Below are 144,179 nucleotides of genomic sequence, written 5' to 3' on the forward strand. Positions count from 1 at the left end.
ACACGATTATAACGACGTAGGACGATTTGGACGAACGAAGTTATTAATATGTAAGTAAATAATAAAATACCAAATACGTTACCGCGATGTTGGTATTATACCACGGTGCTCATCTATACCGCACGGGTGTATTACCGCGGTATGAGTGATATATATATACGTGTATAATACCTAGGTATATCGTATTTTAATCGGCCGCGACGCGCGACGTCGTGTGTGTTGGCGCGCTCGTCCGTCCGTCTGTCGGCCGACCATTCAGTTTACATGCGGTTTGACTCGCGCGTTGTGCTGTTTGACGTCGACATTTCGTTTCGTACTCGCGCCACTCATTGTCACAATAATATAAATATTATATCGTTCACGATAATAATACTAAACGTATATAACAATGCGTAATCGTGTATTTCTCTTCAGTACCAGTTTCGTATCGTAAAATATTAAATCGTACACAGTTGCTCGTTCGATTATTGTACACCGCGATTCCGATTCGTTACGTTTATTTTTTATTATTCAATAAGCTGTTGCTATCGTAATTTTTTGACGACGAGCAAGCGCGGCAAACAGTACTTGATACATTTCATCGGACGATATCCATCATTACCTGTAACAATATTATTAAATAGCAGCAGCAGACCGGGCCATACGCGTTTATTTCGTGCGTTTAATGTAAACAACATCTGAATAATAGGACGATAAATATTATTATCATAATAAAAAAAATTTTAAAAATGGTAGAATTTTTCGTCCGAACAATGGTTATCTTCATCTTCGAACAAACGACTGAAACAGCGTAAATCCTCGAGCATCGGTCGGCGTCGTTGTGTGATATTCTGTATATTTTGTTCGTCAACGCTACAAGGTACCGTATATTATTATGCCTATGCACATTTTAACAAAATTCTTAATGTTTGTGCTGAACATACGTTTTTCGATAGAGATATTATTAATAATAATAATTTTTTTTTTTTTTTTTTTTTTTTTTTCCTTATGGTATCGAGGACTGGAGGAGGAACTATGGTGCCAGTACTTCTCCTCCAGCCAAATAATAATAATAATTTATGATCATGGTTAATTTAATCGGTGGAGGGTTATTTATTTTTGTTTTGTAAATAAATTCCCTAATCGCCATTGCTACAGTAAGCAGTTGCAGTTATAGTCGTTAAATTGATGGATTGGCACACATACACACATACACACACACACATATATATGCTATATACTTCCAGCTCGAGACGCTGTCCAGACTATAGGACGCTTGTGTTCTAGGTAACCCTCACGGTTATACTTTGATTCTATACAAATAACTAAAGTGCAGACAAAAATAAAATAATGTTTTATATTGTTTTTTTACAATTTCGACCGAAATTGCACAAAGATTTTAGACTGCGCCACATAGTATATTTTTATTTTTCCCGTAGGCAAAATTAAACAACGGGTCTTTGCTGTATGTTATTATTATACTCAATTATTCAATGTAGATATATACACGCATTATTACAGTTTCAAATATTTTATGTTTTAAACATTCGAATTATCTTTAGAATAATAAATTCCTGTTTAGAATGATATTTAAAGAGAAATTCGGTTAGTTTCAAGTACTACATATAACACGCATATGTGATTTTATATAATTATACAATTATTATTTCTTTTACTCGCTTATATTTTATGTAGTATGCGTATAATTGAGCAGATCCAATACTAATTAAAAAAAAAAAAAAATGTTTTACAAGTTGTTTGCCATTTATTAGTTTTAATTAAACCATTGCCACTAGCAGCGTATGACAACGAACCTTCTTGTGCGATTTCAAATATATTACCAGACTAAACACCCGTTGTTTTGACAGTGACACAATTAATAAATTACGTTTCATAACTAGGTTTTTTAGACCGTTACTACTTATACAACTTATAATTATTATCTACTTAATGTTTAGTTTAGAAAACAAAACATAGATGGTGCTTTAACTGCGAAGTAAATTTTTAACTATGACAATGAACATGATTTAAGAGCTTGAGAAAAAAAATGTAATCACAGTATACTAGGAGCCTAAATTTGATTTTTTAAAACATACAATCCATAATTTTTCGAACATCTTGTCAATATATATGTATTGAACTTAAGGAGATACATTCTGATGCCCTGCAGCTTAACTAGATTAAAAACAAAAAAAACTAACCAATAATATTATTTTAAATCAACTTTAAATATAATTGTCCATGTTAGTTTATTGGGATTAAAAATATACATATATTTTACTTTTAAGCATGTTCCTTTTTCATACATTCATAAAAAATTATTGTACCTAATATACTTATTAAAACTTTATTTATTCATATGTAGGTAATATGTTTATAACATAGTTTAATATTTTAACACTTACGTGATAAATAATAATTTAAATTAAGTGTTTATGAATTAATAAGTGATTGTTAACAATTTGCACAAAATACCTACCTATATCGCTTTTTTCATGCATGAAATATATAAATATAAATTAATATACACCAATATTTTACTATATTCTCATACTTTATTAGATTATTATATATTTTTTAATTATTAATTTTACTGTATAATATATCTAAAGATTTTCAACATTTACTAGTGGTAAAATAGAAATATCCACAGTTTGAATAAATATAAATCGGAATATTGAGTTCAAAAAAAGTAGAAAACTGTATACACGTATAAGATAATATACATATGGGTCGATATTTCCAAACTGTTCTAGAATCTATGTAATAATTTTATTTTTTTAATTCTAATGGCATTTTAAATTCTGACATTAAATGTCTAAATACGGTTTTTTACGAAAAATGTTTAAAATAATAAATTTCTACTCAACCCGATGACGGTATTCCATCAACTGCATTTTTCATTTAGTTTTTCTTTCCCTTTTTTCTTGTTAGACATTGTGTCATAAAAAAGCTTATTGACTGTTACGATTATTCATAGACTTTTATAGAACATTCTAAAAATACAAATCAAGGACTTATACATTCTAACAATCATAATATATTCATGTCATTTTCTTTTGTGTAATTTTTTATGTAACCATTAATTATTTATGCACTAACATTAAGAACACTAAAACGCTTAAATATAGTTGGATACACTGATCAATTTATCAATTTTCACGGTATTTCAAAATTTTCAATAATTAATAACTCTTAGATAGAGAATTTATCTTACAGAAAATTGAACGTAGTTAGGTAATTACATCAAAAAAGTTAGGTAGGTATGGTAAAAAAATACAGACTAATTTACAAAAATGTACGTAGTGTGCCGTGAACAATTTTTAATCAAATAAATTTTGTTCCTATGTAACTGTTGATTTATAGTTTTCTTAAATAATTCATTTTCATTTTCATGATTTAAAATTAACAATTGTATATTAAATCTCATTGTTATGTCTTAATATAATTAACAATATCAAAAATAATAGACTTTCTTATATTACTGTTGAATTATGTATATATTCTAATAAAATATTATATTATTTACCAGATAATTACAATTGTCTATTTTAATCAGTTTAAAATCAATTTAAATGTATCTTCTATTTCATTATTAAAATATATAATTCTCAAATACTCAGAAAGTCATAAGTTATTAATCATTGATTTCAGTTGAGGTATATTATATAAATCTGCAGTTAGTGAAGTCGAATAGAAACGATTGAATGACCCCTAATTATTATTTCCTACTCGATATTTTTTTCTTGAATAAGTCGCTTTTATTCTTAGATGGTCAATCTAAAAACAATTAATTTAACTTTTTTCGTAATTATATTTTAATAACAATTTAAAATGAGTATTTTTTATGATAATAACTAAATATTTGAAAATATATCATCAATTGCAATTGTGCTTCGTTAAATTAATCAAAATTATATTAGCATTTAATAATTATAATATTGTATTTTAGTTTTTAAATATTTTTCAACCTAAGTTTTTAGTGATAATAAAAGAAATTTAATTTTAAATTTGTGCTGCTGAATAACTGTATAATTTATGTAATTGTAAACATTTGTTTGATTCACTAATTAAGTACATGTTTAGTTTATACACAATCTTAATTTAATGCATTAATTGTTATCGTTTCCATAAATATAATATAATATAAAAAATATCCCTTTTAAATAATTTTTATACATATTGAAATTACTGTATGGTAATAAACCGTAGCAATAATAATAAAAATACGATCAAAGCAACTAAAATTGAATCATATCAATATATATATATATAAAACAGATGTTGGATATCATCCAGTTGATTTCTTCATTATTTATTATATTTATATAGTCTCTACTCTCTAGGTATATTATAATCGTTTCCCTATTGCGTAAGTGTTATACCACTAGTTACTGGTGTTAGTGTATTACACAGGAAGCTATATAAACACAGTTAAATTTATCATAATTTTGGATTATTTCATTATTCTATTTAATACACCCATTGTTTTATGATGTTATTATGATATACATTTATTTAATGTCTAGGGTCGGTTATAATGATCGGTGTTAGCATATTGATTTATAAGAGTTTTTAAATATTAATAATAATATAATGGTCTTGTACTTTCTTAATCCTTCAAATATTATATTTTTTTGTATTAAATTGGTATTAAAAAACTTATCAGTTTGATTATATTTCCAATAGATATGACTTGTACAATCTGTAAACTCATTAACTATATATAAAAAACACACAATTAGAGTAGCTGAATAACTATATTCATTGAAACATACCTACTATAATTTAAAAACAGATTATAATGTTAGTTTCGTTCAAAAAAAAACTAAATGGTCGCAGTTTGCACTATTGTTTTATGCTTTACCAATATTAAAACAATGATATAAACATAAAATCAACACTAAACTACACTACACTTCATTACCATTTAAAATTACGAATAATATAAGTGTCTTGAAAGTTGTGGATAAAATTAATTACTGCCGTTCTAGCCCCAGAAATTTGTAACTAATGATTATTACGTATAATATGACTTTATGCTCACTACATTTTGAAATATGTGTATTAGTTGTATTGTCTTTTTATCGTACAAGGTCATATATTGTTTCACATCGTTTAAAAATTAGCATCAATATTTTAATAATATAGAAAAATAACAATTTTCCATTTTTCTGTGAATAGTTAACACGTAGGTGTATTTATATTTTAATTAAACAGTTTACTAATAAACATTTTTAACAATAAAATAAATCGTTCTATTCGTTAATCATTATTGAGATTATTATGAAGATTGTTTACACACAACAATAACAATTTTAAAAATAAACAAATATAAACAAATTTAACTACCTAATGTATAACATCTAATAATCACACTACGTACTTATTACAATGTATTATAATTTTTATCCTACATATTGCCATATTGGTGATATATTTAAATACAATAATTTTTGTCAACGTTATAATATGATTATTCTTAATGTTTGCTTGTTAAATGTAAGAAATTGTAATTAGCTACTTATGTAAATTAGAATAAACAAATTCTTATGATTGTAATTTATTTAAAACTGTAGCTAATCGAGGGCAGACATTGTAAAAAGGTTTGCTAAAAAAAAGACAATTAATTTTTGTATATTATTAAATATACATTTTTTATCAAATAGAGGTAAATCATTAGGTACATTGTAAATGTATTAATAGACATATACTGTTACATAATTATATGATAATCAAGAAATTTACTTGAAATGGTCCATCGATTCATTTTATTTTCTCGTCGCTTTCTAAATTTAAATTAAACATTATTTGAGTAACATTGCTTTTTTTCAAAAGTTAAGGTACTATATCAGCGTGATAAACGTGCTTTGAACTTTGAAATATCTACTAATATTTATACAATGAAAAAATCAATTAATTAAACATCTTAATATTATTCTTAAAACTCAAAAAAAATATGGATTTGATAAAAAAAAAATAAGTACCTATTTAATCTAACCTAGCTTTATATATGTTTATTATTCTTCATCATTTTAATATTGGGTACTTTTTTAACAATATTTACTTGTAAATATTTCTTATGTAATAGTACGTAAATAATTCAATTTAAAATAAGTAATTATCACCTATTATCATTATTATCGTTAAATATGGTACTTTAGTTTTAATGCCCGTGACTGCTATTTTACTTATTTATTTATTTATTACAATATTATTTCAACATGGCAATTGCATTTAGGTTAAATACAATTTGAATCTAATTGCACAGTTATGAATATCATATACATTTATTTTTGAAAACAGGAATCGAGGAGTTAACGTTTGCAATGAAGAGTAGTTATTTCCGTAAACGGTGGTATGACTGGGGATAGAGAAAGGAATCTGATTGTTGACATAATAAGAGAAAAGATTAACCTAAACTTCTGAAGGAAAATTTTTCAAAAAGATCTGAATCTAGATATCTGTCCATTGTCTCATTTAAAAGAGAATTAATGAACCGTTGATCAGCTTTGAAGTGACGCGACTCCGATTCCGGTGGGGGGGGGGGGGACACCAGGGTATTGAGAATGAAAAACCATAAGTTAAACATATATTTTTAACATTGATCGAAAGGTACAGATCCCAAACAACCACACTATATTTAAGAAGATATCAGATAAGTGAAAATTATAATGTACAGAGATAATTGATGATTTGAAACATTTGGTGTTATGTTTAATGAATCCTAGGACTTTTAAATCTCTAAATATGGTTAAAGTTGATGTTCAAAAGTAGAACGGGAGAGCAGTTTGATAAGTGTATGACTCAAGTAATAAGTATAATAAGTATCTTCCAAAGGAAACACGTTGTGTTTGAAAATTATTTAGAAAATAGGAGGAAGCTTTAAATAAACAAGAACTGAATGAAAAACTATTTGACACATCTTATTCAAGTTGAGTGTTGAACTTATGTTTATAACATAACTACATAAATTGTCTAGTTCAACTTATAGATTTTGATTATCAACTAGTAAGTCAATTTTTTAAAAAATGTTATATTATCATTAATTAGCATAAAATAAGTTTTAAATGGACAGACATATTATAATTTATAATTATTATAATTCCTTGAATAGTTTATCTAAATTGCATTTTCTGAAAAGCAATAAATAAGAAAACTCACTAAGGAAATTTAAAACATTTTTTTTATCTATAAAAAGAAAAATTTATTTACTGTATTAAGATTTTTAACCAAATTTTTGTCTAATTCAAAACTTGAATATGCTGAAATCTTGAAAACAAGCATGTTCAATTATATATTTATATCATTTTTTTAAATATTGGTAATACTTATAGGTACCTTGTATAGTAGATCTGTTGAATGTAATTTTTAATGTGAGGTATATGATATCAACATTTATAACCATCGATCCAAAATAGTTTTGTTTTTATAGTCTAATCCACATTATGTACCTATAAAATAAAATTACATAATCACAATACTATATGATCACACATGACCACATAGTATAAAAAGAGTAATATTATAAAGAGTTTGATATGAATACAGAACTATAGCTAAGATATAACCAGCAAGAAATTAAAAATATACTGCAACAGAGCAGCTGTAGATAAACCTGATGAAGAGACGCGTCATTGCAATGGAAAATCGTTGGAAGTAATTTTTGTTTAGGTATAAATTTTGGAATAAATAGTGCACTAAAAATGTCGTGTTACACGATTTACTTTCTATTAGCTTACAAAAATTATTTCTAACATGAACATTTTTTATTTTAATGAGTATGATTTATGTATAATTTAAGAGAAGTGAAATATTGAAGTAGGCAATTTTTTTGAATTTATATTTTTTACAGTATATCATTTTTTATATTTTCCAAGGAAATGCGAGCAATAGGTAGGTATTTAAGTAACTTAAAATTTTAAAAGTACAAAAATGTGTAGTTGTTAAACAGAATACTGATTTATGCATAACAATAAAACTATTTACATTTAACATTATATTTAGTTTCTATTCTGGATGACTATACTATATAAAAAAACGGTAACCTATCTATTCTTTGTGTTTAGAATTGATAGTTAGGGAAGGGGTCGAGAATTTTGAATATCTTAAAGGGGCGTTAAGTAAAAAAAATCTGGGAAACATGAGTTTATACTAAGATTGAGTAACTCAATAACCTACTCAGTAGTCGGTGGTAAGTATATTCTGCAAAAAAAGTTTAAGCCTTGTAGTTTTTTAAAATTGTTAAACCGCTATTCGTATAATAGTGTTGTAGGTATACACATTTATTTGAATCATTTTTAATTTATGTAATTTCTTTCAAATTATAGATAGATGGCACAATTAGTTAAATTATGATATTTGAAAAAAAATCTATATAATACTATAATTTAGTAATTATATTATATATATGACCTACTCTCTCGACGTCAATTGTATATACATTTTATACATTTACAATTTAATCACAATGCTTTTACTCCTAGGATGGCCTAATTAATATATAATTGTGTTCAATAATTAGTTAATGCTTTATACCTGCTATAACGATAATAATAATAGTTCTTCAAAATCATCTAAACAAAATCGCTGTATTCATGACGTATGGTCAAAATAACTTAGGTTGACAAAAATAATAGTTGAGCTCAGTTTGGACACACAAACAATATATTACTTTATTGAACATTCAGTAAACATAAGAAATACTTTTTAAAAAGAAATACTTTTATTTGAATCCATTTTTAAATATAAGTGAATTCTTCCTACAGGACAGAATGTATACTGTATGTCTGTATTATAAATGTCCCTAAAATCATAGTCAAGAAGGCTTAATAAGGAAAATGAGTTAATTTTATTTGTAAAAAAATCGTTTAATTTCTAATTATTTATTTATCGATTTTCAATAATTTAGTTATATTTTTGTACATTAAGTAATAGTTTAGTAAAAAAATATAATTTATAAATACAAGGTAAACGGCAAACATCATTATTAACTTTTTCGGACAACCATGGTTTACGTATACGATTATAATATAACATATTCATATATGATCCTGCGAGTTACAGGAAAATCTTAAAAAGTTCATCGATTTATCACAATAAATGATTTATTACATGCCTACATAATGTATTAAAGTGTAAAAATTTCACTGAAAAATAATAGCTTAAAAATGTCGGCCCTTTCGCAAAAGTATACAAATGTATTTCTTTTATATATATTATTATTATCTAAGTATAATTTATTTATATCAATAAAAACAGGTGTCTTAAATATGGAATTTTTTCAATCATTTAAAGTTACTTAGGTATATAAATTTAAAATACGATTTCACATTAAATAAACACGAAATAGCGTTATTCTATTTTTTGTTGAATTGAACTTGTTTATTTTTAAGTGTGGTGGTTATAAGTACGTATAAGAGTGAACTCATTGTTAATGTTTTATAATTTTATTTTGTTTTATAATACTATTTATTTTTAATTTATTCAAAGGATGTATCTTATTTTTTAAATCTTAAACATTTTATTAGCCAACAGATGTTTAGTTTATTTTTTTTATTGATCTTTTTAGCTTCGGCGACATGGACCATTAGCTTTATACATAATTTACATTATACTATTACTTAAAATTTACACGGTTTGGGTGACAATTTAGTTACAATAATAAGGGGAAGAGCTGTTGACTATATTTATTCTAATTAAATTTATTTATCTATTTTGGTTGTCCTGAGGAATGACATGATTTTTTCGGGTTAACTCGGGTCCGATTGATTCGTATAAGTTGGTTGGTATATTTAGTTTTTCTCTTTCTTCTTCATTTGATCGGCATTCTGTCATCAAGTGTTTTACTGAGAGGGTTACTCCGCATGTGGTGCATTCTGACGGCGGTTGGTTCTTCATGAGGTGTCCATGTGTGAGGTGTGTGTGTCCGATTCTGAGTCGGTTTATTATTATTTCGGTTTTTCTTGAAATTTTGTATTGCGGCCAGGGATTTATGTTATTTTTTATGTTATTTATTTCACGTAATTTGTTGTTTTGGTTTGACCAGTGATTTTGCCATATATTTCGAGTGATTATTTTGATGTGTTTTTTGTGTCTAAAATTGTGTTACTTTTTTGTTTGGGAGTTTCGGATACTATGGCTTCTTTTGCGTGATGATCGGCTAATTTTATTCATTTCCGTGAATTTTGCAATGTCCTGGTGTCCAAATTATTTGGACGTTCTTGTTTTGGTTTTTTAGATTATCGATTTGATTTATAATGTTGGCGGCAATGTCATTGGTTTGGAATATATTTTGGATGCTATTGATGGAGCTTAGGGAGTCTGTAAATATATTGAAGTTTTGTTGAGGATAGTTTTCAATATGTTTAAGAGCTGATATTATGGCGATGGCTTCGGCGGTATAGATTGAGCATTTCTTTTGCAGTTTATATGTTATTATTTCTTTGTCGATTATGATTGCTATTCCTACTCCTTGTTCGCTTTTGGATGCGTCGGTATATATGTCTTGTTCTAAATATTTATTTTTGAGGTCGTAGAATTGACTTTTGAAGATTTCTGGAATGGTTTCTTTTTTTTTGTTTACTGCAAGTTCTGTGTTTAAGTTGATTTTGGTGGACCACGGTGGTGTTTGTATAATTGAGTATTTTATTATATTCAGATATTTAGTTTATTATCTTGTCTAGCTACAATTTATATACTATATATCATAGACTATGTTCAAACAGTTTTTTTGGAATCTACATATATATTATATAATGTATTAATCAATTTAAAATTAAGCACCATTAAAATTTGAGTAAAATAAGTGTTTGTTTAATTGAAAAAATAAACGTTTCAACTTTATAAAAATAACATAGTATTATACATAATATGTCATTATTTATAAAATATATTATACGTTTTAAATAAATAAACAAATATATAATTTGATACATATAATTGACATTAAGAAATCTTTGATCACATTCTAGCCTTTAATAAATAACGAATTAATGTATAGACAGGGTGTAACAGAATGCCCTGACAAATGAAAAATGAAAAATCGATACTACTTAAACGTATAAGAAAATTCATGAAAATGATATGGATACCTACCTATAATAAATAATTTAAGATTTCCTCATATCTAAAAATTCTCTAAAAAAAATATTGATATTTAAAAAAAATAAAGTACTTTACTTAAATGTATATTTTTGCCATCAATATTTTTCTAAAAATTAAATTAACGAATCACTTAGGTATTCGAATTTTTCAAAAGAAAATGTTATTCTATTTTAATTTTCAACATTAAAAATAAAAGTATTGAGTACAGCGTACTTGTAACGCAAGCATCTATAAAGTATATAATATCAACAAATATTATATACCCTCTATACTTTTTATAGATACTATTATAGGTATATGATATACATTTTACTTATAGTACATATTTGTGTATAATATAAATAATAATTTTTTTAAACTTTATTCTCTTCAATCATATATTTTTTGATAGAAATTGAGACTAATTTTTAGTATTTTTTAAAAATATAATGCATATATATATATTATGTTTACACTTTATAAAAAAGTTCACAATGATTCATTATTATTTATAATAATAATTGCAGACTTTTACAAGACTTTTACAATAAGTTGTGTATGCCATTCAATTTGTACAACATATATTATGCATGAAAACTTAATAAATTATACATGTTTAATTGAAATATCATTAACTATTATAAGTTATAACCACTATGTACTTCGCATATATTTTATAGGTTGCCGTTTGGCGTAAATAAAAAATTAATTAATTTACATATTTTTTTCAGAAAAATAGTCATAAACTATGCAAAGTATTGTAATCGATTATGCAGTTTTTCTACTGCTGATTGGGTTGTCATTCGCAGTATTAATTTATAGTAAAATATCCGGTCCCAAAGAACAGACGAAAGCAGACTATGTGTTCGCATCAAAAGGGTCGGTTTCAATGGGAGCGATGCTCCTATCCATTGCACGCGGATTTCTGGGTGTCAAAGTCTTCCTTGGTAAATATATTTTATGTTTAAAATAGTTATGAGATTTATCTGATATTAAATTGTATTACCTACTATTTTCGTATGTACGCGTTATTTCATCATTATAGTACTTATCTATACTTACCCCTTTTATACTATAATAATAGAGAAGTTATGAAAGTTTAAATTGCACGTCAAAATAAACCTGTTTCTGTGATATGTAAATAATACAAATATGCATTTAGCTATTTAAAAAAATGATTGAAAAATCTACGTTTAAATTTTTTCATAGAAATATTATGTAAAAAAAAGGTTAATTTTAAAATATTTTTAGAGCAATAAAGCATATTACTTATATTTTATTTTATGAGCACAAAAATATTATTCATAATATTGATTAAATTTGTAAGTCGTGATTCATTATATATAATTCTATAAAATATCTAAGGATTTTAATGTTATAATAATAATTCATTAAAAGTATTAAGTACTATATATAATACTACTAATATCTACTTAATTTTTTTTTAAACATATTATTTCACTCATAAGTCAGATTATTTCTAATTGTTTAAAATATATTAATTAAGACAATATGTTCTTTACAGGGTATCCGTCCGAATTTTATTATAGAGGAAGCGGAATGTGGGAAACCCTGTACGGAATGTCCTTAGCATTCCCTTTGGTTTTATATTTTTTCCTACCAGTATATTTCAATCTCGGGATTACTTCAGTTTATCAGGTGAGTTTCAGATATTTTCATGTCAGAATATAATAACTTATAATATTACTGAATTTAATATTTAAACGATTGTTTGAAGGCTACTACCTTTTTATAATAATTATGTAATATACTTTAGTCTGTTACACTAAATAATTATTTACGGCTATCATAAAATACAAATTGCGTTATTCTAAGTGGTTGAATATCAAACTATACGCTACGCATCATAATTATTGTTATATTCATCTGATCGTGTACCTACATATGTATAAATATATAAATATATATATATATATATATATATATATATATATATATATATATATATATGCATATTTACAAATTCTTATTTTTGTCTATTTATAGTACTTAGATATGCGATTCAAATCAAGACTTGTGAGGAGGCTTGCGTCTGCTACATATTTTATTAGAAGCATACTTAACCTTGGTGTAACAGTTTTCACACCGTGCGTTGCCTTAAAAACTGTGATGGGATTGCCTTATTGGTTTTCAATCATCTTAATTACATCAATTGCCATTGTTTTCACATTACTGGTGAGACAAATTTTATTTACCTATTACTAAATAACTCAATTTTAATCTAACACGACCAAACAATTAATGCATATAATATGGGCAGTAAATCGTTTGCACATCACTGTTATTCATTTCGACCTTTTTGTATGGCATTTGCGCATCATTCAACTTTTGAGTTATACATCGCTTGCGCATTATCCAATTTAAATTATCTTACATAATTTACACATCAAAGTAGGTAACAATTTATTGAACTAGAAGACGCTAAAAGTATTCAAAAGCACAAGTTCTTTACTAATTTTCAGAAAATTTGACGCTTGTTGTATTCAATTTTCAAACGTTGAGTAGGTGAAACTATAAAAAAATAGGTAGTATAAAAAGCTAAAGGTGTCAAAAGCTAAGTAATTAGCCTGCGATTGTATTTACATACTATTATTATGACTATTATTTGCAATTTAATATTGAATTTACCAATTTATTTTTAATTGTATAGAGGTACCATATTATATTAATATGTGTGAGTCATAATAATTGTCAAATTTTCAAGTTCATTCAAATATTTTGGTATATTAGAAGTTCTTATAACATTTTTTGCACAACTTGTGTAGGTGTTTTTTAAATGTATATTTTGTTGTACCGTTCTATTGTTTGATAAGTTTATGTGCAAACGTTAATCGGCCATTGATGAACAAAAGATGTATGATATTAATTTAGCACAGGTAAACAATGACGAGCGGTTATAGCTATTCCCGTGTAATTTAAATAAGTATAGAACAGCATAATATAGTTAGCCATAAAATGTGAACCGTAATAAATTATGAATATAAATTACTTATAATTATTTTTTAGTTTATTAAAATGAACAACTATAGTATTACAATACAGCTTATAAAATGCATTATCTTAATTTTAAAAATAATATAATGGTTTATCAATTCATCATAATGCTATTTATTACTAAGATAAACGTTAGTAAAATAATTATAATTAAATAAATCTATTACTTACCTTTTTATCAACTCCTAATATTGGATTTTTTCATTCAAACTATATTTTTATAAAATTATCTTGTAGGTAGGTACTCTGATTTTGTATGACGTGTTTACATCACGTTTTAGGTATTGGACTTTTAGGTAAAAAATAAAAGTTAAAAATGATAATTCCCCCACAAAAGTGAATTCATATTTAAATGTTCTGTAGTAGTATATCTTAAAGAACTATAAAATAATAATCAAATATTATTTATGTAGTTTCACTAGATAGAATAACTACGGAATTAATAAAATTATTTTGAAATTCCATATTTTACAAAATAAAAATATGTGAAAAAACTGCAAAATCATTAAATTATTGTTCTTCTATAAATCATCAATAAATTATGGTTATAAAATAAAAAAGTACAATACTAATAATTTTTATAAAAGAGTAACAGCTATTTTAATAACTATTTATTTAATACTATATTCATATTTTGTATTAAATAAAAATGTATGTGACTCGACAGCCAATATATAATATTATAATATTTCATAATACTTATAAACAAAAATTATTACTTTTAACGGTAGGTATTTGAATTGATTTATATGATTCAATGATAAATTAAATGTATACTTTATTGTTGAAAAAATGTTATAATTTTCATTTTTTCCTTGCAAAATAAATACAATCATTAAATCATTCATGATTCATAAAGTTATAAATTAAAACGGTTACTTTTTATAGGTATTCAATAAATTTTATTAGAAACATGTAATTTTTACGTTTATAATTATATTTGCAGTAATTTTTATCGATTTTGATGCATTGAGTATGTCATTAACTTCGTACAGTCAAACACTAAATTATTTATAATTATATTATATTGTTTATCAATTATTATATTAGTGACCGAATCAATTATTATTTTATTAAGAACTAATATGTTATACGAATCCGTATTATAAATCTATGTTGGGTCCTACATCACATTTTGGACGATGGTAACATTCAGTAAATTAATTAATTTCACATATTATAAATTATGCTATACGTGTTTATACATGGAATATTTATTTTGTGTGAAGAAAATAATTTTTAAAACTTTTTTTTAAGTTTTCAGAGAAAAAAATGTTTGCACATTTAATGTAATTGAAATTATTTTAAATTCAAATAGAACATTTCTTTTACTAACAAGTTTGCATTAATAAAATAAAAATAATACTGTTAAGTATCGCAAAATTTGGTGTGACATTTTAATACAAAATTTCCATACAGTTATGGCATTTTATAAAAGTACTTAATTTTTCTATAAATATGAACGAATAAGAGTATAATAATAATAACAATTTGTGGATTCATTATTGAGACAATTCAATTAATGAATATAGTGTTTGAAAGTAATATCAAATAATTTAGTTACAAGTAAGTAAGACCAACTGCTTTCACTTTAAATAGATTATGATCTAATAATTTTATTAATAAATTCGCATGTTAGGTACTTTGAACTTTTATCGTAGCGATAAGAGTCCCAAAACCATAAATATTATTTATTGTAACATTTATAAAGACATTTTATTAGCTATTATTAGTATTACCTATTACAAACTTATAAGACCGATTCTTCAAATTTCTCATACAAACATTTTAAAGTACCTATAATAATTTTTTTTTTAAGATTTAAATTTTAAAATTTGGTGTGCCATTGAAATTTGGTCAACGTGCCATAGTTTCACCACCCCTGATCTAGTAGGTATGTAATATATTTTTTTTTAATATTTTGAACACTTGAGGTTTAATACTTCTAAAAATTTAGATCTATAAATTATTACGTACGATTAAACTATATCACTTAATTAATCATATGTTAAGCAGGTACTGACCTACTTTTAAATAATATAGTAATGATTAGAGAGTATTGATATACGTGAATAATAATTCATATTTATTTTATTAAATTACTAATTAATATTAATATAGAAGGTACTTAATTAAACCCATATTATGGCTTTCGTGAAACATGGAGATTTAATGTATCTATAATATGTGATACAATATATGTAACTGACTGTAATTTTTTTATTCGTTACATTTTTAAACGAATATTTTATGTAATTCCAAAATTATTATTTTATTTTCTCCACTGCAAGGAGCCATTTCCTTCTAAAGATTTTTTTAAATGTATACACATGATTATTAATATTTCTACACATAATATTATATTATAATATAAGTAATTTTTATCTTGATCTGGATGGGACTTTATACTGCGGGAGCGATTGTTCCATTTATCTTGTTTTTCAAAATGCCAAATTTGTACTCTATTATTATAACATTATTTTTGTAGACGCATGCAAACCGTTAAAATTAAAAACATAATATCTTACAATATATTTGGTACTGATTCAATATATCGAACTATGTTATCGTTATTTTAGGGAGGTCTGAGATCAGCTATTCTTGCAGACGCCGTACAGAGTTTAGTGATGATCGGTTGCAGCATAATTATCATTATTCATGGATTCTTTATAGCTAAAGGTCCATTGAATGTATATGAGGTTACCAAGGAACGGGACAGGCTGGACTTTTTCGAGTATGTGTAGATAAACAATGACCTGAATCCATGATCAGCATTTTGTGTTATTTCAGTTTTAATATGGACCCCACAATTCGTGTGTCCACGGTGTCTGCCACTCTTGGTCAGCTTTTTATGTCGCTTTCGATGTTTGGATGCCAACAAAATTTCGTTCAACGCTACTTTAGTATGGACTCTCAGAAACAAGTTGAAAAGTAATTTAATGCGAACCGTTTTTATATTCAAAATGGCAGCCATATGTTTATGTTTGGTTAGGGCATTTTTCCAAATTCGTAACGTTTTCTTAGGGCTTTGTGGCTGACCATACCGTTAATGATATTCCTCTTCAGTCTATCATGGATTGTCGGTATGGTGATATTCACGGTGTACGCCGATTGCGATCCTCGAGCACTTGGGTATATATCGGAGATCGACGAGATCATACCTTTTTACATTGAAGATAGATTTTACTTTTTGCCGGGCTTCATGGGACTCGTATTGGCCAGCTTGTTCAATAGTGGACTCAGGTAAATCAGTTTAATTTGTCTAATTATTTCTGTCATATTTCTTTATCGTGTTCAACTAACGTGAAAATTTTTTATTTACAGTATATTAGTGTCCAATTTAAATTCAATTTCCACGGTTGCTTGGGAAGATTTTATCTCTCAAATACCAATATTCAAAGGTGCCAGTGAAAAGAACCAATTGTACTGCATTAAAAGCATAAGTAAGTCGCAAACACAATGTATTAATCCGATCTTTAAATTATTTTATGAGAAGCTAATAATTAACACATTTTAGTATTTTACGAATTATTCTACGATTTAAATGATTCGTTTCATCATTTAAAATAAAGTAATCATTTTACAAATCCTTAATGATATTTATTTATTTTTAGGCGTAATTACTGGTTTTATAGTCATGGGTATTGCATTTATTGTCGCCCAATCTTCAGGTGTTATTGATGCTTCGCAGCTAATGACATCCGCAACTAGTGGACCTCTTTTAGGAGTTTTTGTTTTAGCTATGTTTTTCCCATCAACGAATTGGAAAGTGAGTACATTAGAAATTTTATTGATTCATTGTGTAACAAAATAAAAATACATTTTCTTATTAATTATGAACTATTTCTTTGTTACATCAATAAAAATTATAATATTTGCTTAAATTAAGTATACCAACATAATATTATAATATACTACGGTAGTAATTTTATAAGCATTTCAAACTATTTTTTGGTACTTAGATAATACCTAGGGAAATTTTAAAATAATACGCAATTCTTTATATCAAGCAATTTAAAAATTTAAAAATATTCCATCTTGCAAACACAATGACCACCAATCTTAAACCTAGTTCTCAGTCGTTATCACAATATTGCGTTTTAAAAAATGATGTAGGTATATGTAATATGTAGGTACTAATTATTATTCAGACGATATCATGACTTGACAACAGGGCCGAATTGGACAAATTCGGCCAACCGTTTTTTTTCTTGTTGTATCAGCCCACTTACAAACTTAATATCAATAACACCTATTACCATATTCTATGATCTGTGTAAGTCCAACACTCCATTTTTCAACTTTAAACTCTTAACACATTTTCAGTCAGCAGCCTAAAAATCCATGACTTAGACGGCACAAAATTGTCGCGAGCCACCAAGTTTTACTCGGCAACTTGCCAGGCCAAACAGGCCCTGCTTGACAATGATCGTGAAATTGAAGCTACACTTTTACTACACATTTAAACTGATTAGACAGTTGTCAGTTATACATATTTTTATTCACACTAATATAGGTTATAATTTTTTTAATTGTTTGGATTTTAAGTTAAGCGTAGTTATACAATGGACTCTACAATAATTTAAGTACATTTAAATACATTCATGGTTTTTAGAAATATAATAGTTAATAAAAATAAATAATTATTTTTCTATTCTTAGAAATTAATATTCTAATAAAATAATATGTTCGTTTTAATATTATAATATGTCAATCAAATTGAGGGTAAATTTGTATTAAGTAAAAATATATAATGGATATTATGAATACATATTTCTATGTATAATTTATAATCATCTCTAAAACTATTTAAATCCAACACATTAAATGTACATTTAATTATGAATTAATGTTTATGTTATTATTTAAACAGGGTGCTGCTGCCGGTATGATATCGAGTCATTTGATGACCCTATTTATTGTACTTGGATCATTGTCCATCGCCAAACAACCTAATTATCTGCCAGTGTCCACTGAAGGGTGTTCGAACACGACGTTCTCGCCACACATCGAGCCAATTTTTGATGTACAGTATAATAAATACAAAATGAGTTTTATGAACAAAACCCACAACGGCATTTCCAGTGTCCTGTCAACGCCCGAAGTAGAATCGTCCTCCACAGAGTACGCATAAATACAATATACAAACTACCTATACTGCAACTATACTTATAGATTATAAATTACTTTTACCTTATCAATCTCGACGAATCATTTAAGTGAAATTCTTAAGATCTTATATAAGTATAGATGCCATACGCATAAACACGCGGTTAACATACTTTGCTTAATCAGACTTCAACGTTGATATAGCATTACATATAAATAATATAAAACAAAAATAATAACAATTCTTCTGTTGTATTTAAATTTTAAATTTTCATTTTTCAGCGATATTCTGACAATGTTGTACTCGATAACGTATATGTACTATTCACTAATGGGCACATTTGTAACAGTCTTCGTCGGTGTCATAGTCAGCTACGTGACAGGTAAAAACAAAACAGATACCAATAATTACATTCAGATCAATTAAAATGTACGATTTATTGGCGATTACATATTTCGTGCACCGTGCTATTGGTGATGATGTTTACTTTATATTTATACTTATAACTCATTAATTGAATGAAAAAACATTAATTATCTAAGTTATTTTTGAATATTATTATCAAATATGTTTGCTTGATTGTTGTCTATGTTATTTTCATGTTTATAGAACCATTAAATTTGATCTGAAACAAAAAGGTTTTATATTAAAAAACTAAAGTCGATAATTATTTTAACTTGTGACATTATAATTATATCGTAACTTTTTTACCTGACACAAAACATCTATCCCATTAAAATATAATGGGTGAAACGAATATTCGCATCTTACCCACTGTATTGATAAGTAGTAACATTATAATAATATTACGAGAATTACAATCAAGACAAAGTAAGATTTCATATTGAAATGATAGATCAATCTTAGATAGCACTTGGGCCATCTACGTTTGAATTAGATACTATTTAAAATATTAAATATTATAATATATTTTACACTTTTAAAATTTTAATTTGTAACATTATTTTATCCTTTAATGTAATTAAATAATAGTTCCGCATCTTCATGCTTGTATTACTATGAATTATGGTACCTATGTATTTGTATTAGGCAGGTACCTCAGTACTTGTAAGACATTATTCGATGTTGGGAATATTTTCTACTCGCCAATAACTTATAAAGTATTTGGATATTATTGAGTATTATAATAATGTATGTGATTACAAACTATAACAATTGTTTGATTAGAATTAAGGGCGTATAATCTATATGTTTACCTCAATAGGTATTAGGTACTACGGTGGTTCTTGATTTCTGAAATTTAATGCTACTGGCTACTGTATATTTGTTTGAAAAAGTTTAACTTTACCAATAAAGTCTTAAAAGTTTTTTTCTTTAAAATTAATATTCTAATTTTTAAGTAAAGTTAACGAAATACCTAAGTACCTAATCATCATATAATCCGAATCATTTATATTGGATTATTGGAAATAATAATTTCTATTTAAATTTACCGAATATAATAATAATGATATTGACTATTTTTTCATATTTATGAATTATGAATAAGGCGAACAAAATTACTTAACCTTTTACATAGCCATATCTTGTCTAATAACCTAAGCATATTGGATTATGACAAACCAATTTTAGTTTTGATTATACTCGTATATTTCGTAAATACAATATACATGATCATTATTTAATATTTATGCTATTAGTCTGACATCACTACATCAGTGTGTATTGTAAATATTAGCCGTAGCCTATAATGTTTAAATTAACGGTTTCACAATTTCAGAAATACAGACTGGTGATGCCATACAATATCCAATTGATTATGAAACGATACTATAGTTTTTAAAACTGTCCATGTAAAAATATGGCTACATTTCAATATTTTTCTTTAGTCTATTTCGTTTACTGACAAATACTTTTTTTTATTAATTATTTATTTCATGAGAAGATGCATTATTGTAGACCCAGCTTCGTGTTAGTTCTTTTTTTTGTGAGATATTTGTTTCTTTTGCATAAGACTAATAAAAATAAAAATATTTTGGACTATTTATTTGTATAATCGTCTCTTTGCTATAATTGATAATAGAACTAGTGACGTATTTAGGGGGGGGGGGGCTTGGGCTTGGGTGGTAAATTTTTAGAGGCACTAAATTTTGTAGAGTATTTTGATATGATGCGGTACCTAGGTCATATGGGTGATAAAAAAAAGTAATCACATTCAGATAGGAACTAATAAGCTATCATGTTTTTTTTTACAAATTCATCTATTGCTAAAAAAATGTAGGTTTTAAGAGTGTCTTTTATTTTACCTGGGGCGCAAAATTCCTAAATACTTCTCTGAATAAAATCAGTTAATGTGTTTATTGAACTTCAACTGTATTTTCACATTTATATTTTTAAATATGTATCAATATACAAAGTGATTCTTTTAAGTGGATACACTAATTATCTCGAAACGTATTTACTTTTTTCAAAATATTTTTTTACATGGTTTCAAGTTGTTAAAAACCCAACGTTTTTATTAAAAAATTATATTTTTAAATATTTTTTATCCTTATCACTTTTTAAGTTTTTTACTTTTTTGAATGACAACATAGAGTTTTAATTTAATATTCCAAAGCAGAATATTTTTCTAAGTATTTTGATTCATAAAAATCGAATTTAGGGCTAGCCTTTATTTGTATTTATATTGACTCATTTTCAAATAAATTTATTGATTTTTGAAAATAAAATTAAAAGTGCGTAACATTGCAAAAACTGTTCCCTAAAACCTAACCTAAGCGAGAAGTCTACAGTTATAACAAAGAAACCAAATTTGCACCATAAAAAAGGAGAATTTTACCCATGTCACAGCATTTTTATTTTTTCTATAAGATCAATATACCAAAATTATTAAAGTTTGGAGAACTTAAATAAAAACATTACGTTACAGAAAATATTATCTTCTATATTGTGTAATCTTTTGGTGTTTCCACTAAGAGTACAGATTGAGTGGTTCTATCCCGCGCAACAGTTTTTGTTATGTTACACATTTGTTAGACGGAGACAACACATGCGAGTAACACGCCTTCTTAACAACTTAAACGTCTTGATTTAATGTTTAAAGACACGGTCTAAAAATTAAATAGAATGACAGTCAATATTTAATAAACGTTTATATGTTGTACTTTACTAATACATCTGTATTAAATGAAAATAAATTAAAGATCCATATAGGTACCTATATATAACAAAACTTGATAATTTATTCTAAGACCTGTACAGACTTAAATCAGGGGAAAACTTCAATAAATATATGTAAATCAATAAAATATATTAATATGTGAAGGTTTTTTTAATCATAACTATAGGATACACTAATTTAAATTGTAAAGTATATCTATATTTAGGGTAATGTAAGTATCTACATATATAAATAGACAAAATCGAAAATAAATTTTTTGTGTTATCTCATAAATAAAAATATAACCAATTCGAGTACTCTAAGTTTCACTGTAAGTAGATAGTCGAAACAAGTAAGATTAGGTCTTACCTTGAAATGCATGTATTATCAGTATTATAATTTAAAAAAAAAAAAAAGAAAAAAAATGTTTTTTCTATGAACGATAAAGGGCCCAAAACGATCCAAGCACCTTTGAGGTAAAAAATTTACCATAATATGTCTAAGACTGATTGGACATTGGAAATCAAGTTGTACAATACTAACTAGATAATCTTGAGGGAAAATAATAGACACTAACTTCGCAACAACTCCATTCTTGCATTAGAAAAACTGTACCTACCGTTGTTGTTTTGTCAAAATTCATTTTCATTTGCCGCCTTGCCGGTATTGATAAGGCGGAGTTGATGTTGTAAATAGTGACCGTTGTAAGATTGAGACCATTACACATTTTTACCTAGTTGTTGTTTTAAGTAACCAATGATGTTGTGCAATGGTTACAATATTGTCAGACATGCTTCATAAAAGTTAGATTTATATACTGAAGAGACCTGAAGAAATGTCGTTCTATCTTTGTATATTGTAAGAGAATTGCCATAGTAGACTCACAAAAGTGCAGTTTTCTCAAATGTATAATAATGCACAATACGTAATCTTAAAAGATAGTTTAATCTATTTTAAACTACATTAATTTTTGTAGTTATAAAATGAAATATTCATTGTACTCTGAACTTTGAATAGAGATTTCCTTTGTGTACTGTATAGACATTTATGTTTTAAGTTGAAATAACATAAAGGTTTTTATTTTTCTAAAACTAAATTCTTTCACATCGTTGGATGAATCGGCAAATATAAATGTACACCGTACAGTGTAGTTCACTGACAATAATAAAAATGAACTCTTAGATTATAATAATGAATCATTTTTTTATTTGTGATAATATTTGACGTTTTATTATAATATTACCTTTATGCTGAAAAATAACTTTAGGTCAGCTTTATATATTTTAATATAAGACCCAGTAAGGATGCGAGTTATTACTGGAGATCATACTTGTTATTTTGTATTTATTAGCATTCGAACTTCCAATATTTGATCGCTAATAAGTTGATCACTTTAATCGCTGTGTATACTTACCTACGTCTTAAGCGAGAATTGTTTGAGTTCAATTTATAAAGGTTTTGGTATATTCGTGTGACTAATAATGGTTCTGATGGTGGTATTGACTTAATATCAAATAACAGGAAATAAAAAAGAAAGGTGATGGCCAATAGCCAACAGTCCGATGAGATAAAGTAATAAGAAATAATGAATATAACGTATTACAAATCGATTAGATTAGGTACCTACCAACTTTTTCCAACTATTGATCAGTTAGAGGTTTTGATCATCTCCGGTGTGTTGAACGCAATTGAGAATAAATAAAAACATGCGTGTTCCACTCAGCTCTTCCAAAAATACATGATACACATTTTGTTTTATTCTAAATAAAATTGGAGTCGTATTAGGTAGTTTTAATAATAATATAAATTAGATTTATTATATTTATATTATAGTACCTACTACCTACGTATGTTTGTAAGCGCGTTCATAATATTAATGAATATATACTAGTACAATAATTTCGGTACGACTATAAAACTAAAAATCTAAGCAGTTTAAGCTAATAACAATGTTATTGATAGTATAACAACAATAATAATAAAAAACTAAGACTTGCATTTTAATCTAAGATTACTAAATAAATACATATATAAGTATACAAATCATATAATTTACATTTTTCAAATTTCATTTCCTAATCATTTTTACGAGTTCTTAAACAATACAAGAAAAATATTAAATATTTTAGAGGTATTTATTAATATATTAATATTAATAAATACCTCTAAAAAGTAATAATTTATTAATGCTTAAAATTATATACAATACCTAATCATTATTGTAAAAATTTAAAATACACAATTTTACAAGACAAATGATTCGAAAATGACAATTAATTAGGTATAGTATTTATAGACGTTGAATATTATCTTACTAGGAATTTAAATAAAATTATAAAAGTAAAAAATATTTTCTTAACACGAGTATCCTTTTAATACCAATAAACTAGTAAAGGTTTCATACACTTTTATTGTTATACCTACCTTACTAACCTGGCAATGATAATAATTAGCGACTCAATATATTATCTTTTATCTATAATTCATAAAAATTATTTTATTTATTCAAACATAGACATCGTCTTAAATATGGTTGTAATAATTATGCACTTGAGTTTAATACACATATATTTTTTTTTTTTTAAATAAATAAGCCTCGGCGTACAATACATTTAAGGTTAACAATTTTTAAGAATACAGTATTTACATACACATATAATTATAATAATTATATTATTATACATGTATTTAACTCAAGTGCATTATTGTTATCTTATAATTTTGAGTGCATGATAAAATTTGATTTAAATATGACTATGCTTTAAATATAAGGTCTAGGTAAATATTTATTTAAATTATCAAAATTACTGTGTAGATAATAATTGTACTATTTGAATTGGATATAGGTACGCTTTAAATAAATTGTAGATTAAACAAAACTCAATGTATCAAAAATCTTTAAATTGTACAACACCAAATAACCAGTACTTGTATTAATATAATAATATATCATGTATGCTGTATAGATATCGAATGTGGATCCATCGTAAATTTGGTAACTGGTGTATCAACCAGTGATGAATAACATAATCATTTATGATAATAAAACCAGAATTATTTTAAATTATTACAATTAAAAAAATGATTCCTAAGCATAGCTGAGATTACCATAACTTAAATATTTGTAAGAAGCTGTTAAATATAATACCCATCCTTGTAATAGAAAATGTTAAGTAGAATTAATAGTGGTATCTTTAATTAATGCACTATATTAATAACGGTTTTGGTGAAAACAAAATTTTGAAATATTTATCATAAAACGTTTATAAAGAAAAAAGAAAATTTTAGAAAGTTTTGATTTTTAAAATTTGGTCATAAATCCAACTGAAAAAAATGATCAAATTTTTAAAGTTGTATAATCAACGTAAAAGTTGTTGGAATGTTTAAAATAAATTTACCATTAATATTTTTCCATTTTTCCTCTAATAGAGTTGATGAATTTTCTTTACGAGTAGAACAGCTACAAAAGTCGAAATATAACCTTTTTTTACATCAACTAAATGGCTGAAAAAAAAACACATTTCATTATAAAATATTATAAAATCAATTAAATTATTGTTCATTCAATATCTTAAAATTTAAATTTATAGAAGAAAAATATAGAAAGGCCTAAGGTGGTTTTTTTTTATTTTATCGTTTTAAATATTTATTTATATTATACTATTAGCTGAGCACGTGCACTTCGTAGCATCAAAAGTCTTACCTCTGACTAGGTTTATGTTATGTTTATAATTATGTGTATGCATAAAATCATTCCAATTGGTAGACCGAAGAAATTTGGTATAATTATAATTACAGTATTCATCCAAGAAAAATAGATAAATAATGCATATATATATAATATTATAGGGCATTCAAATTCAAAAATGAGGCTTCAGGTATGTTGTGCTGGTAGAAAAATAAAATTACCAGAGTTATATACCATTCCAAGTACTGGACCGATTGCGACAAATTTTGGTACAGAGATATATTAGGCCTATGTGCAGAAGATAGACTAAGTTAAAAAGTGACAGGACCAAATATCATTATGTCGAATATTTGAATTTTCAGACTTTCTTCGATAAAATGAATACATTTATATAATGATTAACTAAATTGAATATCATTATAAGATTATTACTTACTAAGTTTTAACAGTTATCTATCTATATGCATAAAAATACACTGGTAACAAATTTTACACACAGTTTAAGATATTTAAGACCTAGGTAGGATTTTTAACGGGCTACGAAGTATACTATATATAAACCAATAAACAAAAATTTCCATCGTAAATCTCAAAATGTCTGTTTGAGCCATAGATCTTATACCTTATATAAGGTCTATGGTTTGAGTACCTTCCATGGTCGGGCCTATCACTTTTTAACTTAGCTAATCTCCTGTCCATAAGTATAATATATCTCTGTACCAAATTTCGTTGCAATTGGTACAACCTTTTAAGAATGCATTAAAGACAAATAGACAGCCAAAATTCCATTTATATTATATATATTATAATATTTAGATTATTTCGGATATTTTTCCAATTTTTCCCAACTATTTAAGAATAAATAAACCAAAATGAATTTTTATTTTAAAATTTAGTTGCTCTATTTTCATTTATTTATTTATTTATATATTATTATTTATTACCGGCCTGTGATATTTACGATCAATTTAAGTATCAATGTTCGATATTGAGTACCAACTATATGAAATATATGCATATTGCATTTAGGCTATAATAATGCTAAATTTAGAAAAAAATGTGTGAACAATATTATATCAAACATTAATATTTAGATAAAAATAAGTACGTGATTTATTTTAAATAGTTAAAAAATGTGTAACACATCAAATCGTCTACTTATGAAATAATAGATAGTATTTATACAAAAACTTGAAAGAACAATAGATATTTATATTTAATAGGTATTACAAATTACAACAACAAAGGTTATGATCTTTTCAATGATAGATAGTTTTGTTTTTAATGACGCCTTATGGCTTGTATTATTGACTATTTTTATTTTTTTTTATTAGAATTAAGGTTTCAACTACTAAATTCATTAGTCTGCTTATTGACTATTGTACTTATTCAAATATGAATTGCTCTCATGTCAGTCAAATTTTAAAATTCATAATAAACTACCCAAGTATAATAACAGTATTTGTCGCTATTTCACATTGTTTTGTTAAAAAAATAAAATATTCAAATAGTTATGATTGATAAAATAACACTATGTAAAAACATAAATTTGATATTTATCAAGCGTTTTTTTAATTTTTCTTTATATATTTACTAAACATTACAAAATAAAAATGAATGGTTAAAAATTTCTATTACATACAAAAATAAAATTTTCTATCCATTGAAGACAATAATAATGTCCGGTAATTCATTATTTTCCCCGTTGTCCAACTCAGGATGGCCCTCACATTTATTATTAATTTCCGTGCAGCTCTTAACTATATATAGTTTCTTAATAAATTAAGTTGATTTTTTTTTAATGGAATTTAAATTATAATTAGAAACTATTGTACGCTAAAAACTACATGTGTTTTTGTGTATTAAAAAAAATCTTTTAAACAAAATGTTATAAACTATGCTCAAATTAGAATAAAAAATGCATGTAAATCATAAAATATTTTTTAATCATTCGTTTAAATTAAAAACGAAATGATAATTGCCAAACATAACACGTCAATCCAAAATAAATTTCCGTGATTGAAAAAGTTTATTATTTAACCAATTAACCGAACCGTTTTTAACAAACAACCTATATAGGAAAGCTTTTCTTACCTACTTCTTATGTGACCTTTGTGTCACAAAAGCATTTGCATTAAACTACAAAATTTTTTTTAAATATTTAGTTTTTTATAATACATATTATATATTATTGAGAACATTTTTTTATAAATTATAAAACCAATTTTGTTTAGATATAATCATTAGTTTCACTCTAACCCCTAATTCATACCTCTAACGACCAAAATTGTACATTTTGTAGCTCATTTTATTATTTTCTCAATTAAAATAAACTTGTAAATCTTAATACTCTAATTTCACGTTATAAATCAATTATACTTTTATTTAAGTAGTTATCGGAGTTATTTATTGCGTTTTATACAACATATTATCTTATATTGTATACTTACCACTATGTGTGGGCTCTAATATATTTATTGATATAGGCACATCATATCCTGTAAATTGTTATAATCTGTTTTAATATGGTCTATGAGTAACTGTATAGAATATTATACAGATTACAGAGGGATCACTTTAAGAATGAAAAACAGCCTGAAACCAATTTCAGGTTTTTTTTTTTTTAAATAAATTAACTTTTTACATAACTTTAATTTTAACCATCCAAAAAGGTTTTTTTTAATGATTACTTATAATATTAAGTTAATATTCTACAGTTAAGCTTTTGTTTTTTTAGGAAAATGTTTGTTTAAAAATAAAATATCTGATAAAAATGTTTATTTATAATTTTTGCAAATTCTTGTTGCGATGAGTGCAATAAATAATAATCTATATTATCACATATTTTGGTGGTTACTTTTTTACACAGGAACATTTTAAAAATAATATCCTACTCCAGATTATAAGACTATAGGATATCATTAAAAATTGATAGTAAGAAAAGAAAAGAATATTATAAATTAAAGGAAAATAATTAATTTTGATTTTTTATAGGATATGAATGTTCAAACTTTATAATTTACTATTCTACAAAAATTAATTTTACAGACGATATTGAATGAAATATTTTTTGTTGTAATTAATGTCCATAGTTAATAATCTATAATATTAATGTTAATTATCATTAATTATTTAGAAATTTAATCTAAAAATTAGTTTAGATCCATTGAAAATTCAAATTCTCATTATATTTTAAATAATACTAACTAATAATTATCAGTGATTACTTTACAAATAAATATTGAATTATTTAGAGCATTACTTGAAACATCAACAAATCCTATAAAAGAAACTTTTTTCAATTTTTTGGTATACCTAAAAAATCAAATCTAATTAACTTGAAGACAACGTATCAATAAATTATTATTTACTTCTTACTATCTTAATAAATCTCATATATAAGTACACGTTTTTTTTTTAAATCTTCATAAAAATTTGGTAAAATGTATACGAGAAACTTAAATTGCATAAATGTAAACACTCAACATACGTACGATTTAATTTAAATAAAAATTATAATTATTCTAGTACAATAAACGATTAACTTACCTCTTTCGTCTGAACATTCTGCGATGGCGTTGGAGACAGTTACTCTTTGTATACTATTATACTATTGTGTAAACCTAATACACAGACGATATCGCCTCGTGTGTGTAGAGTTCTTATCACATGTATTTTCGAATCAAGTGTTTCCCAAAGTATATTCTTAGTCACTTTGAAACTTTGACCTCAAATTCAATATAAACGTAGGTGCCTAGGTATAATAGCTATAATAAATACGGTCAGATTATAAACCAATTGTAGATAAAATTATAAAAATCATACATTGGGCATATAATTATTTCAATAAATAAATACATCACACTATGCAATAATATTATGTTCATATTACATTAAACGGAGTGCATACAAAAATTGAAATTATATTAAAAATTTACCCAACATAATATATCCGTAGGTATCTACGAAATTATTTCTCGCATTCTCATGTTGAATGAGATTCAAATCGTTTTTCAAATGGTTGTGTCACGTCAATTATTGCTCATTATTATTGCCATCGCTTATTCCGCAGTCATATTACACTTGTATAAGCATAAACTCATAAAGCCGTATACTCAACAACTCATCTAGATATAGTTGTAGGTTTGTAGGTAGATATAAATGTATAACTAATAATATGTAATATACGAGTCACTATTGGTACCTATCTGGTTATCTACGGTAACGATGAAACAAAATATTCAATTTCATACAGCTCCATAAAAACATCCGTAACTGTCGTACCTATTGCATATTATTATTGGAATGTTTCAAAAATAAACACTGAGACCGCCCGACTTACTATCTTTTGAACGAAGGCGTGCGCTCGGACGTGTCCGATTGTACTAAAATAAATCTGAAATACTGATAGGAAGAATGATTATATATTTTTTTACCGCGTGAAAAGCTCATCACGACACTGTAGAAGATATGAAATAATATTTGATATATAATATATTATTTTTTCCTTCGAATTGAACACTATATATAGTTTTACCTACTATGTGATGAATTGGAACAACCAATTTAATTATTATACTATTATGTATATGATTCTACAAATAATTTAAACGGTAAAAATATGAATACCAAAGTCGTGAGTTGAAAAATATTACTTGTTTTTGATAAGTAATAATTTTTAATCACTCTGTATTTAAGTATGTTTAACTAAATAGGTAATAATACATTATTATCAGTGGTCTCACGTAAATGCAACAAAAAAATATTTGAAATGTTGATTCATTCTGTTTTTCTGTTTTTCATATTTTTTTATTTTGACATGTTATATTATGTACAATGTACATATTAGTATATGTATATATTTATATAATTTGTTTGTATTTTTAACAAAATCGCAAAAAACTAATGAAATGTTTTATATATTTTTTGGAAAATACATTTGATGGCGGTAAAAAAATATCCAACGAATGCATGCAATACCTGTGTCTAGATTAAGACCTTGAAGATTTGTTAAATGATAGGATAGATACTCGACATTTTCAAAAAATTCTTTAAAATCACATGGGGTCCAGAAGCCAAATTTTGAAGCAGTTAGGACTTCAGATTTAAAAAAAAACTTTGACTACTGCAGCAAAAACTCATTCCTTATAAATGATAGAGTTGGACTAGCTATAAAAAATACGACTAACTATTAAAAAATTCCATTTCCTTATAGGTGTATAAACCAGATAACATTTGTATTTTTTTACGATTTCATAATGGTAATTGGAGAGGGACCAATAGTACAACATTTATTGTATGCTGACAGTATATTTTTTATGTCTACATTTGTCTTAATCTTGCATTAAGACTCGATATATGGCAAGCTTAAAACATAATCTGTAATATTTAATGTCTTCATAATATAAATTTTTCATTTGTCCATTCTCTTTTCACTTCTTTCTTTTTCAATGCGCGATAATAGTACGAATAATATTATGTTAATATAAAATATAAATACATATTTTGAGAAAAAAAACATTGTCTGAAATAACGTTTAACGGCTGTCGACTGATATAACGACGTATTGGCTGTTGAAACATTCGTCCTTTAAGTTTTTGATTTTTTACAATATGTTATATGACGATTACGATGTAAATTATATTATTTTATATTATTATAAGTACATATTTGTGATATTGGTGACTATAATATTATTATTAATTACCATCTATTTCCTACTACATATTGTAATATCATTGTTTACGTTGTAATATAGTATTCAGTATAATATAATACATAATATGTCATTTCTGCATGCAGACCTGTGGAGTAAAGAAGAGTCGACCAACGAGGACCTGTTGCACCCGATGAGCCTGAAAGTCAAGTCCATGTGCACCGGCGAGAAACAGCGATATGTCACGGATGGCAAACACAACGGTCCCAGCACGCTGCCAATGACCAACGAGGCGCAGTCCACACCGGTCTCAAGCATGTTCACCTCAAAATCAAACTCTTCTTCGTAACCGAATGTCTTATTTTACAATAAGAGTGCAGGGTGCCTATGAGTAATAAATACAAATAATAATAATAATATGATGTACAGTAGCCGTGCGCGTATATCAAACAAATATTATTATTATGCACGATTGCAGTCTACTTTGTATTATTCCTGTGTATACATCATAAAATAATATATACTCGTATATTATAATAACGAAATTTTAAATTGTTAAAATAATAAATATACGATATAAATATATAATAATTAGGTTTAGGTATAGCTAGGTGGTAATGTATTATATTAAAATAATAATTTGTTGATGCCATAATGTAGACGCAAGCGAATACCGAATTTTGCACGACCTCTTCTCCACCCCAACCACCATCGCAAACCAGTGATAATATTATTATTATTAAATAGGCAGTATTATATTATTTATTCACGCATGCATTCATCCTGTTGCAAATCGTATTTTAGTAACATGTTATGGGCATACATCATATGATAGTCGGTAGGTCATAGGTAGTATAGGTATTTATAGTATTATAGTGTCGCGTTATTTATTTATGTAGGTACTTAATTCATTATTTTTTTACATTTAATACATTTTATTTTCACGACAACGATAAAAAAGACGAAACAATGTGATCTTGCAAACGCGAGAAATGGAATAGGTAAAGATGTTATTATGTTTTAATATAAAATACCGACGTCCGCAAGCCTCGTGTAGATTAAGTTCGCTACGGTCTTGTTTTGAATAGAATTCCGTCAAAAACATAGAGGTCGAAAACATTTTTCCGTTAAGTCTTCCTATCAACCGCGCTTGATCAATGATTAGCTATGCAAAAGTTTCGTTATTGTCATATTTTTTCTTTTTTTATTCCACTGTTATTATAAAATTAACATTTAAGTAAACGAAAAATATTGTTAATATACGTTGAAACGAATTTGGATATTATTTTTTAATCCATTTCAAATTTTAATTTTGAACTGACTACGATCGAGTCCTCGACACTCCACTCCCCCCCCCCTGATTTATAATACAAGTGAACCACAACTATACAAAATGGTCGTATACATATTTAATAATTTATCATTATAATTATTAATATGATCATATGACTACAATTAAACTGCGCGAGTATAATAATATTTTATGTATAGGTTATACCTTATCTTGATTTATATTTAATTTTTTATTTTGATTCATTATTGTTTAATTTGTTTTAATTTTTAAATACAACAAAATATTTTTAATGTTATTTTTAATAATATTTCTGAAATAATTCAGTAGTATTAAGGATATTTATTATTTATATTTATTATAGGTATATACTATATATATATAAAAGGTATAGTTTATGATGTTACATATTTTTCAGTATTTTATAATATTTGTCTATGAAAAAAAAATACATAACTTTATATTTGTATGCATAAATTACTGTGTATATATTATATAGATTTAACAAGTATAATTACCACATTGGCGTCATTTAAAGGGATTGTACATAGTAATATCTTGGCTCTGTGGCTCTGTCCTTTTTTTAAATACCTATTGGCTATTACTGATCCGATTGATGGAAATGGAAAGACCGAAAAAAGTTTCTAATAAAAATATGTTAAGTTAGGTATTTTTTCTAACCGTATCAAGAACACATTTCTGTAAATTTTAGTATTTATAATAATACAACATAATACATCATAATTATAATTGATAACTAAAGATATTATTGTTGTAAGATAAAATATTTTAACATCATGACATTATGGTGTGTAATGCTGAATGTTACAAATATTTTAACGAAAATTACAAAAATTGTTTATGAAATTATTAACTACTGATGCAAAAACCTCGGAAGTAAAAATAATTATTATTTGCAGTGGGTAAAATCAATATTGCTGCCAAAATGACGTCACTGTATTGAATTACTATTTTTAAATAAATTATTATATTTTGCATACAATGTATGTATTGATTTTACCATGATGTTTGTGTTTTTTTGTGTCTGTCATCGCGTTTTGGGGCAATAAAAATGCTTAGATTTTCGACTTCAGTACTTCGTTCGATCAGAAAGTGAATCTAGTTGGTATGATGGATCAAAACTAAAAAATTCCCAATATTTTTCTTAATAATTGGTATAAACAAACTGAAAATTAAGGGGAAAACGGGAATTTTTACGCACAATCAATTTTCGGAAAAATCGATTTTGGTCATTGATGTAACTATAAGACGAATGACCATCCATTGATACATGAAATTTTCAACGAATATTTATATAAGAATGTTCTATATTGAATTATTTATATTCATATGCGATTTTCAATTATTATTATAGTTTTTATTTAAATTAAAACCGATAACAATTTATTTGTTTGGTAGAAAAGCTTGAAAATTTAATTCAATAAGGCTCCTAATTTATTGTTACAACAGCAATTGAAAAATAAAATAAATTCATAGTCAATTTTCTTTTTAAATCTAAATTTTATTTTTTTTATTTTACAATTTGAAATACACAATCTGTACAACATAGCACAATATGATATTATAATAGTAGCATAATATTTTGAATTAAGAAGTCACCCATCGGTGACATTTGGCTGGGAATTAACGCTGTCTACCTTAGATTACCTTAGATTTGAAAATTTAATACAAGATTCCTTACAAGTTTGTCAATCTTTATCACAAAAAATGTCCACCAGAAATTCAAATTAAACTTTTATAAGCGTTTGAAATTTAAATTTTTACAACATTGGATTTTCACTATAGATTTCTCATTTAGTGATTTTCTTATTTTGGTTTAACTCTAAAACAAATGACCGCAGATACTTAAAATTTTCACTGAATGTTTAAATAGGCATTTTCTATATTTGATACAATTTTTGATTTTTTTGTTTATTTTATTATTAAAATTTTGTTATTTATAGGTATGTTTAGTTCAAAACATTTTGATTTGTTTAGAGCTGTTTACTGACATTTTAATTTTTCAACTTTTTTAGTTTTTTTTTCTATAAATATCGATAAAAATTTGTTTGTTGGGTAGAAAAGCTTGAAAATTTAATTCAAGACACCTAACATATTGTTACAATAGCAGTTGAAAAATATTAAAAATACATAGCCACGATTTTTTTTATAAGCATTTGAAGTTTAAATTTTGACTAAATACGTAAAAATTACAGCAATGTTCAAATTATCTTAGGTAGATAGAAATTCATAAAAGTTTTTCTTTTTAAATTTAAGATTTGAAAATTTAATACAAGGCACCTAACATATTTTTACAATAGCAGTTGAAAAATAAAAGAAACATATTGTCACAATTTTTTTTTTTACACTCAACAAAATAAAAAATAATATAAACCCATGGAAAAATCCTGAACTCAATTGAAAAGATGAAACCATAATAAACCGCCTCCGAATTGGACACACACACCTACTTGATGAATAAAGACGATCCTCCACTATGTGACTCATGTATAGCGTACTTTTAACCGTCAACCGCATCATCGCTGAATGTAAAAAATACAACCAGTATCGAAATCAATTTCACATCTCCGAACAAATCTGCCAAGCACTTGGACCAAACCACAGGATGTAAAAAACTTAATTTTATCCTTAAAAAAAAACAGAATTGTAGGTACAATCTAATTTAATGTAAAAACTGTAAATACTTAAAATACTCAAAATGTAAGCAAAAAAAAAAATACTTTTACTAATGGCCTAGTTGTCCATATATTTTAATCAATAAAAAAAATTTTTTACAAGCATTCAAAGTTTAAATTTTGACAACATACCTAAAAATCACGAAAATTCGCAAATTATTTTAAGCTAGAAATTCATAAAAATGTTTCTTTTTAAATCTAAGATTTTAAAATTTTTAATGATTTATAAAATGTTCTAGACTGCAGATAAACCGTCTCCGCTCAGAACCGTTTTTCGTATACAATGTTGTATAATATCATTGGATTCAAATTTAATTCCATCCATCATTACAGTAACCCATTTGTAACCTGATGTACAGCAGAGCGACATCCACGACTTACCCGCTTTTTTTAAATTATTATTTCTGAGTGCACACGCATTTTGAGCGCAAACAATTCCAAAACGACCCAAAATTATACTCATGTAAATTATCAGGTTAATTTTTAAGATATTAGTTTAAATTTCGAATAATCCAAATAAATGTTTTTATCAATTTTAAATAATCAAACGAAATTTATACTTTATAGGAATTGAGAAACGAAGTATTGAATATATGCATAGATATTAGATAGGTAGTCCAAGTCAATATAAAATATGGGAACATGAATATTAGTAGCTTAAGAATTTCAGTAGACAGCGGCCAGTGGATAAAGTAGTTTTTGTCCGCGAAATAATTATTAGGTACAGAAATCAAATTTGATGTTAAGAATATATTATCAGTGGTTGTATGTGGGTTTTTTACGGTGATAGTTCAATATTGTAGCAAGTTATGCGTATGTAAAAAAAACAGTAAATTAAAAATGCTCATAACGCACTTAAAAACTAAGTCATCGTAAAACACAAGCATACAAACACACTAACAACACAGATAATGATCTTACCATCAAGTTTCATAATAATAAGACAATTTACTCTAATTTTTAAATAGATGCCTAGAATATTCTATAATAACTATTGTAACTCAAATTTGAATAGATTGGTTCTATGAATAACATTAATTAAATTTAAAAAAAAAATTTTAATCCTTGGATATTCAAATTGAATATTTTATGCATATTTTTACCACACGATAATTTGTAAATTTTCGCGATTTTAACAAAATTCATTAAAATTCAATCTTCAAACGCTTATAAAAAATCTGTGATCAAAGATTTTCGATATTTTGTATTTGGTAGATTAAATACTTACGAAGAATTTTGTAATAAATGTTCATGATTTTTTGACTAGTAAAATAACAGCACATATCATCTGAATCTAGTAAACGAAAATGCAATATGTCGTAAGTGTGTTTTGTGTAAAACGGAGACAACATATTATTATGTGGATACGATTTGTTTTACGAAGCCCTCAGCATTACGTCATGAAGAAATATTGAAATATTTTGTCGCAGCATTTGTATTTTTGTGCGCTGCGCTCAACTGTGGTAGCAGTGCTATATTACTATATTAGTGTCTTTGCAATCCCTGGTGGCTATCTCTTGTAACTAATCTTTGATTGTAGTAAGGCGGGTTTCCAATGTTTCCATTATACCCCCGTGCCGCACACGTAAAATGTTCGGTTATGTCCAACCACGCGGCAACGTGATTAATCATGTAGTAGCCTTACCTAAACTACCAATCACAGCTAATATTTATGCGAACGTGTTACCAACATTTCCTTACCATAATAATTATTCTGTGCAATTACCAATGTGACCTGTACAAGTATTCGCTAATCGGGAACCGGTTTATATTATACCGAACGTTTGTTTTAACGTATTAAAAGACGACAAAACAAGGTACACCATTTTAATTTATAGTATACTTCCAAAAGTTCCAACTATGAACTATTTAACAGCTATAGTACAAGACGGCAGTTATTTCTGACTTCTGTCAAGTATTGTAACAGCTATTGCCTGTTGATATATACAGTATACGGAAAGAATAACGAATTTTAGGTACAATTTACATTTACTGTTATGTTATATGCAATAAAGTAGTAAGTACTCAAACTTTCTTTATATTACCATTTATCGTTGAATGTTTTTATACTCTATCATCCACGTTTTATATCTTAATTAAATCTGTTATTTATGTTATTATGATTTCAAATCCAGTTGATTCAAATTCAATAATGTCAGCTAATGATGATAATGATTCAAGTGCAATCAACGACCTGAGTAAAATTCATTTGACTTTTTATGAAAGTAGTTTCGAACTTTGGAGAATTGAAGAAAAGTGTCGTTGTAAGTATTTTAATTTTAATATAAATTATCAATTTTTCGCTTTAAAATCATATTAATTCTTAAATAAACATTTTTTATATGATTAAATAATGACTGATAACAGGTATTGACATATAAATACAATTTATATTATTTTTGAGTTATAGATTGTAACATGAGGAATTGAGCATTTTAAACTACGTAACTTAAATCGGTAACCTAAAATGTACCCATACCAAACTGAATTAAACTTAAACTTTTGAAATAAATTAAAAATCAAATTTCAAGTTAATGTAAAACATAAAATATTTTTTGTTTAAAATATGACATGTTCCAATTTTTTATTACGATAGGTATAAGTGGATGCACTTATAAAACAAACAATTTACTATGTATAAAATTAATCCATATAATTTGTCTATAAAAAAAAATCTATACACACCTGTTTAGAAAAAATAATATATTTAAATCTCGTTTTAAATGTATATTTAATTTTGAATAATACATAGTAATTAATTTCTTACATTAGGTATAATATATAAAAATAGATACTTATTTGTTTATAAGTCTCTATCTAAATCAGTTTATTTTCTTCTATTTTGCAAAACCCTAATAATCCAAAGTTGTCTTTAAGTCTCTCCAACATTGAATTATCGAGTGTCTATCATATACCAATACATTTATGATTTATTACCCAAAAATTTCCATCAAGACACAATCTATTGATCTCAGTTTTCACTTAAACCTAAATTACATATTTTAGTAAAATTAAAAAGTATTGAAGAGATCGAACATTCTATTAAACAAGTTACTTTTGAAAATGAATGGATTGAAAAACAACTGCATCATACTAAATCAAGAATGAATGAAGTTAGAGAAAATATAGTGAAGTATGTAACATGAATACATAATAAAATATATATATATAAATATTTAAATATAATTTATCTTACCTATAAAATTGTATAAATAATATTTTTATTTTAGTATTTAAAAAAATTCTAATTTAAAAAGTGAAATCAAGCTAAGAATGGTTTATAATTTTATTTTATTTTTTTTAGTATTGACACTATCACTATCTCCCTAAATGAAACATTAGCTCATCTTGAAATTGAACACGAAAAGAAAAAATTCATAGTAAATAAATCAAAATGTGAATATGAATTACAGCTATTTATAAGAATGGAATTATGGCAAAAAGAAGAGGTGAGAAATTTCATTTGTAATAATATTTTGTATAAAAAATTTTGTGATAGTTTATTGTACTTAAAGGTTTAAATATTAACAATAATTTATCAATGACTTAAACAGATTTAACTGATAATTGTTCTAAAAAATATTTAAATACCAAAGTAAAATTACAATTACATCAACTTGAAATATTTTATGGAAAATAAAAATATGATCTTAATAATTTTTTTAATGATAACCAAATTGTGAAACATATTTAGCTATTATGTCTAATAATAATGCATGTAATAAAATATAAAAATTTATAATTTATGGAAATTCCATAAGGTTACTTATGATCTTATTTAATTATCTACCTAATTGATTTATTTTAATCTCACGACCTTGTCCCTATAGAATTATTATAGAAAAAAAATTATGAAAGGTGATTTAAATATATGAGTAGTAGATTCAAATTTCTAAGATTAAAAATAAATATGTAGTTAACTGTTTAGGAACGACTAAATAATATACCTGAAGTTAAATTATTAAAAGATGCTGACTCTGAACTAAAAAACACAAAATTAGAATATGAAGAATTGCTTCTAAATCTACAAAATTTAGTTGAAAAGATTGACATAGCTACAAAAGAAAATGGTAATTTATAAGCAAAAGTCATTAAAATCTTAGTATTTAGTTCTTCTAGAAATTTTTTATTTCAATCAAATTATTGCCAGGTAGAAGAAAGTACTAATAACTGTTTGTATTATCTATCTAATTGTTTTACTCAATGAAATAATATTATTACAGATGAAAAACAGAATCATATTATCATACAATTTGCCAAAGTCTATGTTGAAATGATGTCTTTAAATAAAAGAGAAGAAAACTGTAAATCTCTATTAAGGTAATTTTTTTTAAATTTCTTACATTTTGGGATAAAATAATGATTATTTTATACAAGATGTATTCAATAAATACCCAAACTTAAATGATGGTAGAAAAATATTTTATGTTATTATACAAAACAAAAAAAAAACAAGAGATAATGACCATTATTTCAGTATACAATAATAAATATCTCCATTCAGTTACAGAAAGAAGTAGTGTTCAAAATTTGCCGTTTATATATAATCACGATTTCACAATAGATCATTGACGATTGATATTGCTTTATAGAATTAATTTTTTAGGGGTGATATTACATAGACATATATATATATTATCTCGAAACCAAAATTCAATCATCATAATGCAAGATATCAAATTCAACTCGTCTAAAACAATGTCGTCAGGTCCGGTCAAACATCAAATGCTCATTGTTTTTTTTTTCGGTTTAGTCTATTATGAGTTTGTATCTATAAGGCATACAGTAAATTAAGTGTTTTAAATGCACTGTAAAAGGCCAGAAGCATGGAAATCAGTTGGGTATTAATGTTGTATGCGGTCTACCGCACACTTGTCTTCTACCATGTATGTTTCTACATGTCATATGCGGTCTACTGTCACGCATCTATATATGTATATATATTTTTTTGGACATTATTTTGTTTTAAAACTTCGAATTATTAAAAAAATGCATGCTACATCTCCATCATTGCTGCCCTCGTATTTGGCGGAACAATGGTGGCGTCTAAAAAACAAGAATGACAACACATTTGATTGTTTTTTAAGAGATGTAAAATTATATTGTACCTAATTTAAGTTGATTAATGTATATTTCTATATAATTTTAAATTTTTTGTCAGTTAGGTATTTTTTAATTCATATACTAATTAAATTTACCCACACATTATAATAAATTAATGCATATTTTTATATATTTTTACATTTTTTGTCAGTTAGTTTTTAATACATATACTAATTAAATTTATCCACATATTTTAATGCATATTTTTGTATTATTAAATATTATATTGAAATTCTACATTAATAAATATATTGTAATTCTACATTTATATATTCATTCATATTTTTAACTATGTGGTAGACGACAAATGTGCGGTAGAGTCGGTAGAGTGCATATGACATATAGAAATGGGCGGTAGGCCGCATACAATATGAATGCCATCAGTTGTGGTTTTTGTATGATTTGCACCACAATGCACCAGTGCATTCAGCTCTTTCCATACGTGCATTTTTAACATCTAAAAATATACCAATGGCAATGGTACCTTACCCAATATATTCACCAGACTTAGCTCCCTGTAATTTTATTTTTGTTTCCAAGACTAAAATCTACTTTCAAAGGCCAAAAATTCAAAGGCATTAACAAAACTATTAATTACGCAACAGAAGAGCTCAAAGCCATAATTATGGAGAAAATTCAAATGTGTTTCAAAAAGTAGGAAGACTGTTGGAAGCAATGTTAAGGACACTATTTTGAAGGTGATCCATTTAAATAGTTAGAAAGTTTGAAATATCATTTTTAATAAAGTTTGTCCGGATATTTATTGAACACATCTCGTATAACTGAACTAAAGCTGGTATACCTATTATAAATTAATTATTTTTCTATGGTATACTTATATTTTAGGAAATTGAATACAGAATATAAAGAGAAATGTAATTTGAAAAATGCACTACTTGAATCCCAAAAAAATGTAAAAACAAATAGTATCTATGTTTAAGCTAATGGTTATTGTGCTAATATTATTACATTTGATTTTCAGAAAATTAATAATGTATTCTTTTGGCCACATACTCACAGCAAATTTGAATCCAAAATATTTGATATAAAACTTAATTTGTTGGACCAATATCTAAAACCTAATATAAGTTATTCCAGTAATTATGATCACTCCAATTTTATATATGATGAAAATGATATGGATATCAAAGATTCAAAATCAAATAATAAACAAAAAAAAAAAGTGACTTTTCATTCATTTTCAGAGGATAAGATATCCCCAGAAACAAGTGATTATAATGTAAATGGCTGCAAAAACATAAATACATTTGTAGTAGAAACCGATCAAAATATAAACAACAATCCTGCACAGTTAAAAAATTGTCTTGATGTGCAAGAGAGGACCATTCAATTTAAGAAAAATGATATTATAGAATCAAAAGAAATGCATTCTAAAAACAATGATAAACATAATATGAATGATGGTGATCTTAATGCCTATACTGATAAACGTAAAACTATTGATGAACTGTCAAATTTTAAATTTAAAAAACCATATACTCCAGTACCAAATAACAATAAAATTCATTCAACAATTATTCAACCAAGTAAAATGAAGATAAACAAGGTATTTTTAAATTTAAGTAACTAATACTAATTTAAGCTATAGATAAGCAGGAAATATTAACCTTAAGCAACTTTGATATTCATGTCGTATGCGATCTACCGCACACTTGTCACCTATCACGTATGTTTCTACACGTCATATGTGGTATACTGCCGCGTATCTATATAATATATTTTTTTGGTTTAAAACTTCAAATCATAAAAAAAATGCATATATCTCTATCGTTGCTGCCCTCGTATTTGGCGGAACAATGATGGTGGCGTCTAAAACACAAAAATGACAACACATTTGATTGTTTTTTAAGAGAGTTGAAATTATATTGTACCTAATTTAAATATAGATTAAGAGGACGCCACGCCCGCATGTGTTGTCTCCGTCTTACAAACGTATAACCTAGCAAAATCTGTTTAGCGCGGGACAACTGTTCTCCCTCAAAATTTATAATAGAATTTTCAAAATTTCACAACGCATAGGTAAGAACTGTATCTGTGTCATAGTGTCATTATTTTTTTGATAGCACAAACCAATAATTTTAAATAATTCAATGAAAAAATAAAAAATAAATGTATTTTCTTAAGCTTATAACTTTAATTGTATATATGTTATGTTAAAAATAAAGATGCTATGACACAGATAAAGTTCTTACCTATGCTTTGTGAAATTTTGAAAATTCTATTATAAATATTGAGGGAGAACAGTTGTCCCGCGCTAAACAGATTTTGCTATGTTACGCACTTGTAAGACAGAAATAATACATGCGGGTGAAGTGTCCTCTTAATGCATATTTCTATATAATTTTACATTTTTTGTCAGTTACACTGACACAGTTTTGGTCTACCGCACATTTGTCGTTTACCACGCATGCGATATACCGTATATGACATGTAGAAACGAGCGATAGACCGCATTCGACATGAATACTACAACCTCTATTAGCTGATTGATAATTTTAATTTATAATACCAAATATTGTGTATACATAATAATAATGACATTATGGAAGGTATGTAGGAATATAGAAAATAAAGATATAAAGTATAGTGACATTATTTAAAAATCAAATATAAATATAAATATTTAAATAAAAATTGTATTTATAAATGAATCCTTATTGCCTATTGGTCGAGAATTCTAAACTTTTTTAAATATTGAAATTATAAATTTTGGACTAATAGAATTTTATTAATTGCTGCAATTCTGTCTGTATTAAAAACTGTTTCTAATGCTGGACAAGTTGGGTTTCTCAAAAGACTGATTCAAATGAAAATAGTTTTTTAAAATTATTTGGCAATCCGTACAATAAAAACATGTATCTATTTCAAATTCATTTTATTTTTTTATTTCAATTTATCCTTAGTCCATAGACTATATAACCAAGATGAATATTTGATTAATTTTTTTCGTGGAATTTAGAATTTAGATAGTTAGTTTAACCATTGATTTTATAATATATTTTATATATTATATACTTATTCTCTTATAAATTTATTGTATCTTAATTGTAGGAACATTACTATTTTTGAATTATTGATTTTCCATAATTTTTTTTCTTTTCAGGATATTCATATAGATGACAATTTTAATCATGCAAAAGTTAAAGAATCTAGTCTATTAATAGATAGTTATAATAATGAAGATTGTCAGATTGATAAGTATCATTTACAGGAAATGAATTTTTTTAAATCTATTGAACAGCCAAATGTAAACAATCTTACTGAAAATATCAACATCTTTAATGATTTATCACAATCACACGCAAATGTATCTCTTGAACAAAATGAAGATGTATCTGGTCTGTAAAAATGGTCTTTTCTCCTTACTGTTTGTCCTTTTTTGTTGTATGTATTAATTTATTAACTTTATTTTTAATAGATGCATTTTGGAACTATTGTTCAGATCCGATGTCTCAAAATAGTGCAAACAGTAGTTTATGTGTATGTAAAAATTAACTAATTTATTTTATATCAACTAAATTTTTTTTTCTTTTTTTTTAGAGGTTAGACTTATCTGAATCAAATGGAAATATTCATAATATTAGTCAATATTCCGATAATATGCAATTCAACTTTTCAAACTATTTCAACAGTAAGCTATTATTTATCACTGAATTTATTTTTTATTTCAATTTAATTTAAAAAAATTAAATGTTTAAAAAATTGCAGGTGATTTAGATGTTACTCCTGAATTAAATTTACTAGGTTTAGAAACACCACAACAATCTAGTACACAAACTAATAAATCTGATTTTTTGTCATCTGGTAAATTTAATTTCAAATTTTATTAAAAATAAAATTATATGTACTGTTTAAAAATAAATACTTCTCTTTTATGTTTATATAAAGGTCAAACGTATACTTTAACAACCTTTATATCATTCAAGTAGTTATAGTAGGCGTTTATTTATTTTTTATGTCATTAAAATACTAAAATTACTATAAATATATTTTTATTTATTTTGACTTTGAAAGATAATGAATAAAAATTAAAAGTGAATTAACTTTATTGTTTTATAAATAATTATAAGAAAATATATATTCTTTTTTATATAATATTAGTATTTGTGTATCTATGCTTTATATTTTGTATGTTTATTTATATTTCTTTTGATTAATACATCTATTGATAACGGTGTATAAAAATGTTTTTTTACTCCTTTAAAAGGGCCTGGTTTAGGATCCTGGTTTCAGAATATATTTCTTTGTATTAAAAAATTAATGAAAATAAAATAAAATTAGACCTACCCATTTAGAACTAAGACTTTTATGCAATAAATAAATCATCAAATATGCATTTATGCTTCAAATCATTTGGTTTATGTTTTATATTAATACTTAGAGCAAGCAATTCAATAGGTACTAAAATAACTTAAACTTGTTTCGTCAAATTTTTCATGACAATTAAAATAGATACTCGTAAGGATAAGGTAATTGTCTATACTTATATATTATACATGGGTACCTGTAATGGTCATATTCTCATGAAAACTTCAAGATTAAATGCTTTCTCACCTTAAATTCATAAAACAAATGTCAGTTTGAACATTTAAAATATTAAAATCAAAAAATCGAACAATACATATTATCACACCAAAATTTTTTTTTAAATATGGTTGACTACGAAAAAGGCTAACTTACTGAAAATGCATCTAAATAAGTATCTGCTTTGATCCATGGAGGTTCCATAATAATATGACTAATATTAAGATACGTAGGTATTTAGATTGTTTCAGACTATACAAACCATTGATATTCGATTACTTACAGTGACATTTCAAGGGTATGATTTTATTGAATTACTTATCATTAATATTTAATGGGATTGGGGAATCTATTATATGTACTATGTAGGTAATTTATTGAGTGTTTTCAGAGCCTTTGAATTATAATTTTAACTTGTACCTGGGAAACTTTAAGAAAGCAAATTGAAATAATAAGTTTCAGCTGATACAATTTATTAAATATTATTAATTATATATTAAATAGTGCATAACAAGAGACTGACAAGTGTTATTATAGTCATCCGGAGTTAATTGTGTGTGAGCTGTTGTTGGCCTACAACTATTATGAACTTGACATGGTGTGGATCATATATGTGGTAACATAAGTAATACTTATTAAATATATGTATATGAGTACTCAGACAGATGACTATAAATATCTGCCTAGTAAGCCATATTTCTTATTAGTTATTAAAAATAATTATATGTATTAAAAGTAGTTTGTTACGGCGTGTCACACATGACGTGTGATCCATTACAATTACATAATTAATTTTAAATTAACAGAATTAATACTACCTTACATTCTTACACGCTGAGCTATTACCTTATAACCCTAAAAAATATTTTTCTTAAACAAATATCTATCATAATATCCCTACAATATTGTGCATACATGCATAGGCGCCAAGTACATGGGTGCTCGGGTGCTCGAGCACCCATTGAAAATATTCATTGGGTGCGGAGCACCCAATATAATTAAAATAGGTAAACCGTTATCACCACGTTCATTGTATGATATCAGTGGCTACAAAGAAAAACCACAGGATATAAAAATCTATTTCATCTATAATTCTGTGGCAAAACCTCGGAAGTCAAAATTAGAAAAAAAAATTGATGGTGGGTACAACCCATTACTCCCTCCCCGCCAATGCTTGCGCCACTGTTGTTTTACATTAGTAAGAGCACCCAATAGCTTTTTGAAAACCTGGCGCCTATGCATACATGTATTAATTAAGTACAAAAGAATCCTTGACAAAAATTATTCTTGATTTGTGGCAGTTACAAATTATTTTTTCACACGACGTATAATAAATAAATAGTTGATAGTCTACAAAATGATTTCGAAATTTTTCCGCTTTCTCTGAAATTTTTCTCTTGTTTCTTGTCAATCCTTTTATTTCTGAAGTTTCTTGTTATGTAAAACCAACACTATCCACCGCCAGCAATCTTGTATAGAGACGAACACAGAGTTGAGTCGCGACACACGGTTCCTCAGTAATTAGATTTCCAGACAGTTTCTCTATAACTTATCAACCATTATATCACGAGAATATGTAAACGTGACATTCTAGTGACCAAATCGAGATAAGTTGAGAACGGTGTTCGGCCTCTGCAATCGTTGTGACACTCAAAGAGTCGTGTAGTCCGTCGTTTGCGATACGGATGCCGAGCAAATTTCCAATATAATTCAGCATGTGGTTTAGCAAGATAATTCCTCGGCCAAACTATATTGAGTTTCATCAAAAGAACTGCTAAAGAACCTGTTAGTACTATCTTGTTTATGTTTTTATTGGGTTTGAATTCGCTTGTCAAGATTATCCTAATCCTCAACTCTTCTTTCGCAGTTTTCAATCATCTTTTACATGCACCTGGTTTTTGACAAAAATGTTTGTTATCTCATTTAATTATACAATAAACACTAAACGTAAGTTACTTACAGAGTATAAATGCTTTTGATCTTTTTTTAATTCCTGGAACAGGGCTCAGGTCTGTCTCAGGTCAGGTCTCTCTATTTGAAGCTGCAGATTAATCAGATTTTTTGATATGATCATAAAACCCAATAGCTGTTGTATTATCTTCTTGTACTCTATTTAATGGTGTTGAATGTTGAATGCATGTTCCCCTACAAAAATATTAACATGTTAATTTAAACTAATTAATGGTATTATTTTTCATGTGTTAGGTACTATAAAAATAAAGTAACATATTTGTGAAAGAAAAATTATGGATTTTAAAAACTAATTGAAATTGGTTTGTAAGTATTTTTGTTTGAATGGGTACTGGATAAAATTTTGTTCCACTTTTAGTACCTTCCATAGTCGTGTCAGAGTAGAAACATATTTGAGCATATTTAAATGCGTCACATGACTTAAGGTCATAAGCGGGTACCAACGTGTTGATACACACTTTTGCATGATGCATTACAATATTTCTACTATTTCTAGGTTTTTTAATCTTAATAATCATTATTCCAAACAGGCGCCATACCAGCAACAATGTCGACATACCAGACTTATTCCGTTCGCTATTATTGGCTGCGTACGAGTTGATTCCTGGGTACCTGTTTACCTGCACTGATACCGTTGATTTGATTCCCGGGTTATTATATTATATTTTTGTCAATGTTAAGTAAAATATTTAGCCTATTAGCATAACCCAAGAAATATCATGAGAAGGTTGGCTGACGAGTTTCTCAAAAATGTTGTTCATTTTTAGTTTTTTCATATTTTGAAAATCGTTGAATTTTTATTTATTAAAAAAACATTTAGTATAAAAATATAAAAAAATTAAGTAATTAAGTAAAAAAATATTTAAAAAATTAGTAATTTGGTAAAAATGTCTATCCCATTGTTTTTATAAATTGGTATCTGCAGGTAATGAGATTATACAACAATAGGTAATAAACTCATACCTACCTCTTAAGGGGCCTCCATACTACTGGATTCAACTCGTATATACCTAATAATACCCCGTGAATCAAATAATATATAAAATAGGTCTCGGGAATCAACTCACCTATCGTGCTATTACCAATAGCGCGCTGTCACCTGCCAGTATTGATATTAGAGTGAATTGACTTACTATAAAAATTTTAGGTAAGAACACTATCTGTTTTCTCTCGTTTTGTTTTTTACAATATTTAATTTTTGAGTGAGGTATGAGTATGTAAAATATTAATATTTTAAAATGCCCATGATTATACATAACATACATTAACCATTAACTCATATATATAATTAAATAATACTTACTGACTTACTGTTTCTTTAAAGAACTTACCTGGTGAAAGATGACTGTGAGTTATTAAAGAAGAAGTTAAACATCGAGATATTCGTGATAATAAAGTTCAAACAAATGAAAATAAAATTAAAGGTAGGTAGTATTTGCATGTTTTCCAACAGTTTTGTCAACGAAACTCGATATCGTTTGACTACGAAATGCCGTTTTCAAACCACATGCTTATATAAGTACTGATAATGTGATCGACATCCATCCGCAAACGACAGGAAGCCTCCATGAATTTCAATAATGTTTTCAGCGGCCAATCACAGTACTTAGTTAATCCCGAACTGGCTACGACAATTGCGATTTTTCATTTACTAGTGATTATGGTTGAATGAATGAATCTATAATTTGAAATCTGTCTGCTGAATGATAAACAATATTAAATATCAGTTTTCCAGCCGCTTTCAACTGTGTATTCATCTCTATCCAAAAATATCGGCAATAGTTAATTTTTGGTTTAGATACAGGATCCTCTGGTTTCTAATGTTTAGGAAAAAAAAACAAATTGATTATAAGTCAGTTGTTTTAAAAAAACATCATGATAATAATTTGTACTCAACAGGAAAGAGGTATGCAGTTAAAAAATGATTGTTTTATTCAAATTTCTCTATAATTTTTTAATGATACGTGTGACATTAAAGCCTTTAATCAGTAAAATAAAATCCAGAATCAATTTAATGATCCAACATTTTTAATGTTATTGGTAGGTAGCGTCCAAAATAGGTACCAAATAGCCAAATTGCGGTTACGTATTAGGTATATCATGTCTTAATAAGTAATCATTGTTGTCAATTCGGTGCATCCAACTTGACTCCCAAGTAATAAGGGCTAATCGCAGCCCGCAGGTACTACGCTATGGTCCGCGACAATATGACAACTGGCCTCTGTGTACTGCAACCCGTTGTTGCTTCCCTACCCTTTAGCCATTGGTTCTCAACCTATACCGCATACTGCGCGGCTGTCGCCACTCGTAATTAGTTTAATTACGTTATGAACCACTGAGCCACTAACGGCCGTTAGGTTCGTGACGGGCAAGGGCCAGTTTTCATGTCACGGAGTATAGTTGGCAAGTTGGGTCTGGAATTATTTTAGGTACTACACAGTGAGTCTCCAATATTTTTTAACAAGTACAATACTATACTAACATTTTGATAGACTCGGAAATTAGTTCTGTCTATATAATCTATTTAAACCAAAGGCGTGATTAAAAATGATTTGATTATTTTCTTTTCTACAAAAATATAAGAATTTCAAACAAATTATGATAAAATGTAAATACAGATATAACACCAAAAATTAATGTCTTATAGATTTTTTTAACATTTTATTTATATTATATATTTTTATTTTTATTGGTATTGACTTATATTTGTAATTTGTATTATATCAGAATTTATAATTTTAATGAAAACAAATTTAAAAAAAAATGTGAAACCATTGGTCTAAATAGATTATAGACAGTCCTACTTCTATTCAATTGAGTAGGAAAGTGTAAGTTTAGTGTACCTACTACTAGCCGAAAATGTTTAGGGATCCAACTATAGTGTGATGCCTAAAATAATTGGAAATCCAACTAGTTTATTACCCGAAAAAATCGTTCAACATCGTTTGATAGAGTCTTGTGAAATGAAAATTTAAATCCGTCAGGTGTAACGTACACGCGTTTTCCTTTTTCACTAAAAATTATTTTTAAATTTTCCATTTCAGACAGAAAGTAGGTACAAGTGTACAGCTGGATTGGAATGTCAATTTATACTGACATTGTATAACATTTAACAATTTTTACAATCGGACCCAATTAGTATGTTATCGTTTTTATAATCGGACCCAATAAGTATGTTATAATTTTTATAGACGGACCCAATTAGTTGTTTACCTTTATCATAAATGTTATCTTGGACCCAACTCGGATACGTCCAAATGACTGATTGTTCCTAACATCGGATTCTTAAGTGAACGTTACACTGACATTTGTTTTCTTCATCTTTATTAGTATTTGTACATTTTCACGATTTTTACGTATCTTGTCAAAATTCAAACTTATAAAAAATGTATATGACTATGTATTTTTAACATTTTTTTTCAACTACCATTTTAACAATGAACCAAATAACTAAATATTTAAGTATAGTTTTTGTCGTTTTATTTTTTATTTACTCCTCGTGTTGCTCATAGATAAATATAAATTTGTATAATATACAATCAGATTCACTATGATATGCGGCTCCAAACAATGAGAAAATAGTTTATCATCCGTATGAACATTTACAGTCCACCCATAATATATTCGTTATACTCGAGTCTTTAAAAATGGGATAAAATCAAATATCAAATATCGTCTATATACGATCATGTTTTTCGTAGGTACGTCAAGTCCCTGCAAAATTGTATTTTAAGTTTCGTAAAAATATAAAATGCATAATCTCATAAAATCTAAAAACCAAACGTGTGCATATAACTGCAGCCTGCAGGTGGGTTAATTAAGAATTTAGAGGATCTGGTATAGTGGTATGATTATCAGATAAGGCATGTATAAAAATATAAATTACAAATAATACTAATAACAAAGTAGACATAATATTAGATTTGTAAAAATAAAATAGATGCTCCCTTTATTATGATTGGAAAAAGCCAAAAGATCATTTTCTCCTCAACATGACATATTAGATATTATCACCCAACGTTTATTTTAAATACCCATACCTACGTACTTATAACCAACGGGTATTTATGGTTATATTATGGAGTATAAATTCGGCAGCTGACTATTGGTAATTAGTTCACATTGTACTATCAATTTGACTGGGTATGGTCGATTGTCGGGAAATATATATCATAACCCAGTGGTTTTCAAACTGGGTGCCGCGATTTTTCCGGAAATTACCGATTGCATTGAATTGCGATAGGTATAAGAAAATAAATGCTTTCAATAATAATATCTATAAAAGCACTGATTATTTATGACATAAACGCTTAAAACAGTAACCTAATTAAAACTAATATTTTACATTTTATGTCTAAACAGTATTATGAATAACGGACATGTCTAAAAGTCTGACTTGTGCATCGTTCATTGAATTGATTTTTTCTGGTAGTAAATAGCTATTAATACACTATTAATATGTTTATTATATTATAACATTAAAATTACTATTTATTTATTGTATTATAATTATTACTTTATCAATATGTTATTTTATGAATTAATATTGACGTTGGAGTACTTCCGCCGAAAGTAGAGTTTATTTTTCTAAAAATATTGACGTTTCAACATTTTAATTTCATTAATTTCCTGATTTTAAATATATTTTTTAGTTTCGAGAAAAATTGCGAATTATTAACACCACATAATGTTATCTAACATGTGACCCGCCGCGCCGCGCGCATTCCCATACGGTCGGCTGAATATTTTCCGTGTTTCTAATAGTTTATAATCATATTTTATTCCTTCTAAACTTGAAAAAATATTAAAAATCAGGAAATTAATGAAAATAAAATTTTGAACGTCAATATTTTTAGAAAAATAAACTACAAAATGGCCATCTTTGATTTTTTTGGAAATAATTAAATAAAAAAATATATTTCTTAAATTTTTACAAAAACATTAAAATAATTTTAAAAATGAAGTAATTGTAGTTCATATCCCTATGAATCTTATTATAAAACCAGAATTTTGATAACTCCATTATTTCGTAAGATATCGCAATGAGTATATCCTCGCGGGACACCTGTACATTATTTGACTGATTTTAGAAGTTGATATTTTTTTATTTTTTTTTAATAAACGAAATAATATACCCTCGGCGACATAGGCCTAGAAGTAGAAATATATTGTAGTGTTGGTAATTGGTAGACGGTAGTATCCAGTAATTTTAATAAAATATTAGATTCATTGTACAGTAAAAAATATTATAATTGATGTACATTTCGCCAGCCCCCCCCCCCCAACTAGTATGATTTTTGAATTTTTTTTTTTTGCTAAACTTTAGTGTGAATTTGTGTGACTAATTTCAGAATTTGTGCGATACTGGTTTTACCGTAAATTCAAAAATATATAAGGAGAGCTGGAGAAATGTTCCCCAGCCCCCTTATATATTTTTAAACCAGAAATGTACGTTTATAATTGTATTAAAGTTTTAAATCCTACAAGTATTATACCAGGCGATTCTTTTATCATTGAACACTCATTATTTCAAAAATTACTAATGTTTTAGAAAATATTATTTTACATAGTTTCAAGTTGTTCAAAAACCAACGTTTTTATAAAAAAAAATTATTTTAAAATATTTTTTATCCTTATAATTTTTTAAGTGTTTTACTTTTTTGAATGACAACATAGAGTTTTAATTTCATATTCTAAAGCAGAATATTTTTCTAAGTATTTTGATTCATAAAAATCGAATTTAAGACGAATAAACTGACTTTATGAGTTATAACTGTTATAAGTATTTAAAGTTTAGACAAGCGGAGTAGTGGACTTTTTTGTGGGTAAACTACTATCGTCCTAAATTCAATTTTAAGTGAGTTATGAGCATATAATATACATTATACAGTACATTTAAAATGCTCATGGCTCACTTAAAAATTGAATTATCGTAAAAAACCAACATACAAATACAGATAATGTTCTTACCATCAAATTTCATAATAGGTCGATTCACTGTAATTTTTAAACTAAAGAGGAGCTACAAGTGTTCTGCTGAGCGTAAATTTGCTATATACGCACTGCAGGTAAGACGGAGACAACAAATTTCACTGTTACGTACTCATAATCTTAACTTTGAATTTAAAACTATAAATATATTTATGGATTACATTTTTAAAATATACTAAATTACATTAAATGTTGTATTTTTAATGAATATATATATAACAATAAACTATTTGTTTTGAAATCATTCTACACATTGAAACAATCCCAATAATAAAGGTACAGCTTCAGAATATGAAATTAATATAATTAACAATTTATGTTTTCATTTAAAATGGTGTAAAACATTTAAATGATAACGTTAAAAATATTGTTTTTTCTCGATTTAATAAGTGTCTTTTATTAAACGTATCACACTATCACCACGTATATATTAGAGTATATTATACAATGAATACTATAAATTAAGTTTGCTGTTAACATTTTTACTTATAATTATTAAACAATTTAATAATCAAACAACTTTTAAATAATTAATTAATACATTATACACAGATTTTATTATCGATGGGTGGAGGGTAGGAGTATGAATATTTGGGAAAATGTAAACTGGGTCTGGAACCTAACCTATAGGTAATAAAATAGGTACATTATAAACTTGGTCCGCAAATTTAAGACAGCAAAAAAAGTCGGTTGTAAACACTATGCCCAATAATTTTAACTAATCAAATGTAATAAGCACAACATAATTTTATCTGAAAATAATAAATAACTTACCAATATCTTATCGTGAAAAATGTATTGTTAACAAATTTTGAAATATATTTAAACCTACATTTATTTACATTTTTTAGAAATATTTGAAAAAATATGAAGTGTCAGTGCTTATTATTTTATTGAATTTAAATTCATTATACAGTATGTCTGGTAAAATAATGAAGTTTCCAACTAATTTTGACTTCTATATACGTACATACGATTATTATCATTTTATGCTTCCTAAAATAATAGGTACCGGCTTGTGGAAATTCAACGCTTTTCATAAAATGTATAATGTGCATTATGACGATTATTGTTGGATATTAAAGTGCAATAACAGGTTTTCGAAATAATAATTATGTCATTAGTTACATACTCACAATCGCTTAATCAGTTGTATATTCAGGATATTTGAAACACTTCTAAATTAGTTCTAATGGTCTAGACTCTAGACGACGGATGGCGTTAATGGCGTTAATCGCGTTAATCTTCGCTTATAAAAATAACTTAAACAGAAAAAAAGGATGGATTCTTTTCAATTAGGTAGCTTCTAGAAATCTATAATAGCTACATAACTGCTATTATAGCAATGAAGACGGATTTCTGTGGATAAAGTAAGTATGATTCATCGATATAATGTTTAGTCACCAAACATTCCAGAAGGCAAAAATTGTTGAGCTTAATATTCGAAATAGCAAACACCGAACATACTATTTATTATTTAAACTTGTGAAAATAGGGAAAATAAGTAACTGCTCTGCTGTACACAGTAACTGTACCTAGGGTTGCCAACTTATTTTATCGGATTATTATTATTATTATTTTATAATTGGAAAAACACCGGCAAGAAGTCTTTAAGATTATACGATTTATTGATGGCAATGTCTGATATCAAATTTGACAAAATCGATAAAATATAAATATAATAATTATATCGATATTCTCTCTTCGAAACTCATGTTCATGGAAGTGAAATACCAACCGGTTGGCCACTACCTCGGGTTAGGTAGACCGTGATTGAATTATTATGATGTTGTACATTATATATTTTTAATTCAATCATCGCATACAAAAAAAAATTCTAGGCGATGACCGTTATTCATTCTATAGGTATTAATAGCTTTAATACCTACCTAAAAAAATAGTTTTATTATTTTATATTTTTATATTTATATTGCCATGATTGTAGCGATTAATTTTAGTTTTTTATAGTAAAAGTAGCTCACAATGCAGAGGTGGCGGTAAAATTCTTTTGTCTTGAAAATGTCGCCGTGGTGGCCTCAAAATTGTGTCCTTCATTTCGCAGTTGCTGCAACCGCTGCAATTTATGGTGTGTGAAAACTATACGGTAAGTTGAATAGATTTTTGGCGAAAAAAGATTGCATTATTTATATTATTATTATTATTATTAGTTTTTGAGTCAATATCCACTTATTGTACAACGATGTAATAAATAGGTTTGCAGTAAGCAATACTGCAATAGCATACAATTGAATTTTTTTTTGTTTAAAATCATTGTACTAAATAATTGTCAAGAATATTTACATGCTGTACCATACAAACACAAATGTCATTTTTAAACAATATGAATTATATTTAGACTTAGAGTATAACTACATACTATGAAGAAAAAAAGATGTTGTCCAGTTTTCTATTTATTAAAAATACTAGGTTTCATTACGTGTCGATTGTGTCTTATTGCTATGTACTGATGTCACACTGAGACAAATATAGATACGCATATACACGTAGATGTACGTAAGTGTTCCTGGAGCATATGATTTCGCCGACCGATTACATTGTGTAGGGCCTCAATAGCTGAAAGAAACAAAAAAAAAAACCACAATAAATTGGTTTATTTGGAATAAGAATCGCGTATAATTATATATAAAAATTAAATTTCTATCTCGTACCTATATGAAATAAAAAAAAAAAATTTAAAAACACACTTTCCTATAAAAACATATTTAAAAAAATATAAATATATATATTAAATTGAACTAAAAAATATTTTAAAAATTGCACTAAAAAGACAAAAATAATGAAAAATTTACTGATGAAAAATTTAAAAGTGTGTGGTGCATCAATGCATCATACAAAACATTTAAAGCCGAGCTAAGTCTCACATACACTTCTTTGTTCATACCTGTTTATATAAGATAGTGACTGGGAGTATATGTCAAGTCTAAGAGCACCAAACACTTTTAAATTTTTCATTATGTTGAAGTACAGAAAATTATTTTTGTCTTTTTAGTGCAATTTTTAAAATATTTTTTAGTTCAATTTAATATATATATTTATATTTTTTTAAATATGTTTTTATAGGAAAGTGTGTTTTTAAATTTTTTTTTCTACTTTTTAGTTGAAAGTAAATTTTTTTATTAAACGTTTTAAAAATATTTATCAAACAAATTTCTTATATTTAATAAAACAAATCAAACTACTGATGATTATGATTTATTAATAAATTTAATAAATAAGTTTATGTGGTCGTGAAATGACAAGACATTTATTTTGTTAATTTTATTAATAGAAATGCAGCTTGAGCTGTACAGTCTTATTCTGCTGTACCACTGCAGAATCCGTGTGCCTCTGCAAAGCTGATTTTTTTTTCGGCAAGTAATGGTTAGGTTAACCCGCCTTGACCTAGAGAAACCCTTCGTAACTTTACTTCCTCGGAGATGACTTTGCACACCCGTCATCGCCTACCTGTAGGTCCGTGTCCCGAAATGACAACGGATTATTGTATTGTCATCCAAGACCAAGGTCTATACCTACCAATTTTCAGAATTTTTCATCGTCGAAAAGTGCTTCAAATCAAGCGTGCAACATTTGATTACAGACAAACAGACAAATAGACTTGAAAGCGACCTTAAGAAAAGCGTGTAAAATGAAGTATTTGCTATAAAACCCTAGCCCTACTTATGATAATTGTCATGACCCTATGATTAACAACATTATTATGCTACGAAGATGTGTTTAATGAAAATGTGGTGGCACATGATTGGCATATTGGTGGCTTTTGCCATAGATAATTAATTTATTATAATAAAATATACCTAACACATTTGTAATTAATTAGATATTAGTTTCGTATTCGGAGAAAACTTTTGACTTGGAATTTTACAAACTAGCTGTATAACTTAATTTTAACTTTAAAAAGCAGTTATCACATTTATTTAAATCAACATTTTTATTATTTTATTTAATAGTTCATAAAAAATATATATTTTAGTAAAAATATGCATGTGCTTCTAAAGTTCTAACATTTAAACACCATCTTAAATATTCTTAATCGATAATCAAATAAATAAATTTAAAAAAATAATTAAAATAATACCAAAGTACTTTATTTTGTTATACCTACATAATTTTAACTTCAAGTTATGCATTATTTCGGCATAGTTATCTCATTTCATTATTGCCCGATGCCCTGCAATGAACAGATTGTATACAAGGACATCGTTGATATAAAAGTAGTACCTATTATAATATATACCTAGGTATCTATGGATTTCTCTTATTGATTTGGTACAATATAATCCATGGCGATTGTCAAAGTCGTTGCGGAGGACGCAGTCTATTAAAGATTCTAACATTTCAATTAGATAGCGAAGTAGACATGAACGAAAAACATCCTGCTTTCCGTTTAATCTTTTTTTTTCATAAATCACATTATTTTTAGACTTCAATTCAGCAGTATTTGATGCGTTTCCATTTCAGCGTCGGAGTGCATACACGTCGCGGACTCTAACAATGCCCAAAATAATTGATATTTAAGGTAAGTGTGTTTTAATACCAATTTTTTTGCGGCTTAATATTATAAAAGAATTGAGGTACACGTTTGTACACTTTTACAATGGTGATGTTTGCAAAGAGTTCTTCACCTATGCATTTGAAACGTATTAAACATACTTTATATTGTGAATTTTTCAAATATAATAAAATATTCCCTTGAACCCAAAAGTCAGACTTATTATGGTCTTTTACAATTTTTTAAGTAAATGCAATACTGTCATATTTTGATATGTGGCTGTATTGCATACATAAATTGATTTTCAGACATACCAAAATATGGCAGTATTGGATTTAAGCTATGTTTATTTTTGTGTCATATATCCAATTATGGCAGTATTGAACTTTAAATTATTAATGAATTTTAACTGTTAGTTTTTTTGAAATTTGATTAAAATTGTTGTGTTATAATTTATAATTGTACAGGTAATATATATAAGGATGAAAATTAATCATTTAATAGTTGTAGGTTTGTAATCAATATCTTTAAAAATAATTTACTAAAAAACACAAAATAAAAAATAAAATACTACTTGTCTTTAAGTCAATAAGTTTATTTTTATGTATCAAAGTAACAAATAATATGACAAATTAAAAAAAAAATATTCTAAACAGATAATGACTATAAAATTATCAAATGCTTTTGAACAACAAGACTATAACATTATGTACGAATTTGAATAATTTATTATTATTTAAATAATATAGGTAATACTTGTTTGAAATACAATGTAAAAAAAAAAGTTACTCATTATAATTATCATTATTATTATGTTTAATAACATTATGCTACCTATGCTTTGAAAATAAATAAATAACATGTCTAATTTATTACCTATATAAATTAATCACCATCTTCATAGTTTTTTATTAGTATTTGTTATAAGTATTATCAATTTCAGATATTTTTAATTTTTTATAAAAATGATAATAAGTATCTGGAATAAGTTTTGCTTTTCGTGATAAAATTAAATCTTTTTTATTTGTAAGATTCCAGGCTTTTCAATAGATGCAAATTTCATATGTAATGTATGTTTGATAATTTTATTTTTATTTAAAGCTATAATTTCTTGATAATTTGCTTGCCCATAAGTTGTTTAAATTGTTGTAAAAACAATTTATCAGGGAATTATTTTTTAACTTTAATTAATTTAATATCTCTCTATAAAACCATTTGACCGATAGTATTTTTATTTTTTATTAATGTTGTTACAAAAATCTTTACTATGAAACCTTGTTCTAGTTAAAATATCATCAAATTCTGATTTTAGACCTTTCTTATGATGTTCCTGAGCTTTTATTTTCCTTCCAGTCCTTGTCTTTAATACTATCATCAAAATCTTCATTATCTAAATCTGTAAACAGAATACAAACTGTGTTATAACATAAAGTTCATATAAACACGAGATCAAGATAAAATTATTATTTATTATTAGAGTCAGTTATTTTATCATACTAAGTTTCTATTGGCACCTACTAGCTCAATGAAATTTTGTAAACTTTCATTTGATTTGTTTGAATGTGTTATGTGTTTCAATGGTAAATCTTCTTAAAAAATATTTTAATAATATAGGTTGTAAAAAATTGCAATTGTGTAGCTGCTAAGTACCTACTTACTGTTCTCATATTCATGTACTTATCACTGAAGGTGTAGTATTTAACCATCTAATATTACTTTATTTGTAATATTAAATTCTGCATTTTTAATAGCTGTTAATATTTTCATAGAACAATAACACAATTAAATTAAAATTTATGGTTGATAAGGTTTTGTACATTAGAAATTATCAGAAAATGATTAATATAATGAATTACATTCGGTATTTATTAGGGTATATAATATTATACAAAATATATACAATAAGCCAACAACTGACATACATTAATATATTATTACCTATTTATACATTATATTTATAATTCAAATTGCTTAAAAGTTAAACCATTTAAAATTAAATTAAATTTTTACAGATTTATAGGTAAACAATTTTATATAATTGTATATATATTTTTTTTTATTGAGCATATTCACATCGACAACAAAGGCCATTAGTTACACTTATTTACAATAATGATATAATATAATATGTAGGTACTGATACAATGGTAAGTTATTTAATTAGGATACAACATTTTTTTTTATATAAGATTGAACAATTTTGTTTTTCTTAAAAAATTAATTATGTCTAGGTTTTTTTCATGAATAGGTCATTTTATATTTTACGTAGGTACCTAATTCAATAATTTATTAAAATTGCATTTATTATTTATTTTCTAAAAAAAACACAATTTATCAAAAATTCATAATTAATAAATTGGAATAATATTTTTAAATACTATTGAAGTAAAATAAATAAACATTAATACAAGTAATTATAATTAATCTTTACGATATTAAAATAAATACGAACCGGTAGGTATCCGAGCTTTAGTAGGTAACTTGTTGTGGTTAGTGAACTAGTGAAGAAATAATAAGGTCTTGAATAAAATATTCAAAAAAAATAAATTATAATGTGTTAATTTAGTTACTATAGTTAGGGAATATAAAAATTAAACATTAATCGGATTATTTTAGATATATAATACCTGTAATGTATAAAAGAAGCATGATCGTAATCAATAATTAAACAAAAATAGGCTAAGAAAAATAATATATTATATTACAATTAAAATTTAAAATTACAAATATTTTTTGGTTTTATCGTATCACATTTAATTATTTAAATGAACATTATTCATAAACGTGAACCTCCTTGGTAATAGAAGTTTTATTGAAATATTACATATCTTTGGATTTATTCTATTAGCGTAACATAATATAATTTGTGGCAATTGTCTTTTCAGAATTAGAAGTGGCAGTCGATTAAGGATTCTAAAACTATAATTTCAATGAGCACTAGATCAATCATGAACTAAAAATATTCTGTATTCCGTAAAATTTTAATTTCATAATTAATAATATTTTCAGACTTCAATTAAGTATCTGATGCGTTCTTACGTCGGTATCGGAGTGAACCCATACACGTCTCGGATTTACCAAAACCCCGAAAAAGAGTCGATGTTTGAGGTAAGTTTATTTTCATATTCTTTTGAGTCTCGAACCTTATGTTAGGCTTTAAATAAATATTTAACGTCACGAAAAATATATTCCCAAGTTCCAAGTATCGTTGACGCAGATAAATAGAAATGAAATACTAAGCGCGTAATTAAAAAGGCGGGTAAGTCGTGGATGACGCTCTGCTGTACAGTAGGTTACTGTAATGGATGCGATTAAATTTGAATGCAATGATAGGTATCATTGTATACGAAAAACGATTCTGAACGGAGATGATTTGTCAGTCTAGGCTCTAGGATATATTATATTTAAATATTGTCATATATTCTATTTTGAAAAAAATATTTTATTTTTCAATTAAGACGCATTTTGCTATTTTGCATAAGGCATGGTTAATCAATTAGTGTAGTTATCATGTAGTTATCATAATTCATAATACCTTATATTATTATCATAGATATATGAATACCTGGTTTGAGGATAAATCGTTATCATTACGTGATTTCATAAAAATTTAAAACTCAAACGCTCAAAACATTTTTCCTATAATGACGCTTCAAATTTTCTCTACAGCTATTTGAAGCAAAACTTATGGAAAACTTGGTGTTAAATTTTATAACCCTAGATATAAATACCAACAATATTATGAATTTTGAACTACAAAATAATTTGCAAATATTCATGGTTTTGACGAATTTTTGTCAATATTTGAAATTCAAATGCTAATAAAAATTTAATTTGAATTTCCAGTGGACATTGTTTTTGTGATAAAGATTGACAAATTTGTAAGGAATATTGTATTAAATTTTCAAATCTAAGGTATAAAAGTAAAATTTTTTATGAATTTCTAGCTTAAAACAATTTACGAATTTTCATGATTTTTACGTATGTTGTCAAAATTAAAATTTGAATGCATTTAAAAAAAAATATGTGGCTATATATTTCTTTTATTTTTCTACTGCAAAACTATATTATAAGCATTGCATTAAATTCTCAAGTCTTAGAATTAAAATTGAAATTTTTTATGAATTTCGATCTAAGATAATTTGAAAATTGCCGTAATTTTTACGTATTATGTCAATATTTAAACTTCAAATGCTAATAAAAAAAAATCGTGCCTATGTATTTTTATAATTTTTTAATAACTATAAGAATAACATATGAGGAACTTTGTATTAAATTTTCAAGTATTTTGATTTGGCAAAAAAATTTTTATCGACACTTAAAAAAAAAATTTTCAGACAAATTGAAAATTTCAGTCGTCTATAAATATCTCAAAAAAGTCAAAATATTTTAAAAATTAAATCATGTAAAGAAAATGCCAATCTAAATAACTGATAATATTTTCAAGTATCTACGACTAATACTTTTTGAATAATAACAAATATTTAAAATCGTTTCAAGATAAATCGTTATCGTTACGTTATTTCGTAAAAATTTAAAATTCAAACGCACTTAAAATTTTTCCTATAATGATGCTTCGAGTTTTCTCTATAGCTACTTGAAGGAAAACTTATGGTAAACTTAGTGTTGTATTTTTAATCCTTAGTTATAAACGCAAAAAATTTTATGGTTTTTCAACTTCAAAATTACTTGCAAATTTTCGCATTTTCGACAGATTTCGTAAAATTTTGAACTGTAAACTCTTATTAAAAAAAATTATGATTTACGATTTTTAATTTTTTTTAGTTACAATAAGAACAACTCATAAGTAACCGTGTATTAAATGTTCAAATTTTTTAGTCGTCCAACATTTTTTTACCGACACTTTAAAAAAAATTCTCAAAAATATTGAAAATTTCAGTGGTCTATAAATAATTAAAAAAAGTCAAAAAATTTTGAAAATTAAACTGTATATAGATAGCACTACCATAAACATTTGGTGAAAATTTCAAGTATTTACAGTGATTAGTTTTTGAATTACTTCCATATAAAAAAATAGATTTGGTCGAATACTGATTTTGCGTAAAAATTCCCGTTTTTCTGTCATTTTTTTTTTGTTTTTCTCGATTTTTTGAAAAATGTTTACTTTTCACCTCTATAATGCACCAAGGATCTTCACTATTACATCGGAAACCACCCCCAAAGTTTGAAATCGAAGCATTATTTCGACTAGTTATGCTGTACACAGACACAAAAACAAAAGAAAAAAAAAACACACACACATCATTGTAAAATCAATACATTCTTCACTTCGTTCAGAATCTAAAATACGCGAGATCGAATAATATAAACGCGCTGCGTCGTTTTTCAGGTTGCCAGGCGTATAATAATTATAATTTCATAATTATAACCTAGGTATGTGTTTATAATCGACATTTTTCAATTTTTGTTTAGTTAGTTAATCGTAATATCCGTTTTAACTGATAACTCCGGTCTCCAAAACTCATAGGGATCAATTTTAATTCGTAAACGGTAATTTGTTCCAAATCCAACGTTAGAAGTCAGGAATTTAGAATAAAATATATTTTATTTTGATAAATTATGTATATTATAGATGTTTATAGTTATTTATAACCTTTATTCTTTATCTTACATCTAATTATATCATAGGTACTTATTAAGTTATTATATTGTAGGTACACCTATAAAGCCCTATGACCTAAAGACTAAAAGATTTGATTACTGACTGGTGAACTAAGCGGTTATGAAACATATATTATAACTTAGTTATCATACATATAATAAATATCTGTTAAAATAGTATATCTACCTAATACATACACACAGGTGTTATTATTTTCTTCAAAATTGTACAGTCATTATTTATTATGAAGTTACGTAAGGTTAGGTAATTAAACAAACTATAATTTATTGCAATCGAATTTTTATTCATTTTATAAAACTCAATCTTTCAAAAATTATTATAGAATAATAATAATAATATTTATGAATTCTTTAAATAAAATAAATAAACAAACTAAAATACACAATAATAATTAAATTTTGTATAAAAAATTATTAAAATAAAAATGATTCGGTACTAGAGTTTTAGTAGCCATACAGTAGGTATAATGTTTGTATAGCCATAATTTTTCCAAAAACATTGCATGTAGTTATCATAATTCATAATACCTTATATTATTTTATCATAGATATACATATAGGTACCTGGTTTGAGGATAAATCGTTATCATTACGCGATTTCATAAAAATTTAAAACTCAAACGCTCAAAACATTTTTCATATGATGACGCATCAAATTTTCTCCATAGCTATTTGAAACAAAACTTATGGAAAACTTAGTGTTAAATTGTATAACCTTAGATATAAATACAAACAATATTATGAATTTTGAACTACAAAATAATTTGCAAATATTCACGGTTTTGACGAATTTTTGTCAATATTTGAAATTCAAATGCTAATAAAAAATTGAATTTGAATTTCCGGAAGACATTTCTTTTGTGATAAAGATTGGCAAATTTGTAAGGAATCTTGTATCAATGGTTATTTGTTTTAAAGATACATCAAAAATCAAATTGATTTTGTAAAAAACTGATTGTGCGTAAAATTTCCCGTTTTTCCCTTAATTTTTAGTTTGTTTAACCCGATTATTTGGAAAAATATTAAGAATACTTTTTTAACTCAATTGAAAATTAAACTGTATAATATATATATCACTAACATAAACATTTGGTGAAAATTCCAAGTATTTACATTGATTAGTTATTGAATTACAACCATCCATATAAAAAAATCGATTTGGTCGAAAACTGGTTTTGCGTAGAAATTCCCGTTTTTCGGTCATTTTTTTTTTTTGTTTTTCTCGATTTTTTTGAAAACTGTTGAAAAATGTTTACTTTTGACCTCTATAATACACCAAGGATATTCACTTTTACATCGGAAACCACCCCCAACGTTTGAAGTTGAAGAATTATTTCAACTAGTTATGCTGTACAGACACAAAAAAAAAAACACACACACATCATTGTAAAATCAATACATTCATCACTTCGTTCAGAATCTAAAATGAATAGGTCAGAAAATATTGTTGAATATTTAATTGAAATTTCAGAGATGGTATTCGTCAGTGAAGATTTGCCAACTAAATATCATATTCGTTGTGAAGCCTGAGTGAAATGTATTAACAATGTTTCGAAGATGAAGTTTTATAGTAGATTCAGATATTGGGTAAGTGAATTTCTATTTCTCAGTAGGTTTATTTTTATTTTATTAATTTATTAATTGATCAGAGGATAGATTACTTGCAATTTTTAAATTATTCGTTTTTTAACCACTGGTATAACACTATTCAAGTTATCAATAAAATCATGATAAAAATTAGGAAATTGATCAGGTATAATATTTAAAATTTTTTTTTTTAATAATTTCCTCAATGATATTTAAATATTTTTCCAATTATCAGGTACGATGACCTGTAGGTACTATAGGGTCTGGGAGTGTGAGAGTGGGGGCAGTGAAGGATAAAGTGATAGGAGGGGGAGAGAGAGAGAGTGAGAGAGAGAGAGAAGAGAGATAGACAGTGTGAGGTTAGGTTAGGTAAGGTAGGTACTATAGTGAATTGTAAAGAGATGTGCGAGAGAAGGATAGTGTGAGAGGGAGTGAGAGAGGTAGAGAGGATGAAGGATAAGGAGATAAAGTGAATGAGAGGGTGCAAGTGTGAGAAAAACGGTTAGAGGGGGAATATAAGACGAGTGTGTGTAAGAGAGATAGATGAGGGGTATGGTGTGATAGTGATAGGGTGAGAGAGAGGTAGTGTCAAAGAGAGATGATAAGGTTAGGTGGGGAAACAGAACAAAAAGAGAGAGAGAATTGTGAGAGGTTATGAGAGTCAGTGAGATAGGAGAAGGGGAGGGTGTGATTGGGATAGGAAGAAAGAGGGGTAGTGGCAGAGTGAGAGGATTTGGTTAGTCTGGGGGGGGGGAGGGGAATAGTTAGGTAGGATAGTTATGTTAACAATTCTGAATATGTAGGAAAGGATCTTAAATTGCAAAGGTCACTTGACCCTTTGAGTGATACTACCAGGTTAGGTAAGGTTTACAACCTTCGACTATGGGATAGAATAAAAAGAGAAGGTTGGTTAGGCCGATTAAGAGGATGTCAGTGGAATTTTTTTCTCCGACTCATGCGCAATATATCAAATTTTTTGTTCACAATAATCTTAATAATTTCTAAAATTAGAGAAAAATTAATGGTTAGATTTTTATCTAGGGCATATCATAGGCTTATTATACTTTAATTATTAATTGAGTTATGAGTATTTTAAAGTTTTCATATCTCGCTTCAAATAGAGCCTAAAAGATGCTTTTGTTATTAATAATAAGTATTTTAAAATTTTAAAAGAGGCCATTTCACTAATTTTAGAAATTATTATGATCATAGTGAACGTAATATTTGCTATGTTGTGCGTGGGTCAGAGAGAAAAAAAAGAAATGCACTGACATTCTCTTAAGTGTTAGCAAGTCAAAAAAGCTCTTGATTGTTGATTGTTTACATTATTATAAGTCTTGTAAAAAATAAGACTTTGTCATTACATAGGTATTTAGTTAAAATATCACATCAATTAAATGAATATTATCTTATGGATTTAGGTCGTACATTCGGACCTAATTAAGTGATTTGTCGATTCCAATGTTTGTACCGTTGATATTTATGTTATTGTATTATAAACCCGTCTAATACTCTGTTTTCTTTACCATTTTCATGTGATATATCAAAAGTGAAATCTTATAGTTCGATATTATTTTTGAAAAAGAAACATTTGTTTGATAATATTATTGAAAAATTCATTTCATTTGTGAAATTCATTAAACCTAACCTAACCATGATTACCTATGAACACTTATGTTAAGTAAACTTTGTTGTTTGTTTCAGTTATTTAATCATTGTTGTTATCTCTGGACATTTATTATTTTATCATTACTTTTTATCTTTTGTATTTAAATCAGAATTATTTGTTAAAAGTGGACTATGAATTATATTCCCGATAATCTGCTATGGATTATGTTTTATTTATTATAAGTCATCGTTTGGACTATTTATTTTCATTTTATTTGAATCTAAATTCTAAACATCTCTGTGTTTAATTCTTTTATAAATAATGTGTTAATCTTCTTTGGATTATATATTATTTGTTATTATTCAACGCTTTGACTATAATTTTAATTTTATTTGTTATTATATTAATATATTTATTTGATCTTTATTTATTATTAGTCATCATTTGGACTATAATATAGTTATAATATTTTTTTATTTTATTTGAATCTCAACATCTCTGTGTTTAATTTATTCTTTTATAAAAAATGTATAATTAATCTTCTTTGGATTATATTTTATTTGTCATGGTTTGGACTATATATTTTAATTTTCTTTGAATCTTAACAACTGTGTGTTTAATTATTTTATAAAAAATGTATTAATGTTCTTTGGATTATATTTTATTTATTATAAGTCATTATTTGGAGTATATATTTTAATTTTATTTGAATCTAAATTCTAAACATCTCTGTGTTTAATTCTTTTATAATTAATAATGTGTTAATCTTCTTTGGATTATATTTTTTTTTTTTTTTCGTCATAGTTTGGACTATATATTTTAATTTTCTTTGGATATAAACATATTCTCTGTGTTTAATTCTTTTATAAAAATTTATTAATCTTCTTTGGATTATATTTTATGAATTATTAGTCATCGTTTGGACTATAATTTTAATTTTTTTGTTATTATTTTAATCAGATATTTTTTTATTATTAGTCATCATTTGGACTATAATTTTAATTTTATTTGTTATTTTATTAATGTATTTATTAGATCTTTATTTATTATAAGTCATTATTTAGACTATATATTTTAATTTTATTTGAATATAAAAATGTTCTCTGTGTTTAATTCTTTTATAAAAATGTGTTTAATTCTTCATTTAAAATATTCTTTTTAAAAATAATCTGATCAGGGTTATTTTAGTGAAATATATATGTTTATTTAAATCTTTTATGAATAAGATTCAATTTTTTTGGACGCCACTTTGTGATGAATCAAATCCTTACATTTTAATAATATGTTAATTGGTATGCTATAGTTTGCTATTTTAATTGATAATAATCAAAAGGATTTTGAATGTCGGGTTTCTTTACCCTACCTTTTATTATTAATTAATGCATATATTTATTATGATTTATGTTACACCTGAGCTCGTGTTTCTTTATTAATTTGTCATTAATTATAATTTTGTTGTTGAAGTTGTATGAATATACATATATATTATGTATGTTGATATAATTTCTTGCCTGTTCATAAGTGAAAAAATTCGTTAAATACTTTTATTTAAATCTTATAAATATTATAGCTATAATTGTTTAGTATAACGATGTTGATTACAAATTTTGAGTTTTGATTTAATAGTTTTTTGGTTAATATAAGTATAATTGGTTAAATAATTTTTTGTAGGTGATTTAAATGGTGATTATTTATATTTTATTTATACTTCTTGGTTTTTTGGTTTGGTCTCCAGTAAATTTGGTTTGTTTTGTAATAATGGCATTATTTATTTTGTAAATGATTGAATTTTTTTTGTTTGTTGCCCGACATACTAGGTTGGTATGATATCAGATGAGCCCTTTCTTGTATGAGAATTTCATGATTTCCAAAAATGATATTTAAAATAGGGATTTCCATTTAAAAAGAATGAAGAAATACATGACTTATAAGAATTTTAAGTGATATAGGAATTTATGATTTATTTGTCTAATTTGATGTCCAACAAACAGAATTGAAAGATATTTAAAGGTTAATGAGCAATAAAGTGTACCCTGTTATTTGAGACACATGATATATTGTATATATTAAAAAAAAAAAAAATTAAAGAGCTAGTAAAAATTTCATTTTTCTTTCATATTTAATATAATTAAATTTTGATCCATAAAAATATTTACCTAAGTGCTTGATTTTCGATAAACTATCAAAAGATGCACTAAAAACATTTAGAATTTTATCGCATAACAAAAAATAAGCATACAATAAAGCTTACAAAAAAGATAAAATATATAAAATGCATAAAAAGTCTTTGCTCTAGAAAACATATAATGTTTTAAAATAAAAATTTGTAATAGTAATTTGTCGAGATAAAAGAAAAACAACTTGAAGGTGATTAAGGGTTAAAAGAATTTCATTATGAAATTGAAAGCAACTTATATTACTAGTTTTTTAAAATTAATCCAAATCTCTAAAACTGGAAAGAAGAAATAAGATCTGGTGATAGTTAATTTTTCTGAAAAATACAATCATTTTTAAAGTATTATTTTAGTTGAGTGTTGGAATCTATACTAGTGTTAATCGTACCTATACTTTTTCGACTAACCTAATGGAATTTTTAAATTTAAGATTTTAGAAATAAAAAAAAAATTTTTGTTGTTCACGAATGTATTTATTCCTAGGTATTCAATATTTTAAGTGACATACGTGTTGTTGTTATAATTAGCTATAAAAATAAAAAAACATTCTTGAACTTGATGAAAAATAGACGTACACAAGTACTAATTATCTTATATAATAGATATGGTTTCTATATGTTAAAAAAATAAATTTTGGACCTAAAGGTCAACACATCGACTGTCGTTGCTAGCTCCCGGATGGGCAACCACCTGGGTTCTTAGTGACGAATCCTTGTCTTATTTACATGTGTTTAAAACCAAACAATAAAATCAGGTTAGGCAGTTGATATCTTGAAAACAAAAAAATTGCCTCTGGCCTGGTATGTGCACTGCACACTAGTCGAATACTGTATTTTGGGGTATGGTGTGGCGCGGTGGTTTGCCGTGGTCAAACATCGCCTGGCGTCACTAGCTCCTGGATGGGTGACCACCTGGGTTCTTAGTGACGAATCCTTACTCCACAAACTCACGTGTTTCTAAACAATCACACGCAATATGGATATATAATTGCCAAAGGATTAGTTTTAAAAAAAAAGTATATTATGTAATAATTAAAATAATAAGAAACCAATTGTACATTGTTTAAGTCTATATGAGATATTATACTTCATACTATTACTTTTTAATAATAATAATTAACAATAAGTATGTAATTTGAGATATTTTAGATGATTAAATTTTCTTCTGGACAATTGATCTTTGTCACAAAAAATGTACAGACACAGTGAAGTAAAGATTACCAATCACACAGCAAAATGTTATGTTGAAATAATAATTAATAATATTTTATTGTAGAAAAGATTGTGTAAACATTTTTTTAGATCGTTTCATTTAAAAAATATTAAAAATCGTAATAATTCAATTTCTGGCGTTTAGGGTCGTTTTTATTAGGTACCATATAAAAATAAAAATAAAATTACCATTATGGAACCACCTGACGTTTTTGGGCCAAGAAAAGAATGATAACTATAATTATAGTATGTCGGAGGGGAAATAATTTAGATATTAGGTACACCATTATTGTAATAATATTACAAAAGTTGTTTTGCTTTAATGAGGATGTCGCACTTTCATTCTGTTCAACAGGACTTTTGTAAGTCAGAGACAATACAAACACATAAATTTTTAATAATTATTAGTTATTACTTGTATAATTTACATCCAATCATACTTGCGAGTTTAGATGACAATTTTTGATTAGGACTTCATAAAATGTACTATGGATGTGTTAACAGAAGTTCCCCTCACGTATACTCATTTATGCACTCATCGCGGCCAGACACTCGTGGTCATATAAATATGTGCTTAAAGTTATGTACACCAAAAAAATGGGTCTGGCCCTATCCATAATATATTATCTAAGAGGCAGTTGCACCAAAGTCCTAAAAATCTAGTAGGGAGAAAAATATTTCAAGAGGCTCAGCATCTTATAATAAGAGCTATTTCTAAGAGGTTAACAATCAAGAGAACAACTTGATAAGTAAACACTTATATCGGAAATCAACTAAGGATCTTTTTATTCAACGTGTCCTAGTTAACCATCCGTTTGTCACGCGTTACCCAAATAGCATTTGTTTTTATACGATCATTCAGATTGATACTTATTAAACCCAGTGTCGTAGTCAGCCTTCCCGAGGGGTATTGGGTGTATAGTACTGTATACACTTTTTCCCTCCCCAAATCCTAACCCTGGCTACGGCACTGCCTTCCCCGCGTACATGCAGATGGTTAATTAAGTCATAAGGAGGTTGTTTAGGTTAGGTACCTATAGCCAATGGTATGTTGAGCTCAAGTGATGATAGATGACTATCATCACTGGTCGTGACCTTTGCATAGATCTTTTCCTATTAACTAACAAGGTATTCGAAATTGTCAACATAAAATATTTCACGAAAAATATTTAAAAATTAACGAGGAAAATATTAATACTACATTTATATTAAAATATTTAGCTTTTATAATGAATACTTAATACTTAGAATATTATATATACCAGATTAATATTGTCATAATTTGGATCACGGTTTTAAAGCCATACGAGTATAAGTGTTATACCAGTATATCATATGAACTAATGTCAATCACAATAAATAATACGTCCTCTGATCATAATTTGTTAAAAAAACTATAGGAAATCGAGTTAATATTTGTGTTCACAATTTTTAAACTATATATTAGCTATAAGCCACTAAAGAAAAATAATTTCATCATGATTTATTTATCCATCTTTTATTTTTCTTGAGAATACATAGTGCATTCTTCATTTTGTATTCTATGTTCATATTTTTTTCCAAATTTCTTTTTTGATCCTTAAAAATCATTTGCCTGCGGGCGCCAATACCCCCCTTCCATTTTTATTTTCAAAATAAAGCTCTAGTTTTTATTTTTAGACACAATTTTTAAACTTTATTAGCCACATCCCAATAAAAAAACATAATTTTATCATAATTTAATTATCCTTCTTTTATTTTTCTTTAGAATACATAGTGCAGTCTTCATTGTGTATTCTATGTTCATATTTTTTTCCAAATTTCTTTTTTGATCCTTAAAAATCATTTGCCTGCGGGCGCCAATACCCCCCTTCCATTTTTATTTTCAAAATATAGCTCTAGTTTTTATTTTTGGACACAATTTTTAAACTTTATTAGCCACATCCCAATAAAAAAACATAATTTTATCATGATTTAATTATCCTTCATATTTCAGTTCATTAATTTTTCTTGATAATACATATTGCACTCTTCATTGTGTATTCCAAGACTATAACTTTTTCCGAATTTCTTTTTTGATCCTTAAAAATCATTTGCCTGCGGGCGCCAATACCCCCCTTCCATTTTTATTTTCAAAATAAAGCTCTAGTTTTTATTTTTAGACACAATTTTTAAACTTTATTAGCCACATCCCAATAAAAAAACATAATTTTATCATAATTTAATTATCCTTCTTTTATTTTACTTTAGAATACATAGTGCAGTCTTCATTGTGTATTCTATGTTCATATTTTTTTCCAAATTTCTTTTTTGATCCTTAAAAATCATTTGCCTGCGGGCGCCAATACCCCCCTTCCATTTTTATTTTCAAAATATAGCTCTAGTTTTTATTTTTGGACACAATTTTTAAACTTTATTAGCCACATCCCAATAAAAAAACATAATTTTATCATGATTTAATTATCCTTCATATTTCAGTTCATTAATTTTTCTTGATAATACATATTGCACTCTTCATTGTGTATTCCAAGACTATAACTTTTTCCGAATTTCTTTTTTGATCCTTAAAAATCATTTGCCTGCGGGCGCCAATACCCCCCTTCCATTTTTATTTTCAAAATAAAGCTCTAGTTTTTATATTTAGACACAATTTTTAAACTTTATTAGCCACATCCCAATAAAAAAACATAACTTTATCATAATTTAATTATCCTTCTTTTATTTGTCTTTAGAATACATAGTGCAGTCTTCATTGTGTATTCTATGTTCATATTTTTTTCCAAATTTCTTTTTTGATCCTTAAAAATCATTTGCCTGCGGGTGCCAATACCCCCCTTCCATTTTTATTTTCAAAATATAGCTCTAGTTTTTATTTTTGGACACAATTTTTAAACTTTATTAGCCACATCCCAATAAAAAAACATAATTTTTTCATAATTTAATTATCCTTCTTTTATTTTTCTTTAGAATACATAGTGCAGTCTTCATTGTGTATTCTATGTTCCTATTTTTTCCAAATTTATTTTTTGATCCTTAAAAATCATTTGCTTACGGGCGCCAATTACCCCCTACCATTTTTATTTTAAAAATATTGCTCTATTTTATTTTAGGGACACAATTTTTAAACTTTATTAGCCTCATCCCAATAAAAACATAATTTTATCATAATTTAATTATCCTTCTTTTATTTATCTTTAGAATTTATAGTGCAGTCTTCATTGTGTAATCTATGTTTAAATTTTTTTCAAATTTCTATTTTGATCCTTATAGATCATTTGCCTGCGGGATCCAACACCCCCTTTCAATTTATATTTTCAAAATATACCTCTAGTTTATTTTTGTGGACACAATTTTTAAACTTTTTAACCACTTGCAACTAAAAAATATAATTTTATTATGAGTTAGTTGTCCTTTATTTATTTTTCTTTAAAATACATAGTGCAGTCTTCATTGTGTATTCCAAGACTATAAATTTTTCCAAATTTCTTTTTTGATCCTTAAAAATCATTTGCCTGCGGGCGCCAATACCCCCCTTCCATTTTTATTTTCAAAATAAAGCTCTAGTTTTTATTTTTAGACACAATTTTTAAACTTTATTAGCCACATCCCAATAAAAAAACATAATTTTATCATGATTTAATTATCCTTCATATTTCAGTTCATTAATTTTTCTTGATAATACATATTGCACTCTTCATTGTGTATTCTATGTTCATATTTTTTTCCAAATTTCTTTTTTGATCCTTAAAAATCATTTGCCTGCGGGCGCCAATACCCCCCTTCCATTTTTATTTTCAAAATATAGCTCTAGTTTTTATTTTTGGACACAATTTTTAAACTTTATTAGCCACATCCCAATAAAAAAACATAATTTTATCATGATTTAATTATCCTTCATATTTCAGTTCATTAATTTTTCTTGATAATACATATTGCACTCTTCATTGTGTATTCCAAGACTATAACTTTTTCCGAATTTCTTTTTTGATCCTTAAAAATCATTTGCCTGCGGGCGCCAATACCCCCCTTCCATTTTTATTTTCAAAGTAAAGCTCTAGTTTTTATTTTTAGACACAATTTTTAAACTTTATTAGCCACATCCCAATAAAAAAACATAATTTTATCATAATTTAATTATCCTTCTTTTATTTTACTTTAGAATACATAGTGCAGTCTTCATTGTGTATTCTATGTTCATATTTTTTTCCAAATTTCTTTTTTGATCCTTAAAAATCATTTGCCTGCGGGCGCCAATACCCCCCTTCCATTTTTATTTTCAAAATATAGCTCTAGTTTTTATTTTTGGACACAATTTTTAAACTTTATTAGCCACATCCCAATAAAAAAACATAATTTTATCATGATTTAATTATCCTTCATATTTCAGTTCATTAATTTTTCTTGATAATACATATTGCACTCTTCATTGTGTATTCCAAGACTATAACTTTTTCCGAATTTCTTTTTTGATCCTTAAAAATCATTTGCCTGCGGGCGCCAATACCCCCCTTCCATTTTTATTTTCAAAATAAAGCTCTAGTTTTTATATTTAGACACAATTTTTAAACTTTATTAGCCACATCCCAATAAAAAAACATAACTTTATCATAATTTAATTATCCTTCTTTTATTTTTCTTTAGAATACATAGTGCAGTCTTCATTGTGTATTCTATGTTCATATTTTTTTCCAAATTTCTTTTTTGATCCTTAAAAATCATTTGCCTGCGGGCGCCAATACCCCCCTTCCATTTTTATTTTCAAAATATAGCTCTAGTTTTTATTTTTGGACACAATTTTTAAACTTTATTAGCCACATCCCAATAAAAAAACATAATTTTTTCATAATTTAATTATCCTTCTTTTATTTTTCTTTAGAATACATAGTGCAGTCTTCATTGTGTATTCTATGTTCCTATTTTTTCCAAATTTCTTTTTTGATCCTTAAAAATCATTTGCTTACGGGCGCCAATTACCCGCTACCATTTTTATTTTAAAAATATTGCTCTATTTTATTTTAGGGACACAATTTTTAAACTTTATTAGCCTCATCCCAATAAAAAAAACATAATTTTATCATAATTTAATTATCCTTCTTTTATTTATCTTTAGAATTTATAGTGCAGTCTTCATTGTGTAATCTATGTTTAAATTTTTTTCAAATTTCTATTTTGATCCTTATAGATCATTTGCCTGCGGGCTCCAACACCCCCTTTCAATTTATATTTTCAAAATATACCTCTAGTTTATTTTTGTGGACACAATTTTTAAACTTTTTAACCACTTGCAACTAAAAAATATAATTTTATTATGAGTTAGTTGTCCTTTATTTATTTTTCTTTAAAATACATAGTGCAGTCTTCATTGTGTATTCCAAGACTATAAATTTTTCCAAATTTCTTTTTTGATCCTTAAAAATCATTTGCCTGCGGGCGCCAATAACCCCCTTCCATTTTTATTTTAAAAATAAAGCTCTAGTTTTTATTTTTAGACACAATTTTTAAACTTTATTAGCCACATCCCAATAAAAAAACATAATTTAATCATAATTTAATTATCCTTCTTTTATTTTTCTTTAGAATACATAGTGCAGTCTTCATTGTATATTCTATGTTCATATTTTTTTCCAAATTTCTTTTTTGATCCTTAAAAATCATTTGATTACGGGCGCCAATTACCCCCTACCAATTTTATTTTAAAAATATTGCTCTATTTTATTTTAGGGACACAATTTTTAAACTTTATTAGCCTCATCCCAATAAAAAAACATAATTTTATCATAATTTAATTATCCTTCTTTTATTTATCTTTAGAATTTATAGTGCAGTCTTCATTGTGTAATCTATGTTTAAATTTTTTTCAAATTTCTATTTTGATAGTTATAGACCATTTGCCTACGGGCTCCAACACCCCCTTTCAATTTATATTTTCAAAATATACCTCTAGTTTATTTTTGTGGACACAATTTTTAAACTTTTTAACCACTTGCAACTAAAAAATATAATTTTATTATGAGTTAGTTGTCCTTTATTTATTTTTCTTTAAAATACATAGTGCAGTCTTCATTGTGTATTCCAAGACTATAAATTTTTCCAAATTTCTTTTTTGATCCTTAAAAATCATTTGCCTGCGGGCGCCAATACCCCCCTTCCATTTTTATTTTCAAAATATAGCTCTAGTTTTTATTTTTGGACAAAATTTTTAAACTTTATTAGCCACATCCCAATAAAAAAACATAATTTTATCATGATTTAATTATCCTTCATATTTCAGTTCATTAATTTTTCTTGATAATACATATTGCACTCTTCATTGTGTATTCCAAGACTATAACTTTTTCCGAATTTCTTTTTTGATCCTTAAAAATCATTTGCCTGCGGGCGCCAATACCCCCCTTCCATTTTTTTTTTTCAAAATAAAGCTCTAGTTTTTATTTTTAGACAATTTTTAAACTTTATTAGCCACATCCCAATAAAAAAACATAATTTTATTATAATTTAATTATCCTTCTTTTATTTTTCTTTAGAGTACATAGTGCAGTCTTCATTGTGTATTCTATGTTCATATTTTTTTCTAAATTTCTTTTTTGATCCTTAAAAATCATTTGCTTACGGGCGTCAATTACCCCCTACCATTTTTATTTTAAAAATATTGCTCTATTTTATTTTAGGGACACAATTTTTAAACTTTATTAGCCTCATCCCAATAAAAAAACATAATTTTATCATAATTTAATTATCCTTCTTTTATTTATCTTTAGAATTTATAGTGCAGTCTTCATTGTGTAATCTATGTTTAAATTTTTTTCAAATTTCTATTTTGATCCTTATAGATCATTTGCCTGCGGGCTCCAACACCCCCTTTCAATTTATATTTTCAAAATATACCTCTAGTTTATTTTTGTGGACACAATTTTTAAACTTTTTAACCACTTGCAACTAAAACATATAATTTTATTATGAGTTAGTTGTCCTTTATTTATTTTTCTTTAGAATACATAGTGCAGTCTTCATTGTGTATTCTATGTTCATATTTTTTTCCAAATTTCTTTTTTGATCCTTAAAAATCATTTGCCAGCGGGCGCCAATACCCCCCTTCCATTTTTATTTTCAAAATATAGCTCTAGTTTTTATTTTTGGACACAATTTTTAAACTTTATTAGCCACATCCCAATAAAAAAACATAATTTTATCATGATTTAATTATCCTTCATATTTCAGTTCATTAATTTTTCTTGATAATACATATTGCACTCTTCATTGTGTATTCCAAGACTATAACTTTTTCCGAATTTCTTTTTTGATCCTTAAAAATCATTTGCCTGCGGGCGCCAATACCCCCCTTCCATTTTTATTTTCAAAATAAAGCTCTAGTTTTTATATTTAGACACAATTTTTAAACTTTATTAGCCACATCCCAATAAAAAAACATAACTTTATCATAATTTAATTATCCTTCTTTTATTTGTCTTTAGAATACATAGTGCAGTCTTCATTGTGTATTCTATGTTCATATTTTTTTCCAAATTTCTTTTTTGATCCTTAAAAATCATTTGCCTGCGGGCGCCAATACCCCCCTTCCATTTTTATTTTCAAAATATAGCTCTAGTTTTTATTTTTGGACACAATTTTTAAACTTTATTAGCCACATCCCAATAAAAAAACATAATTTTTTCATAATTTAATTATCCTTCTTTTATTTTTCTTTAGAATACATAGTGCAGTCTTCATTGTGTATTCTATGTTCCTATTTTTTCCAAATTTATTTTTTGATCCTTAAAAATCATTTGCTTACGGGCGCCAATTACCCCCTACCATTTTTATTTTAAAAATATTGCTCTATTTTATTTTAGGGACACAATTTTTAAACTTTATTAGCCTCATCCCAATAAAAAAACATAATTTTATCATAATTTAATTATCCTTCTTTTATTTATCTTTAGAATTTATAGTGCAGTCTTCATTGTGTAATCTATGTTTAAATTTTTTTCAAATTTCTATTTTGATCCTTATAGATCATTTGCCTGCGGGCTCCAACACCCCCTTTCAATTTATATTTTCAAAATATACCTCTAGTTTATTTTTGTGGACACAATTTTTAAACTTTTTAACCACTTGCAACTAAAAAATATAATTTTATTATGAGTTAGTTGTCCTTTATTTATTTTTCTTTAAAATACATAGTGCAGTCTTCATTGTGTATTCCAAGACTATAAATTTTTCCAAATTTCTATTTTGATCCTTAAAAATCATTTGCCTGCGGGCGCCAATACCCCCCTTCCATTTTTATTTTCAAAATAAAGCTCTAGTTTTTATTTTTAGACACAATTTTTAAACTTTATTAGCCACATCCCAATAAAAAAACATAATTTTATCATAATTTAATTATCCTTCTTTTATTTTTCTTTAGAATACATAGTGCAGTCTTCATTGTGTATTCTATGTTCATATTTTTTTCCAAATTTCTTTTTTGATCCTTAAAAATCATTTGCCTGCGGGCGCCAATACCCCCCTTCCATTTTTATTTTCAAAATATAGCTCTAGTTTTTATTTTTGGACACAATTTTTAAACTTTATTAGCCACATCCCAATAAAAAAACATAATTTTATCATGATTTAATTATCCTTCATATTTCAGTTCATTAATTTTTCTTGATAATACATATTGCACTCTTCATTGTGTATTCCAAGACTATAACTTTTTCCGAATTTCTTTTTTGATCCTTAAAAATCATTTGCCTGCGGGCGCCAATACCCCCCTTCCATTTTTATTTTCAAAGTAAAGCTCTAGTTTTTATTTTTAGACACAATTTTTAAACTTTATTAGCCACATCCCAATAAAAAAACATAATTTTATCATAATTTAATTATCCTTCTTTTATTTTTCTTTAGAATACATAGTGCAGTCTCCATTGTGTATTCTATGTTCATATTTTTTTCCAAATTTCTTTTTTGATCCTTAAAAATCATTTGCCTGCGGGCGCCAATACCCCCCTTCCATTTTTATTTTCAAAATATAGCTCTAGTTTTTATTTTTGGACACAATTTTTAAACTTTATTAGCCACATCCCAATAAAAAAACATAATTTTATCATGATTTAATTATCCTTCATATTTCAGTTCATTAATTTTTCTTGATAATACATATTGCACTCTTCATTGTGTATTCCAAGACTATAACTTTTTCCGAATTTCTTTTTTGATCCTTAAAAATCATTTGCCTGCGGGCGCCAATACCCCCCTTCCATTTTTATTTTCAAAATAAAGCTCTAGTTTTTATATTTAGACACAATTTTTAAACTTTATTAGCCACATCCCAATAAAAAAACATAACTTTATCATAATTTAATTATCCTTCTTTTATTTGTCTTTAGAATACATAGTGCAGTCTTCATTGTGTATTCTATGTTCATATTTTTTTCCAAATTTCTTTTTTGATCCTTAAAAATCATTTGCCTGCGGGCGCCAATACCCCCCTTCCATTTTTATTTTCAAAATATAGCTCTAGTTTTTATTTTTGGACACAATTTTTAAACTTTATTAGCCACATCCCAATAAAAAAACATAATTTTTTCATGATTTAATTATCCTTCATATTTCAGTTTATTAATTTTTCTTGATAATACATATTGCACTCTTCATTGTGTATTCCAAGACTATAACTTTTTCCGAATTTCTTTTTTGATCCTTAAAAATCATTTGCCTGCGGGCGCCAATACCCCCCTTCAATTTTTATTTTCAAAATAAAGCTCTAGTTTTTATTTTTAGACACAATTTTTAAACTTTATTAGCCACATCCCAATAAAAAAACATAATTTTATCATAATTTAATTATCCTTCTTTTATTTTTCTTTAGAATACATAGTGCAGTCTCCATTGTGTATTCTATGTTCATATTTTTTTCCAAATTTCTTTTTTGATCCTTAAAAATCATTTGCCTGCGGGCGCCAATACCCCCCTTCCATTTTTATTTTCAAAATATAGCTCTAGTTTTTATTTTTGGACACAATTTTTAAACTTTATTAGCCACATCCCAATAAAAAAACATAATTTTATCATGATTTAATTATCCTTCATATTTCAGTTCATTAATTTTTCTTGATAATACATATTGCACTCTTCATTGTGTATTCCAAGACTATAACTTTTTCCGAATTTCTTTTTTGATCCTTAAAAATCATTTGCCTGCGGGCGCCAATACCCCCCTTCCATTTTTATTTTCAAAATAAAGCTCTAGTTTTTATATTTAGACACAATTTTTAAACTTTATTAGCCACATCCCAATAAAAAAACATAACTTTATCATAATTTAATTATCCTTCTTTTATTTGTCTTTAGAATACATAGTGCAGTCTTCATTGTGTATTCTATGTTCATATTTTTTTCCAAATTTCTTTTTTGATCCTTAAAAATCATTTGCCTGCGGGCGCCAATACCCCCCTTCCATTTTTATTTTCAAAATATAGCTCTAGTTTTTATTTTTGGACACAATTTTTAAACTTTATTAGCCACATCCCAATAAAAAAACATAATTTTTTCATAATTTAATTATCCTTCTTTTATTTTTCTTTAGAATACATAGTGCAGTCTTCATTGTGTATTCTATGTTCCTATTTTTTCCAAATTTCTTTTTTGATCCTTAAAAATCATTTGCTTACGGGCGCCAATTACCCGCTACCATTTTTATTTTAAAAATATTGCTCTATTTTATTTTAGGGACACAATTTTTAAACTTTATTAGCCTCATCCCAATAAAAAAACATAATTTTATCATAATTTAATTATCCTTCTTTTATTTATCTTTAGAATTTATAGTGCAGTCTTCATTGTGTAATCTATGTTTAAATTTTTTTCAAATTTCTATTTTGATAGTTATAGACCATTTGCCTACGGGCTCCAACACCCCCTTTCAATTTATATTTTCAAAATATACCTCTAGTTTATTTTTGTGGACACAATTTTTAAACTTTTTAACCACTTGCAACTAAAACATATAATTTTATTATGAGTTAGTTGTCCTTTATTTATTTTTCTTTAGAATACATAGTGCAGTCTTCATTGTGTATTCTATGTTCATATTTTTTTCCAAATTTCTTTTTTGATCCTTAAAAATCATTTGCCAGCGGGCGCCAATACCCCCCTTCCATTTTTATTTTCAAAATATAGCTCTAGTTTTTATTTTTGGACACAATTTTTAAACTTTATTAGCCACATCCCAATAAAAAAACATAATTTTATCATGATTTAATTATCCTTCATATTTCAGTTCATTAATTTTTCTTGATAATACATATTGCACTCTTCATTGTGTATTCCAAGACTATAACTTTTTCCGAATTTCTTTTTTGATCCTTAAAAATCATTTGCCTGCGGGCGCCAATACCCCCCTTCCATTTTTATTTTCAAAATAAAGCTCTAGTTTTTATTTTTAGACACAATTTTTAAACTTTATTAGCCACATCCCAATAAAAAAACATAATTTTATCATAATTTAATTATCCTTCTTTTATTTTTCTTTAGAATACATAGTGCAGTCTTCATTGTGTATTCTATGTTCATATTTTTTTCCAAATTTCGTTTTTGATCCTTAAAAATCATTTGCCTGCGGGCGCCAATACCCCCCTTCCATTTTTATTTTCAAAATATAGCTCTAGTTTTTATTTTTGGACACAATTTTTAAACTTTATTAGCCACATCCCAATAAAAAAACATAATTTTATCATGATTTAATTATCCTTCATATTTCAGTTCATTAATTTTTCTTGATAATACATATTGCACTCTTCATTGTGTATTCCATGACTATAACTTTTTCCGGATTTCTTTTTTGATCCTTAAAAATCATTTGCCCGCGGGCGCCAATACCCCCCTTCCATTTTTATTTTCAAAATAAAGCTCTAGTTCTTATTTTTAGACACAATTTTTAAACTTTATTAGCCACATCCCAATAAAAAAACATAATTTTATCATAATTTAATTATCCTTCTTTTATTTTTCTTTAGAATACATAGTGCAGTCTTCATTGTGTATTCTATGTTCATATTTTTTTCCAAATTTCTTTTTTGATCCTTAAAAATCATTTGCCTACGGGCGCCAATACCCCCCTTCCATTTTTATTTTCAAAATATAGCTCTAGTTTTTATTTTTGGACACAATTTTTAAACTTTATTAGCCACATCCCAATAAAAAAACATAATTTTATCATGATTTAATTATCCTTCATATTTCAGTTCATTAATTTTTCTTGATAATACATATTGCACTCTTCATTGTGTATTCCAAGACTATAACTTTTTCCGAATTTCTTTTTTGATCCTTAAAAATCATTTGCCTGCGGGCGCCAATACCCCCCTTCCATTTTTATTTTCAAAATAAAGCTCTAGTTTTTATTTTTAGTCACAATTTTTAAACTTTATTAGCCACATCCCAATAAAAAAACATAATTTTATCATAATTTAATTATCCTTCTTTTATTTTACTTTAGAATACATAGTGCAGTCTTCATTGTGTATTCTATGTTCATATTTTTTTCCAAATTTCTTTTTTGATCCTTAAAAATCATTTGCCTGCGGGCGCCAATACCCCCCTTCCATTTTTATTTTCAAAATATAGCTCTAGTTTTTATTTTTGGACACAATTTTTAAACTTTATTAGCCACATCCCAATAAAAAAACATAATTTTATCATGATTTAATTATCCTTCATATTTCAGTTCATTAATTTTTCTTGATAATACATATTGCACTCTTCATTGTGTATTCCAAGACTATAACTTTTTCCGAATTTCTTTTTTGATCCTTAAAAATCATTTGCCTGCGGGCGCCAATACCCCCCTTCCATTTTTATTTTCAAAATATAGCTCTAGTTTTTATTTTTGGACACAATTTTTAAACTTTATTAGCCACATCCCGATAAAAAAACATAATTTTTTCATAATTTAATTATCCTTCTTTTATTTTTCATTAGAATACATAGTGCAGTCTTCATTGTGTATTCTATGTTCCTATTTTTTCCAAATTTATTTTTTGATCCTTAAAAATCATTTGCTTACGGGCGCCAATTACCCCCTACCATTTTTATTTTAAAAATATTGCTCTATTTTATTTTAGGGACACAATTTTTAAACTTTATTAGCCACATCCCAATAAAAAAACATAATTTTATCATAATTTAATTATCCTTCTTTTATTTTTCTTTAGAATACATAGTGCAGTCTTCATTGTGTATTCTATGTTCATATTTTTTTCCAAATTTCTTTTTTGATCCTTAAAAATCATTTGCCTGCGGGCGCCAATACCCCCCTTCCATTTTTATTTTCAAAATATAGCTCTAGTTTTTATTTTTGGACACAATTTTTAAACTTTATTAGCCACATCCCAATAAAAAAACATAATTTTATCATGATTTAATTATCCTTCATAATTCAGTTTATTAATTTTTCTTGATAATACATATTGCACTCTTCATTGTGTATTCCAAGACTATAACTTTTTCCGAATTTCTTTTTTGATCCTTAAAAATCATTTGCCTGCGGGCGCCAATATCCCCCTTCAATTTTTATTTTCAAAATAAAGCTCTAGTTTTTATTTTTAGACACAATTTTTAAACTTTATTAGCCACATCCCAATAAAAAAACATAATTTTATCATAATTTAATTATCCTTCTTTTATTTTTCTTTAGAATACATAGTGCAGTCTTCATTGTGTATTCTATGTTCATATTTTTTTCCAAATTTCTTTTTTGATCCTTAAAAATCATTTGCCTGCGGGCGCCAATACCCCCCTTCCATTTTTATTTTCAAAATATAGCTCTAGTTTTTATTTTTGGACACAATTTTTAAACTTTATTAGCCACATCCCAATAAAAAAACATAATTTTATCATGATTTAATTATCCTTCATATTTCAGTTCATTAATTTTTCTTGATAATACATATTGCACTCTTCATTGTGTATTCCAAGACTATAACTTTTTCCGAATTTCTTTTTTGATCCTTAAAAATCATTTGCCTGCGGGCGCCAATACCCCCCTTCCATTTTTATTTTCAAAATAAAGCTCTAGTTTTTATATTTAGACACAATTTTTAAACTTTATTAGCCACATCCCAATAAAAAAACATAACTTTATCATAATTTAATTATCCTTCTTTTATTTTTCTTTAGAATACATAGTGCAGTCTTCATTGTGTATTCTATGTTCATATTTTTTTCCAAATTTCTTTTTTGATCCTTAAAAATCATTTGCCTGCGGGCGCCAATACCCCCCTTCCATTTTTATTTTCAAAATATAGCTCTAGTTTTTATTTTTGGACACAATTTTTAAACTTTATTAGCCACATCCCAATAAAAAAACATAATTTTATCATGATTTAATTATCCTTCATATTTCAGTTCATTAATTTTTCTTGATAATACATATTGCACTCTACATTGTGTATTCCAAGACTATAACTTTTTCCGAATTTCTTTTTTGATCCTTAAAAATCATTTGCCTGCGGGCGCCAATACCCCCCTTCCATTTTTATTTTCAAAATAAAGCTCTAGTTTTTATATTTAGACACAATTTTTAAACTTTATTAGCCACATCCCAATAAAAAAACATAACTTTATCATAATTTAATTATTCTTCTTTTATTTTTCTTTAGAATACATAGTGCAGTCTTCATTGTGTATTCTATGTTCATATTTTTTTCCAAATTTCTTTTTTGATCCTTAAAAATCATTTGCCTGCGGGCGCCAATACCCCCCTTCCATTTTTATTTTCAAAATATAGCTCTAGTTTTTATTTTTGGACACAATTTTTAAACTTTATTAGCCACATCCCAATAAAAAAACATAATTTTTTCATAATTTAATTATCCTTCTTTTATTTTTCTTTAGAATACATAGTGCAGTCTTCATTGTGTATTCTATGTTCCTATTTTTTCCAAATTTCTTTTTTGATCCTTAAAAATCATTTGCTTACGGGCGCCAATTACCCGCAACCATTTTTATTTTAAAAATATTGCTCTATTTTATTTTAGGGACACAATTTTTAAACTTTATTAGCCTCATCCCAATAAAAATAACATAATTTTATCATAATTTAATTATCCTTCTTTTATTTATCTTTAGAATTTATAGTGCAGTCTTCATTGTGTAATCTATGTTTAAATTTTTTTCAAATTTCTATTTTGATCCTTATAGATCATTTGCCTGCGGGCTCCAACACCCCCTTTCAATTTATATTTTCAAAATATACCTCTAGTTTATTTTTGTGGACACAATTTTTAAACTTTTTAACCACTTGCAACTAAAAAATATAATTTTATTATGAGTTAGTTGTCCTTTATTTATTTTTCTTTAAAATACATAGTGCAGTCTTCATTGTGTATTCCAAGACTATAAATTTTTCCTAATTTCTTTTTTGATCCTTAAAAATCATTTGCCTGCGGGCGCCAATAACCCCCTTCCATTTTTATTTTAAAAATAAAGCTCTAGTTTTTATTTTTAGGCACAATTTTTAAACTTTATTAGCCACATCCCAATAAAAAAACATAATTTAATCATAATTTAATTATCCTTCTTTTATTTTTCTTTAGAATACATAGTGCAGTCTTCATTGTATATTCTATGTTCATATTTTTTTCCAAATTTCTTTTTTGATCCTTAAAAATCATTTGATTACGGGCGCCAATTACCCCCTACCAATTTTATTTTAAAAATATTGCTCTATTTTATTTTAGGGACACAATTTTTAAACTTTATTAGCCTCATCCCAATAAAAAAACATAATTTTATCATAATTTAATTATCCTTCTTTTATTTATCTTTAGAATTTATAGTGCAGTCTTCATTGTGTAATCTATGTTTAAATTTTTTTCAAATTTCTATTTTGATAGTTATAGACCATTTGCCTACGGGCTCCAACACCCCCTTTCAATTTATATTTTCAAAATATACCTCTAGTTTATTTTTGTGGACACAATTTTTAAACTTTTTAACCACTTGCAACTAAAAAATATAATTTTATTATGAGTTAGTTGTCCTTTATTTATTTTTCTTTAAAATACATAGTGCAGTCTTCATTGTGTATTCCAAGACTATAAATTTTTCCAAATTTCTTTTTTGATCCTTAAAAATCATTTGCCTGCGGGCGCCAATACCCCCCTTCCATTTTTATTTTCAAAATATAGCTCTAGTTTTTATTTTTGGACACAATTTTTAAACTTTATTAGCCACATCCCAATAAAAAAACATAATTTTATCATGATTTAATTATCCTTCATATTTCAGTTCATTAATTTTTCTTGATAATACATATTGCACTCTTCATTGTGTATTCCAAGACTATAACTTTTTCCGAATTTCTTTTTTGATCCTTAAAAATCATTTGCCTGCGGGCGCCAATACCCCCCTTCCATTTTTTTTTTCAAAATAAAGCTCTAGTTTTTATTTTTAGACAATTTTTAAACTTTATTAGCCTCATCCCAATAAAAAAACATAATTTTATCATAATTTAATTATCCTTCTTTTATTTATCTTTAGAATTTATAGTGCAGTCTTCATTGTGTAATCTATGTTTAAATTTTTTTCAAATTTCTATTTTGATCCTTATAGATCATTTGCCTGCGGGCTCCAACACCCCCTTTCAATTTATATTTTCAAAATATACCTCTAGTTTATTTTTGTGGACACAATTTTTAAACTTTTTAACCACTTGCAACTAAAACATATAATTTTATTATGAGTTAGTTGTCCTTTATTTATTTTTCTTTAGAATACATAGTGCAGTCTTCATTGTGTATTCTATGTTCATATTTTTTTCCAAATTTCTTTTTTGATCCTTAAAAATCATTTGCCAGCGGGTGCCAATACCCCCCTTCCATTTTTATTTTCAAAATATAGCTCTAGTTTTTATTTTTGGACACAATTTTTAAACTTTATTAGCCACATCCCAATAAAAAAACATAATTTTATCATGATTTAATTATCCTTCATATTTCAGTTCATTAATTTTTCTTGATAATACATATTGCACTCTTCATTGTGTATTCCAAGACTATAACTTTTTCCGAATTTCTTTTTTGATCCTTAAAAATCATTTGCCTGCGGGCGCCAATACCCCCCTTCCATTTTTATTTTCAAAATAAAGCTCTAGTTTTTATTTTTAGACACAATTTTTAAACTTTATTAGCCACATCCCAATAAAAAAACATAATTTTATCATAATTTAATTATCCTTCTTTTATTTTTCTTTAGAATACATAGTGCAGTCTTCATTGTGTATTCTATGTTCATATTTTTTTCCAAATTTCGTTTTTGATCCTTAAAAATCATTTGCCTGCGGGCGCCAATACCCCCCTTCCATTTTTATTTTCAAAATATAGCTCTAGTTTTTATTTTTGGACACAATTTTTAAACTTTATTAGCCACATCCCAATAAAAAAACATAATTTTATCATAATTTAATTATCCTTCATATTTCAGTTCATTAATTTTTCTTGATAATACATATTGCACTCTTCATTGTGTATTCCATGACTATAACTTTTTCCGGATTTCTTTTTTGATCCTTAAAAATCATTTGCCTGCGGGCGCCAATACCCCCCTTCCATTTTTATTTTCAAAATAAAGCTCTAGTTCTTATTTTTAGACACAAATTTTAAACTTTATTAGCCACATCCCAATAAAAAAACATAATTTTATCATAATTTAATTATCCTTCTTTTATTTTTCTTTAGAATACATAGTGCAGTCTTCATTGTGTATTCTATGTTCATATTTTTTTCCAAATTTCTTTTTTGATCCTTAAAAATCATTTGCCTACGGGCGCCAATACCCCCCTTCCATTTTTATTTTCAAAATATAGCTCTAATTTTTATTTTTGGACACAATTTTTAAACTTTATTAGCCACATCCCAATAAAAAAACATAATTTTATCATGATTTAATTATCCTTCATATTTCAGTTCATTAATTTTTCTTGATAATACATATTGCACTCTTCATTGTGTATTCCAAGACTATAACTTTTTCCGAATTTCTTTTTTGATCCTTAAAAATCATTTGCCTGCGGGCGCCAATACCCCCCTTCCATTTTTATTTTCAAAATAAAGCTCTAGTTCTTATTTTTAGACACAATTTTTAAACTTTATTAGCCACATCCCAATAAAAAAACATAATTTTATCATAATTTAATTATCCTTCTTTTATTTTTCTTTAGAATACATAGTGCAGTCTTCATTGTGTATTCTATGTTCATTTTTTTTCCAAATTTCTTTTTTGATCCTTAAAAATCATTTGCCTGCGGGCGCCAATACCCCCCTTCCATTTTTATTTTCAAAATATAGCTCTAGTTTTTATTTTTGGACACAATTTTTAAACTTTATTAGCCACATCCCAATAAAAAAACATAATTTTATCATGATTTAATTATCCTTCATATTTCAGTTCATTAATTTTTCTTGATAATACATATTGCACTCTTCATTGTGTATTCCAAGACTATAACTTTTTCCGAATTTCTTTTTTGATCCTTAAAAATCATTTGCCTGCGGGCGCCAATACCCCCCTTCAATTTTTATTTTCAAAATAAAGCTCTAGTTTTTATTTTTAGACACAATTTTTAAACTTTATTAGCCACATCCCAATAAAAAAACATAATTTTATCATAATTTAATTATCCTTCTTTTATTTTTCTTTAGAATACATAGTGCAGTCTTCATTGTGTATTCTATGTTCATATTTTTTTCCAAATTTCTTTTTTGATCCTTAAAAATCATTTGCCTGCGGGCGCCAATACCCCCCTTCCATTTTTATTTTCAAAATATAGCTCTAGTTTTTATTTTTGGACACAATTTTTAAACTTTATTAGCCACATCCCAATAAAAAAACATAATTTTATCATGATTTAATTATCCTTCATATTTCAGTTCATTAATTTTTCTTGATAATACATATTGCACTCTTCATTGTGTATTCCAAGACTATAACTTTTTCCGAATTTCTTTTTTGATCCTTAAAAATCATTTGCTTGCGGGCGCCAAAAACCCCCTTCCATTTTTATTTTCAAAATATAGCTCTAGTTTTTATTTTTGGACACAATTTTTAAACTTTATTAGCCACATCCCAATAAAAAAACATAATTTTATCATGATTTAATTATCCTTCATATTTCAGTTCATTAATTTTTCTTGATAATACATATTGCACTCTTCATTGTGTATTCCAAGACTATAACTTTTTCCGAATTTCTTTTTTGATCCTTAAAAATCATTTGCTTGCGGGCGCCAATAACCCCCTTCCATTTTTATTTTAAAAATAAAGCTCTAGTTTTTATTTTTAGACACAATTTTTAAACTTTATTAGCCACATCCCAATAAAAAAACATAATTTAATCATAATTTAATTATCCTTCTTTTATTTTTCTTTAGAATACATAGTGCAGTCTTCATTGTATATTCTATGTTCATATTTTTTTCCAAATTTCTTTTTTTATCCTTAAAAATCATTTGCCTGCGGGCGCCAATACCCTCCTTCCATTTTTATTTTCAAAATATAGCTCTAGTTTTTATTTTTAGACACAATTTTTAAACTTTATTAGCCACATCCCAATAAAAAAACATAATTTTATCATAATTTAATTATCCTTCTTTTATTTTTCTTTAGAATACATAGTGCAGTCTTCATTGTGTATTCCAAGAGTATAATTTTTTCTAAATTTCTTTTTTGATCCTTAAAAATCATTTGCTTACGGGCGCCAATTACCCCCTACCATTTTTATTTTAAAAATATTGCTCTATTTTATTTTAGGGACACAATTTTTAAACTTTATTAGCCTCATCCCAATAAAAAAACATAATTTTATCATAATTTAATTATCCTTCTTTTATTTATCTTTAGAATTTATAGTGCAGTCTTCATTGTGTAATCTATGTTTAAATTTTTTTCAAATTTCTATTTTGATCCTTATAGATCATTTGCCTGCGGGCTCCAACACCCCCTTTCAATTTATATTTTCAAAATATACCTCTAGTTTATTTTTGTGGACACAATTTTTAAACTTTTTAACCACTTGCAACTAAAACATATAATTTTATTATGAGTTAGTTGTCCTTTATTTATTTTTCTTTAGAATACATAGTGCAGTCTTCATTGTGTATTCTATGTTCATATTTTTTTCCAAATTTCTTTTTTGATCCTTAAAAATCATTTGCCAGCGGGCGCCAATACCCCCCTTCCATTTTTATTTTCAAAATATAGCTCTAGTTTTTATTTTTGGACACAATTTTTAAACTTTATTAGCCACATCCCAATAAAAAAACATAATTTTATCATGATTTAATTATCCTTCATATTTCAGTTCATTAATTTTTCTTGATAATACATATTGCACTCTTCATTGTGTATTCCAAGACTATAACTTTTTCCGAATTTCTTTTTTGATCCTTAAAAATCATTTGCCTGCGGGCGACAATACCCCCCTTCCATTTTTATTTTCAAAATAAAGCTCTAGTTTTTATTTTTAGACACAATTTTTAAACTTTATTAGCCACATCCCAATAAAAAAACATAATTTTATCATAATTTAATTATCCTTCTTTTATTTTTCTTTAGAATACATAGTGCAGTCTTCATTGTGTATTCTATGTTCATTTTTTTTCCAAATTTCTTTTTTGATCCTTAAAAATCATTTGCCTGCGGGCGCCAATACCCCCCTTCCATTTTTATTTTCAAAATATAGCTCTAGTTTTTATTTTTGGACACAATTTTTAAACTTTATTAGCCACATCCCAATAAAAAAACATAATTTTATCATGATTTAATTATCCTTCATATTTCAGTTCATTAATTTTTCTTGATAATACATATTGCACTCTTCATTGTGTATTCCAAGACTATAACTTTTTCCGAATTTCTTTTTTGATCCTTAAAAATCATTTGCCTGCGGGCGCCAATACCCCCCTTCAATTTTTATTTCCAAAATAAAGCTCTAGTTTTTATTTTTAGACACAATTTTTAAACTTTATTAGCCACATCCCAATAAAAAAACATAATTTTATCATAATTTAATTATCCTTCTTTTATTTTTCTTTAGAATACATAGTGCAGTCTTCATTGTGTATTCTATGTTCATATTTTTTTCCAAATTTCTTTTTTGATCCTTAAAAATCATTTGCCTGCGGGCGCAAATACCCCCCTTCCATTTTTATTTTCAAAATATAGCTCTAGTTTTTATTTTTGGACACAATTTTTAAACTTTATTAGCCACATCCCAATAAAAAAACATAATTTTATCATGATTTAATTATCCTTCATATTTCAGTTCATTAATTTTTCTTGATAATACATATTGCACTCTTCATTGTGTATTCCAAGACTATAACTTTTTCCGAATTTCTTTTTTGATCCTTAAAAATCATTTTCCTGCGGGCGCCAATACCCCCCTTCCATTTTTATTTTCAAAATATAGCTCTAGTTTTTATTTTTGGACACAATTTTTAAACTTTATTAGCCACATCCCAATAAAAAAACATAATTTTATCATGATTTAATTATCCTTCATATTTCAGTTCATTAATTTTTCTTGATAATACATATTGCACTCTTCATTGTGTATTCCAAGACTATAACTTTTTCCGAATTTCTTTTTTGATCCTTAATAATCATTTGCCTGCGGGCGCCAATACCCCCCTTCAATTTTTATTTTCAAAATAAAGCTCTAGTTTTTATTTTTAGACACAATTTTTAAACTTTATTAGCCACATCCCAATATAAAAACATAATTTTATCATAATTTAATTATCCTTCTTTTATTTTTCTTTAGAATACATAGTGCAGTCTTCATTGTGTATTCTATGTTCATATTTTTTTCCAAATTTCTTTTTTGATCCTTAAAAATCATTTGCCTGCGGGCGCAAATACCCCCCTTCCATTTTTATTTTCAAAATATAGCTCTAGTTTTTATTTTTGGACACAATTTTTAAACTTTATTAGCCACATCCCAATAAAAAAACATAATTTTATCATGATTTAATTATCCTTCATATTTCAGTTCATTAATTTTTCTTGATAATACATATTGCACTCTTCATTGTGTATTCCAAGACTATAACTTTTTCCGAATTTCTTTTTTGATCCTTAAAAATCATTTTCCTGCGGGCGCCAATACCCCCCTTCCATTTTTATTTTCAAAATATAGCTCTAGTTTTTATTTTTGGACACAATTTTTAAACTTTATTAGCCACATCCCAATAAAAAAACATAATTTTATCATGATTTAATTATCCTTCATATTTCAGTTCATTAATTTTTCTTGATAATACATATTGGCACTCTTCATTGTGTATTCCAAGACTATAACTTTTTCCGAATTTCTTTTTTGATCCTTAATAATCATTTGCCTGCGGGCGCCAATACCCCCCTTCAATTTTTATTTTCAAAATAAAGCTCTAGTTTTTATTTTTAGACACAATTTTTAAACTTTATTAGCCACATCCCAATAAAAAAACATAATTTTATCATAATTTAATTATCCTTCTTTTATTTTTCTTTAGAATACATAGTGCAGTCTTCATTGTGTATTCTATGTTCATTTTTTTTCCAAATTTCTTTTTTGATCCTTAAAAATCATTTGCCTGCGGGCGCCAATACCCCCCTTCCATTTTTATTTTCAAAATATAGCTCTAGTTTTTATTTTTGGACACAATTTTTAAACTTTATTAGCCACATCCCAATAAAAAAACATAATTTTATCATGATTTAATTATCCTTCATATTTCAGTTCATTAATTTTTCTTGATAATACATATTGCACTCTTCATTGTGTATTCCAAGACTATAACTTTTTCCGAATTTCTTTTTTGATCCTTAAAAATCATTTGCCTGCGGGCGCCAATACCCCCCTTCAATTTTTATTTCCAAAATAAAGCTCTAGTTTTTATTTTTAGACACAATTTTTAAACTTTATTAGCCACATCCCAATAAAAAAACATAATTTTATCATAATTTAATTATCCTTCTTTTATTTTTCTTTAGAATACATAGTGCAGTCTTCATTGTGTATTCTAAGTTCATATTTTTTTCCAAATTTCTTTTTTGATCCTTAAAAATCATTTGCCTGCGGGCGCAAATACCCCCCTTCCATTTTTATTTTCAAAATATAGCTCTAGTTTTTATTTTTGGACACAATTTTTAAACTTTATTAGCCACATCCCAATAAAAAAACATAATTTTATCATGATTTAATTATCCTTCATATTTCAGTTCATTAATTTTTCTTGATAATACATATTGCACTCTTCATTGTGTATTCCAAGACTATAACTTTTTCCGAATTTCTTTTTTGATCCTTAAAAATCATTTTCCTGCGGGCGCCAATACCCCCCTTCCATTTTTATTTTCAAAATATAGCTCTAGTTTTTATTTTTGGACACAATTTTTAAACTTTATTAGCCACATCCCAATAAAAAAACATAATTTTATCATGATTTAATTATCCTTCATATTTCAGTTCATTAATTTTTCTTGATAATACATATTGCACTCTTCATTGTGTATTCCAAGACTATAACTTTTTCCGAATTTCTTTTTTGATCCTTAATAATCATTTGCCTGCGGGCGCCAATACCCCCCTTCAATTTTTATTTTCAAAATAAAGCTCTAGTTTTTATTTTTAGACACAATTTTTAAACTTTATTAGCCACATCCCAATAAAAAAACATAATTTTATCATAATTTAATTATCCTTCTTTTATTTTTCTTTAGAATACATAGTGCAGTCTTCATTGTGTATTCTATGTTCATATTTTTTTCCAAATTTCTTTTTTGATCCTTAAAAATCATTTGCCTGCGGGCGCCAATACCCCCCTTCCATTTTTATTTTCAAAATATAGCTCTAGTTTTTATTTTTGGACACAATTTTTAAACTTGATTAGCCACATCCCAATAAAAAAACATAATTTTATCATGATTTAATTATCCTTCATATTTCAGTTCATTAATTTTTCTTGATAATACATATTGCACTCTTCATTGTGTATTCCAAGACTATAACTTTTTCCGAATTTCTTTTTTGATCCTTAAAAATCATTTGCTTGCGGGCGCCAATAACCCCCTTCCATTTTTATTTTCAAAATATAGCTCTAGTTTTTATTTTTGGACACAATTTTTAAACTTTATTAGCCACATCCCAATAAAAAAACATAATTTTATCATGATTTAATTATCCTTCATATTTCAGTTCATTAATTTTTCTTGATAATACATATTGCACTCTTCATTGTGTATTCCAAGACTATAACTTTTTCCGAATTTCTTTTTTGATCCTTAAAAATCATTTGCTTGCGGGCGCCAATAACCCCCTTCCATTTTTATTTTAAAAATAAAGCTCTAGTTTTTATTTTTAGACACAATTTTTAAACTTTATTAGCCACATCCCAATAAAAAAACATAATTTAATCATAATTTAATTATCCTTCTTTTATTTTTCTTTAGAATACATAGTGCAGTCTTCATTGTATATTCTATGTTCATATTTTTTTCCAAATTTCTTTTTTTATCCTTAAAAATCATTTTACTGCGGGCGCCAATACCCCCCTTCCATTTTTATTTTCAAAATATAGCTCTAGTTTTTATTTTTAGACACAATTTTTAAACTTTATTAGCCACATCCCAATAAAAAAACATAATTTTATCATAATTTAATTATCCTTCTTTTATTTTTCTTTAGAATACTTAGTGCAGTCTTCATTGTGTATTCCAAGAGTATAATTTTTTCCAAATTTCTTTTTTGATCCTTAAAAATCATATGCTTACGGGCGCCAATTACCCCCTACCATTTTTATTTTAAAAATATTGCTCTATTTTATTTTAGGGACACAATTTTTAAACTTTATTAGCCTCATCCCAATAAAAAAACATAATTTTATCATAATTTAATTATCCTTCTTTTATTTATCTTTAGAATTTATAGTGCAGTCTTCATTGTGTAATCTATGTTTAAATTTTTTTCAAATTTCTATTTTGATCCTTATAGATCATTTGCCTGCGGGCTCCAACACCCCCTTTCAATTTATATTTTCAAAATATACCTCTAGTTTAGTTTTGTGGACACAATTTTTAAACTTTTTAACCACTTGCAACTAAAACATATAATTTTATTATGAGTTAGTTGTCCTTTATTTATTTTTCTTTAGAATACATAGTGCAGTCTTCATTGTGTATTCTATGTTCATATTTTTTTCCAAATTTCTTTTTTGATCCTTAAAAATCATTTGCCAGCGGGCGCCAATACCCCCCTTCCATTTTTATTTTCAAAATATAGCTCTAGTTTTTATTTTTGGACACAATTTTTAAACTTTATTAGCCACATCCCAATAAAAAAACATAATTTTATCATGATTTAATTATCCTTCATATTTCAGTTCATTAATTTTTCTTGATAATACATATTGCACTCTTCATTGTGTATTCCAAGACTATAACTTTTTCCGAATTTCTTTTTTGATCCTTAAAAATCATTTGCCTGCGGGCGCCAATACCCCCCTTCAATTTTTATTTCCAAAATAAAGCTCTAGTTTTTATTTTTAGACACAATTTTTAAACTTTATTAGCCACATCCCAATAAAAAAACATAATTTTATCATAATTTAATTATCCTTCTTTTATTTTTCTTTAGAATACATAGTGCAGTCTTCATTGTGTATTCTATGTTCATATTTTTTTCCAAATTTCTTTTTTGATCCTTAAAAATCATTTGCCTGCGGGCGCAAATACCCCCCTTCCATTTTTATTTTCAAAATATAGCTCTAGTTTTTATTTTTGGACACAATTTTTAAACTTTATTAGCCACATCCCAATAAAAAAACATAATTTTATCATGATTTAATTATCCTTCATATTTCAGTTCATTAATTTTTCTTGATAATACATATTGCACTCTTCATTGTGTATTCCAAGACTATAACTTTTTCCGAATTTCTTTTTTGATCCTTAAAAATCATTTTCCTGCGGGCGCCAATACCCCCCTTCCATTTTTATTTTCAAAATATAGCTCTAGTTTTTATTTTTGGACACAATTTTTAAACTTTATTAGCCACATCCCAATAAAAAAACATAATTTTATCATGATTTAATTATCCTTCATATTTCAGTTCATTAATTTTTCTTGATAATACATATTGCACTCTTCATTGTGTATTCCAAGACTATAACTTTTTCCGAATTTCTTTTTTGATCCTTAATAATCATTTGCCTGCGGGCGCCAATACCCCCCTTCAATTTTTATTTTCAAAATAAAGCTCTAGTTTTTATTTTTAGACACAATTTTTAAACTTTATTAGCCACATCCCAATAAAAAAACATAATTTTATCATAATTTAATTATCCTTCTTTTATTTTTCTTTAGAATACATAGTGCAGTCTTCATTGTGTATTCTATGTTCATATTTTTTTCCAAATTTCTTTTTTGATCCTTAAAAATCATTTGCCTGCGGGCGCCAATACCCCCCTTCCATTTTTATTTTCAAAATATAGCTCTAGTTTTTATTTTTGGACACAATTTTTAAACTTGATTAGCCACATCCCAATAAAAAAACATAATTTTATCATGATTTAATTATCCTTCATATTTCAGTTCATTAATTTTTCTTGATAATACATATTGCACTCTTCATTGTGTATTCCAAGACTATAACTTTTTCCGAATTTCTTTTTTGATCCTTAAAAATCATTTGCTTGCGGGCGCCAATAACCCCCTTCCATTTTTATTTTCAAAATATAGCTCTAGTTTTTATTTTTGGACACAATTTTTAAACTTTATTAGCCACATCCCAATAAAAAAACATAATTTTATCATGATTTAATTATCCTTCATATTTCAGTTCATTAATTTTTCTTGATAATACATATTGCACTCTTCATTGTGTATTCCAAGACTATAACTTTTTCCGAATTTCTTTTTTGATCCTTAAAAATCATTTGCTTGCGGGCGCCAATAACCCCCTTCCATTTTTATTTTAAAAATAAAGCTCTAGTTTTTATTTTTAGACACAATTTTTAAACTTTATTAGCCACATCCCAATAAAAAAACATAATTTAATCATAATTTAATTATCCTTCTTTTATTTTTCTTTAGAATACATAGTGCAGTCTTCATTGTATATTCTATGTTCATATTTTTTTCCAAATTTCTTTTTTTATCCTTAAAAATCATTTGCCTGCGGGCGCCAATACCCCCCTTCCATTTTTATTTTCAAAATATAGCTCTAGTTTTTATTTTTAGACACAATTTTTAAAATTTATTAGCCACATCCCAATAAAAAAACATAATTTTATCATAATTTAATTATCCTTCTTTTATTTTTCTTTAGAATACTTAGTGCAGTCTTCATTGTGTATTCCAAGAGTATAATTTTTTCCAAATTTCTTTTTTGATCCTTAAAAATCATTTGCTTACGGGCGCCAATTACCCCCTACCATTTTTATTTTAAAAATATTGCTCTATTTTATTTTAGGGACACAATTTTTAAACTTTATTAGCCTCATCCCAATAAAAAAACATAATTTTATCATAATTTAATTATCCTTCTTTTATTTATCTTTAGAATTTATAGTGCAGTCTTCATTGTGTAATCTATGTTTAAATTTTTTTCAAATTTCTATTTTGATCCTTATAGATCATTTGCCTGCGGGCTCCAACACCCCCTTTCAATTTATATTTTCAAAATATACCTCTAGTTTAGTTTTGTGGACACAATTTTTAAACTTTTTAACCACTTGCAACTAAAACATATAATTTTATTATGAGTTAGTTGTCCTTTATTTATTTTTCTTTAGAATACATAGTGCAGTCTTCATTGTGTATTCTATGTTCATATTTTTTTCCAAATTTCTTTTTTGATCCTTAAAAATCATTTGCCAGCGGGCGCCAATACCCCCCTTCCATTTTTATTTTCAAAATATAGCTCTAGTTTTTATTTTTGGACACAATTTTTAAACTTTATTAGCCACATCCCAATAAAAAAACATAATTTTATCATGATTTAATTATCCTTCATATTTCAGTTCATTAATTTTTCTTGATAATACATATTGCACTCTTCATTGTGTATTCCAAGACTATAACTTTTTCCGAATTTCTTTTTTGATCCTTAAAAATCATTTGCCTGCGGGCGCCAATACCCCCCTTCAATTTTTATTTCCAAAATAAAGCTCTAGTTTTTATTTTTAGACACAATTTTTAAACTTTATTAGCCACATCCCAATAAAAAAACATAATTTTATCATAATTTAATTATCCTTCTTTTATTTTTCTTTAGAATACATAGTGCAGTCTTCATTGTGTATTCTATGTTCATATTTTTTTCCAAATTTCTTTTTTGATCCTTAAAAATCATTTGCCTGCGGGCGCAAATACCCCCCTTCCATTTTTATTTTCAAAATATAGCTCTAGTTTTTATTTTTGGACACAATTTTTAAACTTTATTAGCCACATCCCAATAAAAAAACATAATTTTATCATGATTTAATTATCCTTCATATTTCAGTTCATTAATTTTTCTTGATAATACATATTGCACTCTTCATTGTGTATTCCAAGACTATAACTTTTTCCGAATTTCTTTTTTGATCCTTAAAAATCATTTTCCTGCGGGCGCCAATACCCCCCTTCCATTTTTATTTTCAAAATATAGCTCTAGTTTTTATTTTTGGACACAATTTTTAAACTTTATTAGCCACATCCCAATAAAAAAACATAATTTTATCATGATTTAATTATCCTTCATATTTCAGTTCATTAATTTTTCTTGATAATACATATTGCACTCTTCATTGTGTATTCCAAGACTATAACTTTTTCCGAATTTCTTTTTTGATCCTTAATAATCATTTGCCTGCGGGCGCCAATACCCCCCTTCAATTTTTATTTTCAAAATAAAGCTCTAGTTTTTATTTTTAGACACAATTTTTAAACTTTATTAGCCACATCCCAATAAAAAAACATAATTTTATCATAATTTAATTATCCTTCTTTTATTTTTCTTTAGAATACATAGTGCAGTCTTCATTGTGTATTCTATGTTCATATTTTTTTCCAAATTTCTTTTTTGATCCTTAAAAATCATTTGCCTGCGGGCGCCAATACCCCCCTTCCATTTTTATTTTCAAAATATAGCTCTAGTTTTTATTTTTGGACACAATTTTTAAACTTGATTAGCCACATCCCAATAAAAAAACATAATTTTATCATGATTTAATTATCCTTCATATTTCAGTTCATTAATTTTTCTTGATAATACATATTGCACTCTTCATTGTGTATTCCAAGACTATAACTTTTTCCGAATTTCTTTTTTGATCCTTAAAAATCATTTGCTTGCGGGCGCCAATAACCCCCTTCCATTTTTATTTTCAAAATATAGCTCTAGTTTTTATTTTTGGACACAATTTTTAAACTTTATTAGCCACATCCCAATAAAAAAACATAATTTTATCATGATTTAATTATCCTTCATATTTCAGTTCATTAATTTTTCTTGATAATACATATTGCACTCTTCATTGTGTATTCCAAGACTATAACTTTTTCCGAATTTCTTTTTTGATCCTTAAAAATCATTTGCTTGCGGGCGCCAATAACCCCCTTCCATTTTTATTTTAAAAATAAAGCTCTAGTTTTTATTTTTAGACACAATTTTTAAACTTTATTAGCCACATCCCAATAAAAAAACATAATTTAATCATAATTTAATTATCCTTCTTTTATTTTTCTTTAGAATACATAGTGCAGTCTTCATTGTATATTCTATGTTCATATTTTTTTCCAAATTTCTTTTTTTATCCTTAAAAATCATTTGCCTGCGGGCGCCAATACCCCCCTTCCATTTTTATTTTCAAAATATAGCTCTAGTTTTTATTTTTAGACACAATTTTTAAAATTTATTAGCCACATCCCAATAAAAAAACATAATTTTATCATAATTTAATTATCCTTCTTTTATTTTTCTTTAGAATACTTAGTGCAGTCTTCATTGTGTATTCCAAGAGTATAATTTTTTCCAAATTTCTTTTTTGATCCTTAAAAATCATTTGCTTACGGGCGCCAATTACCCCCTACCATTTTTATTTTAAAAATATTGCTCTATTTTATTTTAGGGACACAATTTTTAAACTTTATTAGCCTCATCCCAATAAAAAAACATAATTTTATCATAATTTAATTATCCTTCTTTTATTTATCTTTAGAATTTATAGTGCAGTCTTCATTGTGTAATCTATGTTTAAATTTTTTTCAAATTTCTATTTTGATCCTTATAGATCATTTGCCTGCGGGCTCCAACACCCCCTTTCAATTTATATTTTCAAAATATACCTCTAGTTTAGTTTTGTGGACACAATTTTTAAACTTTTTAACCACTTGCAACTAAAACATATAATTTTATTATGAGTTAGTTGTCCTTTATTTATTTTTCTTTAGAATACATAGTGCAGTCTTCATTGTGTATTCTATGTTCATATTTTTTTCCAAATTTCTTTTTTGATCCTTAAAAATCATTTGCCAGCGGGCGCCAATACCCCCCTTCCATTTTTATTTTCAAAATATAGCTCTAGTTTTTATTTTTGGACACAATTTTTAAACTTTATTAGCCACATCCCAATAAAAAAACATAATTTTATCATGATTTAATTATCCTTCATATTTCAGTTCATTAATTTTTCTTGATAATACATATTGCACTCTTCATTGTGTATTCCAAGACTATAACTTTTTCCGAATTTCTTTTTTGATCCTTAAAAATCATTTGCCTGCGGGCGCCAATACCCCCCTTCCATTTTTATTTTCAAAATAAAGCTCTAGTTTTTATTTTTAGACACAATTTTTAAACTTTATTAGCCACATCCCAATAAAAAAACATAATTTTATCATAATTTAATTATCCTTCTTTTATTTTTCTTTAGAATACATAGTGCAGTCTTCATTGTGTATTCTATGTTCATATTTTTTTCCAAATTTCGTTTTTGATCCTTAAAAATCATTTGCCTGCGGGCGCCAATACCCCCCTTCCATTTTTATTTTCAAAATATAGCTCTAGTTTTTATTTTTGGACACAATTTTTAAACTTTATTAGCCACATCCCAATAAAAAAACATAATTTTATCATAATTTAATTATCCTTCTTTTATTTTTCTTTAGAATACATAGTGCAGTCTTCATTGTGTATTCCAAGACTATAAATTTTTCCAAATTTCTTTTTTGATCCTTAAAAATCATTTGCCTGCGGGCGCCAATACCCCCCTTCCATTTTTATTTTCAAAATATAGCTCTAGTTTTTATTTTTGGACACAATTTTTAAACTTTATTAGCCACATCCCAATAAAAAAACATAATTTTATCATGATTTAATTATCCTTCATATTTCAGTTCATTAATTTTTCTTGATAATACATATTGCACTCTTCATTGTGTATTCCAAGACTATAACTTTTTCCGAATTTCTTTTTTGATCCTTAAAAATCATTTGCCTGCGGGCGCCAATACCCCCCTTCCATTTTTATTTTCAAAATAAAGCTCTAGTTTTTATTTTTAGACACAATTTTTAAACTTTATTAGCCACATCCCAATAAAAAAACATAATTTTATCATAATTTAATTATCCTTCTTTTATTTTTCTTTAGAATACATAGTGCAGTCTTCATTGTGTATTCTATGTTCATATTTTTTTCCAAATTTCGTTTTTGATCCTTAAATATCATTTGCCTGCGGGCGCCAATACCCCCCTTCCATTTTTATTTTCAAAATATAGCTCTAGTTTTTATTTTTGGACACAATTTTTAAACTTTATTAGCCACATCCCAATAAAAAAACATAATTTTATCATGATTTAATTATCCTTCATATTTCAGTTCATTAATTTTTCTTGATAATACATATTGCACTCTTCATTGTGTATTCCATGACTATAACTTTTTCCGGATTTCTTTTTTGATCCTTAAAAATCATTTGCCTGCGGGCGCCAATACCCCCCTTCCATTTTTATTTTCAAAATAAAGCTCTAGTTCTTATTTTTAGACACAATTTTTAAACTTTATTAGCCACATCCCAATAAAAAAACATAATTTTATCATAATTTAATTATCCTTCTTTTATTTTTCTTTAGAATACATAGTGCAGTCTTCATTGTGTATTCTATGTTCATTTTTTTTCCAAATTTCTTTTTTGATCCTTAAAAATCATTTGCCTGCGGGCGCCAATACCCCCCTTCCATTTTTATTTTCAAAATATAGCTCTAGTTTTTATTTTTGGACACAATTTTTAATCTTTATTAGCCACATCCCAATAAAAAAACATAATTTTATCATGATTTAATTATCCTTCATATTTCAGTTCATTAATTTTTCTTGATAATACATATTGCACTCTTCATTGTGTATTCCAAGACTATAACTTTTTCCGAATTTCTTTTTTGATCCTTAAAAATCATTTGCCTGCGGGCGCCAATACCCCCCTTCAATTTTTATTTTCAAAATAAAGCTCTAGTTTTTATTTTTAGACACAATTTTTAAACTTTATTAGCCACATCCCAATAAAAAAACATAATTTTATCATAATTTAATTATCCTTCTTTTATTTTTCTTTAGAATACATAGTGCAGTCTTCATTGTGTATTCTATGTTCATATTTTTTTCCAAATTTCTTTTTTGATCCTTAAAAATCATTTGCCTGCGGGCGCCAATACCCCCCTTCCATTTTTATTTTCAAAATATAGCTCTAGTTTTTATTTTTGGACACAATTTTTAAACTTTATTAGCCACATCCCAATAAAAAAACATAATTTTATCATGATTTAATTATCCTTCATATTTCAGTTCATTAATTTTTCTTGATAATACATATTGCACTCTTCATTGTGTATTCCAAGACTATAACTTTTTCCGAATTTCTTTTTTGATCCTTAAAAATCATTTGCCTGCGGGCGCCAATACCCCCCTTCAATTTTTATTTTCAAAATAAAGCTCTAGTTTTTATTTTTAGACACAATTTTTAAACTTTATTAGCCACATCCCAATAAAAAAACATAATTTTATCATAATTTAATTATCCTTCTTTTATTTTTCTTTAGAATACATAGTGCAGTCTTCATTGTGTATTCTATGTTCATATTTTTTTCCAAATTTCTTTTTTGATCCTTAAAAATCATTTGCCTGCGGGCGCCAATACCCCCCTTCCATTTTTATTTTCAAAATATAGCTCTAGTTTTTATTTTTGGACACAATTTTTAAACTTTATTAGCCACATCCCAATAAAAAAACATAATTTTATCATGATTTAATTATCCTTCATATTTCAGTTCATTAATTTTTCTTGATAATACATATTGCACTCTTCATTGTGTATTCCAAGACTATAACTTTTTCCGAATTTCTTTTTTGATCCTTAAAAATCATTTGCTTGCGGGCGCCAATAACCCCCTTCCATTTTTATTTTCAAAATATAGCTCTAGTTTTTATTTTTGGACACAATTTTTAAACTTTATTAGCCACATCCCAATAAAAAAACATAATTTTATCATGATTTAATTATCCTTCATATTTCAGTTCATTAATTTTTCTTGATAATACATATTGCACTCTTCATTGTGTATTCCAAGACTATAACTTTTTCCGAATTTCTTTTTTGATCCTTAAAAATCATTTGCTTGCGGGCGCCAATAACCCCCTTCCATTTTTATTTTAAAAATAAAGCTCTAGTTTTTATTTTTAGACACAATTTTTAAACTTTATTAGCCACATCCCAATAAAAAAACATAATTTAATCATAATTTAATTATCCTTCTTTTATTTTTCTTTAGAATACATAGTGCAGTCTTCATTGTATATTCTATGTTCATATTTTTTTCCAAATTTCTTTTTTGATCCTTAAAAATCATTTGCCAGCGGGCGCCAATACCCCCCTTCCATTTTTATTTTCAAAATATAGCTCTAGTTTTTATTTTTGGACACAATTTTTAAACTTTATTAGCCACATCCCAATAAAAAAACATAATTTTATCATGATTTAATTATCCTTCATATTTCAGTTCATTAATTTTTCTTGATAATACATATTGCACTCTTCATTGTGTATTCCAAGACTATAACTTTTTCCGAATTTCTTTTTTGATCCTTAAAAATCATTTGCCTGCGGGCGCCAATACCCCCCTTCCATTTTTATTTTCAAAATATAGCTCTAGTTTTTATTTTTAGACACAATTTTTAAACTTTATTAGCCACATCCCAATAAAAAAACATAATTTTATCATAATTTAATTATCCTTCTTTTATTTTTCTTTAGAATACATAGTGCAGTCTTCATTGTGTATTCCAAGAGTATAATTTTTTCCAAATTTCTTTTTTGATCCTTAAAAATCATTTGCTTACGGGCGCCAATTACCCCCTACCATTTTTATTTTAAAAATATTGCTCTATTTTATTTTAGGGACACAATTTTTAAACTTTATTAGCCTCATCCCAATAAAAAAACATAATTTTATCATAATTTAATTATCCTTCTTTTATTTATCTTTAGAATTTATAGTGCAGTCTTCATTGTGTAATCTATGTTTAAATTTTTTTCAAATTTCTATTTTGATCCTTATAGATCATTTGCCTGCGGGCTCCAACACCCCCTTTCAATTTATATTTTCAAAATATACCTCTAGTTTATTTTTGTGGACACAATTTTTAAACTTTTTAACCACTTGCAACTAAAACATATAATTTTATTATGAGTTAGTTGTCCTTTATTTATTTTTCTTTAGAATACATAGTGCAGTCTTCATTGTGTATTCTATGTTCATATTTTTTTCCAAATTTCTTTTTTGATCCTTAAAAATCATTTGCCAGCGGGCGCCAATACCCCCCTTCCATTTTTATTTTCAAAATATAGCTCTAGTTTTTATTTTTGGACACAATTTTTAAACTTTATTAGCCACATCCCAATAAAAAAACATAATTTTATCATGATTTAATTATCCTTCATATTTCAGTTCATTAATTTTTCTTGATAATACATATTGCACTCTTCATTGTGTATTCCAAGACTATAACTTTTTCCGAATTTCTTTTTTGATCCTTAAAAATCATTTGCCTGCGGGCGCCAATACCCCCCTTCCATTTTTATTTTCAAAATATAGCTCTAGTTTTTATTTTTAGACACAATTTTTAAACTTTATTAGCCACATCCCAATAAAAAAACATAATTTTATCATAATTTAATTATCCTTCTTTTATTTTTCTTTAGAATACATAGTGCAGTCTTCATTGTGTATTCCAAGAGTATAATTTTTTCCAAATTTCTTTTTTGATCCTTAAAAATCATTTGCTTACGGGCGCCAATTACCCCCTACCATTTTTATTTTAAAAATATTGCTCTATTTTATTTTAGGGACACAATTTTTAAACTTTATTAGCCTCATCCCAATAAAAAAACATAATTTTATCATAATTTAATTATCCTTCTTTTATTTATCTTTAGAATTTATAGTGCAGTCTTCATTGTGTAATCTATGTTTAAATTTTTTTCAAATTTCTATTTTGATCCTTATAGATCATTTGCCTGCGGGCTCCAACACCCCCTTTCAATTTATATTTTCAAAATATACCTCTAGTTTATTTTTGTGGACACAATTTTTAAACTTTTTAACCACTTGCAACTAAAACATATAATTTTATTATGAGTTAGTTGTCCTTTATTTATTTTTCTTTAGAATACATAGTGCAGTCTTCATTGTGTATTCTATGTTCATATTTTTTTCCAAATTTCTTTTTTGATCCTTAAAAATCATTTGCCAGCGGGCGCCAATACCCCCCTTCCATTTTTATTTTCAAAATATAGCTCTAGTTTTTATTTTTGGACACAATTTTTAAACTTTATTAGCCACATCCCAATAAAAAAACATAATTTTATCATGATTTAATTATCCTTCATATTTCAGTTCATTAATTTTTCTTGATAATACATATTGCACTCTTCATTGTGTATTCCAAGACTATAACTTTTTCCGAATTTCTTTTTTGATCCTTAAAAATCATTTGCCTGCGGGCGCCAATACCCCCCTTCCATTTTTATTTTCAAAATAAAGCTCTAGTTTTTATTTTTAGACACAATTTTTAAACTTTATTAGCCACATCCCAATAAAAAAACATAATTTTATCATAATTTAATTATCCTTCTTTTATTTTTCTTTAGAATACATAGTGCAGTCTTCATTGTGTATTCTATGTTCATATTTTTTTCCAAATTTCGTTTTTGATCCTTAAAAATCATTTGCCTGCGGGCGCCAATACCCCCCTTCCATTTTTATTTTCAAAATATAGCTCTAGTTTTTATTTTTGGACACAATTTTTAAACTTTATTAGCCACATCCCAATAAAAAAACATAATTTTATCATGATTTAATTATCCTTCATATTTCAGTTCATTAATTTTTCTTGATAATACATATTGCACTCTTCATTGTGTATTCCAAGACTATAACTTTTTCCGAATTTCTTTTTTGATCCTTAAAAATCATTTGCCTGCGGGCGCCAATACCCCCCTTCCATTTTTATTTTCAAAATAAAGCTCTAGTTTTTATTTTTAGACACAATTTTTAAACTTTATTAGCCACATCCCAATAAAAAAACATAATTTTATCATAATTTAATTATCCTTCTTTTATTTTTCTTTAGAATACATAGTGCAGTCTTCATTGTGTATTCTATGTTCATTTTTTTTCCAAATTTCTTTTTTGATCCTTAAAAATCATTTGCCTGCGGGCGCCAATACCCCCCTTCCATTTTTATTTTCAAAATATAGCTCTAGTTTTTATTTTTGGACACAATTTTTAAACTTTATTAGCCACATCCCAATAAAAAAACATAATTTTATCATGATTTAATTATCCTTCATATTTCAGTTCATTAATTTTTCTTGATAATACATATTGCACTCTTCATTGTGTATTCCAAGACTATAACTTTTTCCGAATTTCTTTTTTGATCCTTAAAAATCATTTGCCTGCGGGCGCCAATACCCCCCTTCAATTTTTATTTTCAAAATAAAGCTCTAGTTTTTATTTTTAGACACAATTTTTAAACTTTATTAGCCACATCCCAATAAAAAAACATAATTTTATCATAATTTAATTATCCTTCTTTTATTTTTCTTTAGAATACATAGTGCAGTCTTCATTGTGTATTCTATGTTCATATTTTTTTCCAAATTTCTTTTTTGATCCTTAAAAATCATTTGCCTGCGGGCGCAAATACCCCCCTTCCATTTTTATTTTCAAAATAAAGCTCTAGTTTTTATTTTTAGACACAATTTTTAAACTTTATTAGCCACATCCCAATAAAAAAACATAATTTTATCATAATTTAATTATCCTTCTTTTATTTTTCTTTAGAATACATAGTGCAGTCTTCATTGTGTATTCTATGTTCATATTTTTTTCCAAATTTCGTTTTTGATCCTTAAAAATCATTTGCCTGCGGGCGCCAATACCCCCCTTCCATTTTTATTTTCAAAATAAAGCTCTAGTTCTTATTTTTAGACACAATTTTTAAACTTTATTAGCCACATCCCAATAAAAAAACATAATTTTATCATAATTTAATTATCCTTCTTTTATTTTTCTTTAGAATACATAGTGCAGTCTTCATTGTGTATTCTATGTTCATATTTTTTTCCAAATTTCTTTTTTGATCCTTAAAAATCATTTGCCTGCGGGCGCCAATACCCCCCTTCCATTTTTATTTTCAAAATATAGCTCTAGTTTTTATTTTTGGACACAATTTTTAAACTTTATTAGCCACATCCCAATAAAAAAACATAATTTTATCATGATTTAATTATCCTTCATATTTCAGTTCATTAATTTTTCTTGATAATACATATTGCACTCTTCATTGTGTATTCCAAGACTATAACTTTTTCCGAATTTCTTTTTTGATCCTTAAAAATCATTTGCCTGCGGGCGCCAATACCCCCCTTCCATTTTTATTTTCAAAATAAAGCTCTAGTTTTTATTTTTAGACACAATTTTTAAACTTTATTAGCCACATCCCAATAAAAAAACATAATTTTATCATAATTTAATTATCCTTCTTTTATTTTTCTTTAGAATACATAGTGCAGTCTTCATTGTGTATTCCAAGACTATAAATTTTTCCAAATTTCTTTTTTGATCCTTAAAAATCATTTGCCTGCGGGCGCCAATACCCCCCTTCCATTTTTATTTTCAAAATATAGCTCTAGTTTTTATTTTTGGACACAATTTTTAAACTTTATTAGCCACATCCCAATAAAAAAACATAATTTTATCATGATTTAATTATCCTTCATATTTCAGTTCATTAATTTTTCTTGATAATACATATTGCACTCTTCATTGTGTATTCCAAGACTATAACTTTTTCCGAATTTCTTTTTTGATCCTTAAAAATCATTTGCCTGCGGGCGCCAATACCCCCCTTCCATTTTTTTTTCAAAATAAAGCTCTAGTTTTTATTTTTAGACAATTTTTAAACTTTATTAGCCACATCCCAATAAAAAAACATAATTTTATTATAATTTAATTATCCTTCTTTTATTTTTCTTTAGAATACATAGTGCAGTCTTCATTGTGTATTCCAAGAGTATAATTTTTTCCAAATTTCTTTTTTGATCCTTAAAAATCATTTGCTTACGGGCGCCAATTACCCCCTACCATTTTTATTTTAAAAATATTGCTCTATTTTATTTTAGGGACACAATTTTTAAACTTTATTAGCCTCATCCCAATAAAAAAACATAATTTTATCATAATTTAATTATCCTTCTTTTATTTATCTTTAGAATTTATAGTGCAGTCTTCATTGTGTAATCTATGTTTAAATTTTTTTCAAATTTCTATTTTGATCCTTATAGATCATTTGCCTGCGGGCTCCAACACCCCCTTTCAATTTATATTTTCAAAATATACCTCTAGTTTATTTTTGTGGACACAATTTTTAAACTTTTTAACCACTTGCAACTAAAACATATAATTTTATTATGAGTTAGTTGTCCTTTATTTATTTTTCTTTAGAATACATAGTGCAGTCTTCATTGTGTATTCTATGTTCATATTTTTTTCCAAATTTCTTTTTTGATCCTTAAAAATCATTTGCCAGCGGGCGCCAATACCCCCCTTCCATTTTTATTTTCAAAATATAGCTCTAGTTTTTATTTTTGGACACAATTTTTAAACTTTATTAGCCACATCCCAATAAAAAAACATAATTTTATCATGATTTAATTATCCTTCATATTTCAGTTCATTAATTTTTCTTGATAATACATATTGCACTCTTCATTGTGTATTCCAAGACTATAACTTTTTCCGAATTTCTTTTTTGATCCTTAAAAATCATTTGCCTGCGGGCGCCAATACCCCCCTTCCATTTTTATTTTCAAAATATAGCTCTAGTTTTTATTTTTAGACACAATTTTTAAACTTTATTAGCCACATCCCAATAAAAAAACATAATTTTATCATAATTTAATTATCCTTCTTTTATTTTTCTTTAGAATACATAGTGCAGTCTTCATTGTGTATTCCAAGAGTATAATTTTTTCCAAATTTCTTTTTTGATCCTTAAAAATCATTTGCTTACGGGCGCCAATTACCCCCTACCATTTTTATTTTAAAAATATTGCTCTATTTTATTTTAGGGACACAATTTTTAAACTTTATTAGCCTCATCCCAATAAAAAAACATAATTTTATCATAATTTAATTATCCTTCTTTTATTTATCTTTAGAATTTATAGTGCAGTCTTCATTGTGTAATCTATGTTTAAATTTTTTTCAAATTTCTATTTTGATCCTTATAGATCATTTGCCTGCGGGCTCCAACACCCCCTTTCAATTTATATTTTCAAAATATACCTCTAGTTTATTTTTGTGGACACAATTTTTAAACTTTTTAACCACTTGCAACTAAAACATATAATTTTATTATGAGTTAGTTGTCCTTTATTTATTTTTCTTTAGAATACATAGTGCAGTCTTCATTGTGTATTCTATGTTCATATTTTTTTCCAAATTTCTTTTTTGATCCTTAAAAATCATTTGCCAGCGGGCGCCAATACCCCCCTTCCATTTTTATTTTCAAAATATAGCTCTAGTTTTTATTTTTGGACACAATTTTTAAACTTTATTAGCCACATCCCAATAAAAAAACATAATTTTATCATGATTTAATTATCCTTCATATTTCAGTTCATTAATTTTTCTTGATAATACATATTGCACTCTTCATTGTGTATTCCAAGACTATAACTTTTTCCGAATTTCTTTTTTGATCCTTAAAAATCATTTGCCTGCGGGCGCCAATACCCCCCTTCCATTTTTATTTTCAAAATAAAGCTCTAGTTTTTATTTTTAGACACAATTTTTAAACTTTATTAGCCACATCCCAATAAAAAAACATAATTTTATCATAATTTAATTATCCTTCTTTTATTTTTCTTTAGAATACATAGTGCAGTCTTCATTGTGTATTCTATGTTCATATTTTTTTCCAAATTTCGTTTTTGATCCTTAAAAATCATTTGCCTGCGGGCGCCAATACCCCCCTTCCATTTTTATTTTCAAAATATAGCTCTAGTTTTTATTTTTGGACACAATTTTTAAACTTTATTAGCCACATCCCAATAAAAAAACATAATTTTATCATGATTTAATTATCCTTCATATTTCAGTTCATTAATTTTTCTTGATAATACATATTGCACTCTTCATTGTGTATTCCAAGACTATAACTTTTTCCGAATTTCTTTTTTGATCCTTAAAAATCATTTGCCTGCGGGCGCCAATACCCCCCTTCCATTTTTATTTTCAAAATAAAGCTCTAGTTTTTATTTTTAGACACAATTTTTAAACTTTATTAGCCACATCCCAATAAAAAAACATAATTTTATCATAATTTAATTATCCTTCTTTTATTTTTCTTTAGAATACATAGTGCAGTCTTCATTGTGTATTCTATGTTCATTTTTTTTCCAAATTTCTTTTTTGATCCTTAAAAATCATTTGCCTGCGGGCGCCAATACCCCCCTTCCATTTTTATTTTCAAAATATAGCTCTAGTTTTTATTTTTGGACACAATTTTTAAACTTTATTAGCCACATCCCAATAAAAAAACATAATTTTATCATGATTTAATTATCCTTCATATTTCAGTTCATTAATTTTTCTTGATAATACATATTGCACTCTTCATTGTGTATTCCAAGACTATAACTTTTTCCGAATTTCTTTTTTGATCCTTAAAAATCATTTGCCTGCGGGCGCCAATACCCCCCTTCAATTTTTATTTTCAAAATAAAGCTCTAGTTTTTATTTTTAGACACAATTTTTAAACTTTATTAGCCACATCCCAATAAAAAAACATAATTTTATCATAATTTAATTATCCTTCTTTTATTTTTCTTTAGAATACATAGTGCAGTCTTCATTGTGTATTCTATGTTCATATTTTTTTCCAAATTTCTTTTTTGATCCTTAAAAATCATTTGCCTGCGGGCGCAAATACCCCCCTTCCATTTTTATTTTCAAAATAAAGCTCTAGTTTTTATTTTTAGACACAATTTTTAAACTTTATTAGCCACATCCCAATAAAAAAACATAATTTTATCATAATTTAATTATCCTTCTTTTATTTTTCTTTAGAATACATAGTGCAGTCTTCATTGTGTATTCTATGTTCATATTTTTTTCCAAATTTCTTTTTTGATCCTTAAAAATCATTTGCCTGCGGGCGCAAATACCCCCCTTCCATTTTTATTTTCAAAATAAAGCTCTAGTTTTTATTTTTAGACACAATTTTTAAACTTTATTAGCCACATCCCAATAAAAAAACATAATTTTATCATAATTTAATTATCCTTCTTTTATTTTTCTTTAGAATACATAGTGCAGTCTTCATTGTGTATTCTATGTTCATATTTTTTTCCAAATTTCTTTTTTGATCCTTAAAAATCATTTGCCTGCGGGCGCCAATACCCCCCTTCCATTTTTATTTTCAAAATATAGCTCTAGTTTTTATTTTTGGACACAATTTTTAAACTTTATTAGCCACATCCCAATAAAAAAACATAATTTTATCATGATTTAATTATCCTTCATATTTCAGTTCATTAATTTTTCTTGATAATACATATTGCACTCTTCATTGTGTATTCCAAGACTATAACTTTTTCCGAATTTCTTTTTTGATCCTTAAAAATCATTTGCCTGCGGGCGCCAATACCCCCCTTCCATTTTTATTTTCAAAATAAAGCTCTAGTTTTTATTTTTAGACACAATTTTTAAACTTTATTAGCCACATCCCAATAAAAAAACATAATTTTATCATAATTTAATTATCCTTCTTTTATTTTTCTTTAGAATACATAGTGCAGTCTTCATTGTGTATTCCAAGACTATAAATTTTTCCAAATTTCTTTTTTGATCCTTAAAAATCATTTGCCTGCGGGCGCCAATACCCCCCTTCCATTTTTATTTTCAAAATATAGCTCTAGTTTTTATTTTTGGACACAATTTTTAAACTTTATTAGCCACATCCCAATAAAAAAACATAATTTTATCATGATTTAATTATCCTTCATATTTCAGTTCATTAATTTTTCTTGATAATACATATTGCACTCTTCATTGTGTATTCCAAGACTATAACTTTTTCCGAATTTCTTTTTTGATCCTTAAAAATCATTTGCCTGCGGGCGCCAATACCCCCCTTCCATTTTTTTTTCAAAATAAAGCTCTAGTTTTTATTTTTAGACAATTTTTAAACTTTATTAGCCACATCCCAATAAAAAAACATAATTTTATTATAATTTAATTATCCTTCTTTTATTTTTCTTTAGAATACATAGTGCAGTCTTCATTGTGTATTCTATGTTCATATTTTTTTCTAAATTTCTGTTTTGATCCTTAAAAATCATTTGCTTACGGGCGTCAATTACCCCCTACCATTTTTATTTTAAAAATATTGCTCTATTTTATTTTAGGGACACAATTTTTAAACTTTATTAGCCTCATCCCAATAAAAAAACATAATTTTATCATAATTTAATTATCCTTCTTTTATTTATCTTTAGAATTTATAGTGCAGTCTTCATTGTGTAATCTATGTTTAAATTTTTTTCAAATTTCTATTTTGATCCTTATAGATCATTTGCCTGCGGGCTCCAACACCCCCTTTCAATTTATATTTTCAAAATATACCTCTAGTTTATTTTTGTGGACACAATTTTTAAACTTTTTAACCACTTGCAACTAAAACATATAATTTTATTATGAGTTAGTTGTCCTTTATTTATTTTTTTTTAGAATACATAGTGCAGTCTTCATTGTGTATTCTATGTTCATATTTTTTTCCAAATTTCTTTTTTGATCCTTAAAAATCATTTGCCAGCGGGCGCCAATACCCCCCTTCCATTTTTATTTTCAAAATATAGCTCTAGTTTTTATTTTTGGACACAATTTTTAAACTTTATTAGCCACATCCCAATAAAAAAACATAATTTTATCATGATTTAATTATCCTTCATATTTCAGTTCATTAATTTTTCTTGATAATACATATTGCACTCTTCATTGTGTATTCCAAGACTATAACTTTTTCCGAATTTCTTTTTTGATCCTTAAAAATCATTTGCCTGCGGGCGCCAATACCCCCCTTCCATTTTTATTTTCAAAATAAAGCTCTAGTTTTTATTTTTAGACACAATTTTTAAACTTTATTAGCCACATCCCAATAAAAAAACATAATTTTATCATAATTTAATTATCCTTCTTTTATTTTTCTTTAGAATACATAGTGCAGTCTTCATTGTGTATTCTATGTTCATATTTTTTTCCAAATTTCGTTTTTGATCCTTAAATATCATTTGCCTACGGGCGCCAATACCCCCCTTCCATTTTTATTTTCAAAATATAGCTCTAGTTTTTATTTTTGGACACAATTTTTAAACTTTATTAGCCACATCCCAATAAAAAAACATAATTTTATCATGATTTAATTATCCTTCATATTTCAGTTCATTAATTTTTCTTGATAATACATATTGCACTCTTCATTGTGTATTCCATGACTATAACTTTTTCCGGATTCCTTTTTTGATCCTTAAAAATCATTTGCCTGCGGGCGCCAATACCCCCCTTCCATTTTTATTTTCAAAATAAAGCTCTAGTTCTTATTTTTAGACACAATTTTTAAACTTTATTAGCCACATCCCAATAAAAAAACATAATTTTATCATAATTTAATTATCCTTCTTTTATTTTTCTTTAGAATACATAGTGCAGTCTTCATTGTGTATTCTATGTTCATTTTTTTTCCAAATTTCTTTTTTGATCCTTAAAAATCATTTGCCTGCGGGCGCCAATACCCCCCTTCCATTTTTATTTTCAAAATATAGCTCTAGTTTTTATTTTTGGACACAATTTTTAATCTTTATTAGCCACATCCCAATAAAAAAACATAATTTTATCATGATTTAATTATCCTTCATATTTCAGTTCATTAATTTTTCTTGATAATACATATTGCACTCTTCATTGTGTATTCCAAGACTATAACTTTTTCCGAATTTCTTTTTTGATCCTTAAAAATCATTTGCCTGCGGGCGCCAATACCCCCCTTCAATTTTTATTTTCAAAATAAAGCTCTAGTTTTTATTTTTAGACACAATTTTTAAACTTTATTAGCCACATCCCAATAAAAAAACATAATTTTATCATAATTTAATTATCCTTCTTTTATTTTTCTTTAGAATACATAGTGCAGTCTTCATTGTGTATTCTATGTTCATATTTTTTTCCAAATTTCTTTTTTGATCCTTAAAAATCATTTGCCTGCGGGCGCCAATACCCCCCTTCCATTTTTATTTTCAAAATATAGCTCTAGTTTTTATTTTTGGACACAATTTTTAAACTTTATTAGCCACATCCCAATAAAAAAACATAATTTTATCATGATTTAATTATCCTTCATATTTCAGTTCATTAATTTTTCTTGATAATACATATTGCACTCTTCATTGTGTATTCCAAGACTATAACTTTTTCCGAATTTCTTTTTTGATCCTTAAAAATCATTTGCCTGCGGGCGCCAATACCCCCCTTCAATTTTTATTTTCAAAATAAAGCTCTAGTTTTTATTTTTAGACACAATTTTTAAACTTTATTAGCCACATCCCAATAAAAAAACATAATTTTATCATAATTTAATTATCCTTCTTTTATTTTTCTTTAGAATACATAGTGCAGTCTTCATTGTGTATTCTATGTTCATATTTTTTTCCAAATTTCTTTTTTGATCCTTAAAAATCATTTGCCTGCGGGCGCCAATACCCCCCTTCCATTTTTATTTTCAAAATATAGCTCTAGTTTTTATTTTTGGACACAATTTTTAAACTTTATTAGCCACATCCCAATAAAAAAACATAATTTTATCATGATTTAATTATCCTTCATATTTCAGTTCATTAATTTTTCTTGATAATACATATTGCACTCTTCATTGTGTATTCCAAGACTATAACTTTTTCCGAATTTCTTTTTTGATCCTTAAAAATCATTTGCTTGCGGGCGCCAATAACCCCCTTCCATTTTTATTTTCAAAATATAGCTCTAGTTTTTATTTTTGGACACAATTTTTAAACTTTATTAGCCACATCCCAATAAAAAAACATAATTTTATCATGATTTAATTATCCTTCATATTTCAGTTCATTAATTTTTCTTGATAATACATATTGCACTCTTCATTGTGTATTCCAAGACTATAACTTTTTCCGAATTTCTTTTTTGATCCTTAAAAATCATTTGCTTGCGGGCGCCAATAACCCCCTTCCATTTTTATTTTAAAAATAAAGCTCTAGTTTTTATTTTTAGACACAATTTTTAAACTTTATTAGCCACATCCCAATAAAAAAACATAATTTAATCATAATTTAATTATCCTTCTTTTATTTTTCTTTAGAATACATAGTGCAGTCTTCATTGTATATTCTATGTTCATATTTTTTTCCAAATTTCTTTTTTTATCCTTAAAAATCATTTGCCTGCGGGCGCCAATACCCCCCTTCCATTTTTATTTTCAAAATATAGCTCTAGTTTTTATTTTTAGACACAATTTTTAAACTTTATTAGCCACATCCCAATAAAAAAACATAATTTTATCATAATTTAATTATCCTTCTTTTATTTTTCTTTAGAATACATAGTGCAGTCTTCATTGTGTATTCCAAGAGTATAATTTTTTCCAAATTTCTTTTTTGATCCTTAAAAATCATTTGCTTACGGGCGCCAATTACCCCCTACCATTTTTATTTTAAAAATATTGCTCTATTTTATTTTAGGGACACAATTTTTAAACTTTATTAGCCTCATCCCAATAAAAAAACATAATTTTATCATAATTTAATTATCCTTCTTTTATTTATCTTTAGAATTTATAGTGCAGTCTTCATTGTGTAATCTATGTTTAAATTTTTTTCAAATTTCTATTTTGATCCTTATAGATCATTTGCCTGCGGGCTCCAACACCCCCTTTCAATTTATATTTTCAAAATATACCTCTAGTTTATTTTTGTGGACACAATTTTTAAACTTTTTAACCACTTGCAACTAAAACATATAATTTTATTATGAGTTAGTTGTCCTTTATTTATTTTTCTTTAGAATACATAGTGCAGTCTTCATTGTGTATTCTATGTTCATATTTTTTTCCAAATTTCTTTTTTGATCCTTAAAAATCATTTGCCAGCGGGCGCCAATACCCCCCTTCCATTTTTATTTTCAAAATATAGCTCTAGTTTTTATTTTTGGACACAATTTTTTAACTTTATTAGCCACATCCCAATAAAAAAACATAATTTTATCATGATTTAATTATCCTTCATATTTCAGTTCATTAATTTTTCTTGATAATACATATTGCACTCTTCATTGTGTATTCCAAGACTATAACTTTTTCCGAATTTCTTTTTTGATCCTTAAAAATCATTTGCCTGCGGGCGCCAATACCCCCCTTCCATTTTTATTTTCAAAATAAAGCTCTAGTTTTTATTTTTAGACACAATTTTTAAACTTTATTAGCCACATCCCAATAAAAAAACATAATTTTATCATAATTTAATTATCCTTCTTTTATTTTTCTTTAGAATACATAGTGCAGTCTTCATTGTGTATTCTATGTTCATATTTTTTTCCAAATTTCGTTTTTGATCCTTAAAAATCATTTGCCTGCGGGCGCCAATACCCCCCTTCCATTTTTATTTTCAAAATATAGCTCTAGTTTTTATTTTTGGACACAATTTTTAAACTTTATTAGCCACATCCCAATAAAAAAACATAATTTTATCATGATTTAATTATCCTTCATATTTCAGTTCATTAATTTTTCTTGATAATACATATTGCACTCTTCATTGTGTATTCCAAGACTATAACTTTTTCCGAATTTCTTTTTTGATCCTTAAAAATCATTTGCTTGCGGGCGCCAATAACCCCCTTCCATTTTTATTTTCAAAATATAGCTCTAGTTTTTATTTTTGGACACAATTTTTAAACTTTATTAGCCACATCCCAATAAAAAAACATAATTTTATCATGATTTAATTATCCTTCATATTTCAGTTCATTAATTTTTCTTGATAATACATATTGCACTCTTCATTGTGTATTCCAAGACTATAACTTTTTCCGAATTTCTTTTTTGATCCTTAAAAATCATTTGCTTGCGGGCGCCAATAACCCCCTTCCATTTTTATTTTCAAAATATAGCTCTAGTTTTTATTTTTGGACACAATTTTTAAACTTTATTAGCCACATCCCAATAAAAAAACATAATTTTATCATGATTTAATTATCCTTCATATTTCAGTTCATTAATTTTTCTTGATAATACATATTGCACTCTTCATTGTGTATTCCATGACTATAACTTTTTCCGGATTTCTTTTTTGATCCTTAAAAATCATTTGCCTGCGGGCGCCAATACCCCCCTTCCATTTTTATTTTCAAAATAAAGCTCTAGTTCTTATTTTTAGACACAATTTTTAAACTTTATTAGCCACATCCCAATAAAAAAACATAATTTTATCATAATTTAATTATCCTTCTTTTATTTTTCTTTAGAATACATAGTGCAGTCTTCATTGTGTATTCTATGTTCATTTTTTTTCCAAATTTCTTTTTTGATCCTTAAAAATCATTTGCCTGCGGGCGCCAATACCCCCCTTCCATTTTTATTTTCAAAATATAGCTCTAGTTTTTATTTTTGGACACAATTTTTAATCTTTATTAGCCACATCCCAATAAAAAAACATAATTTTATCATGATTTAATTATCCTTCATATTTCAGTTCATTAATTTTTCTTGATAATACATATTGCACTCTTCATTGTGTATTCCAAGACTATAACTTTTTCCGAATTTCTTTTTTGATCCTTAAAAATCATTTGCCTGCGGGCGCCAATACCCCCCTTCAATTTTTATTTTCAAAATAAAGCTCTAGTTTTTATTTTTAGACACAATTTTTAAACTTTATTAGCCACATCCCAATAAAAAACATAATTTTATCATAATTTAATTATCCTTCTTTTATTTTTCTTTAGAATACATAGTGCAGTCTTCATTGTGTATTCTATGTTCATATTTTTTTCCAAATTTCTTTTTTGATCCTTAAAAATCATTTGCCTGCGGGCGCCAATACCCCCCTTCCATTTTTATTTTCAAAATATAGCTCTAGTTTTTATTTTTGGACACAATTTTTAAACTTTATTAGCCACATCCCAATAAAAAAACATAATTTTATCATGATTTAATTATCCTTCATATTTCAGTTCATTAATTTTTCTTGATAATACATATTGCACTCTTCATTGTGTATTCCAAGACTATAACTTTTTCCGAATTTCTTTTTTGATCCTTAAAAATCATTTGCCTGCGGGCGCCAATACCCCCCTTCAATTTTTATTTTCAAAATAAAGCTCTAGTTTTTATTTTTAGACACAATTTTTAAACTTTATTAGCCACATCCCAATAAAAAAACATAATTTTATCATAATTTAATTATCCTTCTTTTATTTTTCTTTAGAATACATAGTGCAGTCTTCATTGTGTATTCTATGTTCATATTTTTTTCCAAATTTCTTTTTTGATCCTTAAAAATCATTTGCCTGCGGGCGCCAATACCCCCCTTCCATTTTTATTTTCAAAATATAGCTCTAGTTTTTATTTTTGGACACAATTTTTAAACTTTATTAGCCACATCCCAATAAAAAAACATAATTTTATCATGATTTAATTATCCTTCATATTTCAGTTCATTAATTTTTCTTGATAATACATATTGCACTCTTCATTGTGTATTCCAAGACTATAACTTTTTCCGAATTTCTTTTTTGATCCTTAAAAATCATTTGCTTGCGGGCGCCAATAACCCCCTTCCATTTTTATTTTCAAAATATAGCTCTAGTTTTTATTTTTGGACACAATTTTTAAACTTTAGTAGCCACATCCCAATAAAAAAACATAATTTTATCATAATTTAATTATCCTTCATATTTCAGTTCATTAATTTTTCTTGATAATACATATTGCACTCTTCATTGTGTATTCCAAGACTATAACTTTTTCCGAATTTCTTTTTTGATCCTTAAAAATCATTTGCTTGCGGGCGCCAATAACCCCCTTCCATTTTTATTTTAAAAATAAAGCTCTAGTTTTTATTTTTAGACACAATTTTTAAACTTTATTAGCCACATCCCAATAAAAAAACATAATTTAATCATAATTTAATTATCCTTCTTTTATTTTTCTTTAGAATACATAGTGCAGTCTTCATTGTATATTCTATGTTCATATTTTTTTCCAAATTTCTTTTTTTATCCTTAAAAATCATTTGCCTGCGGGCGCCAATACCCCCCTTCCATTTTTATTTTCAAAATATAGCTCTAGTTTTTATTTTTAGACACAATTTTTAAACTTTATTAGCCACATCCCAATAAAAAAACATAATTTTATCATAATTTAATTATCCTTCTTTTATTTTTCTTTAGAATACATAGTGCAGTCTTCATTGTGTATTCCAAGAGTATAATTTTTTCCAAATTTCTTTTTTGATCCTTAAAAATCATTTGCTTACGGGCGCCAATTACCCCCTACCATTTTTATTTTAAAAATATTGCTCTATTTTATTTTAGGGACACAATTTTTAAACTTTATTAGCCTCATCCCAATAAAAAAACATAATTTTATCATAATTTAATTATCCTTCTTTTATTTATCTTTAGAATTTATAGTGCAGTCTTCATTGTGTAATCTATGTTTAAATTTTTTTCAAATTTCTATTTTGATCCTTATAGATCATTTGCCTGCGGGCTCCAACACCCCCTTTCAATTTATATTTTCAAAATATACCTCTAGTTTATTTTTGTGGACACAATTTTTAAACTTTTTAACCACTTGCAACTAAAACATATAATTTTATTATGAGTTAGTTGTCCTTTATTTATTTTTCTTTAGAATACATAGTGCAGTCTTCATTGTGTATTCTATGTTCATATTTTTTTCCAAATTTCTTTTTTGATCCTTAAAAATCATTTGCCAGCGGGCGCCAATACCCCCCTTCCATTTTTATTTTCAAAATATAGCTCTAGTTTTTATTTTTGGACACAATTTTTAAACTTTATTAGCCACATCCCAATAAAAAAACATAATTTTATCATGATTTAATTATCCTTCATATTTCAGTTCATTAATTTTTCTTGATAATACATATTGCACTCTTCATTGTGTATTCCAAGACTATAACTTTTTCCGAATTTCTTTTTTGATCCTTAAAAATCATTTGCCTGCGGGCGCCAATACCCCCCTTCCATTTTTATTTTCAAAATAAAGCTCTAGTTTTTATTTTTAGACACAATTTTTAAACTTTATTAGCCACATCCCAATAAAAAAACATAATTTTATCATAATTTAATTATCCTTCTTTTATTTTTCTTTAGAATACATAGTGCAGTCTTCATTGTGTATTCTATGTTCATATTTTTTTCCAAATTTCGTTTTTGATCCTTAAAAATCATTTGCCTGCGGGCGCCAATACCCCCCTTCCATTTTTATTTTCAAAATATAGCTCTAGTTTTTATTTTTGGACACAATTTTTAAACTTTATTAGCCACATCCCAATAAAAAAACATAATTTTATCATGATTTAATTATCCTTCATATTTCAGTTCATTAATTTTTCTTGATAATACATATTGCACTCTTCATTGTGTATTCCAAGACTATAACTTTTTCCGAATTTCTTTTTTGATCCTTAAAAATCATTTGCCTGCGGGCGCCAATACCCCCCTTCCATTTTTATTTTCAAAATAAAGCTCTAGTTTTTATTTTTAGACACAATTTTTAAACTTTATTAGCCACATCCCAATAAAAAAACATAATTTTATCATAATTTAATTATCCTTCTTTTATTTTTCTTTAGAATACATAGTGCAGTCTTCATTGTGTATTCTATGTTCATTTTTTTTCCAAATTTCTTTTTTGATCCTTAAAAATCATTTGCCTGCGGGCGCCAATACCCCCCTTCCATTTTTATTTTCAAAATATAGCTCTAGTTTTTATTTTTGGACACAATTTTTAAACTTTATTAGCCACATCCCAATAAAAAAACATAATTTTATCATGATTTAATTATCCTTCATATTTCAGTTCATTAATTTTTCTTGATAATACATATTGCACTCTTCATTGTGTATTCCAAGACTATAACTTTTTCCGAATTTCTTTTTTGATCCTTAAAAATCATTTGCCTGCGGGCGCCAATACCCCCCTTCAATTTTTATTTTCAAAATAAAGCTCTAGTTTTTATTTTTAGACAATTTTTAAACTTTATTAGCCACATCCCAATAAAAAAACATAATTTTATCATAATTTAATTATCCTTCTTTTATTTTTCTTTAGAATACATAGTGCAGTCTTCATTGTGTATTCTATGTTCATATTTTTTTCCAAATTTCTTTTTTGATCCTTAAAAATCATTTGCCTGCGGGCGCAAATACCCCCCTTCCATTTTTATTTTCAAAATAAAGCTCTAGTTTTTATTTTTAGACACAATTTTTAAACTTTATTAGCCACATCCCAATAAAAAAACATAATTTTATCATAATTTAATTATCCTTCTTTTATTTTTCTTTAGAATACATAGTGCAGTCTTCATTGTGTATTCTATGTTCATATTTTTTTCCAAATTTCGTTTTTGATCCTTAAAAATCATTTGCCTGCGGGCGCCAATACCCCCCTTCCATTTTTATTTTCAAAATATAGCTCTAGTTTTTATTTTTGGACACAATTTTTAAACTTTATTAGCCACATCCCAATAAAAAAACATAATTTTATCATGATTTAATTATCCTTCATATTTCAGTTCATTAATTTTTCTTGATAATACATATTGCACTCTTCATTGTGTATTCCAAGACTATAACTTTTTCCGAATTTCTTTTTTGATCCTTAAAAATCATTTGCCTGCGGGCGCCAATACCCCCCTTCCATTTTTATTTTCAAAATAAAGCTCTAGTTTTTATTTTTAGACACAATTTTTAAACTTTATTAGCCACATCCCAATAAAAAAACATAATTTTATCATAATTTAATTATCCTTCTTTTATTTTTCTTTAGAATACATAGTGCAGTCTTCATTGTGTATTCTATGTTCATTTTTTTTCCAAATTTCTTTTTTGATCCTTAAAAATCATTTGCCTGCGGGCGCCAATACCCCCCTTCCATTTTTATTTTCAAAATATAGCTCTAGTTTTTATTTTTGGACACAATTTTTAAACTTTATTAGCCACATCCCAATAAAAAAACATAATTTTATCATGATTTAATTATCCTTCATATTTCAGTTCATTAATTTTTCTTGATAATACATATTGCACTCTTCATTGTGTATTCCAAGACTATAACTTTTTCCGAATTTCTTTTTTGATCCTTAAAAATCATTTGCCTGCGGGCGCCAATACCCCCCTTCAATTTTTATTTTCAAAATAAAGCTCTAGTTTTTATTTTTAGACACAATTTTTAAACTTTATTAGCCACATCCCAATAAAAAAACATAATTTTATCATAATTTAATTATCCTTCTTTTATTTTTCTTTAGAATACATAGTGCAGTCTTCATTGTGTATTTTATGTTCATATTTTTTTCCAAATTTCTTTTTTGATCCTTAAAAATCATTTGCCTGCGGGCGCAAATACCCCCCTTCCATTTTTATTTTCAAAATATAGCTCTAGTTTTTATTTTTGGACACAATTTTTAAACTTTATTAGCCACATCCCAATAAAAAAACATAATTTTATCATGATTTAATTATCCTTCATATTTCAGTTCATTAATTTTTCTTGATAATACATATTGCACTCTTCATTGTGTATTCCAAGACTATAACTTTTTCCGAATTTCTTTTTTGATCCTTAAAAATCATTTGCTTGCGGGCGCCAATAACCCCCTTCCATTTTTATTTTCAAAATATAGCTCTAGTTTTTATTTTTGGACACAATTTTTAAACTTTATTAGCCACATCCCAATAAAAAAACATAATTTTATCATGATTTAATTATCCTTCATATTTCAGTTCATTAATTTTTCTTGATAATACATATTGCACTCTTCATTGTGTATTCCAAGACTATAACTTTTTCCGAATTTCTTTTTTGATCCTTAAAAATCATTTGCTTGCGGGCGCCAATACCCCCCTTCCATTTTTATTTTCAAAATATAGCTCTAGTTTTTATTTTTAGACACAATTTTTAAACTTTATTAGCCACATCCCAATAAAAAAACATAATTTTATCATAATTTAATTATCCTTCTTTTATTTTTCTTTAGAATACATAGTGCAGTCTTCATTGTGTATTCCAAGAGTATAATTTTTTCCAAATTTCTTTTTTGATCCTTAAAAATCATTTGCTTACGGGCGCCAATTACCCCCTACCATTTTTATTTTAAAAATATTGCTCTATTTTATTTTAGGGACACAATTTTTAAACTTTATTAGCCTCATCCCAATAAAAAAACATAATTTTATCATAATTTAATTATCCTTCTTTTATTTATCTTTAGAATTTATAGTGCAGTCTTCATTGTGTAATCTATGTTTAAATTTTTTTCAAATTTCTATTTTGATACTTATAGACCATTTGCCTACGGGCTCCAACACCCCCTTTCAATTTATATTTTCAAAATATACCTCTAGTTTATTTTTGTGGACACAATTTTTAAACTTTTTAACCACTTGCAACTAAAAAATATAATTTTATTATGAGTTAGTTGTCCTTTATTTATTTTTCTTTAAAATACATAGTGCAGTCTTCATTGTGTATTCCAAGACTATAAATTTTTCCAAATTTCTTTTTTGATCCTTAAAAATCATTTGCCTGCGGGCGCCAATACCCCCCTTCCATTTTTATTTTCAAAATAAAGCTCTAGTTTTTATTTTTAGACACAATTTTTAAACTTTATTAGCCACATCCCAATAAAAAAACATAATTTTATCATAATTTAATTATCCTTCTTTTATTTTTCTTTAGAATACATAGTGCAGTCTTCATTGTGTATTCTATGTTCATATTTTTTTCCAAATTTCTTTTTTGATCCTTAAAAATCATTTGCCTGCGGGCGCCAATACCCCCCTTCCATTTTTATTTTCAAAATAAAGCTATAGTTTTTATTTTTAGACAATTTTTAAACTTTATTAGCCACATCCCAATAAAAAAACATAATTTTATTATAATTTAATTATCCTTCTTTTATTTTTCTTTAGAATACATAGTGCAGTCTTCATTGTGTATTCTATGTTCATATTTTTTTCCAAATTTCGTTTTTAAACCTTAAAAATCATTTGCCTGCGGGCGCCAATACCCCCCTTCCATTTTTATTTTCAAAATATAGCTCTAGTTTTTATTTTTGGACACAATTTTTAAACTTTATTAGCCACATCCCAATAAAAAAACATAATTTTATCATGATTTAATTATCCTTCATATTTCAGTTCATTAATTTTTCTTGATAATACATATTGCACTCTTCATTGTGTATTCCAAGACTATAACTTTTTCCGAATTTCTTTTTTGATCCTTAAAATTCATTTGCCTGCGGGCGTCAATACCCCCCTTCCATTTTTTTTTTCAAAATAAAGCTCTAGTTTTTATTTTTAGACAATTTTTAAACTTTATTAGCCACATCCCAATAAAAAAACATAATTTTATTATAATTTAATTATCCTTCTTTTATTTTTCTTTAGAATACATAGTGCAGTCTTCATTGTGTATTCTATGTTCATATTTTTTTCTAAATTTCTTTTTTGATCCTTAAAAATCATTTGCTTACGGGCGTCAATTACCCCCTACCATTTTTATTTTAAAAATATTGCTCTATTTTATTTTAGGGACACAATTTTTAAACTTTATTAGCCTCATCCCAATAAAAAAACATAATTTTATCATAATTTAATTATCCTTCTTTTATTTATCTTTAGAATTTATAGTGCAGTCTTCATTGTGTAATCTATGTTTAAATTTTTTTCAAATTTCTATTTTGATCCTTATAGATCATTTGCCTGCGGGCTCCAACACCCCCTTTCAATTTATATTTTCAAAATATACCTCTAGTTTATTTTTGTGGACACAATTTTTAAACTTTTTAACCACTTGCAACTAAAACATATAATTTTATTATGAGTTAGTTGTCCTTTATTTATTTTTCTTTAGAATACATAGTGCAGTCTTCATTGTGTATTCTAAGTTCATATTTTTTTCCAAATTTCTTTTTTGATCCTTAAAAATCATTTGCCAGCGGGCGCCAATACCCCCCTTCCATTTTTATTTTCAAAATATAGCTCTAGTTTTTATTTTTGGACACAATTTTTAAACTTTATTAGACACATCCCAATAAAAAAACATAATTTTATCATGATTTAATTATCCTTCATATTTCAGTTCATTAATTTTTCTTGATAATACATATTGCACTCTTCATTGTGTATTCCAAGACTATAACTTTTTCCGAATTTCTTTTTTGATCCTTAAAAATCATTTGCCTGCGGGCGCCAATACCCCCCTTCCATTTTTATTTTCAAAATAAAGCTCTAGTTTTTATTTTTAGACACAATTTTTAAACTTTATTAGCCACATCCCAATAAAAAAACATAATTTTATCATAATTTAATTATCCTTCTTTTATTTTTCTTTAGAATACATAGTGCAGTCTTCATTGTGTATTCTATGTTCATATTTTTTTCCAAATTTCGTTTTTGATCCTTAAAAATCATTTGCCTGCGGGCGCCAATACCCCCCTTCCATTTTTATTTTCAAAATATAGCTCTAGTTTTTATTTTTGGACACAATTTTTAAACTTTATTAGCCACATCCCAATAAAAAAACATAATTTTATCATGATTTAATTATCCTTCATATTTCAGTTCATTAATTTTTCTTGATAATACATATTGCACTCTTCATTGTGTATTCCATGACTATAACTTTTTCCGAATTTCTTTTTTGATCCTTAAAAATCATTTGCCTGCGGGCGCCAATACCCCCCTTCCATTTTTATTTTCAAAATAAAGCTCTAGTTCTTATTTTTAGACACAATTTTTAAACTTTATTAGCCACATCCCAATAAAAAAACATAATTTTATCATAATTTAATTATCCTTCTTTTATTTTTCTTTAGAATACATAGTGCAGTCTTCATTGTGTATTCTATGTTCATATTTTTTTCCAAATTTCGTTTTTGATCCTTAAAAATCATTTGCCTGCGGGCGCCAATACCCCCCTTCCATTTTTATTTTCAAAATATAGCTCTAGTTTTTATTTTTGGACACAATTTTTAAACTTTATTAGCCACATCCCAATAAAAAAACATAATTTTATCATGATTTAATTATCCTTCATATTTCAGTTCATTAATTTTTCTTGATAATACATATTGCACTCTTCATTGTGTATTCCAAGACTATAACTTTTTCCGAATTTCTTTTTTGATCCTTAAAAATCATTTGCCTGCGGGCGCCAATACCCCCCTTCCATTTTTATTTTCAAAATAAAGCTCTAGTTTTTATTTTTAGACACAATTTTTAAACTTTATTAGCCACATCCCAATAAAAAAACATAATTTTATCATAATTTAATTATCCTTCTTTTATTTTTCTTTAGAATACATAGTGCAGTCTTCATTGTGTATTCTATGTTCATTTTTTTTCCAAATTTCTTTTTTGATCCTTAAAAATCATTTGCCTGCGGGCGCCAATACCCCCCTTCCATTTTTATTTTCAAAATATAGCTCTAGTTTTTATTTTTGGACACAATTTTTAAACTTTGTTAGCCACATCCCAATAAAAAAACATAATTTTATCATGATTTAATTATCCTTCATATTTCAGTTCATTAATTTTTCTTGATAATACATATTGCACTCTTCATTGTGTATTCCAAGACTATAACTTTTTCCGAATTTCTTTTTTGATCCTTAATAATCATTTGCCTGCGGGCGCCAATACCCCCCTTCAATTTTTATTTTCAAAATAAAGCTCTAGTTTTTATTTTTAGACACAATTTTTAAACTTTATTAGCCACATCCCAATAAAAAAACATAATTTTATCATAATTTAATTATCCTTCTTTTATTTTTCTTTAGAATACATAGTGCAGTCTTCATTGTGTATTCTATGTTCATATTTTTTTCCAAATTTCTTTTTTGATCCTTAAAAATCATTTGCCAGCGGGCGCCAATACCCCCCTTCCATTTTTATTTTCAAAATATAGCTCTAGTTTTTATTTTTGGACACAATTTTTAAACTTTATTAGACACATCCCAATAAAAAAACATAATTTTATCATGATTTAATTATCCTTCATATTTCAGTTCATTAATTTTTCTTGATAATACATATTGCACTCTTCATTGTGTATTCCAAGACTATAACTTTTTCCGAATTTCTTTTTTGATCCTTAAAAATCATTTGCCTGCGGGCGCCAATACCCCCCTTCCATTTTTATTTTCAAAATAAAGCTCTAGTTTTTATTTTTAGACACAATTTTTAAACTTTATTAGCCACATCCCAATAAAAAAACATAATTTTATCATAATTTAATTATCCTTCTTTTATTTTTCTTTAGAATACATAGTGCAGTCTTCATTGTGTATTCTATGTTCATATTTTTTTCCAAATTTCGTTTTTGATCCTTAAAAATCATTTGCCTGCGGGCGCCAATACCCCCCTTCCATTTTTATTTTCAAAATATAGCTCTAGTTTTTATTTTTGGACACAATTTTTAAACTTTATTAGCCACATCCCAATAAAAAAACATAATTTTATCATGATTTAATTATCCTTCATATTTCAGTTCATTAATTTTTCTTGATAATACATATTGCACTCTTCATTGTGTATTCCATGACTATAACTTTTTCCGAATTTCTTTTTTGATCCTTAAAAATCATTTGCCTGCGGGCGCCAATACCCCCCTTCCATTTTTATTTTCAAAATAAAGCTCTAGTTCTTATTTTTAGACACAATTTTTAAACTTTATTAGCCACATCCCAATAAAAAAACATAATTTTATCATAATTTAATTATCCTTCTTTTATTTTTCTTTAGAATACATAGTGCAGTCTTCATTGTGTATTCTATGTTCATATTTTTTTCCAAATTTCGTTTTTGATCCTTAAAAATCATTTGCCTGCGGGCGCCAATACCCCCCTTCCATTTTTATTTTCAAAATATAGCTCTAGTTTTTATTTTTGGACACAATTTTTAAACTTTATTAGCCACATCCCAATAAAAAAACATAATTTTATCATGATTTAATTATCCTTCATATTTCAGTTCATTAATTTTTCTTGATAATACATATTGCACTCTTCATTGTGTATTCCAAGACTATAACTTTTTCCGAATTTCTTTTTTGATCCTTAAAAATCATTTGCCTGCGGGCGCCAATACCCCCCTTCCATTTTTATTTTCAAAATAAAGCTCTAGTTTTTATTTTTAGACACAATTTTTAAACTTTATTAGCCACATCCCAATAAAAAAACATAATTTTATCATAATTTAATTATCCTTCTTTTATTTTTCTTTAGAATACATAGTGCAGTCTTCATTGTGTATTCTATGTTCATTTTTTTTCCAAATTTCTTTTTTGATCCTTAAAAATCATTTGCCTGCGGGCGCCAATACCCCCCTTCCATTTTTATTTTCAAAATATAGCTCTAGTTTTTATTTTTGGACACAATTTTTAAACTTTGTTAGCCACATCCCAATAAAAAAACATAATTTTATCATGATTTAATTATCCTTCATATTTCAGTTCATTAATTTTTCTTGATAATACATATTGCACTCTTCATTGTGTATTCCAAGACTATAACTTTTTCCGAATTTCTTTTTTGATCCTTAATAATCATTTGCCTGCGGGCGCCAATACCCCCCTTCAATTTTTATTTTCAAAATAAAGCTCTAGTTTTTATTTTTAGACACAATTTTTAAACTTTATTAGCCACATCCCAATAAAAAAACATAATTTTATCATAATTTAATTATCCTTCTTTTATTTTTCTTTAGAATACATAGTGCAGTCTTCATTGTGTATTCTATGTTCATATTTTTTTCCAAATTTCTTTTTTGATCCTTAAAAATCATTTGCCTGCGGGCGCCAATACCCCCCTTCCATTTTTATTTTCAAAATATAGCTCTAGTTTTTATTTTTGGACACAATTTTTAAACTTTATTAGCCACATCCCAATAAAAAAACATAATTTTATCATGATTTAATTATCCTTCATATTTCAGTTCATTAATTTTTCTTGATAATACATATTGCACTCTTCATTGTGTATTCCAAGACTATAACTTTTTCCGAATTTCTTTTTTGATCCTTAAAAATCATTTGCTTGCGGGCGCCAATAACCCCCTTCCATTTTTATTTTCAAAATATAGCTCTAGTTTTTATTTTTGGACACAATTTTTAAACTTTATTAGCCACATCCCAATAAAAAAACATAATTTTATCATGATTTAATTATCCTTCATATTTCAGTTCATTAATTTTTCTTGATAATACATATTGCACTCTTCATTGTGTATTCCAAGACTATAACTTTTTCCGAATTTCTTTTTTGATCCTTAAAAATCATTTGCTTGCGGGCGCCAATAACCCCCTTCCATTTTTATTTTAATAATAAAGCTCTAGTTTTTATTTTTAGACACAATTTTTAAACTTTATTAGCCACATCCCAATAAAAAAACATAATTTAATCATAATTTAATTATCCTTCTTTTATTTTTCTTTAGAATACATAGTGCAGTCTTCATTGTATATTCTATGTTCATATTTTTTTCCAAATTTCTTTTTTTATCCTTAAAAATCATTTGCCTGCGGGCGCCAATACCCCCCTTCCATTTTTATTTTCAAAATATAGCTCTAGTTTTTATTTTTAGACACAATTTTTAAACTTTATTAGCCACATCCCAATAAAAAAACATAATTTTATCATAATTTAATTATCCTTCTTTTATTTTTCTTTAGAATACATAGTGCAGTCTTCATTGTGTATTCCAAGAGTATAATTTTTTCCAAATTTCTTTTTTGATCCTTAAAAATCATTTGCTTACGGGCGCCAATTACCCCCTACCATTTTTATTTTAAAAATATTGCTCTATTTTATTTTAGGGACACAATTTTTAAACTTTATTAGCCTCATCCCAATAAAAAAACATAATTTTATCATAATTTAATTATCCTTCTTTTATTTATCTTTAGAATTTATAGTGCAGTCTTCATTGTGTAATCTATGTTTAAATTTTTTTCAAATTTCTATTTTGATCCTTATAGATCATTTGCCTGCGGGCTCCAACACCCCCTTTCAATTTATATTTTCAAAATATACCTCTAGTTTAGTTTTGTGGACACAATTTTTAAACTTTTTAACCACTTGCAACTAAAACATATAATTTTATTATGAGTTAGTTGTCCTTTATTTATTTTTCTTTAGAATACATAGTGCAGTCTTCATTGTGTATTCTATGTTCATATTTTTTTCCAAATTTCTTTTTTGATCCTTAAAAATCATTTGCCAGCGGGCGCCAATACCCCCCTTCCATTTTTATTTTCAAAATATAGCTCTAGTTTTTATTTTTGGACACAATTTTTAAACTTTATTAGCCACATCCCAATAAAAAAACATAATTTTATCATGATTTAATTATCCTTCATATTTCAGTTCATTAATTTTTCTTGATAATACATATTGCACTCTTCATTGTGTATTCCAAGACTATAACTTTTTCCGAATTTCTTTTTTGATCCTTAAAAATCATTTGCCTGCGGGCGCCAATACCCCCCTTCCATTTTTATTTTCAAAATAAAGCTCTAGTTTTTATTTTTAGACACAATTTTTAAACTTTATTAGCCACATCCCAATAAAAAAACATAATTTTATCATAATTTAATTATCCTTCTTTTATTTTTCTTTAGAATACATAGTGCAGTCTTCATTGTGTATTCTATGTTCATATTTTTTTCCAAATTTCGTTTTTGATCCTTAAAAATCATTTGCCTGCGGGCGCCAATACCCCCCTTCCATTTTTATTTTCAAAAAATAGCTCTAGTTTTTATTTTTGGACACAATTTTTAAACTTTATTAGCCACATCCCAATAAAAAAACATAATTTTATCATGATTTAATTATCCTTCATATTTCAGTTCATTAATTTTTCTTGATAATACATATTGCACTCTTCATTGTGTATTCCAAGACTATAACTTTTTCCGAATTTCTTTTTTGATCCTTAAAAATCATTTGCCTGCGGGCGCCAATACCCCCCTTCAATTTTTATTTTCAAAATAAAGCTCTAGTTTTTATTTTTAGACACAATTTTTAAACTTTATTAGCCACATCCCAATAAAAAAACATAATTTTATCATAATATAATTATCCTTCTTTTATTTTTCTTTAGAATACATAGTGCAGTCTTCATTGTGTATTCTATGTTCATATTTTTTTCCAAATTTCTTTTTTGATCCTTAAAAATCATTTGCCTGCGGGCGCAAATACCCCCCTTCCATTTTTATTTTCAAAATATAGCTCTAGTTTTTATTTTTGGACACAATTTTTAAACTTTATTAGCCACATCCCAATAAAAAAACATAATTTTATCATGATTTAATTATCCTTCATATTTCAGTTCATTAATTTTTCTTGATAATACATATTGCACTCTTCATTGTGTATTCCAAGACTATAACTTTTTCCGAATTTCTTTTTTGATCCTTAAAAATCATTTGCCTGCGGGCGCCAATACCCCCCTTCCATTTTTATTTTCAAAATAAAGCTATAGTTTTTATTTTTAGACAATTTTTAAACTTTATTAGCCACATCCCAATAAAAAAACATAATTTTATTATAATTTTATTATCCTTCTTTTATTTTTCTTTAGAATACATAGTGCAGTCTTCATTGTGTATTCTATGTTCATATTTTTTTCTAAATTTCTTTTTTGATCCTTAAAAATCATTTGCTTACGGGCGTCAATTACCCCCTACCATTTTTATTTTAAAAATATAGCTCTAGTTTTTATTTTTGGACACAATTTTTAAACTTTATTAGCCACATCCCAATAAAAAAACATAATTTTATCATGATTTAATTATCCTTCATATTTCAGTTCATTAATTTTTCTTGATAATACATATTGCACTCTTCATTGTGTATTCCAAGACTATAACTTTTTCCGAATTTCTTTTTTGATCCTTAAAAATCATTTGCCTGCGGGCGCCAATACCCCCCTTCCATTTTTATTTTCAAAATATAGCTCTAGTTTTTATTTTTGGACACAATTTTTAAACTTTATTAGCCACATCCCAATAAAAAAACATAATTTTATCATGATTTAATTATCCTTCATATTTCAGTTCATTAATTTTTCTTGATAATACATATTGCACTCTTCATTGTGTATTCCAAGACTATAACTTTTTCCGAATTTCTTTTTTGATCCTTAAAAATCATTTGCCTGCGGGCGCCAATACCCCCCTTCCATTTTTATTTTCAAAATAAAGCTATAGTTTTTATTTTTAGACAATTTTTAACTTTATTAGCCACATCCCAATAAAAAAACATAATTTTATTATAATTTAATTATCCTTCTTTTATTTTTCTTTAGAATATATTCTGCAGTCATCATTGTGTAATCTCAGTTAATATTTTTTCCAAATTTATATTTTAATCCATAAAAATCATTTGCCTGCGGGCGCCAATAACCCCCTTCCATTTTTATTTTCAAAATATAGCTCTAGTTTATTTTAGGGACACAATTTTGAAACTTTATTAGCCACATCCCAATAAAAAAACATAATTTTATCATGATTTAATTATCCTTCTTTTTTATTTTTCTTTAGAATACATAGTGCAGTCTTCATTGTGTATTCCAAGAGTATAATTTTTTCCAAATTTCTTTTTTGATCCTTAAAAATCATTTGCCTGCGGGCGCCAATACCGCCTTTCAATTTTTATTTTCAAAATCAAGCTGTAGTTTATTTTTGCGGACACAATTTTCAAACATTTTAACCACTTGCAACTAAAAAATATAATTTTATTATGAGTTAGTTGTCCTTTATTTATTTTTCTTGAGAATACATATTGCAGTCTTCATTGTGTTTTCTCAGTTAATATTTTTTCCAAATTTATTTTTGGTCTTTAAAAATCATCTGCCTGCAGGCGTCAATACCCGCTTTCAATTTTTATTTTCATGCACACAAATTTTAAACTTTATTAACCACATGCCACTAAAAAACCTAATTATATCATGATTTAATTATCTTTCTTTTATTTTTCTTTAGAATACATAGTGCAGTCTTCATTGTGTATTCTATGTTTAAATTTTTCTCTATTTTCTTTTTTGATCCTTATAAATCATTTGCCTGCAGGCGCCAATACCCCCTTTCAATTTATATTTTCAAAATATACCTCTAGTTTATTTTTGTGGACACAATTTTTAAATTTTATTAGCCATTTGCCACTGAAAAAACTTAACTTTATCATGATTTAATTATCATTCTTTTATTTTTCATTAGAATACATTCTGCAGTCATCATTGTGTAATCTCAGTTAATATTTTTTCCAAATTTCTTTTTTGATCCTTAAAAATCATTTGCCTGTGGGTGCCAATAACCCCCTTCCATTTTTATTTTAAAAATATTGCTCTACTTTATTTTAGGGACACAATTTTTACACTTTAATAGCCACTTGCCACTAGAAAACATAATTATATAATGATTTAATTATCCTTCATATTTCAGTTCATTAAATTTTCTTGAAAATACATATTGCACTCTTCATTGTGTATTCTCTGTTCATATTTTTTTCAAATTTCTTTTTTGATCCTTATAAATCATTTGCCTGTGGGTGCCAATACCGCCTTTCAATTTTTATTTTCAAAATCAAGCTGTAGTTTATTTTTGCGGACACAATTTTCAAACTTTTTAACCACTTGCAACTAAAAAATATAATTTTATTATGAGTTAGTTGTCCTTTATTTATTTTTCTTGAGAATACATATTGCAGTCTTCATTGTGTATTCTATGTTTAAATTTTTTTCAAATTCCGTTTTTGATCCTTAAAAATCATTTGCCTGCGGGTGTCAATACCCGATTTCAATTTTTATTTTTATGCACACAAATTTTAAACTTTATTAACCACTTCCCCCTAAAAAACATAATTATATTATGATTTAATCAACTTTCATATTTGATGTCATTAATTTTTCTTGAGAATACAAAAGCAGTCTTCATTGTGTATTCCAAGACTATAATTTTTTCCAAATTTCTATTTTGATCCTTAATAATCATTTGCCTTTCCATTTTTATTTTCAAAATATAGCTGTAGTTCATTTTTGTGGACACAATTTTCAAAACCTATTAAACACTTGCAACTAAAAAATATAATTTAATCATGATTTAATTATCTTTCAGTAATTTTTCTTGAGAATACATAGTGTAGTCTCCATTGCCTATTCCAAGACTATAATTTTTTCCAAATTTCTATTTTGATCCTTCAAAATCAATTGCCTGCGGTTGCCAAGACCCCCTTTCCATTTTTATTTTTAAAATATAGCTCTTTTTTATTTTTGTGGACACAATTTTTAAACTTTAGTATCACTAAAAAACGTAATTATATCACTTTACCCTGTTAATTTGTATGTACACAAACTTTAAACTTTTCATTTATATTACTCATTCAGTGTTTATTCTTATATCATAATTATTTCCTATTTTTCTTTTAGTACTTCTTGAAAAACATTTGCCTGCGTTTGTCAATCCCCCCTTTCAATTTTTTATTTCAAAATATAGATCTTGTTAATTTGTATGTACACAATATTTAAACTATTATAACCTTGTCCTCAGAATAAATCGTTTTATTATAGTTTTATTCATTTCCAAACATTATTTCATTTCCTTTTCTTGTATTATATAGGTACTGCAGTCTTCAGTGTGTATTCATATATAAAATTATAAATTTTTAAAGTCTTCGTACCATTTTTTTAATATCGATCCATTATGATTCTATTATTCTCAACGATTTATTTCATTTCATTAACTTATCATTACATACTGCACTCTTCAGTGTGTATTCTTAAATCATAATTTGATCCAATTTTTTTTTTTTTTATACTCGAAATCAATTTGCCTGTGGGCGCCAATCCCCTCTTTCCTTTTTTTTTTCATAATTTAGTTCTGTTTGATTTTTGTGTACACAATTATTAATTTTTAATGTCTACGTACTACTAATTATCATTGAACATCGATCCATCATGATTTTTAGATTCTGAACGAAGTGATGAATGTATTGATTTTACCATGATGCTCATAATTTAGTTTTGCAATAGCAGTTGAAAAATAAAAGAAATATATAGCCACATTTTTTTTTTACATGCATTCAAATTTTAATTTTGACAACATACGTAAAAATCACGAAAATTCGTAAATTATTTTATTCTAGAAATTCATAAAAAATTTTCCTTTTATATCTAAGATTTGAAAATTTAATACAAGATTCCTTTCAAATTTGTCAATCTTTATCACAAAAAAAATGTCCACCGGAAATTCAAATTAAATTTTCATTAGCATTTGAATTTCAAATATTGACAAAAATTCGTCAAAACCATGAATATTTGCAAATTATTTTGTAGTTCAAAATTCATAATATTGTTTGTATTTATATCTAAGGTTATAAAATTTAACACCAAGTTTCCCATAAGTTTTGATTCAAATAGCTATAGAGAAAATTTGAAGTGTCATTATAGGAAAAATGTTTAGAGCGTTTGAGTTTTAAATTTTTATGAAATCGCGTAATGATAACGATTTATCCTCAAACCAGGTACATGTATATCTATGATAATATAAAGTATTATGAATTATGATAACTACATGATAACTACACTAATTGATTAACCATGCCATATGCAAAATGCGTCTTAATTGAAAAATAAAATATTTGTTTCAAAATAGAATATATGACAATATTTAAATATAATATATCCTAGACTGACAAATCATCTCCGTTCAGAATCGTTTTTCGTATACAATGATACCTATCATTGCATTCAAATTTAATCCCATCCATTACAGTAACCTAATGTACAGCAAAGCGACATCCACGACTTACCCGCTTTTTCATTTTCAATAGTTTATTTCATTTCCTTAACTATTAGCATTACATACTGCAGTCTTCAGTGTGTATTATAATGTCAAAATTATTTGTCGCACCGCCAACCTAATTAATCTCCATGCGCATGCCATTCTTTCGTGAGTTACTCGAAAATGTTATAAGTTACTTTTCTTGTGACGACGACGACGTCGGACTGCCAACATAATTAAACACTACGCGGTGTAACGTCACAGAATTTTGAGAGTTTTGTATAAGAATATTACATAATATCATTATTATAATCTTATAATATGTCCACGTCCTTTTATTATATAACTCTTAGTATTTCCATAATCTCTATTATTATGCATGCGCTCATTAAATTAAATAATGACAAAACACTGTTATGTAATACTAGTCCCCTGACCTCACCCACATGCAGTGTCAATCGCGTCGATGTCGCGGCGGGCGCTCCGCCGCGCCGTTGCTGTCGGGCGTTGCGGTCGAAGCCGCTGGCGCATACGGACAGGGCAACCTGTTTCCCCACTATATATTATACGAAAGTTCCCGACACGACGACACTGACCACCCCTCTACCCAAGAACATCAAGACGCCGGAACGGCCTACGACAGTACGACCAGCCACCGACGTCTACTGCCGAGTTGTCTGTTTTTCGCCACCATCGATGATAGATCTTTTTTGTGCTTGTTTTTTTTTTCTTCTGCTCGACAACGTTGGACTTTCGTAAAACGTCTCCCAGACGTACAATTATTATTTTTTGTTTGCACCATCGGCGGAATACCACCATGATGGGCTGATGCGACGTCATAGGCCCGTGGGCGTCCCCCAACATTCCCCTTTTTTCATTTTGATTATGTATCACCCTAGTTTCTTTTTTATATACCTACTCAGATTTTCCTCAGAGGTGCACCGGTAACCGTCCTGCAGAGCCGTGGGTCGTTTCCTTTATAACAAATAATATGTTATAGATATGTCATACTGACGTATTATAAATCTCACATATGTGATCGGTAACCATTCGTCGGAGCCGTAGCGTTAATATTCATTTTTATTTCCTTCCTTATACACTTGCCATGTGCCAAAATATTATACATTTTATATTTATTGTATTTATCTGATTATATTTCTTATGCACTTGATTGCCATGATCAAAATTTATATTATTAATTTTTTTTGTATTGTTCGCTATCCAAATTTAGTGCCCCGTGTAAAATAAATCATATAACTACCTTTAAAATTCTAATTTTGTTATTTAAAATATTTTTTCCTCTTTATAATAAATCTTTGGTTTTCATTAACCACTGCGTGTACAAAACCTATAAATTCCATCGACCTGACTCTCGAGCCAACACGCGGTGTGGTTTATAGGTCATGTGGTCAGTGTTTATCTGATCACATGGGTGGAGAGTAAGTCTCTAAAAAGACGGAAATCTCACAGCGCATATCAAATAATTACGAATTACTTGAACTTGTTATACGTTACTATTCGTTATAACCAGTGCTCGAATTGGAAATATAATAGAAGGGGTGCTAAAGGACTTATAAAAATTTAGCGTTCCACTCAATGATTTAAACCAAACTAACCCTATAACTTATAACCATGATGACGTCGACCGCCAACATAATTAATCTCAACTTGCACGCCATTCTATTGTAACTCGAAATTGTTTTAAGTTACTTTTCTGGTGACGACGACGACGTCGGACCGCCAACATAATTAATCTCAATGCGCACGCCGTTCTACTGTGAGTTACTCGAAAATGTTATGTTACTTTTCTTGTGACGACGACGACGTTGCACCGCCAACATAATTAATCTCAACTTGCACGCCATTCTATTGTAACTTGGAATAGTTTTAAGTTACTTTTCTGGTGACGACGACGACGTCGGACCGCCAACATAATTAAACACTTCGCGCATATCAAATAATTACGAGTAACTCGAATTGTTAAAAATTACTTTTCTTGTGACGACGACGACATCGGACCGCCGACATAATTAATCTCAACGCGCACGCCGTTCTACTGTGAGTTACTCGAAAATGTTATGTTACTTTTCTTGTGACGACGACGACGTTGCACCGCCAACATAATTAATCTCAACTTGCACGCCATTCTATTGTAACTTGAAATAGTTTTAAGTTACTTTTCTGGTGACGACGACGACGTCGGACCGCCAACATAATTAAACACTTCGCGCATATCAAATAATTACGAGTAACTCGAATTGTTAAAAGTTACTTTTCTTGTGACGACGACGACATCGGACCGCCGACATAATAAATCTCAACGCGCACTCCGTTCTATTGTGAGTTACTCGAAATTGTTAAAAGTTACTTTTCATGTTACGACGACGACGTTGCACCGCCAACATAATTAATCTCAACTTGCACGCCATTCTATTGTAACTTGAAATAGTTTTAAGTTACTTTTCTGGTGACGACGACGACGTCGGACCGCACACTTCGCGCATATCAAATAATTACGAGTAACTCGAATTGTTAAAAGTTACTTTTCTTGTGACGACGACGACGTTGCACCGCCAACATAATTAATCTCAACTTGCACGCCATTCTATTGTAACTCGAAATTGTTTTAAGTTACTTTTCTTGTGACGACGACGACGTCGGACCGCCGACATAATTAATCTCAACGCGCACGCCGTTCTACTGTGAGTTACTCGAAAATGTTATGTTACTTTTCTTGTGACGACAACGACGTTGCACCGCCAACATAATTAATCTCAACGCGCACATCGTTCTATTGTGAATTTGTGAGTTTCTCGAACTTGTTATACGTTACTATCCCTGATAACCATGACGACGATTGATTTAGTAGAATATAATCCATGGTGATTGTCAAAGTCGTTGCGGAGGACGCAGTCTATTAAAGATTCTAACATTTCAATTAGATAGCGAAGTAGACATGAACGAAAAACATCCTGCTTTCCGTTTAATCTTTTTGTTTTTCATAAATCACATTATTTTTAGACTTCAATTCAGCAGTATCAGATGCGTTTCCATTTCAGCGTCGGAGTGCATACACGTCGCGGACTCTAACAATGCCCAAAATAATTGATATTTAAGGTAAGTTTGTTTTAATACCAATTCTTTTGTGGCTTAAAATTATAAAAGAATTGAGGTACACGTTTGTACACTTTTACAATGGTGATGTTTGCAAAGAGTTCTTCACCTATGCATTTGAAACGTATTAAACATACTTTATATTGTGAATTTTTCAAATATAATAAAATATTCCCTTGAACCCAAAAGTCAGACTTATTATGGTCTTTTACAATTTTTTAAGTAAATGCAAGACTGTCATATTTTGATATGTGGCTGTATTGCATACATAAATTGATTTTCAGACATACCAAAATATGGCAGTATTGAATTTAAGCTATGTTTATTTTTGTGTCATATATCCAATTATGGCAGTATTGAACTTTAAATTATTAATGAATTTTAACTGTTAGTTTTTTTGAAATTTGATTAAAATTGTTGTGTTATAATTTATAATTGTACAGGTAATATATATATATAAGGATGAAAATTAATCATTTAATAGTTGTAGGTGTGTAATCAATATCTTTAAAAATAATTTAGTAAAAAACACAAAATAAAAAATAAAATACTACTTGTCTTTAAGTCAATAAGCTTATTTTTATGTATCAAAGTAACAAATAATATGACAAATTAAAAAAAAAATATTCTAAACAGATAATGACTATCAAATTATCAAATGCTTTTGAACAACAAGACTATAACATTATGTACGAATTTGAATAATTTATTATTATTTAAATAATATAGGTAATACTTGTTTGAAATACAATGTAAAAAAAAAAGTTACTCATTATAATTATCATTATTATTGTGGGCGCGGCAAGTGCCTAAATACAAATAATAGGCTGGCTTGTTCGCCTTAAATGAAAATAAATAAATGAGCCTTATAATAATAAAATGTAATAAAAACAATGATTTATAGAAAAATGATAATAAATATAATAATAATAATTTATGCAATAAGAAATATTTGTGCAATAACAATAATAATAAGTATAATAACAATAATTCGAGTAATAACAATAATAATACTGGCCTTATAGCTGCACAATGACTACAATAAAATAATGCAATAAAAATATTACAAGAAAAATATGTGGCCCATACGGCACACAATAAATAATTAATAGGAACACTATTTTTATAAGTATAATAATAATAAATAGCCTTTGCGGCTAGGCCCGTCGGCCTTAAACAATGAAAAAACAAACAAATATGGTCGACCAATACTTACATGTGATTGTGATTGATGGCGGATTTAATCCCAACGCGACCGTACCAGAACTGTAATGACCTGCCTAAGACGGCACACAGCAGTATTATAAAGTAACGATCACAGTCCAGTACGTGCGACCACCAAGCCACAATCACCAACGAAGACAAAATACAAATTGCTGTGCTCTGCAGACCAAGAACGATCACACAATTGACAAAACAACGTTATTCACAGGCGACCGCTGGCAAGCTAAAAAACAAAGAAAGGTTTAGACGTTGGACAATATTAAATTGCCTCGAACGATACTTTACCAGACGGCCGATTCACAAAAACGAAGAGGTGACAAAAACGTGTTTTTCAAAAGAACAAATGGCTGCAGACACAGGAACATAAACGAATTGATGTGTACACTACGAGAAGTAAGCGCAAAAAAAACAACGACGGTGCCGACGACATTCACCACGAAGGCTATGCCGCCGGACACAACAAGATGAAGATAAGTGTCTCAGTGCCACCACACAAAACTGGACAAACACGCGAAATTAAGAAAACTTGTGACACTGAGAGCATGACTTTAACTTTTTACTAAAAACATAACCGAAAAATCAAAAATGTTAACACACAACGAACATTTCCGTGCCATGATAACAGCGCGATTACGTAACCGGTCTGTCGCACACGGAGGCTTTGTTGCCGCCGCCGACAATGACCGCGGCTACGTAACGCACCGATACGCAACGCAATGCATCGCGCGAAAATACTAAAACGAAAACAACAACGAATGCAACACCATGACATATAAACGCGAACATTCTCCCCGCCTTGAAAGGACGCAGGAGTTTCAATTCAACACAAATTAAATATGATATAGTATAACATAAACATTCGATTAGCTAACAATATAAATAGATTATAAACATTTAAAAAAGAAAACAAAAAAAATAAATAGATAATAGCAATCCAAAAAAAAAAAAAAAAAATATAATAACAAATAAATAATGGTAATCCAAAAAAGAATATGATAACAAATAAATGAATTCAATGAAATTAAGAAGGAATGGGGTCTTCGGAATCTGCAATGTCGACAGTACTGGGTAAGAGTGCAAGTTTGACGACAGGTCTCTTCATTTCAGCACCAGCACTCTGTTTGATGGTCACAACTCGAATGATTCCGTCTGCCCCGGGGTGCACGGCACTGATTCTGACTAACTTCCACTGTAGAATGGGGACATTGTCTTCCTTAAGTATTGCCAGATCACCGACTTGAATAGCTCTGCTTGGAGAAGTCCACCTACCGCGTTTTTGCATCTGTGGTAGATATTCCATGCTCCAACGGGTCCAGAATCTTTGTAGCTGTGCTTGCATTAATTGAAATCTACGCAATCTGTTCATAGGAACGGCCGATAAATCCGGCTCTTGTGGCAACATGAGATTCCCTCCAATAATGAAATGACTTGGAGTAAGGGCCTTATATTCACTGGGGTCATCAGACAACGATGTCATAGGACGTGAATTTAAAACAGCTTCGATCTTACACAACAAAGTATTCAGCTCTTCCGCAGTAAGTAGTGCACCCTTTGTGATCTTTAGCATAAGCCGTTTGGCGGACTTTACAGCTGCCTCCCAGAGGCCGCCAAAATGGGGTGCAGAAGGAGGAATAAAATGCCACTGTATTCCCTGGTTAGCCATCAGATCCGTGACTCGCTGGTTTTTGCTACTTTGTGAGAAGTACTGTTTCAACACCTTGTGAGCTCCTACAAAATTTGTAGCATTGTCACTATACAAATGCGAGCACATTCCCCTCCTGGACATGAACCTTGATAGAGCAGCAATAAATGCATCGGCTGTCAGGTCAGTAACTAGCTCCAGGTGCACCGCTCTGGTAACAAAGCATACAAAGACGGCGATGTAACATTTAATAGCAGTGACTCGTCTAATACCACTCCTAATTAAAACTGGTCCGCAGAAGTCTACTCCAGTGCGATTAAAAGCTCTGTCAATTGTCACACGCTCCTTTGGTAACGGAGCCATTGGTGGGGCTGAAAATCTAGGATTCGCTCGAAAACATTGTACACATTGCTGGACAACCTTTCTGGCTACAATTCTGCCTCGAATAGCCCAATATTTTATAGATATATGAGCCAGTAAAGCTTGAGGGCCTACATGCATGAGGCGACAATGTTCGTAACGAAATATTAATTTAGTTATTGTGGCTCGGGAAGGAAGAACGATTGGATGCTTGCTGCTGCAATGCATATGCGCATTTGTAAGTCGACCACCAACCCTGATTAAGCCTTCGTCGTCAATGAACGGACTTAGCGAAGTCAATGCACTTTTGCGATGCACATTTTTTTTAGCCTTCAAGCACACCAATTCATCATGAAATGCAGAACTTTGAGCCTTGATTAACCAAAAACGTTCAGCTAGCAGTAACTCATTTAGTGTGATAGAATCAAAAACACGTCTCTCAGGGTGTTTTGATAGGGAATCCTTGCAATTGGAGACAAATCGGCGTACCAAAGCAGTGATTCTTATGAGCATAATCCAACTTGAATATTTATTCAAAATCCAGAAATTTTCTTCTGCTATGGCCGACAATACCATATTGATAGGCCGAATTTCTGGTAATTCTGATGGTAAGGTAGGATTTTTGGGCCAACTTTGTTTATCTTTACTCAACCATTTTGGACCGTGCCACCAAATGTAACAAGTGCTTACTGAGTCTGCATCTACACCTCTGGAGATTAGGTCTGCAGGATTTTCAGAAGTCGGGGTATGATGCCATTGTGATGCATGCGTTAGATCATTTATTCGAGCAATGCGATTGGCAACGTAGACTTGAAAGAGAGATAAACTATTGATCCATGCAAGGACGATAGTTGAGTCCGTCCATAAATAAGTATTATTTGACGTCACGGTAATATTTGATTTTTTGAGTTCGTCCTTAACCTCAGTAATTAATTCAGCCAATAGTAAAGCACCACATAATTCAAGGCGTGGAATGGTAGTGGCCTTGATTGGTGCAACTCGAGATCTGGATGTATATAAATTTACAACAAAAACATTGTCGCTGGTCTCTGAACGGATATAGACACAAGCACCAAATGCATTCTGTGAGGCATCACAGAAGCCATGAAGTGTATATCTGGTAGAACAATGTGC

The 144,179-nt window shown here is 27.1% G+C and overlaps 3 protein-coding genes and 2 long non-coding RNA genes across 10 annotated transcripts in view; 2 read left to right on the forward strand and 3 right to left on the reverse strand.

Annotated features, from left to right (window-relative positions):
* The first annotated feature begins 235 nt into the window (after positions 1–235).
* Positions 236–33,968, forward strand: LOC107169959 (sodium-coupled monocarboxylate transporter 2). Its single transcript, XM_089228371.1, has 12 exons — positions 236–859; positions 11,796–12,011; positions 12,590–12,723; positions 13,072–13,260; positions 16,659–16,813; positions 16,870–17,010; positions 17,104–17,322; positions 17,404–17,522; positions 17,694–17,848; positions 18,953–19,203; positions 19,471–19,571; positions 31,801–33,968. The coding sequence occupies exons 2-12, from the start codon at positions 11,813–11,815 to the stop codon at positions 32,001–32,003; spliced, it is 1,866 nt and encodes a 621-aa protein (XP_089084497.1). The 5' UTR covers positions 236–859; positions 11,796–11,812; the 3' UTR covers positions 32,004–33,968.
* LOC149055254 (uncharacterized) lies at positions 19,422–31,138 on the reverse strand. 3 transcript variants are annotated; one of them, XR_016191883.1, is made up of 7 exons: positions 30,979–31,138; positions 29,937–30,402; positions 29,548–29,765; positions 28,449–28,496; positions 25,709–25,814; positions 23,938–24,070; positions 19,422–19,814 (listed from the first exon to the last, which is right to left on the reverse strand). It is a non-coding gene; the product is annotated as an uncharacterized LOC149055254 (long non-coding RNA). The 3 variants fall into 3 exon arrangements; XR_016191882.1 differs by lacking the exon at positions 19,422–19,814 and having other exon boundaries at positions 23,494–24,070; positions 30,979–31,135; XR_016191881.1 differs by lacking the exons at positions 19,422–19,814; positions 23,938–24,070 and adding an exon at positions 24,092–25,634 and having other exon boundaries at positions 30,979–31,131.
* A 3,059-nt stretch (positions 33,969–37,027) lies between the features above and the next one.
* Positions 37,028–44,700, forward strand: LOC107169957 (uncharacterized). Of its 2 annotated transcripts, XM_089228373.1 has the most exons (13): positions 37,028–37,658; positions 37,777–37,905; positions 38,648–38,774; positions 38,946–39,090; positions 39,570–39,711; positions 39,865–39,961; positions 41,591–41,657; positions 41,727–41,841; positions 41,950–42,311; positions 43,869–44,103; positions 44,184–44,245; positions 44,306–44,396; positions 44,474–44,700. In XM_089228373.1, the coding sequence occupies exons 2-13, from the start codon at positions 37,794–37,796 to the stop codon at positions 44,593–44,595; spliced, it is 1,677 nt and encodes a 558-aa protein (XP_089084499.1). In that variant the 5' UTR covers positions 37,028–37,658; positions 37,777–37,793; the 3' UTR covers positions 44,596–44,700. The 2 variants fall into 2 exon arrangements, with proteins under 2 accessions (XP_089084499.1, XP_089084498.1); XM_089228372.1 differs by having other exon boundaries at positions 37,029–37,658; positions 41,727–42,311.
* A 1,094-nt stretch (positions 44,701–45,794) lies between these two features.
* LOC149055255 (uncharacterized) lies at positions 45,795–54,750 on the reverse strand. Of its 2 annotated transcripts, none has more exons than XR_016192191.1 (4): positions 54,388–54,750; positions 48,592–49,077; positions 47,250–47,434; positions 45,795–47,180 (listed from the first exon to the last, which is right to left on the reverse strand). It is a non-coding gene; the product is annotated as an uncharacterized LOC149055255 (long non-coding RNA). The 2 variants fall into 2 exon arrangements; XR_016192192.1 differs by lacking the exon at positions 54,388–54,750 and adding an exon at positions 50,183–50,321.
* Positions 54,751–140,716: 85,966 nt separating this feature from the next.
* The window catches only part of LOC149055256 (uncharacterized), a 7,866-nt gene continuing 4,403 nt past the window's right edge, over positions 140,717–144,179 (reverse strand). The window contains exons 1-2 of one of the 2 annotated variants that reach the window (XR_016191877.1): positions 141,329–144,179; positions 140,717–141,266 (exon numbers count right to left, since the gene is read on the reverse strand). The exon at positions 141,329–144,179 is cut by the window's right edge and continues 4,403 nt beyond it. Coding sequence is in view for 1 of the 2 variants with exons in the window: in XM_089228316.1 (XP_089084442.1) it covers positions 142,065–144,179 (2,115 nt within the window). In the remaining variant the exon portion in view is untranslated. The other variant, XM_089228316.1, reaches the window with a different exon arrangement.

This window comes from Diuraphis noxia, unplaced genomic scaffold, assembly GCF_037042655.1.
Source record: "Diuraphis noxia isolate RWA-SAM2 unplaced genomic scaffold, SU_Dnox_SAM2 contig0005, whole genome shotgun sequence".
Lineage (NCBI taxonomy): Eukaryota > Metazoa > Arthropoda > Insecta > Hemiptera > Aphididae > Diuraphis > Diuraphis noxia.

Bases quoted from the DNA above. Each gene is read 5' to 3' on its own strand.
- LOC107169959 (XM_089228371.1), top strand. From the start codon at position 11,813: ATGCAAAGTATTGTAATCGATTATGCAGTTTTTCTACTGCTGATTGGG. The intron at 12,724-13,071 runs GTGAGTTTCAGA...GTCTATTTATAG, and splicing joins GGATTACTTCAGTTTATCAG to TACTTAGATATGCGATTCAA. The intron at 13,261-16,658 runs GTGAGACAAATT...TCGTTATTTTAG, and splicing joins CCATTGTTTTCACATTACTG to GGAGGTCTGAGATCAGCTAT.
- LOC107169957 (XM_089228372.1), top strand. From the start codon at position 37,794: ATGTCAGCTAATGATGATAATGATTCAAGTGCAATCAACGACCTGAGT. The intron at 42,312-43,868 runs GTATTTTTAAAT...TTTTCTTTTCAG, and splicing joins GTAAAATGAAGATAAACAAG to GATATTCATATAGATGACAA. The intron at 44,104-44,183 runs GTCTGTAAAAAT...TATTTTTAATAG, and splicing joins ACAAAATGAAGATGTATCTG to ATGCATTTTGGAACTATTGT.